We start from the raw sequence: 143,836 nt of genomic DNA on the forward strand, positions 1-143,836 counted from the left end.
CTGTTACATAAAACAAAGTACATAGCAGAATTTCAAAGTCCAGCTAAGATTTATAATAATAACTCAAGCTTTAAGGTTTAGGCCAGTTAGTTTTATCTTTTGTAAATCTCTAAACAGCCTCCTTTTATGACCAATTTATGAAGAGAATACTGTTACATCATCATCATGTCCTCCCTCCGACATTATTATCAAAATATTGTTGAACAATAATATCAATCATTTACAGAATGGATTCATTGATCCTTTTCTGTGGCTTTTTTTTTTTTATATCGGGATGCTTTGAAAACTACTGTGACTTATACACAGCTACATAGAAAAATAACAATATAAAACCTACAAAGAATATTTGTTGAACAGTTCCTAAGGAATCAGTCCCCCCCCCACCCCTCTGTGAGAGCAGCTAACAGTAAACATCTTAATAAATATCCCCATAAGGACAAGGATTTCAGATATTTCCATCTTTCTGGGAACCCCATTTTGTCCCATAATGTCAGAGGTGGAAAGTCCAGGGGTCAGAAAGTAAAAGTCCTGCCATATTTTTATTCCACCCACTGAAGCATTAATGAGATAAATAAGTGATTAATTGAGTGATGATTGACCATTATTGAAGACACCTGATGATAACAAGCAGAATCACCAAAGGAGAAAATCACAATTTTTAAGTTACCATCATCGAGGTCAGGGTTTGTTTTAGTTGAGCTCTTGACCCTTGATATTTTAATATTAGATTTTGTTTGGGCTGTTGTAACAGTTAGTCAAGCAAAGAGAAAAGCTGATCAGGTGTTGTTGGTTATGTTTTCACATAATCATTATTTGATCTGAATCACTGAACTCATTTAGAGCCCAATCTCTGAGTTAGATTTACATTATTGATTATAGCAGCACTGTGAAGAAAATCAGAAGATCAACTTTAACAATACAATTCAAAGGATTTATCAAAAGTTGTAAAAATGGCTCTCATTTAGACACACAGACATCAAGAATCAGTCTGTGAATCTCAACAGTGGTGACCGTCAAAAAGAATGTTGCAATGCATTCTGGGAGCCACCAATCAAAATTCATCCACGGCTCCCATCATGCATTGCTGCATGAATAAATTATGAGCTGAATTGTCTTAGTAATTTTCTTTATTCTCACTATTTTATTTTTTGCTGTTTTTCTGTGACTTTTTAGTAGCTTGTTTTCTAATGTTCAGAGTTGATCTGTTGATCAGAATATGTTGCTTGTCACCGTCGTTGAGATTCACAGGCTGATTCTTGATGTCTGTGTGTGCCTAAGAGAAAGAGTTTTTTCTTTTGATCAGAGCAACTTTTAAGAAGTCTTTCAGATTGTATTGATAAAGCTGATCTTCTGCTGTAGAATCACAGTGCTGCTGTAATCAATAATGTAAATCTAACTCAGAGATTGGGCTCTAAATGAGTTCAGTGATTCAGATCAAATAATGATTATGTGAAAACATAACCAATACCACCTGATCATCTTTGAACTTTGCTTGTCTGGTTGGTTTTAATGCAGCTAAGACTACCCCAACAAAATCTAATATTAAAATATCAAGGGTCAAGAGCTCAACTAAAACAAACCCTGACCTCGATGATGGTAACTTAAAAATTGTGATTTTCCCCTTTGGTGATTCTGCTTGTTATCATCAGGTGTCTTCAATAATGCTCAATCATCACTCAATTAAACACTTATTTATCTCTTACTTTCTCTTTCACTTTAGCAGAAACAAACAGCCTATTCAAGGATCCTTCATACTGATCACACCCGAGGGGACAGAAGGGATGGCTACTATAATATATGTGTTATGATTTCTTGCATAGCATTTCCCATTTTAACAAATTGCAGAAAAAAAATATTTGACAAAAATACAATAACAGGAAAAAAGTGATCATAGTTCAGGAATAGAAAACCAGGGAGATTTCCTCTTTCCAAACTCAAAATATAATTGAAATCTCATTGGTTGTTATTTATTAATTAAAATACGGGGAAGATACATTGTTGTACATTTTTGATTTTAAATACTTTCTCAACTGTCATTTTGTACTTTTGTAAGTGAATCCTTACTACCCATAATTAGGCTAATAACTTTTAGGCTCATTTTGAACTGAAAGTATGTGCTTTTTGTGCATGTGATATAGTTGAGATATGTGTGCTATGCATTATTCACTGTGATGGAGGAACCCTGCACACCCTGTTCAGGCCCTGTACATATAAACAGTATTACTTTAATTTAACATTAATAATTAGTATGCAAATACCTTGAAAACAGTAATGGACTCTCTTCTGATAATCACTGAAAATAGTGCTCTGCACTCCTCCATGTTTCTTCCTTATGGCTAAAATAATAGGTGTGTTCGACCTGAAGCAGCGTTGCACAGACCAGTCAGTGTACGACATCCAAGTACCTGAAGAGCGTGTTGAAAGCATACAGAGTCATCTGCTCTCTAATCACTCAGCAGGCTTTTGCAGTACTGTATATTTGCAGGATGTTTTGAACTTGCTGTTAAACATGGACATTTTTGGGACATCTGGTCAACCTAAACATGAAGAGGGAAGAAGTAGAATTGTCAGAGAATTGTTGGGATATTATATTTTTTTTTTTAAAAATTGTTAAGATAACCTGAAGATGTGTAAGATGCTAAAAACAGCTAAGGCATACCATTTTATTTTATGATTTTTAGTTTTCTACAGTTTTGTTGCAATTGTGATTCGCTTCATAATTCATTTATGTTTTAAGAGCTTCAAACTCATATCAGATTCATTTTGAGTCACTCATGTTGCAACACAAAAACACTTTGCTGTGATCAAAGTAATATTGTTTAATTGTTTTCAGTGGATTTCATTGCTTATGCAGCAAATTCACACATTCTGAAGTTACTGAATTCTGGTTGGGGTTTATAGTGTTAAATTGTTCTCACCACTATTGCGTAATTGTTCCAGAATTTCCCAGTTGATGCCTTTTTTTTTTTTTTTTTTTTTATAAAGGTTTTTATAAAGGGATCAGGTTTTATACTGATCTGCTTGTCTTGATGCAGAAAGAGGCAAAGAAAGGCTGAAACAGAAGCAGGTAAACATTTATAGTTCAGCAGGAAACTTCTCTGACGTCCTGCTTCCTCTGCAGAGCAAACATGTTTTAGTCTCTGTTTTCATCATTTCACATCTGATGGACAAGAGACTCACTGAAACACGGTAAAACTATTACATATTTCTCTGTTTTTACCTCATTCAGTCACATTACTGTTGTAAAACACTAGAAAATGTCATTATTTAATTGCTTTTTTTTTTGTTCTTGTTGCTTGTTTTATTGTAAATGTTGAGCTGTAGGCAATATTGTGATTTGGAGTCTATAGTGATCCATGACATTTGATTATGAGAAACCTTCTCAATACTCAGCAGACTAATAGTTGATGACAAATTGTGAATCACTCATTTAATGAGAGAGAGAGAGAGAGAGAGAGAGAGAGAGAGAACAGATACTGTGCCTTCTTATTGAAAAAAAGGTCTTCTAACTTGATTTTGTTAAAATTAAACATACTTGGATTGGAATTAAATGAAAAATAGTATGTTAAAGTATGATCCCTTTAAATATGTAGAGAGAGATGTTTACATCATAATATTGTAGGTGCAGTAACTGATGTTTATTGGTTGTTGTAGGTGTTGCTATGGCAATGTCAGTCAGAATGACTCCTCCTCTTCCTCTGATCTTTCTGCTCATGATTCACAGTGAGTCTCTGATGTTACAGCAACACTTCACTCTACAGTATATTCACTGATCAAAGTAAAATTACTCATATTGTTTTCAAAGAATTATTTTGTGCAGCATCCATTATGGCAAATATCTCATTTCTGCTCTTCTTCATCACCTCTGCTCACCTTTTTTACTTTTGGATCCTTAATAAAACCAGCTTTGATTTTTTTTTTTTTTTTTTGTCTTAATTGTCATGTGTTTGAATATTTTATAGTGCTGCATGTTGTTTGTGTCTGATTTCTTTACTCTGGTTTCACTGTTTGTCTCTATGTTTATTTCTGCAACGTCTTCCATCAAAGATCATGAAGAACTGAAATAATTTATCACAATCATTAGGTTTTGGGAAGATTGCTGTTATACATATGATGTGTCATTTTCATGTAATAAAAGTATTCATATGATTTCCCGAGTTTACATGCGTGACGGGTGGCTGCTAACAGGAAGAGTTCAGGAATATGTCCACTTTAATAAATCCACACAAGAGAAATGAAGGAACACAGGCAAAAATATCCACATAATAAAGATGACACCAGACCAAGAACACAGGAAACACTGGGCTTAAATAAGGAGAACAGATAGGATAATTAACTGAACAGGTGAATGTAATCAATAATCAGACACACTAGGAAACTGGGTCACGGAAAAAACACTATTATGAACTCTGACATGGTCCACTGTAACTGATAAAACAACATGTTCATCTTGATGAATTCTGTGTTTCAGGGGTTTCTAGTGCTGATTGGGGTGTGAGTTACAGTCCTTCACACATCTGTGCACTAAAGAACTCATCAGTGATAATGAGATGCACTTATACATACCCTACTGGATATCAGATCAAGAGAGTGTTCTGGATCAAAGGTGATGTAAAAGTGCATGAAGAGTATCCAGATCTGTCTGAGGACTGTTGTGGCAAAAATGAACAGCAACTCACTGTGTAAGAAACAAACTCAGACCCAAGAGCCTTTTAAAATTGTATTTCTTGCAAGAAAGATTCAAACAGTCATGATAGCTTCACTTGGAAACCACAGAGTGTTAGAATAACACAATCCTCTTCCTGGGCACCTTTATACCCTCCTTAACTTCCCAAGGTTAAACTATCTCCCTTCCATATATGGCCACTCTGACCCTCAGCTCCTTCACTTATGTCACCCAAAGATGTTCTTTTTCTCAACCAAGTTAGGGGTATCTTCCTTTAAAGGTCAAAGGTCTGTTTTACTTAAGGCCATACAGTGCTTCCCACACATAGACTTTACTTGGGCGGGCCGCCTACATATAATAACGGCCGCCCAAGTATATTCGGAGAAACATTTTTGCTTTTATTATTTTTATCCTCTTATACTTTTATATCCGCGCAAGATAATGAAACCACCAAAATTAACCACCAACTAACGTTAGTCGTTTCAAACTTGCTCGTTATGTGTGCGTCAGAACTGTTTACTCCCACTAACATTCAAACGGACGCTGCATTTTGCAAAGTCACAAGGGGGCGCTGTTGCCAGTTCTACAAGCTCATGCGACAGCGCTTCAGACTGCTTCAAAGTGATTATCAATCAGTGAAAAGCGCAGATTTATGCCAAGCGATTGCTAATGAACTCAAGTTGATGAATTATTACAATGTCTACTTTATGGCCTTTATATAAAATGTTTTAGACGATTGTAAGAATCTGAAGGATCAGCCTGCAAATAGTATAGACATTTCAAAATAAGAGTACCTGTGTATTTCGGGCTTGTTTATAATTAAAAGTCACACGCTAAGTTTTTTCTTTTTGGCATTATTGGTATTTTGGTTACACAATAAATTGTATTTAATTTGATTTCCATTTAATTCATAGTAAATTATTGTAGTCTCCCCCACAGGAAGAAAACACTAAAAACATTATTTGACACATATTATTCATTTTATAAGTTTTACTAGTAAAAGCTGTGTCCCATTCACTGAGAGAGACACTATATGACAACAAGGAGAACATAGGAAAATGTAAACCAATTAAATGCTGTAATTTTGCATAATTTACAATGCATAATAATGCATAATATTAGTATGTAATTAAATGTAATATGTTATGTAATTAAAATTAATTTCAATAAATAAAAATGTTGTTAAAAATCACACATTATTTGTTTGTCACATGTAGTAGACCATTTTTGTGCTGTGGGTAATAGGAGGATTTTTCGCCCGGCTACCACCGCAAGTATATTTCAAAACTGTGGGAAGCACTGGCCATACATTAAACACTGATATCTTTTACGCCAAAGCCTAACCCACCACAAATGTATATATCCCACAGATGAGGTTTGTTCTTCTAAGAATACATATAATATTACCTAGAAATATGAGTACTACCTGGAGTTCTGGGTACTACTTAGAAATCTTAATTTTTCCACTACAGGACCCCGAATACAGTCAGAGGCTTCAGTATCTTGGGACATGTGGTCTCCACCTCAACAGACAGTGCAATAGGACTTGGGAAGAAATAATGTTCATGGATGCGATTATTAACGTTACTGTAGTATGAAGCAGAGCAGGAGTGTTGTGGGAGCTGAACGAGGCCGCTGGAGCGATTGATCAACACACACCTCATGAGCAGCGGAACTTTTATTATGCCACAATCGCCGGCGCTGCTTCCGCTTTACCATATGTATCATATGTATTGACAGCACAATTTTTATTATGAGGTTATGATGTAAAATTATGATAACTACACTGTAGCTGCTACAGTAACTAACAAAATCTATCCAATACTGGATTTCGTAAGTGTCTGAAAAAGACAATTTTCACATGCCACCATTACATATTGCGTCATGCTATATTGCAATACAATACAGCAAATATAGTTTGACAGTAAATTATCAAATTAATTGATTACTGTTTAGTCAGATGATATGAAAACGATTACCACTTGTTCAACAAATATATACACTCGTGTACATTCAAACACAACAATTGGGCATACATAGCAAACGCGAGTTCAATGATTTGCGCGAGTAGATTACATACAAAGTCAATGCAAAGACGCGATCAGACTATGGATCAGACGGGTCCTCGCTCGGGTCTAGAGACGCGGTGCCCCGCGTTTGGCGCGTATGCCCCATAATACTAATCGTGTTGATCGTTATAATGGCATACGTTTTCTGTAAAGATACGAATCAAAACAACTCACCTGTCGAGTAAAACACAAGCGAGATCGGCATCTCTTTCTAGGTGAAGTTTGTCGCGAAGCTCTCTCCATCTAGAAAATGCAACACCGATATTGATCCTCGCTCTTTCTCTCCTCTTGTCCCAAACTCTTCTTGGGTCGTTTGGTTGGCCCGTACGCTTACGTTTACGGGAGCTGTCCTTGTCGACAGAACCAGCGGCAGATGGTAAACAGTAATTATGTTCCATAAATAAGTAATACAATCCACCACGTGCAAGAAGTAAATAAGGAACTGCTTGAAGCAAGCTAGTGGTTTGCTGGACGCTAGACACTACTTCCGCATTTGTCCACGACACTGTTGTCATGTGGTTTCTACATCAGTAAAGGCGGTAACAAAGGGTAACTGACGTCATTGACAGGCGACTGCACTGCCCCGTGTCACTGTTTAGAATGGGAATTTTCTCATGATTTACAAGTAGTTGAAAACATTAGAGATATTGTTAGTAATCAGCTGGACAAAAACTAGCCTAGTGGTTTTTGGATATTTTACTGCGAATATTTGACAAATTGTACCTTTAATGTCTGTCATTATAACAGAAAGAAACAAAGGAGTGTTAAAACTGAAGATCTCACAGTGAAACAGGTAAATCATTCAGACACAAACAACTTTACAGAAGCGAAAAAAAAAAAAAAAAATCAATCAATCAGCTGTTATCTGTTTCAGACTGAAAAAACTATATGTACAGCGCCCTTAGGTGGTGTTACACATGATGTAGAGTGACATATATATATATAATAAAATTTGCTATAAATGTTGCTTGTGTCACTGCTCTTATTTTATAATGTAAGTCCTTCTGTCTCTGTCCCTATAGCTCTCTTATTTCAATGAAGACAAATACACAACTCTTGAGCTCAAGTCCACGACCTCAGAGCTTTTCTAAACATCACAATCCATCAGTAAGCCACCTGCAGATCTTCTCAATTTAATCAATTAAACTGCCTTCAATACTAGTTTGACTGTTATGTATTCTGTGAAAAATGTATAATGTTATCTTTCTTTATCTCAAAGCAGGTTCACACCGTGTGATTTTTTTTTTTTTTCAGTGGTTGTTGCTTGTGAGACTGTACAAACACTGTAAGCCTGTTACACTGTAGGATCTCAGCTGCCAGTCATGATGTATTAAACAATGGATGCAAGCAAGAAGACTCAACTGGAGTTTTTCATCAATCTGTGACACGTTCAGTGACTGTGAGCTGCATTTACATATGGAAATGGTGGCTAGCAAACAAAAAACAATCTCTAGCATTAATTTTTATGATGGCATTTATTTAAAAAAGAAAACTGAGTTGTCTCACCAACTGCGATATCAGGTTCTGTGCTCCTATTGTTTTTTGATTTTACGGTTGTCGTAGGAGAAGTCACACTGCAGGACTGCACCTCAAAACCAATGCCAGAATTTCATAGGAGGACGTAATTTATCGCAACAGTCATTAATCGGCTGTTTGTGAACTTGTCAAACTAGCACTCAAAGACTTTGGCCTAGGATCAGAGCAATCTTTTAGGATTCAAAAAAATTGTCTCAGATGACCAAATTGTGGCCAAAATCACATAATTTTGAACCCGCCTTTACTGTTTGTTGAGATTAGGGTTGCCCAAACATGCATCTGGAGGGCCATTGTCCTGCACCGTTTCACTTCAGTTAAACACACATTAACAGCCAAGGCCTTCAGACTCACTGCACAGCAAAAACCCCAGAGTAAAATGACTTATGCTCAGAGTTTGAGTCCACATTTAAGAAACAATGTTAAAGTTAATGAGATAATTAAGTGGTTAAGTGATGACTGATTAGTGAAGACACCTGATATTAACAAACAGACTCACTGAAGGAAAGCATCACTGTTTTTTAAGGCTTTCTTTCGTGATTCAATAAATAAATATTTAAATGACTTCTAATTAAAACAGTAACTCTTACTGTTTTAATTAGAAGTTATTAAAATATTTATGAACTAAAATAACTAGCTTCTGGCAGACGACCATACACATACTGCGCAAGTCGACTTGTGCCACTAGAGGATCCCCTAACAGATTATTGTTTAACATCCACTGCACATTAAAACATCACACTCTTACTTGATCTGGACAAATTGAGTATCATTAGAAAGATTTAAGTCTCCAGCTTCAATATCTGACTGCTGTTTATGATAAGTTGCAGTGACATTAATTTTTAAATTTATGTTAGGAGTGCAAAACAATCAATCTGTATTTTTTTATATTTTGAATAGAATAAAAACACGTACATTTATTCATTCACGTCTGCTCCAGTTTATTTGTTCACATACATGCACTACCTCTGTTAAGGCTCTTAGTCCAAACATGCACATATTTGGAGAAATTGATTTATTCTTACATGTTTGCAAAATATTTCTCTCTCTCTCTCTCTCTCTCTCTCTCTCTCTCTCTCTCACACACACACACACACACATTTTTAATTTTCTATTTTTCTTCTCCTTCAATTCAGGTTTTTACAATTTGAAACCATGTGGTCAGTGATGTGATTTTTTTTTTTTTTTTTTTTTTAAGAAAGAGCTCAGAAGAATATAATATAACAAAGAAAAGATTTTTCCCTCATGCATGCTATTGAGAAAAAAAATATCTCACTACGCCATAAGATGCCAATATTTTATAATCATATGTTCAAAATTAAAAGAAAACAATAAAAGTCAGTTTTTGGAGTCAGTAGTTACCCAGCTAACAGAATTTTGTTTTAAGAACGTTCTATAAATATTCAGTGTTGGTTCTGGGAACATTAAAAACGTCCAGTTTTATTGATGTTATAGGAACGTTTTTATAAGGTATAATGTTCCTTAAACGTTCTTTCAACTTAATTTTGATCTAAAATTCAACAATGTAGGAATGTTGATTTGTAACATTCCAAGAACAAGAAAATGTTCAGTTTCCTTAATGTTAGTAGAATGTTATTTAAAGGTTAATATGATGTTCCTGAAACATTCTTTCAATCATTCAAACACCTGCTGTGAACAAACACTGAAAGAAAGAGAAATAAGAACACAAACTACAACTTTCTTCAGCCACAGCCTTAGATGAACTGAAGATAAAAGACATTAAATCTCTGAAGTTCTGATTAAACAACTCCACAAACAGCATTACCAGCTTCACTTATTACTAACCAGACTGACTTTATTTCTGTCACACATCTACAGAAGCTCTTATTGAGAATAAACAGACGTTTAGATGTTGATGTCTTATTGAAAATGCTTAGTTTGTAGTCACCATCATGGAGATTAGCATGTGCTTTAGTTGAGCTCTTGACCCTTGACTTTTGTTGAGTTATCAGCAATTGCAGGTGTTTTCAGAAGTCATTTCTGCACTGATAAAGCAGATCAACATGTCTGTTTTAATTTCTGTTAGCTGGGTATATTGGCTTTAAACATTTCTCATGATAAGTGATTGATTCTCCTGCAGCGTCTGTAAACAGACACTAAAGGGCGCTGTCGGTACCTGTGCCTGTCACAAGTCTGTTCTGTTTAGTTTAATTATCATGGATTTTTAGTTTGTTTTCATTCACATCATGTGTCTCTATGTCCCCACATAGAGGAGTTTGATTAATCAACCTTGTTTGTGCTTCCTATTTAAGTTGTACCCTCACGTTCATTCTCTGTCTGGTCACATCTAAGTTAAGTGTGTGTGTTTCTGCCTGTTCACCTATCATTTGAATTGTATCATTAAACCTTTGTGTTGGAACAATTATCTTCATCTGCCTTCCTGTAACCCAATGTGATAGTCGGCCAGACCGCCCTACATGGATAAACGGGCAAAATTCATCTCCATGGCTTAGAATACACAAGGGAGTTTGTCCAGTTAGTGTTAAACAGCTCCCTCGACGACGAGACCCTGAGTACCTTGTTCCGGATCAGGGCCACATTCAACCAACCCATCAACCTCGCAGACACCACCGGACTGAACTGGAGAGTGATCTGGTGTCTGGAGAGTGTCGCATCCCAGTTCTAAACACAGCCAGACCCAGAGACCGAATCACCACCTTCAACCGTGGAGTATCCATTCGTGCCCCCCACAGACGGAGAGCTACCTTCAATAAGGACTCGTCAATTCCCACCCTATCCCACACAATACCATCAACGCTGTTTCTAAACAGCACCAGAGACTGTATGGACTATGAACTATTCTTTTCATTGACCTTCATGGACTGTGTCACACTCACCTTCATTCTGTTGAGATTCTTATTGCCACTATCACCGGGAAGCTCAGCCAGTCCTCCAGCCCCACCACTGCCAGATGTCAACAGCCCTGCACCATCTCTGTGGAAACCCTGCTTTGACATCTAGCTGCAGGTAACCACGACTATACAAATACTGTGTCAGTGCGAGAGGAACCTACGGCTCCGCCTCCTGCCTTCAACCTCTTCGCTCATTCTCGGTCTGTCGACCTGTTGGCTCCGTCTTGGCTCCTCCCACCTTCGGCTCCCCCTTGGTCAGTCATCACACCACTTCCGCCACGGACTCGCAGGCCATCCGCTGCACTCCTTCCCTCCACCCCATACAGCTGCAGCAGGATCCTCATTCCCCTTTGCGTCACCTCTGAAGAAAATCTGAAAAAAGGACATTTAAAGATAACTGATTTTTAAGTTTACAAATAATGCCATTTTCTCAGCAACAGTAAGGTGTCCACCGTTTCAATAAATTGACACATTTTAATAGATATCTCTCACTGCAAGTTGGCACAATAACAGAGAGACATTATAATACTGACTTTGACTTTATGTTGGTTTATTATTTTATAGGCTAGTAAACACTGTTTAGCTTCTTGTAATCTGAAAATGATGTAATGGTTTAAAATATACCTTTAGGGGTACAATAGCTTGTCGCTGGGGCAGTAACTTTAAAGGGACATTTTTGTACCTTTTTTTTTACTCCAAAAAGGTCCTAATATCCGCGACAAGCTGTTGTACACCTAAAGGTACAATTTTAAACCTTTTTTTTTTTCTGTGTGTAACTAAACACACCTGAACCACCAGTTATTTAAGATCTTCAGACTCACTACACCGCAAAACCCCCAGTGTTACATTAACCTGTTTAAGCCCAAATTTGTCCCAGCCATATGAATATCCAAATGATGTGCACAAACCTCAGACAACAGAAATCTTTTAAATACCAATAAAACATTAAACACCAACATCTTGTGCAAAAACACATAAAATACCACTTCAATTTAACATTTACTCTACTGATCAATCATTAATTTGCATTAACTTTCACTAATGCTTCAGTGAAATTAACTTGTTTCATTTAATAAACGTGGCTGTTAGGTTTTACAGTACATTTGTAATGATAGGCCCTATCGGTCAATTTTACATTGATTAAAATTGGGGTCAGATTATACTGTGTGAGAGGTTATGAGTGTTTAAAAAGATGAGACAGATAACAGAAATGAATAAATAAAGTGTATTTACAATATTCACAAGGAACTTAAAGGTGCTTTATGTACAATTTTCTGTCCGCTAGAGGTCACTAGAAGCCTATTCAAAACAAAAGCGTAGCTTGATGATGCAAAGTTTAAGTACGGAATCTTGGGACATGTGGTCTCCATCTCAATGGCCGGTGGAAAAGAAAAGGGATAAGACTCGGGAAGAAATCATGTTCATGGATGTGATTATTAATGTTACTGTATTATGAAGCAGAGCACGAGCGAGTGTTGTGGGAGCTGAACGAGGAGCTGGAGCGATTGCGCAACACACGCCTCACGAGCAGCGGGACTTTTATTATGCCACAGTCGCCGGCGCCGCTTCCGCTTTTCCGGTCATGAGTATGAGGTAACACAGCTCTGTTTATCATATTAGATACATTTGAGTGTGCTGAAAATGATGTTATAGCATTACTCTGTGCGTTCGCTCGGTGACTGCTGTGAGACACTGTTACACACTGCAGTAAGATCGATTTTAGAATATCATATTAAATACTGGATGGCTTGTGTTGATAAATAGCATGCAATTAATTTTAAAATTGTATGATGGAGAAAATGCTGTATTACTGTTAATAAAAATAAAGCTGCATCTGATTATGCTATGTTAGCTACTTGACAAAATAGTGTTTTTCTCTGAGGTGTGGTAAAAACATGGTACTCACAAAAAAAATCAAGATTTGATTTAAACAATAAGACTAAACATGTTGAGCTATATAACAACAATTAGTTTCCTGTAAATGTAACCAAAAATTTGTTCCATTGTCTATTAAAATATGTAAATATTAAAGCATCTTTGGTGTTTCCATGGTTTCTACAAAATAAAACCGGAAACCGAGGGTAACACGGGTATGACGCCATTGACAGGCGACTCCTCACACGTCCCGGAGCCTTGGATAAAATTGCAATTTTCTTACGATTTACAAATAGTTGGAAACATTTGGGATATTGTAAGTACTCAAATGAACAAAATATAAAACACTGGCCTAGTGGTTTTTGGATATTTTACTGCAAAATTCTTACATATTACACCTTTAAAACAACACAATAAAACTAGAATAACTTAAGCTGTTTAAAAGCGTGGAGTCTATTAGCACCATACCCTAAAACAGTCCTTAAGAGTCCTAGTAGTGTGCTGAAAGTCCCAATGTGAAAGTGTCCACCAGTGTATACAAAGTCCACAGAAGTGATCTAATGAAAGTGGTGCAGTGTGCTGGAAAGGGAAGTCCTTAAAAACAACTCTGCAATCCAGCTTGTGGTCTTTGACCCAGTTTGTTTGTCATGCTGCCTCCTTAATGCTGGCTTACTTCCTGATTCCTGTCATGTGATCAATCACATGACAGGCAGACCCAGACTCATTTAAAGACATTGTTGGAAACTTTTTTCTCGTCGAAGCATAGACCAGGAGACGTTGGGATATCTTTCAAGCAGAAGTTACTCTTTATTGAGAAACGCGCTGTGCGTCGCTGTAGTCATCCAAGTCTAACTAAGGCAGTGTACTTGGTAGTTCATATAGATTCAAGGGGGAGGGATACATAGAGTAGGGGTGGAGACAATCTAAACAAAGCATGCAAATGCAGTGCAGGAATCAGCCCATTCCCTACATCTACCAGCCATGATCTAATCAGCATAACTGTATCATTCAAATGCATAGGTGCTAATCCAATAAGTCTGACAGTATCGCCCATTCCTTTACATTATCATAGAGACAAAGGCACCGCTGTATCTTGAGCTTGTCCTGCCAAATGGTCAGGAAGTGCATGAAGACAAAAGGTTTATGTCACACACACCTGAGCTGCCTGCCTTGATCTCCTTAGAATCTCATTATCTTTACCTTAACATGCTAAATACAATATACTTCACCTTAGTAATTCATGTGAGGTGTTGTCAGGATGTAGGATCAACAGATCTTAAACAGATTATTAAATTTGTAATCCCACAACATACACACATTAAAATAAGTATAAGGAATAAAATGGACTAAAATGACTAATACAACATCTAAACTTATTAAAACGCAAATATACAGTGGGTACGGAAAGTATTCAGACCCCCTTAAATTTTTCACTCTTTGTTATATTGCAGCCATTTGCTAAAATCATTTAAGTTCATTTTTTTCCCTCATTAATGTACACACAGCACCCCATATTGACAGAAAAACACAGAATTGTTGACATTTTTGCAGATTTATTAAAAAAGAAAACTGAAATATCACATGGTCCTAAGTATTCAGACCCTTTGCTGTGACACTCATATATTTAACTCAGGTGCTGTCCATTTCTTCTGATCATCCTTGAGATGGTTCTACACCTTCATTTGAGTCCAGCTGTGTTTGATTATACTGATTGGACTTGATTAGGAAAGCCACACACCTGTCTATATAAGACCTTACAGCTCACAGTGCATGTCAGAGCAAATGAGAATCATGAGGTCAAAGGAACTGCCTGAAGAGCTCAGAGACAGAATTGTGGCAAGGCACAGATCTTTCCAAGGTTACAAAAAAATTTCTGCTGCACTTAAGGTTCCTAAGAGCACAGTGGCCTCCATAATCCTTAAATGGAAGACGTTTGGGACGACCAGAACCCTTCCTAGAGCTGGCTGTCCGGCCAAACTGTGCTATCGGGGAAGAAGAGCCCTGGTGAGAGAGGTAAAGAAGAACCCAAAAATCACTGTGGCTGAGCTCCAGAGATGCAGGTGGGAGATGGGAGAAAGTAGTAGAAAGTCAACCATCACTGCAGCCCTCCACCAGTTGGGGCTTTATGGCAGAGTGGCCCGACAAAAGCCTCTCCTCAGTGCAAGACACATGAAAGCCCGCATGGAGTTTGCCAAGATGGTGAGAAATAAGATTCTCTGGTCTGATGAGACCAAGATAGAACTTTTTGGCCTTAATTCTAAGCGGTATGTGTGGAGAAAACCAGGCACTGCTCATCACCTGTCCAATACAGTCCCAACAGTGAAGCATGGTGGTGGCAGCATCATGCTGTGGGGGTGTTTTTCAGCTGCAGGGACAGGACGACTGGTTGCAATCGAGGGAAAGATGAATGCGGCCAAGTACAGGGATATCCTGGACGAAAACCTTCTGCAGAGTGCTCAGGACCTCAGACTGGGCCGAAGGTTTACCTTCCAACAAGACAATAACCCTAAGCACACAGCTAAAATAATGAAGGAGTGGCTTCACAACAACTCTGTGACTGTTCTTGAATGGCCCAGCCAGAGCCCTGACTTAAACCCATTGAGCATCTCTGGAGTGACCTAAAAATGGCTGTCCACCAACGTTTACCATCCAACCTGACAGGACTGGAGAGGATCTGCAAGGAGGAATGGCAGAGGATCCCCAAATCCAGGTGTGAAAAACGTGTTGCATCTTTCCCAAAAAGACTCATGGCTGTATTAGATCAAAAGAGTGCTTCTACTAAATACTGAGCAAAGGGTCTGAATACCTAGGACCATGTGATATTTCAGTTTTTCTTTTTTAATAAATCTGCAAAAATGTCAACAATTCTGTGTTTTTCTGTCAATATGGGGTGCTGTGTGTACATTAATGAGGAAAAAAAATTAACTTTAATGATTTTAGCAAATGGCTGCAATATAACAAAGAATGAAAAATTTAAGGGGGTCTGAATACTTTCCGTACCCACTGTATATAAATCCAGATATATATTGAGCGGTACAACATGTGTCCTGTGTGAAAATGTCACACATTGCTGTTTTCATGATTAGGCAAGGCAAGGCAAGGCAAGGCAAGGCACTTTTATTTATAGAGCACATTTCAAACAGTCACTGCTGACCAAAGTGCTGTACAATCAGTTCAGACAATGTAAAATACATAAATACATCCACAGACACAAACACATCGTAACCCATCATAAAAACCCATCATAAAAATACATTTAACCAAAGGCCAAAGAGAAAAAATAAGTCTTTAGTGAAGATTTAAAACTATCAACAGTGGAAGACAACCTTAGGTGTTCCGGCAAATCATTCCACAGACGCGGAGCAGCAACAGAAAAGGCACGATCACCTTTTAATTTCAGTCTAGATCGTGGCACAGTGAGCATCAACTTGTTCGAGGACCTTAAAGATCTAGAACATTTCCGGTGGAGAAGGTCTGTAATGTATTGAGGAGCTTGACCATTTAACCCCTTAAACACATACAGCAATACCTTGAACTTGACACGGTATTCGACCGGCAACCAGTGAAGCGAAGCAAGAACAGGTGAAATATGTTCCCTCTTTCGGGTACCAGTAAGAAGCCTGGCGGCAGCGTTTTGTACCATTTGTAGGCGGGATAAGGAAGACTTAACCACCCCAAGGTACAGCGAGTTACAATAATCCAGCCTCGATGAAATAAAGGCATGAATCACTGTCTCCAAATCTTTTACTGTTAAAAATGCTTTTAATTTCGCAATGGATCTCAAATGATAAAAGCTACTCCTCACCACGGAGTTAATTTGTTTGTCAAATTTAAGGCCGTTATCAAAAATCACTCCCAGATTTTTGGAATAAGCATGAGAATTCTCACTTAAAGGACCCAGTTGTTTTTTAATCTGTATATTAGAAGCTGGTGATCCAAAAACTACAATTTCGGTTTTAGAGTCATTCAATGTTAAAAAATTAGCTGCCAGCCAGCCTCTTACCTCCTCGAGACAGTTCAACAAAGACTTTACGTCATAATTATCCCCATTTTTTAAAGGGAGATACACCTGTGTATCATCCGCATAAAAGTGATATGGAATATTGTGCTTTCGAAAAATCGAGCCTAAAGGGAGCAAATACAGCGAAAACAACAGCGGGCCCAAAATAGACCCCTGAGGTACACCACAAGTTAATGGTACAGAAGAGGAAGAAAAATTCCCAATCTCCACAGAAAATGTTCTATCAGAAAGATACGATTTAAACCAATTCAATGCGGTACCTTGAATTCCTACACAATTACTCAACCGCTCAAGCAAGATAGCATGATCAATTGTATCGAATGCAGCACTGAGGTCCAGAAGGAACAAAATTGCACAGTTACCCGAATCCACAACCAGCAAAAGATCATTCAACACCTTCAGCAAAGCTAACTCTGTACTGTAATGTTGTCTGAAACCAGACTGAAATTTGTCCAACAAATTATTCTCACTTAAAAATTCTGTCAATTGATGGAAAACAACCTTTTCCATTACTTTTGATAAAAATGGTAGTTTTGAAATTGGACGATAGTTATCTAAAATATAAGGATCTGAACTGGCCTTTTTGCGGAGTGGATTCACTACTGCGTGTTTCAGAGTTGATGGAACAGTACCTTGAGATAGGCTGCTATTTATAATGGTTAAAACAAAAGGTTCAAGTACACATAACACTTCCCTAAAAAGACGTGGAGGCACCACATCCAAAGAGCAAGAAGAAAGCTTCATTTTGTTGAAAAGCTCAACAAGAAAAGTAGAAGAAATAGGCTCAAACTCAGTTAAGCAGGCCGAACATGGGTCATTAACAGGTGCATTCAAATCAAACTTGGGAATACTAGAACGAATATTATTAATTTTATCCACAAAAAATTTCAAAAATGAATCACAAATTGTAGGTGTAGCATCAGGAAATGAGATTGAATTTGGATTTAGTACATTATGTATTGTACTAAACAGAGTCTTTGGACTGTGAGCATGCTTTGCTATCAGATCAGAAAAATATTTTTCCCTAGCAGCCTTAACAGAGTGCTGGTAGCTCACCATGCAATGTTTCATAATTTCATAGGATACTTGGAGCTTATCTTTCTTCCACTTTCTTTCAGCTTTTCTCCATTCCTGTCTGGAGGCACAAGTATCCTTGTTAAGCCAAGGTTGCGACCTTAACTTCGGTTTCTTAGTTTTAAATGGGGCAACTACATCCAAAACATTACCACACAGAGTGTTAAAATAATTAAGTTGATCATCAATAGACATCTCTGAAAATGAAGGCACAGTAAGGCCAGCATCCCTAGAAAATGTATCTTCGAAAAGTTTAGATGTAGCAGAATTAACAATCCGGACTGGACAATCACAAGACTTAACATTAGCCTTTGAAGTATTGAGTACAGTGTTAAACAATACTGGCTTATGATCTGATGCACAGAATTCATCAATCTCTATATTACTGACAGAGAGACCTCCTGAAATCACCAAATCAAGAGTATGGCCCTGTTTATGAGTAGCTTCTGTGATGGACATAGTAAGGTTAAACGAATCAATAATTTGAAGAAATTCCTTAACCAAAGGATGAGAGGGACAACACACATGTATATTAAAATTGCCTAAAATTAATAGTTTGTCAAAATATGGTACCATAGAAGATAAAAAATCAGAAAATTCCTGCAGAAACATCTTATTATAATAGGGAGGTCGATAAATCAAGGCACAGAGAAGGGCATCCTCTGTACTTATCTTAAGTACTTGAACTTCAAAACTGCTAAAATTATCCACTGATAATAAGCGGCACTTAAAAGTGTTCTTAAAAATTGTAGCTACTCCCCCCCCACCATGACCCGATGTCCTAGGAGAACTAACAAAATTACAGTCATCAGGTGCCGCTTCGGCAAGAGGGCCAAGTTCATCACAATTTAACCAAGTTTCAGTTATAAACAAAAAATCCATATCATGTGATGAAAAGAAGTCATTAATTAAAAATGTCTTATTTGAAATCGATCTTACGTTCAGCAGAGCCATTTTTACAATCGTTGGTTCCGTAGATTGAGTCAGTGATGCTTCTGTACTGCCGCCCAACATCTGTGAAGGAGCGTGATCAAGAGATCTGAGGTTGCCAAAGTTTACCCCAGCCTGCGGGCCTGATTTTAAAGATGCTTGATCCGGTAACAGTCTGTACGCCAAATCCAAGTGCTGTGGCCAAAGAGGTACAAGGCACGAAGGTCTTAACTCAGATGTATTAAAGTAATAAAGTAATCCATCGAGAAGTAGCAGAGAGAGATTGCAGCGGTTGAACACGATTGCGACAAGCTTTCCTTAACCGCACCATAGTGCCACCACGCTTCCCGCGTCTTCTCGCCCGTCTCCTTCTGCACAATGAACAGCCCGGAACTCGGCAAATATCCGATGGAAGCCGGGCTAGGAATGGCGGATTGGAAGATCCGCGTTCTCGTTCATCATAAACATTCGCGGCGATAGTTGAAGAATGGTGGATTAGAAGATCCGCGTTCTCGTTCATCATAACCATCGCAGCGATAGTCTACAGCCAGAGTACGAATGTCAAGAAGAAATTGGCGATCATATGTAATTAAAGATGTAGCTTTATGTGCTGACAGGCACATAAACAACACAGTTACGAACAGAAACAGCGGGACACACTGCACACACACAGAGCGACGCCCTGCCGATAAACACACTGGCGCCATCTTGCAAAAAAGTAGACTAGTAGACAATAGAGTTGCCAGCAAATTACTGTTTTTCTGTAGTTTGTTACTGAATAATAAATTAATTTACAGTTTATTACTGTAAAAAAGTTTCACTACACAGTAAAAAAAAATGCTGTAAAAAACGGTCAAATTTCAACAATAACATGCTGTTTTCCATTAAAACAGTAATATGCAGTAGAAAACAATGCATTCTGGGTAATATTTGACATTTTAGAGAAAGTAGCCTACAGCAATATAACAGCGCTCAAAGTCGACACTCTGAGGCTGTGTTCTAAATCACACCCTATACCCTCATTCACTATTCCCTACATTAGTTCACTAATATAGTCCATTTGACAGAGTGAATGAAAACATGTGGGTGAATTCAGACACTGATGAACACCTGCTGTTAACAAGCAGAATCAATGAAGGAAAGAGAAACAAGAACAGAAAAAAAGATTAAATCAATTGAAGATAAAAGACATTAAAACTCTCAAGATCTGATTAAACAATTACACAAACAGCATTACCAGCTTTACTTATTAATAACCAGACTGACTTTATTTCTCTCAAATTATGTCTTATTGAGAATTAACAATTCTTACTGTTTGCCTTTACTTTTGTGTTGACTTTTAGTAGTGTGTTTTGTGATGTTCAGAGTTGATCTGTTTTTTTTTATTGTCACCATTGTTGAGATGATGTCATGATTCTTGATGTCTTTGTGAATCTAAATGATGCTAGTTCAAATATTTTTTGTAAATGATGAGTTTAAAAATCCTTAACTGATTGCTCAGCACTGCTTCATCCTTTGCTGTAGTATCACAGGGTTGGTAATATAAAACATTTATTTAAAAAAAAAAAAAAAAAATCTGATAATGGATTGGACACTGAATAAGTTAGGTGAACTAAGCATTACATAAGGATCACGTCATAATCAAAACATAACCAACAAAACATTATCACATCTTTTTTTAGCTTCTTCATGCCATAACAAGTGCATCTCAAAAAACACATTTACAATATCCAAAGAGAAACAACCATTACAAATCAAGTGTCAAGAGCACAACTAAAGTGAGCACTGATCTCCATCATAGTAACGTCAAATGAAACAATAAAACAACATCTGAAGCTCTGTTAATTCTCAGTAAGAGCTTCTGTAGACATCTGACAGAAATAAAGTCAATCTAGTTAGTAATAAGTGAAGTTTGTAATATATTTTTTTAATACCCTGAGATATTGAGCAATTTAATTGTCTTCTTTCATCTTCAGTTGATTTCCTCTAAGGCTGTGGCTTAAGTCAGTTGTAGTTCTTGTGTTTCTGCTCGTCTTTTTTTTTTTTTCTGTTCTTGTTGTTTCTTTTCCTTCAGTAATTCTGCTTGTTACATTAATGATTAATTTGGTTCTTCAAATGAATTTGTGGACTGGATTAAAATATCTAGATTAAATTATCTGCGATTACTGCGTGATGCATTCATGTGTTCCTTGAAAAGGGCTGATGTATCGATACTCGAAACCATGATCAGCAATGCAGCAATTGGATGGCGTCAAGATGGAAACGTTGTGCTATCATAAAATAAAAAAAAAGACACCTGACAAAAAACTCGACAAATTTTTGTACCTTTATGAGAAAAGAACCAAGCTAAAAAACTGGGATTGGTTGGCTTGGGTTGATAGGGATAAGGTTGAAAGGGAACGTTGATGATGCTTAGCCTGTATTGTTTTGTTTTTTTTGGTATCTGTCTTAATTTTCTTCAACTTCCGCTCTTTGTTTTTGAATTTCTGAAGCATGGGTCCAGGGGTTGTTGGACTACTTTCCCTTTCCTCAACAGCATTGATGATGTTTGGCTCTGTAGATGCACTCACTAAGGCCGCAGGACATTCAGGTATATCTGCCATGTCAAGGAGGGGTAGTTAAAAAACATCATCAGAGATTAAGCCCTCTCCTTTCAGCAACTTTGATGGTAGGCATTTGTAATCACATGCCACCTCATCATCAGATCCATCACTGTAACAATCTGTGTCATTTCTTCTCAGACTCCAACACAACTGTATTATTAGAGGAAGTTGCAGGGGGATTATCTGCATCAAGAAAATCCAAAAGCTCTGCAAAGGTATACCTGAAAGAAAATTACACATTTTTTAGGCCCATAGCATTCAATGGCTGACTGTAGTAGGTGATTTCATATAATAAAGAAGATGTAAACTCATTATTTGTCTGAATTTCAACATTATAATGGAATCATAAGTTACTAGTCATAAAAAGATTTAGGGTCCTTGACCAATTAGAATGAAACACATCCAAACTGGATGAAGGGGCCTCAATATTTTGCCCCTTACAAGACATACTATCATAAAAGGGAGAAAAAGATAATCTACAGCAATTAAATCCATTATTTAACTCTTTATCTTTCTATTCTTCATTTTATGTGACTGACTGAAGTTTGGAAACTGCTGCTGTAGGTGTGCAGCACAAGGCCAGTAGATGCAGCGATAGCCAGACAGGATCACACTGTGACGATTTTGGGATAAACCGCACTGTTTTTAAATAAATTGACGTCAGAACCAATCGGGAGAAAGGTGTGGATGATTGAACGGAAATACCTGAATAAAAAAGGAAGTGGAAGGAGCAACGACAGGTAATGAGTGAAGTGTTGGGTTGCAGTGAGAGGGCGACCAACAATAGAGGCTGAGTCGAGTCGCGGGCTGTTCAAATTATGTGCACGCCAGTTTGCTGCGTTTAATTATGCACATGCCGCTGTGATGGATCTTCCTGGCACGGATGACCACAAGTGCTGGATCCTATCGCTTCAGTGTTCGTCTGCTGAGCTCGCTTGATCCTTCGTCTCTGGCGCTGTCTGCAGAGTGTTGTATGGGAGGCCAAACGTGCCACTTCTAAGGCTAAGCAGGTAAAGGATAAGGCGCAGTCTACCCTTACGTCGCCGTCAGACCGTGTCAAATTTTGAATGGGATTGATAGGGAGGGCAGACGATAGACCCGCGGCGACGTCACGGCGACGTCACTGTAAAACTAATCGTAGGCGGCGACGTGACGGCGGCGTACGTGAGAAATTTGCATAAAAAATGACGTGTGATTGGTAGGGGAGAGTGGGGTAAAGTGAGACACTTTTTACATTTGCTCCCCTCTAAGCGAGCTAAAATGATATATCAGTAAAATTTACACATTTCCCATTAATTCAGGATGTTTCCTAGCCATAGAAATTATCAGAATGTATTCAGGACGAAGGTCAGTGAAAATATGATTGTTTTTAAAAAAGTCATCTTGTGTCTCACTTTACCCCAGCTTAGGGGTAAACTGAGACAGACCAGAGAAATCAAGGGGGTAAACTGATCCACTTACTTTTTCCACTCTGAAACTACCATAACAACACATGTTGTAACAGTTAGAATCCTGACAGCTAGCTTGACAACCACACATTCCAGAACTAATGTCGGACTAGTAACAGAATCATGGGGATTGGTCAATTAACACACACTTGAAAGTAACTCTGAACAAAATCAAATACAACATAATATAATTCAAAATATTTTAATTAACATTCAAATGACAGATAGAACCAGTTAGATTAGAACACAATCTGGGGGTCAGAACACAGGACCCTTAGGGTGCGTTCACACTTGTCATGTTTTGTTCGATTAAAACAAACCCTGGTGCGATTGCTCAGTTAGTGCGGTTTATTTGAACATATGTGAACGCTGTCCTAAAAAGAGACCCTAAAAAGGACAGAATCCTCACGCATGTCGTTTTGTCTTGTCATAGTTGCGAGTTTGCCCATCACAGGCATCAGACGCATGTCTCGTTTGTGTGTGTGACGGATGGATTCCTGCCGCTGTTTTGACAACTTTACACATGTTATAAGCTCTTCACGAGTTCACAGCTGGCCAAAATACCATCACACGCAGGCTATGCGCTGCTATGCACACACAACGAGCGCATTTACCTCAGCACACAGCATTGTTTGGGATTTTTGTTAAGTTCCGTCTCAAAATAGGCAATACGTCATAAAATCTGACCAATCACATTGTGAATGTATCCCTATGCCTCAAGGTTCGGTATCTTTTGGTTCGGTGATAAAATTGCCAATCTGAACGCTAATTGGACCAGGACTAAATGTTTTTTCTTCCTCTTTGGTCCAGACTAAATATAACCAAACGAACCAAACTACAAGTGTGAACGCACCCTTAGAGCCAGCTAGTGTCTGGAGGTCAGAGCAAAGCACAATCAGAACCAGCTAGAACAGCCTGGGACTCAGAACACAGGACTAGACCCACCTGTATTAGAACATCAGCCTACTGTCATACTCTACAACTAGGCCTACTCTACATTCCAGCCCTGAAGGTTACAGGGAAAGATGAGGAGTTGCTCTCTCCATCTCTCCAGGCCTTTTAGGTTGAGGCAGCTTCTTTACCACAACATGTGCCACATGATTCTCCTCGAGGGTTTTTTTGCCCCAGGTTGTCTTTCCTGGTGTTTTGCCTTGGCATGATGGCTTTTCTACAGTGTTTATGACATTAAAAATAAAACACATGTAATGTAATATTACATTAAAATATTTTTAAGACTAAATTTAACTTGTGCCTCATGTCTCACTTTACCCCAAAGCATTTGTCTCACTTTACCCCACCACTACATTTTAGAAAAAAATGATCTCTCTTAGCAATTCAGGCTAATCTTCAGCTAGCATCATCACATGGTTTTATATGTTGATAGTTCATTAACATGTATGATATAAGTTTTTCTACCTGAATCATTTTGCTTTGGCACAACAGTTGATTAAGTTGACCGCAAGAAAATTTACTTTTACATGCAAAAAAATATTTTTGTGAAAAAAACATGCTTAGCACAGCACCATGAGGTCCTCTCCTTCATGGCCAAGGGGAAATGTGAGGGGCTTGAAAACATAATTGTCACATAACCACAAATGTGTTCCGTTGCCGAGATACAGGGGGTGTCTCACATTACCCGATGTCTCACATTACCCCACTCTCCCCTACGTCTGAAATATGTACGTCGCATCATATGACGCCTGATCATCATACTTCGCATCATATGACGCCTTTAAACATCATTTAAACGGAACATCCTTTAAAGGAAACATCCTTTAAACGGAAATTTAAAAATTTCCATTAGTAGATGTAGGCTATTTGTTATAGACTATTGATTTTACAATAATTAGTTAACTAACTAGTGGCAACAGTGCATAATAATTCTACATTTATTTCATGCATTATGAGTGTGTGTGTGTCTTTGTGTGTATTGGCTGTTACGTTAGTGTTGAAGTGAACAAATGAAACATGTTTTGAAAATTTAAAGGCATTATTTTAACTTGGATGACATAGCCCTAAAACCTTATGCTCAATTTTTCTATATCTCTTTTTGTTCTTTCGTGATCTTGCCTGAATTTTCTTTGTCATTTAACATTTTCTTCAACATGAGGTGGAGAACAAGTTATCCTAGAAAACATTCTTGGTTTCATGGATATAGTTTGTCTATTTGGGAAAATAAGAAGTTACAAAAAGTATAAACAGTAAAAAGATGATGGTAGAAAGGATTCTTCTTATTATATTATTATTATTATTATTATTACATTTGTTACAACGAAGGAATACTAACATGGTAACTTCTGACCAAAAAGAGGAGCAGTTATAATAGATGTATGAATTTCTGATGCTCAGGAGAACAGCAAATTCTAAACCAGGGGTTGTCAGCTATGGTCTTTAAGGTCCATTTTACTGCAGAGTTTAGCTCCAACTCTATTCAGTTGAGAACTCCTGGTTTAGAATTTGCTGTTCTCACCCTGAACTATTATAATTTTATTTTTGGTATTATAACCACAGCTCTAAATCATCAGCAATTTCATCTGCAACCCGAAGGCTTGGATATTAACCTTGTCCACTAGATGGAGCTATAAGATAAGGAATCATTTTAGACTTATATTATTAATTTGTTTTCTATCCCTTTGAATAGAAATAAATGCATTTATTTATCTAAATAATTTGTGTAACTTGTGTATTGACAGTATATTTCATTTACATGTAAGTTTGTGAAATGTGAAACAGTAATAGCCTATTTGATGGTGGAAAAATATATATTTTAATATTATTAATTTTAAATCATATACATGATGAGATCTGTTAACTTACCTGCATTTTTCCATATATATATATATATATATTTTTTTAATTTATAATTATTTATTATTAATTTAGTAAAGTTTTATTTAACAGGCGGTGATTTCAATAAATATTAGTAGTAGCAAGTAGGCTATTGCTTTGAAAATAACAAAATCAAGTCCATCACTTGAAGAAAATGCATTCCTCCCTTCACTCTAAAGAAAAATGGTTTTAAACGGTACCAAATTATGGTTCTTCAGCTTGTAGCAATAGCAGAACCCGTTTTGGTGCTAAATAGATCCAAGGATCCATAAAGAAATAAACTTCTAATTTTTTATCCTTTGAAAGTGGTATAAAGGACGCTGGTGTTGTAAATAATGTGTTTAATAATAGTTTATTTTCAGTACGATTAGTATATTATTATCTTTAAATTATAAAACTGTAGTTTGATGGTTGAGCTCCAGAAAACCATTAATGAGGTGGCTATGACGATTACAGCTTTGAAAAACAAAAAAGCAGGAATAAAGAAATGCATATAAAGGGGTTATTCATGAGAGCGATGCAGTTCTAAATAGAACTGTTACTATAATCATATTTTTGAGGGACATAGAAAAGTCTTCCATAAGTCTACTTTTAATTTTTATTTTCCAGAGAAGAAAGAAAAAGAAATACGTGTTTGGGACAACCATAGACAGTAAAAGAAAGGGGACAACATACACATCTCTATCCCTTTAACCCCCTGGTAGGGACATTCTAAAACGCTTAATGTGAAAAAGGCTTAAAGTGGCTTAATATACTAAGACAGTGATTTTAACAGACCAAACTTACTAAATATCATTATAATAAAGTATACTATGTGCAAAAAATCATATGAGCCCAAAATATGATCTTAGCGCGTTTTATAACACGTTAAGCTTTTTTCTCACATAGAAAACCGTTATAAGAAAAGGCTTAACGTGGCTTAATGTACTAAGACAGTGATTTTAACAGACCAAACTCACTAAATATCGTGGTAATAAAGATTATTATGTGCAAAAAATCAGATGAGCCCAAAATATGATCTTAACACGTTTTATAACACGTTAAGCTTTTTTCTCCCATAGAAAACCGTTATAAGAAAAGGCTTAACGTGGCTTAATGTACTAAGACAGTGATTTTAACTGACTAAACTTACTAAATATCACACTGTTAAAAATAAATGTAAATTTACAGGTAATGGTCTGTATTTTTTTACAGATTTTTCCCGTTTTGTCATTATACACTGAAATGCATGTTGTTTTACAGATATTTGCTGTAATTTAATTTTCCACTATTAAATTTACAGGGAATTGCATGTATTTTAGTATTACATTAAATGTCTGTTTTTTTAAAAGAAATGTTCTGTATTTTTACAGAAAAATGTGTCAATTTACACAAAATGTTGATTAATATTTTACAGATTTTTTCTGTAAAAATAGAAAAAAGGGAACAAATGTAGAACTACAGAAATCAACAGCCATTCAACATGTTTTTTCCTCTTCCATTTAAGATAATGTGTTGGTGAAAGTTAGTTTTTTAAGGTTCAATTATAGTATTGGTACATACGGTGTGTACACCTTCTATATATTATGCATTGTTTATTTTACTAATATTTTAACCTCAACTTGCACATATGCTTATTTTGAAACTGCTGATTGGCCTTGACTTATTCTCCTCTAAATTTCCTGAACACATCTATTATTGATATGTACATTTTATGTTTTTCCAAATCGAGCTGCAAATGCGTAGCTTTGTTTGTGTGTGTGTGTGTGTGTGTGTGTGTGTGTGCGCGCGCGACGCAGATTCAAATTTGCCGCCGACTACTTTTCCGTTAGTCCCGCCCACAACAGTTCCCGGTCAGAGCCATACAGTGATGGAAGGGCGAGTGTCGCGGGTAATTTTAATTTATTTCAGGGCAGGCTATGCTTTTAGGTCATGAGATTAACAGTAGTGTAAAGCAATCATAAAGAGCAGTCGTCGTGGGCAGGAGAATTTATTTGAACACATCCGTCTGTCCATTCTTCGGAACAGTGTGAGGAAAAACGAAAAACTAACACGTCCTTTCAGCGAGAAGACCACAGCGGACATCATACGGTCCGATACCACAGTAAAGATAGTTTGCGGTTTGATATTCAGATTTCTTTCGGTTATAAATAAGCAGTGCGCTGTCATAGACATGCAAATAATACCGAATATCGTTCTCCATGATTTGTGAATTAAGGTGACGCTGTCCTTTGGGCCGAAATCAGGGGTTTTTTTTCGTAGCGACTCTTAATTTTATAATGGCTATAGCTCCAAATGTTGGACATTTAAAGGAATGAAACCGCTGTCATCTTCACCAGCTTGATCTGTGAATTTTTTCACAGCAAAGCTCTTGTCTGTAAACCCCTTGGTAAGTCCGCCGGTAAGGAATGTGAAAGAAAGGCGTTCTTCATGTTTAACGTCTATTACCAATAAACACGCAGACTGCTGGAATAAATGAACATTGTTCTAGGTCGAGCTCGATTTGTGAAAACTTTCACAATAGCATTTTATTTCGTGGCCATGTTTCTCTTTGCTCTGCCCCCCGTTTTTTGTGTAATATGTTAAATATATATATATATATATATATATATATATATATATATAATTTAAATGACCTTATATATATATATATATATATATATATATATATATATATATATATGGTCACAAATATCACTATTTTGATCTGTGAAAACTTTCACAGGTCAGTTTTGGTAAGCTGACCCATCCCTGGGTCATGTACATCACTTTTCTGATCTGTGAAAACTTTCACAGTTCAGTACGGGTCAGCAGAACCTTCCCTGGGTCACTAAGATCGCTATTTTGATCTGTGAAAACTTTCACAGTTGAGTATTGGTCAGCTGACCCATCCCTGGGTCACTAATATCACTATTCTGATCTGTGGAAACTTTCACAGTTCAGTACGGGTCAGCTGACCCTTCCCTGGGTCATGTACATCACTATTCTGATCTGTGGAAACTTTCACAGTTCAGTATGGGTCAGCTGACCCTTCCCTGGGTCATGTACATCACTATTCTGATCTGTGACAATTTTCACAGTTCAGTACGTGTCAGCTGACCCTTCCCTGGGTCACTAACATCGCTATTCTGATCTGTGAAAACTTTCACAGTTGCGTTTTGGTCAGCTGACCCTTCCCTGGGTCATGTACATCACTTTTCTGATCTGTGAAAACTTTCACAGTTCAGTACAGGTCAGCTGACCCTTCCCTGGGTCACTAAGATCGCTATTTTGATCTGTGAAAACTTTCACAGTTGCGTTTTGGTCAGCTGACCCTTTCCTGGGTTACGTACATCACTTTTCTGATCTGTGAAAACTTTCACAGTTGCGTTTTGGTCAGCTGACCCTTCCCTGGGTCACGTACATCACTTTTCTGATCTGTGAAAACTTTCACAGTTCAGAACGGGTCAGCTGACCCATCCCAGGGTCACTAATATCACTATTTTGATCTGTGAAAAATTTCACAGTTCAGTACGGGTCAGCTGAACCTTCCCTGGGTCACGTACATCACTTTTCTGATCTGTGAAAACTTTCACAGTTGCGTTTTGGTCAGCTGACCCTTCCCTGGGTCACGTACATCACTTTTCTGATCTGTGAAAACTTTCACAGTTCAGAACGGGTCAGCTGACCCATCCCAGGGTCACTAATATCACTATTTTGATCTGTGAAAAATTTCACAGTTCAGTACGGGTCAGCTGAACCTTCCCTGGGTCACGTACATCGCTATTTTGATCTGTGAAAACTTTCACAGTTCAGTACGGGTCAGCTGACCCTTTCCTGGGTCACGTACATCACTTTTCTGATCTGTGAAAACTTTCACAGTTGCGTTTTGGTCAGCTGACCCTTCCCTGGGTCACGTACATCACTTTTCTGATCTGTGAAAACTTTCACAGTTCAGAACGGGTCAGCTGACCCATCCCAGGGTCACTAATATCACTATTTTGATCTGTGAAAACTTTCACAGTTCAGTACGGGTCAGCAGAACCTTCCCTGGGTCACTAAGATCGCTATTTTGATCTGTGAAAACTTTCACAGTTGAGTATTGGTCAGCTGACCCATCCCTGGGTCACTAATATCACTATTCTGATCTGTGGAAACTTTCATGTTACGATGTTACTTTTCATGTACGATGTTAGTGGCCCAGGGAAGGGTCAGCTGACCCGTACTGAACTGTGAAAGTTTTATATAGTTTTATATATATATATACCATATTACACAAAAAACGGGGGGCAGAGCAAAGAGAAACACGGCCACGAGATAGAATGCTATTGTGAAAGTTTTCACAAATCGACCTAGAACAATGTTATTTTATTCCAGCAGTCTGCGTGTTTATTGGTAATAAACGTTAAACATGAAGAACGCCTTTCTTTCACATTCCTTACTGGCGGACTTACCAAGGGGTTTACGGACAAGAGCTTTGCTGTGAAAAAAATTCACAGATCAAGCTGGTGAAGATGACAGCGGTTTCAATCCTCTAAATGTCCAACATTTGGAGCTATAGCCATTATAAAATTAAGAGTCGCTACGAAAAAAAAAACCCTGATTTCGACCCAAAGGACAGCGTCACCTTAATTCACAAATCATGGAGAACGATATTCGGTATTATTTGCATGTATTTGACAGCGCACTGCGTATTTATAGCCAAAAGAAATCTGAATATCAAACCACAAACTATCTTTACTGTGGTAACTAACCAAACACACTTGCGCTGCGCCTTGCGTCGCATTGCGCCGGGTGTATTATAGGGCCCTGAATATGCAAAATTCCTGAAACAGTAGGTGAAATATACCCATATCCCAGCTAACAATTTTTTTGTTCTAAGAACGTTGGCTATGGAAACATTTAAATGTCCAGGTTTCTTGATGTTAGTAGTTTTCTTGTTTTTGTTGTTGTTGTTGTTTCAAGGTTAGTGTGATGTTCCACACTAAACATTCTTTCAACTTAATTTTTATTAACAACTCAACATTATAGGAATGTTGATTTGTAACATTCCAAGAACATAAAAATGCCCAATTTCCTTAATGTTAATCCATTGGTGCCCATATTTTTCTGAATGGTTTCATGTATATAGTCATGTTAATAGTGTCCTATGTGAACATGTTCTGTTTTTTTTCCCTTGAAAATCATATTTGAATGTGCGGCAACTATTGCCCATAGGCAAATATGTTGTATGCACCCTTTCAATGTCAAATTTGAATAGGAGGAGAACATTTGGCATCTAACTCAAAATAACTGCTTTCAACAGATCAACCTTTATTCATAAACACATTTATTATGTATAAAAGTTGAAGAACATTCGTTGCAAACCCAAAAAAAGCTGCATCAGCTTATAATTGTAACTTAGGAATCCAATAGAAACAAGTTGCAGAACCCAAGTGCAGTTTTATTTACTTAAATCCAAAACATGAGGGGGGAAAAAGATCAAAGACTTAGCTTGCCATGGCATGAACATAACTCTTACCAACAATGGCCACAGGGACAATACTAGACAAAGAACAAGGCAATCATGAGGGCTTAAATACACAAGGACTAATCACAAACAAGGAACACCTGTGCACAATCAAGACAATGAACCAATGAGAATGTGACAACATGGAGCACATGGCAGGATCACATGACTAGAACATGACAAACATGGGAAGCACATGGCAAACAGGAACATGCAACATGACTAAACTTCAAACTTAAGACATGAAACATGAACGAAACTAGTGGTTCAATGGATCACAAAACTCACGGTTTGGATCATATCACAGTTATTAAGTCACGGATGACTATCTATCTATCCAGGGTGCGATTTGTAGGGGAGATGGGGAGCCTATGCTGAACAGAACTTTACGACCATACCAAATGGGACACTTTTCAGACCCGCATTCCAACTTTACTTCAGCGCCAGGCACAAGTCAAACGAGTGCGGTGAGGACGGGGGACCTTCAGTTGAACAACAGTGAACTGCAGTCAAAAGAGATGTTGTCAGGCTATGTCGGTAAAACTCCAACCAGCCGTTAGGCTATAGCCTACTGTGCACTTTTGCGGGTAAAAGTATGCACTGTGTGATCAATGTGTGAAAATAAGTGGGAGCAAAAAACGCGATTAAATGTAAAGGGTTGTGTCTCCTCATTCTATTCATATATATATATATATATATATATATATATATATATATATATATAATTGCATCTATACCAGTAAAAGACTTTGGGGGAAGACCCACCCACATTTGTTTTGCTTCCGACGCCCATGCGAACAGGTGACAACACTCAGACTAACGAGGACTCAACAAGAAAGGGAGCAGAGAACACAAGGAACAGGTAAGCACACTGTAGCGTCTGCACAGGATCACGATCATCAATACAACTTTAAATTAAAGAAAGCTTTTACCATTTGACCTCCTTCACATAAATCACAGACCATGGTCTGGATGAGATTGCCTCATTGGCATCTTTGTTGCCTCATTGAAGCTAAGCAGAAGACCTTCTCACCTGCTCCGGGGACTTCAAAAGAGTCACCCTTTGCCATTAACCCAACCTGGGGTGCACAGACAGTGGTCAAAACCCCAATACACATCACACACACACACATACAGACACACGCACAGAAGAACATACCAGGACTCTCTTTAAGTCACATTCATTAAAATATTATTAAAAAATATCATCCTGAGAACACAAAATCAAACCTCAGTCTCAATGGGACAATGATAGACTGTGAATTTATATTTTCATACAATTTAAATTTTATGTAAAACTACTTTGAATATGCAAAATTCCTGAAACAATAGGTGAAATATACCCATATCCCAGCTAACAATTTTTTGTTCTAAGAACGTTGGCTATGGAAACATTTAAATGTCCAGGTTTCTTGATGTTAGTAGTTTTCTTGTTTTTGTTGTTGTTGTTGTTTCAAGGTTAGTGTGATGTTCCACACTAAACATTCTTTCAACTTAATTTTTATTAACAACTCAACATTATAGGAATGTTGATTTGTAACATTCCAAGAACATAAAAATGCCCAGTTTCCTTAATGTTAATCCATTGGTGCCCATATTTTTCTGAATGGTTTCATGTATATAGTCATGTTAATAGTGTCCTATGTGAACATGTTCTGTTTTTTTTCCCTTGAAAATCATATTTGAATGTGCGGCAACTATTGCCCATAGGCAAATATGTTGTATGCACCCTTTCAATGTCAAATTTGAATAGGAGGAGAACATTTGGCATCTAACTCAAAATAACTGCTTTCAACAGATCAACCTTTATTCATAAACACATTTATTATGTATAAAAGTTGAAGAACACTCGTTGCAAACCCAAAAAAAGCTGCATCAGCTTATAATTGTAACTTAGGAATCCAATGGAAACAAGTTGCAGAACCCAAGTGCAGTTTTATTTACTTAAATCCAAAACATGAAGAAAGAAGAAAAAAAAAAAGATCAAAGACTTAGCTTGCCATGACATGAACATAACTCTTACCAACAATGGCCACAGGGACAATACTAGACAAAGAACAAGGCAATCATGAGGGCTTAAATACACAAGGACTAATCACAAACAAGGAACACCTGTGCACAATCAAGACAATGAACCAATGAGAATGTGACAACATGGAGCACATGGCAGGATCACATGACTAGAACATGACAAACATGGGAAGCACATGGCAAACAGGAACATGCAACATGACTAAACTTCAAACTTAAGACATGAAACATGAACGAAACTAGTGGTTCAATGGATCACAAAACTCACGGTTTGGATCATATCACAGTTATTAAGTCACGAATGACTATCTATCTATCCAGGGTGCGATTTGTAGGGGAGATGGGGAGCCTATGCTGAACAGAACTTTACGACCATACCAAATGGGACACTTTTCAGACCCGCATTCCAACTTTACCTCAGCGCCAGGCACAAGTCAAACGAGTGCGGTGAGGACGGGGGACCTTCAGTTGAACAACAATGAACTGCAGTCAAAAGAGATGTTGAATACGATCCTCAACTGGATGGAACTGAAATAAATACTTTGATTGTTGCGATCCTATCAGACTTATGATAGCAACCTGATTGTAACAAAGCACTGTTCGCCAGAGGAGAACTGGCCCCCCGACTAAGCCTGGTTTCTCCCAAGGTTTTTTTTCTCCATTTTAACACCTATTTGCCACTTGTTTTCCACCTGATGTCACCTGATGGAGTTTGGGTTCCTTGCCGCTGTCGCCTTTGGCTTGCTTAGTTGGGGACACTTGACATTTGATATTCAACAGTATTCTTGACATTTATTCAACAGTGCTTCTGATCTGCCTGCATTGACACTATTATTTAAGAGCTGCTGTGCAGCCAAATTATATACCAGTTATCAATGTAAAGCTGCTTTGACACAATCTGCATTGTAAAAAGTGCTATATAAATAAAGGTGACTTGACTGGACATTTTGTTTGATGTCCCCATGATCGAGGTCAGTCTTTGCTTTAGTTAGGCAATTTTACTCTTGACTTTTTTAGTGTTCGTTTTTTTCTGGTTGTTGTAGCTGTTTGTTATGCAATAATGACAAGAGGAAATGTGATCAGCTACTGTCAACTGCTTTATGATAAGAATATAATTGTCATGTAGTGGCTTAAAGGTGGTACAGAGGATGTTTTCGTCGACTGAGTTTTTGAAATGAGCGTTTGAAATGATGCACATTTTACGACTAGCTAAAACATTCTGACTGAGCTCAACATACAGCGATAGTTTCCTGCTCCTGAAGCAGATTTATATACTTTCACATGGAATTTGAACACCGACTGTAATCGCAGACTGAAAGCAACTGACTGGACGCGTTTGAGCGCGATCAGTCATAAGTATCAATTTACATTCATAATCGGCCTTACAATCGTTAAGCTGCGCACACACTTAGTGGATTCATTATGTCGGACTCACCTCATAATCTGCAGTTGTTACTCCTGTCTCCTGACAAAAACATTGCATGCGACGCATGTAGTGTTGAAAGTTACTAGAGCGCGCAGCCGCACGTCTCTCACAAGGAACGTCATGGCAGTGATTGACAAGCCAGAGGGCCAATCCGCGCACGTCTCTCACAATGGCAGTGATTGACAAGCCAGAGGGCCAATCGTTTACGCGATGATCGCGTAAACGATTGGCTGATGTTTTTAAGGCCCTACCTCGTGCACAGATGATGTATATTAATAATATTCCTTTCAGTGCACCTAATAAATAGTCTTTTATCACTTAGTAAAGACAGTTTCAAGTAATATTGCAAAAATGTATAAAACAAAACATCCTCTTTACCACCTTTAATTCACTGATCTAATGATTGAGCTCATAAGTTCATAAGATATTGCTCATATTAAATTCAGTCATAAGATCAGTGAATTAAGCCACTACACAATGGTTGTATTCTTATCATGAAGCAGACAGATCACCTGATTGTGTTTTCTCTTGTTTTTCTTGCTCTAACAAACTCAGTTACAGCAGCCAGAAAAATAGCATTACAAAGACAAGTCAAACTACCCAACTAAAGTAAACACTGATCACCATGATAGTGACATAAGACCCTCAAACAAATTTCAATAAAACATCAACAACAAAAAAACTCTCTCTCTTAATTCTCAATAATCTGGAGAGATTTAATGTCTTCTTTTATCTAAGGCTGCGGCTGAAGTCAGTTGTAGTTCTAGTGTTTCGATTTTTTCTGTTCTTGTTGTTTCTTTTTCCTTCCTTCATTCTGCTTGTTAACAGCAGCTATCTTCAATAATTCTCAATCATCACTTAATTAATTACTTAATTATCTCATTAACTCCAACACTGATTCAGTGTTACATTTAACAGCCTGTAGTGTTCACTCTGAACAATGTTCATTTCATCTGGGCTAAACCATGTGGGCCCTACATCCCAGATAGCAACTTTGCGTCGGCCCAAATCCGGCCCACATCTGGCACATGCGGAATGATGATCTGGCCCACACGTGGCAGGAATGATGGCACTTGGGCGCTCCTGTTTGCCAGATCTGGACCACAAGCAGGCCATAGAAATGCCAAATGTCAGCCAAGAGCAAAGAACTGGACCTTATCTGATCCACAAAATATTTATATATTATTTATAGAGTCATCTCAGCATTAACAATCCTGTTATCAAGCAGAATCACTGAAGGAAAGAAGGAAACAGAAAAAAAAAAGAGATGAGCAGAAACACAAGAACTACAACTGACTTCAGTCACAGCCTTAGAGGAAATCAACTGAAGATAAAAGAAATTAAATCTCTGAAGATCTGATTAAACATCTTCACAAACAGCATTACCAGCTTCACTTATTACTAACCTGACTGACTTTATTTCTGTCACACGTCTACAGAAGCTCTTATTGAGAATTAACAGAAGTTTAACTCTCATGTTTGTTTCATTTCAGGTTACCATGATGGTGATTGATGTTTCCATTAGTTGGCCTCTTAACTTTTAACATATATTTTTGTCTTCTCTGGCTGCTGTGATAGTGTTTCTGTCAAACACATTAGCAGTAGCAAAGAAAACTGAAGCACGATCATGTGATCATTGTTAACTATTGATGATTTTGTAATCATCATATAGCCTGTGAACAACACTGTGTCCAACAATTAGCTTTCAAATAGCCTGCTTCACTGAAGTCATAATAATTGAATATAAATGTTACTGCAAAATGAAATCCAGATGTTTTGCAAAAATGTCATGTAATGAAAATAAATAAAAACACAAGAAGGAAAACTATGTTGACAAACACAGATATCAGTAATCAGCATATGAATCTCAATGATGGTGACAATAAACAAAATATTTAGACAATCATATCAGCTGCATAATGCTCTGATGCATTCTGGGAGTTTTGTACTATAGTACCCAGCATGCATTGCGGCTACATGATGCTTTTGATTATCACCATAGTTGAGATTCATGTGCTGATTCTTGATGTCGTGTCATCTCAAAGTACCTTTTTTTTAAAAAAAAAAAATAAATAATAATAATTTCTGCAATACAGCTCAAGCTCATGTCACAGAAACACAGGATTTGTAATGTTAGTGTATTAATGGCGCAAAACATTTTTTTTCATCTAAACAACATCATTGATTAGTAAAATCATCAACGGCTAACAGCCAACACCTGATCTCATCTCAATTTTTATTGCTGCGGCTAATGTGTTTCATAAACACACTATCATAGCAGTCAGAAAAGACAGTTATATATGTATAAAGTTAAGAGGCCAACTAATGGAAATATCAATCACCATCATGGTAACCTCAAATGTAACAAACGAGTTAAACCTGTTAATTCTCAATAAGAGCTTCTGTAGACGTGTGACAGAAATAAAGTCAGTCTGGTTAGTAATAAGTGAAGCTGGTAATGCTGTTTGTGGAGTTGTTTAATCAGATCTTCAGAGATTTAATGTCTTTTATCTTCAGTTGATTTCCTCTAAGGCTGTGACTGAAGTCAGTTGTAGTTCTTGTGTTTCTGCTCATCTCTTTTTTTCTTCTTTCCCTCAGTGATTCTGCTTGAAAACAGGATTGTTAATGTTGAAATGACTCTATAAATAATACATAAGATTTTGTGGATCAGATAAGGTCCAGTTCTTTGCTCTTGGCTGACATTTGGCATTTTTGTGGCCTGGTTGTGGTCCAGATCTGGCAAACAGGAGCGGTCTGCCCAAGTGCCATCATTCCTGCCACGTGTGGGCCAGATCATCATTCCGCATGTGCCAGATGTGGGCCGGATTTGGGCCGACACAGTGTTGCTATCTGGGATGGGTGTGCTGGCTGGGAGGCGTCCCGCCAACGGGATTGTGACAGTTAAGAGGTTAAATTAAACCTACCAGGAGGCAGGATTAACTTCAGATTAACATTGTGTTTCAAAGAAGACACATGTATTACTTGGATAAATATATCGATATTGATATACACTGTTTTTGTGTGTGTGTGTGTGTATATATATATATATATATATATTATTTTTATTATTATATTTTTATGATGTTCACTTTATTTAAACAATTTATTTTGATTAAACACCATTGTTTCTGGTTCAAATGTGATTGCTTCATGTTAAATTGACTTGAAATGGTTACTAGAACTCACTTGATGCTTTCATTTTGAAATAACGTTTCAGTCAAGTTACCCAATCAAACAGGACTTTCACTTCCCATCATGCTCTGCACCGGGCTGAAGTGGGAGAGTAAATGTTGAAAAAGTGTTATTTTATGCATTTTTTAGAAAGATGAGAATATGGAGAGACGTCTTACTGTTTAATGTTCTATTATGTAAAAGTTTTTGATATGTTAGTGTTTTTTGGAGATTACCATTGTGGTGAAGTGTAGAGCTTTTGCTTGGGTTGAGGACCTGCTAATGAGAATTGCCTTTTTTATATTATACCAATGGCGGAAATAAGTGCAGTTATAATAGCAAAATATGTGGGAAAGCATTGCATTGCTATAGTGTGACAATATTGTATTGCAATAGGGAGCACATAATGTTAATACTAAATCAAAACTAGCACATCATTTTAATTGAAAGGGTTTAATGACAATATCTGATTATAGTTTTTTTAGAGAGTGCCCAAGAAAAGCCAAGAATCAAAGATCCCAGAAAAAGAGCAGAGAATAAAAGAGACAGGGCAACAGCTACAATTTTTTTTTATCCCTTCCTTGACCATGTGACTGAAACTCAAATGTGAGATGTTCAAACTGACCAATCAGAAGATTAAAACTTCCCCCACTGTACTAAAGATGTGACCATTTGTAGACCCCCGATGTACACACATCTTGGCCTACAGGGCTTGATCACTATCAACACCTTTGAGTCTTCCAAATGGCCCTTGTAGCAAGAGAGAGGGGGTTGAAACAGTAAAGCAAATGTCTTTGTTCATTTTAAAATATCTTTGGATATTTTCAATCTTACAATAACCATAGGATTATTATAATTCATCTATTTAAAAGGAATTCATTACAAACAGATTTCCAGGCATTTCTGTTTTTTTCACAGCTGATTTATTTTGCTTGCTTTAAAATAAATGTATATTGTTTAGTTAAGTTTTTATATTGGAGTCTTTTTTCTGCTGCCATTGTTTTCCTTGGATTTGCTTCTCAGTTCCATGCAATTTTAAGCTTTTCTTGGTTCATTACATGTTTTACGGGCAACCTCTCTCATGCTAATTCAGATTAGCACAGTTGGTTTTAAATTAATCTGGTTTATTTTAAATCAGGACTCCATAGTCCAGGTTTTAGTAATCTGTACTTAATCTGTGTTTCAGAAAGACATTTTTTAAACCACGATTAACTATTCTAGATTAAGCCCTATCCTGGCTTAATTTAAACCCTGTCTGGGAAACTGCCCCAAAATGTTCAAGTGTCCAACTACGTGCGGATAGTGCTATTTATTTTGCAGTTACAGTGTATTGTTTTGTTATCAATTTTGTTTGTATTTTTTTTTATATTTTCTCCAGCCCAAGCATATGTATAGACCTATAGAACATTACAAAACAAAACAAAACAAAAAAGAAAAAAAAAAGGTAAATAATCTAACAGCTCCATAGCAGATATCAAGGTCTTAAGCGTCATTTCATTTAAACCTTTTGCACAGGTTTCACAGAAATGGGCTGGCCAATACTATTTAAATAAACTGTACTTACTCAACTACAGCTCATATGTGAACACATATTGTACTGTAACTGTAAGACAGTGCAAATAATGGAAACGGACATCTATTATGTAAATTTTGAAAAAAGAAATACTGATATCGCAACTGGACCTCCACTACCAAGTTGCAACCAGTATGAAAGAATAGATCCACAAACTGGACCTCCACTACCAAGACGCTATCAGGATGAAGGAAATGCTCAACAAACTAGACCTCCAGTACCAAGTCGCAGCCAGGATGAAGTAAAAGCTCAAAAGTGCAGTAAGTAGAAAGTTTATTCTAAAGAATGAGATGGTATTTGAGGAACTGAGAAATATTACATCAAATTTCAATCATTGTTCTCTATGAACAATATGTTGTTTACATATAAAATATTAAAACAATGAATTGAATTCAGTGAATTATTATTATTATTATTATTATTATTATTATTTTTATTTTTATTTTTTTTACTTTTTCAGCATATGTTCTTGTTTACGTATTTCACAATATATTAATTTCTCCATGATTGTTATTATAAAAAGACCTTTCAGCTTTTAATGAAGGTTGATTTTAGGTGTTATATCTTATAATACAGAGTGTATTTTTATTCTTTTATATTTGTATTAATTTATTATTGTATTAATTGTGTGTTTTCTTCATGTTTGTCAGGAGGAAGCAGGTGTTTGGTGTTGATGACAGTGTGTCTTGGGATCATTTGTGTTCTTCTGCTGGTCGGCAGCAGTATAGCAGTAGCACAGTACTTCATGGTCGCAGCAGAGAGAGAATCTCTGTTCAAGAGTAACAAGAACACAGTTGAAGAGTTCAATCAGACCATCAACAGATTACAGCACAATTACACTGAACTAATGACTGAAAAAGACCAACTGAAGAACAACTTCACCTCTCTGAGTCAGAAGAAACTGGAGCTGGAAAGCAACGTGACATCTCTGAGTGATGAACTACAGAAAGCTTATGAAAAAGGTTAGTACAGATCTGTTTTTGGTGAACTCACATATAAGGCTCCCTTATAGACATAAATATCATAATTTCTGGGAAGGTGTACAAAGGATTTGGTTCTTATTCTGTTCATTTTCTTTGTAGCATCTTGTTTACTGAAACAATGTACACTGTAAAAAAAAAAAAAAAAAAGATTAAAAAAAGGTGAAACACATGGCATTAAAAATTATTAAGAAATTTAAAAAAAAAATAAAATAAATAATAATGACTGGCAAAAGCAATTACCAAACAAAAATTGTAAAATTAAAGTAAAATATTGTCATGTATGTCTTTTTTTTTTAATGACAGTCAAATATTCTGATTTTAAACTTCATTATAGACAGCTTTGAGCAGTGTCGTTTAGACTCGCACAGACATCATGAATTAGCGTATGAACCTCAACAATGGTGACAAAAAACAAGAACCTTTTTTTGTGACTTTAGTATCTTGTTTTGTGATGTTCAGAGTTAATCCATTTATCTGAAAATTTTGTCACCATTGTTAAGGTTAATACACAGAATCTTGATGTCTGTGTGAGTCTATATGATCCTGTCTGAATATTTATAATATAATGACATAAAAAATAAAAAATCACAGCAGGTCAGAACAATCAACATCAAATTAAGGAGTTTTGTATGAAAGAAATAAAGTCATATTGGATTGTAATGAGTGAAGGTGCTGAGCTCTAGAGAGATCTGTTAATGTTTAAACTCTGAGGTCTGAGGTATCGCCGGCGATACCACTGCGGTTTTTTTCTTACCAGTGTGAAAGAGACTCAAAATACTCCGTCAATGTTGCACATACAATTAAGAGTTATACACCATTTTAATCTGTGGAATATCTTCTTTTATTTGTGTAAACTCAGAGTAAAAACAAAATGTTGTGTTTTTTGTAAAATAAAGAAAACTAACCTGAAGCGTGATCTGTCATCTCCCTCTGAACGAAGTCCAATCTGATAGTTCTCAGAAAATGAACTGTAACTTAATGAATACTAATCACAAAAAATAGACTTATGTCTAAAAAAACGTTGAAATGTCAGGTTTTAAATCGTGTAAGTCAAATGGAAAACAAATATTCTGTGTTTATGTAATCTGTATGAAAAGAGAGCCGGGAAGGCGGAAGCCATCAGCCCTAACATCCTCTGGAAGAGCTTCAGAGGGAGATAGGCTCTGTTCCTGACTGAGGCCGCAAGCTGCTGAATGGCCAGAGCGCGCTCTGGCAAGACTATAGCCGTCATACTGGCAGAGTCGAGAACTGCACCCAGGAATGTTATACGCTGGCTGGGGAGCAGTGAGCTCTTGGCGAAATTGACCCTGAGCCCCAGGCACTCCAAGTGGCTGAGTAGCACGGATCTGTGATGCTCTAGCTCGGCTCGCGACTGGGTTAGAATGAGCCAGTCATCAAGATAATTTAGAACCCGAATTCTCATCTGTCTCAGTGGGGAAAGTGCCACGTTCATGCACTTGCTAAAAGTGCGAGGAGCTAGGGACAGCCCGAAGGGAAGGACTGTATATTGGTATGCCACACCCTCGAACGCGGATCTCAAGAAATCCCTGTGATGGGGGGCTATCTGGATATGAAAGTATGCATCTTTCAGGTCCAGTGAGCAGAACCAGTCCCCAGGGCAAATCTGCACGAGGATCTGCTTCAGCGTTAACATCTTGAACTTCCGTCTCATGAGGGAAAGGTTCAGGAGTCTGAGATCTAAGATAGGTCTGAGATGACCATCTTTCTTGGGGACCAGGAAATAATGGCTGTAGAACCCCGACTCGCTCTGTGAGGGAGAAACTATTTCTATAGCTCCCTTCTCCAACAGAGCTGCGACTTCGGCTCGGAGGACGTGTGCGTCGTCCGTGACTACTGAAGTCTGAAGCACCCCGCTGAAGCGCGGTGGCCTTTGAGCGAACTGCAGCGAGTAGCCCCGACCTATGGTCCTCAGGACCCAGCTTGACACTCCGGGGATGGCCCCGACCTGCATGACAAGGGGTTGAATGATGTCGGATGACAGACCGCCGATTGGGGGCCCGCACACCGAAGAGAGTGGAAGAGGAAATTTGCTCTTTCTTTGAGAAGGTAAAACATTTTTAGTGTTCGTCCGTTTTGCATGGACGCAACATATTTGGGCCCAGTTAGCACAACACTGAACATATCTCCCTCGCCCGGAACTGAACTGAACGGGGCGGAGGGGAGACTGAACGAAGGAGCTTTTGGGGTGGTCCGGCCTTGGCGAGACTTTGCCCCATCCTCTTCCTTCCTGATGGATCAGGAAGACTTAGGAGGCGCTGAGTCCAGAGAGATCTTCCGTCTGGGTCCCTGACGCGGCCTCGGGAAGGAAGAGCGCTTCGAGGGGCGTGAACGCTGGCGCTGTTCCTTTGGTGGCGCTGCCTGAGAGGTAGAGGGGGCAGGCTTGCTCGGCTGAGCCGGCGCAGGCCTGGGGCGGCTGGAAGCAGATGCAGAACTGGAGCGCTTAGGCAGGAAGTGTCGCATGGCTTGGGATGACCTCTGTGCTGCGGTGAAGCGCCCTGTAAAGCCCTCTACTGCTGGCCCGAAGAGACCGGAGGGAGAGACCGGGGCGTCCAGGAAGAACATCTTGTCTGTCTCCTTAATTTCAGTCAAGTTGAGCCACAAATGGCACTCGAGCACGACCAGGCTGGCCATGGATCGTCCGATGGCCTGGGCTGTTGCCTTTGTGGCATGCATGGCTAAGTCAGTGGCGCTGCGGAGGTCACGGAAGGCAGGTGCATAAACGCCGGACTCGTCCATAGAGCGGAGGAGCTTGGCCTGGAGCACCTGGAGAATAGCCAAGGTGTGCAGTGTTGAGGCAGCTTGGCCTGTGGACACATAGGCCCTGCCAGCCAGGGCAGAGGTGGTCCTGCAGGGCTTAGATGGAAGGGCCCTCTTCGTTTTCCAGCCCACAGCCGCGGGGGGACAGAGGTGAGCCGCCACTGCTTCGTCCAGGGGCGGAAGGTGCTCGTAACCCTTCTCCTCAGAGCCGTCCACAGTGGTGAGAGCAGAATAGTGTGTAGTACGTAGGCGGGCAGAATACGGGGCGCGCCACGACTTTGTCAGCTCATCATGAACCTCTGGGAAAAACGGGCCGGAGCGTTGGCGAGGGGCCTGGTGACGACCCGGCAGGAACCACTCGTCAAGTCTGTTCCACGATGGCTCTTCTGGCGGGGCCCATTCGAGGTCCAATTCCTCCACTGCTTTCGAGAGGATGCGGAAGAGCTCGGCATCCATACCCGGCTTGCAGTCGATGGGCTCCAGCGTGGGAAGATGGGCGGGGTCCTCCGACTCACCGGCCTAACCTTCAGTCTCGGAAGTCGCGAGGGACATGGAGTCATCAAGCGGCTCGTCCTCCGAACCGCCAAAAGAGACGCGATCGCTCACTTCTGCCGAGGGACGCAGCTCAGGGAGGGAGAACAGGACGGGGGACTGCTCTCTAGTGGGAGAGGGCGAGGTACGCGGGGGCTGAGTCGGCGTGAGCTCGCACAACTCCGGGCGCTGATCCACTCTACCCCGCTGTCTCTTCCTAGCCGGCTCACGGGAGGAAGGAGACGGGAGGGCACGAGCAGCGGGACCGCCTTCAGCGAAGAAGGCGATCCGCGAGCGCAGAGAGGCAAGACTCATGTCCTCGCAGTGAGAACATGAAGTCCTGGTGAGCGCAGCCTCTGCGTGGGGTTTGCCCAGGGGCTCTGCATGTGCCACAAGAGCATGTGCCTCCTTATATAGCCCTAATTGCCGCCCATTTCGGCGGGAATTTTCACACGCTTTGTCGCCATAGGCCGCGCAGCTATGCCGCGCCGTCATTGGTTCAACAACTTGTCTATGAGTGAACCAATGATGATGCAGTTACACTGCGTTATTGAAAAAGGCTTCAGTAATGGGGAAAAAGGAGACCTTTCCCCATACGCAGTACGAGTGGAGTATCGAAAGGGAACTCTAGTCTACAACCTCCAATACCCAGAAGTCTTATTTTTTTGTCCTTATTTCAGTGACTTAAGTTTTTTGTTTTTTCAGTAACCATGCATAAACGTTATTCCTTCAAAAACACAAACATGTACATACATGTTTCTCACATATTTTTGTAGCCTAGTTTGTGCTGAATAGAGTGTAATGACACTTTTTCCATTAATATGTTTATGAACAACTGAAAAAAGCACAAATGTCAGGGCATGTCAAAACTTCTCCAGGGCCCCAAAAATCCTCAGACCCCAGAGAGTTAACACTCTGAGGTCTGAGGGTATCGCCGGCGATATCACCGCGGTTTTTTTCTTACCAGTGTGAAAGAGACTCAAAATACTCCATTAATGTTGCACATACAATTAAGAGTTATACACCATTTTAATCTGTGGAATATCTTCTTTTATTTGTGTACACTCAGAGTAAAAACAAAATGTTGTGCTTTTTGTAAAATAAAGAAAACTAACATGATGCATGATCTCTCGTCTCCCTCTGAACAAAGTCCAATCTGATAGTTCTCATAAAATGAACTGTAACTTAGTGAATACTAATCACAAAAAAATTAGACTTATGTCTAAAAAAACGTTGAAATGTCAGGTTTTAAATCGTGTAAGTCAAATCGAAAACAAACATTCTGTGTTTATGTAATCTGTATGAAAAGAGAGTCATGTCAGAAATCCATGATTCAGCTCATTATCCGCTAATGCGGCCACGCCCACGGAGCCAGCGCTATTCAGACGCAAATTAAGTCAATACATGCATACATCGTCTCAATCGTGTATTTATTGTCTTGAAAAGTGTTTTGAATAGCCATAGTTAGCGATCTCTGTCCTCTGTTAGTTCTGTTAGTTCATGGATTGCCTATTCTTCTTTAGTGCTCAGGCATTTGTGGACTAAAGGTGTACAGAGCACCCTCCGGCTGCAAGTATGAATTGAAAACACAGTATCCAGCACTCATAGTAATGACAATAAATCCTGAATAAATATTACTCTTCTGTATAGAAAATTGACAAACATATGAGAATCCATCAATATTTCTCCAAATGTGCATGCTTTTAAGCTAAAAGCCTATATGAAATGCCGTAGAGGTAACATTATTGTTCAGACACTTTGCAACACAGAAATACATTATATTTTAAAGAATATAATAGAATACCATTATTTTAAATTGTAATAATATTTCACAGTATTGCTGTTTTTCTGTATGTTTGATATACACCATGAGCTTGAGCTTCAATGTCTCACAGGTTTTTTTCACAGCCTACCTGACTGAAAGGCCTCATTAATATGCAAGTCATTTCAGGTCATTATTATGTGATTCTTTTGTCTTCTCAGGTGAGAATCACCCATTATACATGAGGATTCACGCCTCCACGCATACTGTGTTTCTTGACCAAAGATGTTTTAGAAAATTTAAATCTCTCTATTGTTTTATATGAACAAGCAGGCAGCATAATTTTTTACCTCATTTTGAAGCAAAAACTCTAGTCTACAACCTCAAATACCCAGAAGTCTTGTGAACAAAGATTTAATATATATTTTTTGGCTTTATTTCAGTGACTTAAGTTTTTTTTTTTTTTTCAATAACCATGCATAAACGTTATTCCTTTAAAAACACAAACATGTACATACATGCTCCTCACATATTATTGTAGCCTAGTTTGTGCTGAATACAGTGTAATGACACTTTTTCCATTAATATGTTTATGAACAACTGAAAAAAGCACAAATGTCAGGGCATGTCAAAACTTCTCCAGGGTCCCAAAAATCCTCAGACCCCTGAGGGTTAATGTTCTGTTGTCTGAGTTTTGTTGGTCACCATTGTGCTGAAGAGTAGAGTCTGTGCTTCAGTCAGTGATGAGCTGAGAAACACTGATGTTGTGCTGCATGTTGCTGCCTTAAAGGCAGTAAATGTTGCTGATGCAGTAGTTATATTAACTCATGCATGTGTTATTGTCAGCTAATGACTTACTGCAAGAGATTTGCATTTTACAGCAAAGGTTCCATAATAATAATCCAGTAAATACATGTAAAGTGCTTTTTTTTTTGTAAAACATTAGAAAATTTTCTTTTTTAACCTTAATTTTACCATTTTTGTTTTGTCATGATCATGAGTTGGAGTGCCCTGTTTAGCCACCAGAGGGCACTCCAACATGGACATTGTTCACCTTAGACTACATTACCCATAACTCACCTCCTGGACTCATTATCCCATGTCATTGCACCCAGCTGTTTTGTGTTTGTTCATTAGTGTCTGTCTATTTATACTCGGTTGTTTCTGTCCTTGGTTGTGGTTTGTTGTATTGTTACGTGCACTTTTTGTATCTCTGGCTTTTTGTTTTGTGGACTGTTTTCTGTTGAGTTTGATCTTTGCCTGCCTGATTACGACTTTGGATTTCCCAATAAATGCTGCGCTTGGATCCTAACATCTTGTCTGTGTGCATACCGTGACATGTTTGAACAGCTACTTTTGTTAATCAGTTTAGCTAGCTCTAATTTTCAATTCAATTTTTTGACAAGCACAGCAGGGATGTTCTGGGAACGTAAAATTTCTAGCGGGGAAGTAGTGTCTTTTTCCTACTTTCATTTTTCTTTTACGTATACAGTTTTTATAAAGTGTGTTTCTGTTAGGATATCTGTGGGGTTGGTTTTTCATATCCAATGAGTCAAAGAGCTGGTCTGACAGCAGGAAGTACTGCAGGGATCAAGGAGCTGATCTGGTCATTATCAAGAGTGAAGAGAAGCAGGTGAGTTTGTGTGAGTGTCTGTTCATGAATGAGAGAAATCACACTTAATCCTGTTTTTATTCACATACAGAGGTACATAACTTCATTAGTCAATGAAAGAATGTCGTCTGAAAGAGTGTGGATTGGTTTGACTGACATACAGCAGGAGGGCAACATGAAATGGGTGGATAACTCAATACTGAATCAAGGGTAAGTGCTAAAATCTACCGAGTATTTATTTGGTTAGTATTTTTATTATCGTTTTAAAAATCCATCATAACCATCAGGAAATATCTGAAGTCACACCTCTTCCACAACCAGCAATGCAACTTATTATGAATCATTTTTATTAACAGAAAATTCTTATTCTTTTACTTATTTTGCTACTGAGATTCAAGTTGATTCATGAATTTTGGTGTTCTGAATAATTGAAAATCTGATACATGTTATTCAGGTTTTGGGACACAGGTGAGCCGAATAACGAGCGTGGAAATGAGAACTGTGTTGAACTGATGCCTTCGTATCCTGTTCTGAACTGGAACGATCTCCCTTGTTCCATCGAGAGAAAAGGGATTTGCGAGAAATAGGGTTCATCCCATTTGTGTTTTTGGGTGTATTATTTTATAGGATCATTCATATTGTGATCACATAATTTCTGATTGAGGTTTATGCCTTTAATTTCATTTTATATAAACCACTTTCATGATATCAATTTGATTTATAATTTTCTGTAATGTACAAATCAATAGTGTATATTCACATGTAAAGAAAATGTAAAAGTGCCATTATTTTCTTGTTGCTTTAATAAACTCACATCCAGTTTCTCACAGTGTGAATTGGGGTGATCTGGACTGGGACACGAAACCTCTGATGTGTTCATGTCTTTCTCCATTACAAACAGCTCTATGTTAATATGACCTTCTTCTAGCTGTTATCATACATTATCAAGTGTTGAGATGAAGCTGCAGAAGTCTGAAGTGTCCCTGATTACACTAATTCACGCGATTATTCTGTTATTGAGTGTCTGTGAAACTGCTTTTGATTTTTACTCCTTTTTAATAAAATAGACAATTACAGATCAGACTCTGGGTGAGATCAGTGAAAACACAGTTACAACAGCCAGAGAAACATTAAAGTTAAGAAGTCAAGGGTCAAGAGCCCAACTAAAGCATGCTCTTACCTCCAATAACGGTGACTTCAAACTTTATTATTTTCAATGAACCAGTAGTAAGGCTTCCTGGAGGCTAAGGCCCAATCCCATTTCTACCCCTTACCCCTTCATTTTGCGCGTTCACGTGAAGGGTTGGGGTGTCTCGATTCACTTTTGGCAGGAGTGGTAGGGGTAAGGGGAAGGGCCAGATAGCCCTTCAAAGAAGATTTTTCGGGACCACACTTCGAACAAAGGGGTAAGAGAAATTTCCCTGCATACACTGAGTACCGTGCTGCTAGAATGTGTGTAGTGATCATGGTAGTGATATTCCCACTCAGGATCAATCACTTATGTGTAATCTGGCTGCCGGTTTCTACATAGCTTGCTAAACGTGCTATTTGAATGATGTGAACACAAATGAGTGATACAGATAAAAGAAATATCTGGTCATCCTTCATAGCGCAGTCGCTATTTGCATCTCTTATCGTCTGTAAACTCTTGCATTACCAAGGCAACAACTGACTCATTTATATTACTTTGCAATGAGCTCCGTTATCACAGCGTCACAGTAGAAAACGAAACCATATCTGTATCGGCCGGCGCGGCACGAAATGCAACGGTTAAACAAACAGCTTGGCCCGATGGAAAAGTGGCTTCACCAGTCTTGGGAAACTCAAAGGCTCATTCGTTTTCGAACTGAAACAGAGCGTCGTCCAATACAACGCAAAACAATGTTGGGAGTGATTAATCTGTTAAACGTGCTAACGCCTGATTTCTGTTGATATGCACACTTCATTGCTGTTTATACTGGTTAAATGTTACAGGACACTAATAAAAGAAACTAGGTATGATGACTTGTGTAATGGTGTAGTAGTGGTTTCCCATTTCTTAGGGGAATATTTTCACCCCTACACCTTGACACTCTGTTTCAAGGGGCAAGGGGAAGGGAGAAGGGGCAGGCGAAGGGGTATAAAATAGAATTGGGATTGGACCTAAGTGAGGGCTGCCCATGCAGGGCCAGAGCTAAGGGGCCAACGTTTTGCCAATGAGCAAATTCTCAGGGGCCCTGCGCTGGCAGCCCTACGTGGGCTTGTTTGCAGGGCAGTATGGACTCTATGCGCAGACTACTGCCAATTTGTTTCCATCATAGTATTCTCCAATAGCAAACTATGGTAAAAATAAGCTTTCTATTATATTTGGACTACCGATCACCACTAATTATATCTATTGAATTATATTATACTATTAACTATAATAGCATTGCATTTTAGTATATTAAAACATTTTAGTTATCACTATAAGAATATTTAAATACATTCGGTGTGAAAATGCATCCCGTTCACTGAGCGATAATAACTACATATAGAGATCAGTGGTCTCCTTGTGACACTTCCTCAAGGTTTAATTCTTTAAAATCGGCTTGTGAATGACTATAACCTGCACACAGAAACGGTAGTGCAAATAAACATATTTATGAAATAGACATTCTCAACTATATTTCTTGAATGTAAAAGAAAAAAAAAAAAAAACAGTAAAAATACAGAAATAATGCACATCTATTGGTGTGGCCAAGAAGTGGCAGAGCACCCATAGCGTGCGTCTCAATCAGCTCCCTAGTTCAGTAGTCAGGGCACTGATAAGGGACTCGGCCACATTCATTTAAATAGTATACTGATACACAACCTAGGAAGCTAGGGAGCTGTTTGAGACGCAGGGATAGTTTGTAGGGATCTTCCTTGTCTACTTACTTTCTCTTCATCGTTTTGGTATCACTGTGTGCTCGGCAAGACCGTTTTGTGCTTGAGCGCCACCAAGTCGTGTTTTACTGTAACTTCAGCAGCTCCAGGCATGTGAACAAAAGCGGCACACTCATTGGTCGACAAAAAACAAACCCGAGGCGTTATTTAAAAATGACGTTTTTCGTGTCGGTGTGCATACTCACATTGGCGCCCTTTGTTTAGTCATGAGGCGTTAAACGTCAGCGATAATCGCGTGCGATATTCGTCCCAGTGTGTACAGGCCTTTAGATGAAATGAACTGAAAAGACATTAAATCTCTCTTATTACAAACCAGACTGACTTCGTTTTGTCTGCAATTCTTTTTGAGAACTAACAGAGGTTTAGGCATTGATGTTTTATTGAAAATGTCACCATTATGATGATTAGTGTTTCCTTTAGTTGAGCAGTTTGACTCTTTGCTTTTTATTAAAGTGAACAGGGACAGAAGAAACCAGAAGAGATGCAGGAATTGCTGTGTTCAGAATTATATTTCAAACATTAAGAACTTTGAACACAGTACAGGATAAAACTGTCAGGGTTCTGTCACTTCTGTCTAGCATGTTTCTGGGTTTTGTTTTGCGTCTTTATTGTGAGTGCACGGTTGAGTCAAGTCAAGTCAAGTCTTATTTTCCCCCACGAGGTAGTGTGTTTGCAGTTTGTTGTGTTTTGTTTTATTTTTTATTAATAAAGAGCCCTTCAACCTGCATTATTGAGTCCTCGCTCCTTCCCTCACCAAAACCTGACAAAAACAACATACACATGAAGATGAATGATTGTGATTTACAGATGACACTCATCAAGGTTGATGTCAGTAGCAGGAGATGGTGACCTCTGGTGGCAGTTTGAGGCTTTGAACAAAAGAGGTGATCACAAATAAAACAGATCACGTATAAAGAAATTTACAGGAACACAAATGACATCGACAACAACAACAAAAGTCCAGTTTTCTTGATGTTAGGGACGTGTTTTCAAAGGTATGACGTTCCTCAAATGTTCTTTCAACTTAATTTTGATTTAGAATTCAACAGTCTGGTATTTGGATTCATTTGTTATTAGAGACTATGTCTCCCTTTTTGTTGTTGTTTGTGAAATTTTCAGACGGTCAAGGTGAGTTTACATAGCGACCTCTCGTCCTTTCTGGTATTTTCTCTATAGGAGACGCGATGCAGTAATGTCTGATGGTTAGGCCTTCGCAAATGGTATTTATGAATATTGACTTAATGTTCATGTACCAGTCAAGTTAATAAATACATATTTAATGCTTTGTATTGCATTCATTTTGTTAAACTGGTTAAAGCACTTCTGACACAAACCTGTGTTATTTATGACACATTAGTGTGTTAAATATTTTAACACTGCCTGTGTTAAGAATAACACACTGGATGAGTAACACAACATGTGTTGTCCTTAACTAAACACACAGGTGTGTTAAGAAATAACACAGGTTGAGTTGTTTTTAACACATCCCTTTTGAGAGTGTAAGAACGTTGATTTGTAAGTTCTAAGAACATACAATACAAAACAATACAATACAATGTTTATTTATATAGCACATTTAAAACAACCGAAGTCGACCAAAGTGCTGCACAGGGTATGCGAAACAGAACAGTCAACAGGATTACAAACAATAAGACAATCTATAGAACAAACACTGTAAAATGGATGAGGTGCATTAAAATATACAATCATTGCACAGCAAGTCAGGAGATGTTGAAAGCCAGGGAGAAGTAATAAGTTTTAAGAGTAGACTTAAAAATAGACAGAGTTGAAGAGACTATTCCACAACTTTGGGCCAATAACAGAAAAAGCACGATCACCTCTGTTTTTGAGACGTGCCCTGGGAACTCGCAATAACCCAGAATCAGCTGATCTGAGTGCTCTTGATTGAGTATATGGGTGTAGCAAATCTGATAGGTACTGTGGAGAGATATTGTGAAGAGATTTATAGACAAATAATACAATTTTAAAATCAATTCTATATTCGACTGGCAGCCAATGCGATGAAATCAAAACTGGTGTAATAGACTCGTGTTTATGCTTCCCATAAAGAAGCCAAGCCGCTGCATTCTGGACCAACTGTAGATGTGAAACACAAGATTGAGGAGCACCGATATACAATGAGTTGCAGTAATCCAATCGAGATGTTACTAAAGCATGCATAACCATTTCAAGCTTCTTTAGAGACAAAAATGGCTTCACCTTTGTAAGAAGACGAAGGACTTAACGACAGCACTTATCTGTTTATCAAATTTAAGATTATTATCAAACCAGACACCTAAATTTCTTACACATGTAGTGCTGTATGGAGTAAGACGTTCAGAAATGAAATCATGTGGACAGTGGTCATTTGAGCCAAACAAAATAAATTCAGTCTCAAGGGGCTCGCACACCGGACGCGAAGCTCAGTGCCGCGCAGCGCCGCGACACGTCTTTAAAATTCAAACGCGTTGTTTTCTATGAACAACAGAAAACAATGCGTTCGAATTTTAAGACGTGTCACGGCGCTGAGCTTCGCGTCCGGTGTGCGAGCCCCTTTACTCTCATTGAGGCTTAAAAAATTACTTGAAAACCAAAGTTTTAGTTCGTCCAAACAGTCTAAAATAGGCTTTAAAGCCTGTTTATTATCACGCTTCAAGGGGATGTAAAGTTGTGTGTCGTCAGCATACAGGTGAAAAGAGACCCCATACTTATTAAAAATAGATCCTATAGGAAGCATATAAAGGGAAAACAGTACTGGACCAAGAATCGAACCCTGGGGGACACCAGACTTTAGATGTATTTCAGATGAGGATTGGTTTCCAATGCTAATAACATACCTCCTATTAGTAAGATAAGAATGAAACCACTGCAACACCGTGCCCCGAAGACCAACACATGTTTCAAGACGTGATAAAAGTGTATTATGGTCAACTAAATCAAAGGCAGAACTGAGGTCTAACGGAACCAGAGCCGCCCAGAGTCAGTAATCACCATGATATCATTCAAAACTCGTAAAAGAGCTGACTCAGTACTGTGACAGGATTTAAAACCAGGTTGAAATTTTTCAGAAATTTAATTTATAGTCAAGTAAGATTGAAGTTGATTTAGAACCACCTTCTCTAAAATTTTAGGAAAAAAAAGACAAGTTTGAAATAGGACGAAAGTTAGCCAGTAATGCGGGATCCAAACTAGGTTTTTTAAGATGAGGCCGCACCGTGGCAAGTTTAAAGTCGCCAGGTACAGTGCCAGTATAGAGACATTTGTTAATAATGGACAATAAGTCAGGGCCAACGGTCTCAATAATTTGTCCAAGGAAACGTACCAGAATTACATCCTGGGGGCACGTAGTAGGTTTCAGAGAAGACGTAATCTGAAGTAATCAGAGTATTTAAATTTACAGGCTCAAAGACAGACGGGGAAGGGGAGATAGGAATATCAGACAATTTATATGATGACAGAGGCAACAAAGATGTAATTTGGGAAATCTTATCATTAAAATGTCTTGCAAAATCTTCACAAAGAGAGACCGATGTCTCGGGAAACAGATTAACATTTGGGTGAAGATCAGATTCAATAGTGGAAAAAAGGATATTTGGTTTATGGCTATTTTTTAAAATTAACTCAGGGAGATAACTACACTTCACTTCAAGGACACACAAAGTGGTGCAGACACCCATTGTCAAAGTCAAAACTGTCAAGCAGATTAAGAAAGTCTTTTGAAAGTGGCTTGGAGTCACAGCAGACGTGAATGTTAAAATCCCCTAAAATCAAAATTCTATCATGATTAGTGAAAATTTCCCCCATAAATTCAGCAAATTCATTGAGAAAATCCTTGTGTACATGAGGTGGCCGATATATCATTGAAAAAAACACTGGATTGTCCAAAGAGAGCAGAAACAACTGAACATCAAAAGTACTATAAGTCCCAGTTGATAAACAACGACAGAGGAGATAAAACGTCATATAATAAAAAATCTATGGGGTATTTTGAGCTGAAACTTCGCAGACACATTCAGGGGACACCTTAGACTTATATTACATCTTGTGATATAGTGTTCTAGGGCACCTTTAAATTACACAATATGCATGAAAACAGATAATTTTACATCTTACATTTTATTATAGGTCCTTTCAAATGAAGGGAAAGTATAGAAGGAAATTGTGAATAAAGGCATTACACTATTTGAAAAAAAAAAAACAAGATAACAAATTACAAAATACCATATATATATATATATATATATATATATATAATAAAAAAACTCCATTTTGATTGTATATATGTGTATATCCATTTTGAAGCATTGGTTGTAATGAGTCGTTGTGACAGTAAATGTGTTTTCAAATGTTTTTGTTCTATTAATATTATATACAAGAGTTATTTTAGTTATGCTGAGGGTCTTTTAATCCCTTTTTTTTTTTTTTTTACCTCTGAATACATTTTCTTGCAAAAAAATACACTCCAGCACCAGCTGCTGCTGCTGCCAGAACTGCACCTCCTGCTGCTCCTATTACTGCTGCTTTTCCTACAGTTAATGCAACTGCTCCTGCTTTAGCAGCTACTGCACATCCTGCTCCTCCCAATACACCTCCTACTCCTCCACCTTTTACTGTTCCAGTGAGACATTTCTTGTGTACAATTTTATCCTGAGTCTCCTTATAGTCCTGCTCAGTGTATCTCTTGTATCCAGGAGTTTTCCTCAGTTTGTTGACGTCTTTCAGAAGCTCAGTGACCTGAGATCGATCTTTATCTTTGTTGTTAAAAACATGATAGCGTCCTGAATGCTGATCAACAACCGACTGCAGTTTTTCAGATTTATTCAGGTATCTCTCCACTGATATATGTAACTGGTCTCCATGAGTAAAGAGCAATATTGTGTGATTTAAGGCCTTTGCTCCAAAATTATCCTTGATCCACTGCACTATTTTACTGTCCTTCTCTGTGAATGTCTGACCCAGTTTGATCACCAGCAGAAACACATCAATACCATTATTTGTACTCTGTAATATCTTCTCTATTTCAATTTGAACATCTGTAATTTTCTTCGATGTATCAGAGAGTCCTGCAGTGTCGATCACTGTGATTGTTTGTCCATCCACCTCTGTATCTTCTGAATCACAGAATCTGGTTACAGACTCAGGAGAAAAATCTTCTTCAAATAGTTTTCTATCTCCACCTATGATGGTGTTTCCTGTCGCACTCTTTCCTGATCCAGTCGAGCCCAACAGCATAATATTCACACTTGACACTGTAAATAATACAGATGGATGTATTGATGGATGGATGGATGGATCAATGGATGCATGAAGAAATGATGGCTTGAAATTTTCAATACTTACTTAGAGGAAGTTCCATGCTGTTCCTCAGCTTTTTGCCTGTGAATTTAATTAGATTTAAAAATAAAATAAAATAAAATAAAATAAAATAAAATAAAATAAAATAAAATAAAATAAAATAAAATAAAAACAAGGTTTGTTTTCATAAGTACAGTAATATGTCTTCTAATAATGCATTTCTCTATGTAGTTCATGTTGGTCTCTGTCGAGTCTACACAGCACAATAAATGGATCCACAAACGTGGTTAGGTATATGTGAGTAGAGATCATATTACTGCCTGGGCTGACACACATTCATGCTTGCTTATGTCGGCTGGGCTTTTTAAACTGGTCACACTAGAAAAACAGCATCCTCTCAACAAACAGACAGGCCTCAAAGCATTTTGACTGGCTAAGCGAAGACAAACTACATCTGTGCTTGTGATAAAAACTAAAAAATAACCAAGAAAAGGCAATGAATTAAATTATGTAATAAAACAGATTTTTATTTGAAAACCATTGGTCAAACTATATGACTAATTATGAGTAAATTATCACTGCCATTCCTTCCTTGGCAAAAAAAAAACAAAACATTTTCTGATATCAAGGACTAGATTTAATCTTTGACCAGGAAATCCATACTTACTTATTTAGTTGAAGAATGTTGACAGTTCAGCTGAACCTGAACACAAAACGTGTTAGTATTTTGATAAGATTAAACCAACACAGAACATGAGGAAAAGAAAAGTTAATAACAAGTACCTTACTAATTTACCGGTGTAGCTCTTTATGTTAAGCCTGGTTACAGTTTAGGATGTTTCACCTTCCTTAAAATGACAAATTGTGTTAAACATTGTCTTAAAGAGTAAACATTTCTACATATATTTTTCATAGTGTATATATATATATATATATATATATATATATATATATATATATATATATATATATATATATATATATACAGTGGGTACGGAAAGTATTCAGACCCCCTTAAATTTTTCACTCTTTGTTATATTGCAGCCATTTGCTAAAATCATTTAAGTTCATTTTTTTCCTCATTAATGTACACACAGCACCCCATATTGACAGAAAAACACAGAATTGTTGACATTTTTGCAGATTTATTAAAAAAGAAAAACTGAAATATCACATGGTCCTAAGTATTCAGACCCTTTGCTGTGACACTCATATATTTAACTCAGGTGCTGTCCATTTCTTCTGATCATCCTTGAGATGGTTCTACACCTTCATTTGAGTCCAGCTGTGTTTGATTATACTGATTGGACTTGATTAGGAAAGCCACACACCTGTCTATATAAGACCTTACAGCTCACAGTGCATGTCAGAGCAAATGAGAATCATGAGGTCAAAGGAACTGCCTGAAGAGCTCAGAGACAGAATTGTGGCAAGGCACAGATCTGGCCAAGGTTACAAAAACATTTCTGCTGCACTTAAGGTTCCTAAGAGCACAGTGGCCTCCATAATCCTTAAATGGAAGACGTTTGGGACGACCAGAACCCTTCCTAGAGCTGGCCGTCCGGCCAAACTGAGCTATCGGGGGAGAAGAGCCTTGGTGAGAGAGGTAAAGAAGAACCCAAAGATCACTGTGGCTGAGCTCCAGAGATGCAGTCGGGAGATGGGAGAAAGTTGTAGAAAGTCAACCATCACTGCAGCCCTCCACCAGTTGGGGCTTTATGGCAGAGTGGCCCGACGGAAGCCTCTCCTCAGTGCAAGACACATGAAAGCCCGCAGGGAGTTTGCCAAGATGGTGAGAAATAAGATTCTCTGGTCTGATGAGGCCAAGATAGAACTATTTGGCCTTAATTCTAAGCAGTATGTGTGGAGAAAACCAGGCACTGCTCATCACCTGTCCAATACTGTCCCAACAGTGAAGCATGGTGGTGGCAGCATCATGCTGTGGGGGTGTTTTTCAGCTGCAGGGACACGACGACTGGTTGCAGTCGAGGGAAAGATGAAAGCGGCCAAGTACAGGGATATCCTGGACGAAAACCTTCTCCAGAGTGCTCAGGACCTCAGACTGGGCCGAAGGTTTACCTTCCAACAAGACAACGACCCTAAGCACACAGCTAAAATAACGAAGGAGTGGCTTCACAACAACTCCGTGACTGTTCTTGAATGGCCCAGCCAGAGCCCTGACTTAAACCCAATTGAGCATCTCTGGAGAGACCTAAAAATGGCTGTCCACCAACATTTACCATCCAACCTGACAGAACTGGAGAGGATCTGCAAGGAGGAATGGCAGAGGATCCCCAAATCCAGGTGTGAAAAACTTGTTGCATCTTTCCCAAAAAGACTCATGGCTGTATTAGATCAAAAGGGTGCTTCTACTAAATACTGAGCAAAGGGTCTGAATACTTAGGACCATGTGATATTTCAGTTTTTCTTTTTTGATAAATCTGCAAAAATGTCAACAATTCTGTGTTTTTCTGTCAATATGGGGTGCTGTGTGTACATTAATATGGGGAAAAAATGAACTTAAATGATTTTAGCAAATGGCTGCAATATAACAAAGAGTGAAAAATTTAAGGGGGTCTGAATACTTTCCGTACCCACTGTATATATATATGTGCAGAAATGTACTGTTTCAACTGTACAGATCAATCAGTCATTGTCTCAATAATACTTTGGTGAACTACAGTCTTGCAGAGTTTTGTTTCAACCCGGAGCTATTTTTCTTGCATTCCTATGAAGGATCCATTATTTTGGCAAGACCTAACGCATAAAACCTTGATTAGATGATTCAGATGTGTTTAATTAAGGCTGAACCTAAACTCTCCAGGACTGCAGGTTTAAGGGCTGTTTACACAACACCGTTTTCAACTCAAACTGGAAAACTTTTTATGCAATTTGGCCATTCATTTACATGACAACAGTGTTTCGGGGCTTGAAAACAAAACGTTTTGAAGATTGGTTTCAAAGTGCAAGTTTTTGAAAACAATATTTTTATCTTTACAAAGTGACATCGCCAACTACTGGCCAGGCATGAGTAATACAGCGTTTTTAGTTGCTTTCGTGGATCCGCGTGAATGAGGATCATTTGACAACATTGTTGTGTGAAAAACATGAAAAACGCGAAAGAAAAACTTTTCCATTTTTAGCACATCCTTGTCGAGTGAGCAAGAAAGAATACAGAATAGACACAATACAATCAACAGCAATATGTATCTAGACAAAAGTTTGCATGCTTCTTAGTTACAGTCTTTCCCGTTAGAGGAGCTCTAATGACTCAATAGGAATGTTGTATTGAGAAACAACCCTGACTATGTTTCTCATTGTCACCCTTAAGACACCAACTGACTAGTTATTGTGTAGGATAGTTAGGACAGTTAAAAAACAAACAAACAAACAAAAATATAATGTATTCTTTTTGTTTTATTTATTGTACTTGTGACTGTTGCATGTGCTAATAATTTTCCATTGCCAATTTAGCTTCAAATGCAGTAAGATGATTTAATGATAATAAAAGCAATTAACTAAAATAACAATAACCATTATCATCAAACTGAAGCTTAGGTTATCTGAATCTGTGTGTTCTGATTGTGTCCTGAAGCTTGAATACAATGGATCCCTTTAAGCCATGCCAACCCTGCTCAAACACACCTGCCCGTGATTTTCAAGTAACCTTTATATAATAATCGCAGCATATAGTTGCAGTTGAAAAAATGTACAGAGCTGTGAATCAAATGTTTGTGTATTCAGATTCAGGCAAACAGAATAAACTGACAACAGTTTTTGGTTTGGCCAATTTAGATCATATTTGCCATTGTTTATAATGTTTATTATATATCAGGACATGCAGTACATAAATCTTTTCATTTTTCTAACAAGAACGATCACTATTTCTGATCATATATATATATATCGTATATATATAAAAATCAGGAAGCCATAAAAATTCTGTGCCTTTCAAATATTGTGGTTTTAGAAAATATTCAGCAGTGACATCACACATTTTTGTCTCCATAACTTTATAGCAAAATGAGTCAGACTAAATAATTTTAATGAATAAAATCATTCAAATGCATTTATCTGCAAAGCTTTCAAATTCACAGTTAATTTGTAAGCATGCACATGTCATATATATAATTCAATACAAGCATGTTTTTACTTTAAGAAGTATGAATAATAATAATAATAATAATAATAATCTTACTTGATATGGTTGGATTATTGTGTAAAATGCTGCCTGAATGTGAAGTTCAGCTCAGTGGAGAGGAGAGGACATACGTATGAGTCGAAAAGGAAAGAAAGAAACACATTTACTCCTCCTACTGACCTGATTTGAATAATGAACAAACATGCCTGCATATACACATTCCCCACAGTAAAAAAAAAAAAAAGTGTGTTTAGTGCAAACAGGGCATAACTTAAATATCTTCCTACTGTCTGCTATTTATACACATGGCAACTTTTAATAAAACATGGAAACAATTCATTGCTCTCTTTTAAAATAGTTTGAATATCAGTTCCCTGGTTTCCTGTTCTTGTGTTTGTTTTGTTGTATGTTTTAATAAAACCTTGCACTTAGATCTGCATCTCTGCCTCCCAGCTAACAGAAACGTTTTTTTTTTTTTTCAATTTAAAAATCACAAAAGGTGCGAGTTTGGTCTTTTATATCACTGTACGAGTCCATTAAGCTGTGTTAAGCGTTTTATATGTCCTGAACAGGGGAATCCTATGAAGTATGAGGGAAACCTTAGTATTACAACACAGCGCTGCGATATAAAGTTAAGGAAACTAAACAACAGAGAGAAATATATGTCTACCTCAGATTTAACGTTTGATCTGTACATCAGCATCAGGCAATAACGTTATAATCTCGTTCAATGTAGAGAAAGCTGTAGCCTACACAGGAAAAGTAACCGTAAAGACACTGCACAGCAAAATCCCCAGTGTTAAATTAACACCCAAAGTGTACATATTCATTTTAAACACATTTTTAAACATTCCATATGACTCCATCTTGCCGGGTGTTAAAAAGTAACACTGAAGCAGTGTTAAAGTTAATGAGATAATTGATTGATGATTGAGTGATGATTGACAATTAGTGGAGACACCTGATGATAATAAGCAGAATCAGTGAAGGAAAGAGAGAAAAAAGGTGTTAATTAATGTTTTATGAATGTTTCATTTCAAGTCACCATGAAAGAGGTCAGCGTTTGCTTTAGTTGGGCTCTTGACTCTTTACCTTTTATTATTAATTTTTTTCTGGCTGCTTCAAATTTGTGTTTGTGAAACACATTTGTTATGGTCAGAGAAAATATGATCCAGTCCCAATATATTTTTATGATATTATCGTCATGCGATGACCTGATGTCGTTTAGAGTCAAAATCTCTGATTGTGTGTTTGATGTGAAGCTTTAGTATTAATGATTGTAGTCCTGTGATTTTACAGCTTCGGATCCAACAATAGTATGACTTTATTTTTTTTTTTTTTTTAAGAATACATTATGCACTGAAGCTTCAGTGTTTAAACACACACAGACATCAAGAATCAGCATCTGATTCTCAAGAATGGTGACGATAAATAAATACAAAATACTGACAAACAGATCAACTCTGAACAACACAAAACAAGCTACTGTCACAACAAAACAACAGAAAAATAAAAGCAAACATGAACAATCTATCAGGATAATTCAGCTGCATAATTTATTCATGCAGCAATGCATGATGGGAGCCATGGATGAGTTTTGATTGGTGGCTCCCATCATGCACTGCAACATGAAGCACTTTGTTTGATTGTCACCATTGTTGAGGGTCATATGCTGATTCTTGATGTCTCTGTGTGTGTTTCAAAAAAACCCTTCAGATCATAAAAGCTCTGCTGGATCTCAAGCGGTAACAGAGATTTACTATAAAGAAATAATATAACCTCTATATCACCAGTTAATACTGGATGTCACCAATGAATCTGGCCATTTCACAATGAGAAAACACAACCATTATGACTGTGCTTCCCAAAGCATTGTAAAGCTAAATTGATCAACTTTGGCTCACAGCACTTTTGGGAAACACAGCTCAGATCATAGTTTTATTGACCATAACAAATGTGCTCTACAAACACAAAGTTGGAGCAGTCAGAGATAAATTAATGTTAACAAATAGAGTCAAGAGCCCAACTAAAGGAAATGCTTTTCACCATCATGGTGACTTCAAACTAAACTTTCATTAAAACATTATCATCTAAACATCTGTTCATTCTCAATAAGAACTTTTGTTGATGTATGACAGAAATCAAATCAAACTGGTTAATAATAAGTGTAATAATGTTTAATGGCTGGAAGTCAGTTGTAGTTGTTGTGTCTCTCTCTTTTTCTCTTGTTGTTTCTTCAATGATTCTGCTTATTATCATCAGGTGTCTCCACTAATTGTCAATCATCACTCAATCATCAATCAATTATCTCATTAACTTTAACACTGCTTCAGTGTTACTTTTTAACACCCGGCAAGATGGACTCATATGGAATGTTTAAAAATGTGTTTAAAATGAATATGTACACTTTGGGTGTTCATTTAACACTGGGGATTTTACTGTGTATGTACACATATATACACACATATATGCACATATATGCACCTCAATTTTGCCTATATGTGGCATATATATGCATATATGCAGCATATATATAGCATATATGCAGTATATATATGCATATATGCAGTATATATACGCATATATGCAGCATATATATAACATATATGCAGTATATATACGCATATATGCAGCATATATATAACATATATGCAGTATATATACGCATATATGCAGCATATATGTACATATACACTGCATATAGGTTTCATATATGCGCATATATCCACATATAGGTTCTTTCCATGTGGGTTGTGTTCAGATCTTCAGGTGGAGTCTCCTGAGAGAGTGACAGAGGGAGATTCAGTCCGTCTGACATGTAAAAGCAGCTGCACTCTGACTGACAGAGCAACATTCATCTGGTACAGAAACTCACAGCCATTAACTGAGAGAAGAGACAGAAACAATGAACTCCTGCTGCAGTCAGTCAGAAGAGAGGATGCAGGCAGATATAGCTGTGCTGTACACGGACACAATCACATCTCTCCTGCTGTTCAGCTCAATGTCATGTGTGAGTACAGATTCATTTGTTCTTTTTTAAAACTGGAGATTGTGTTTGAATGAGATTATTCAAAGATTTATTTTTTTCTCTGTTTTAGACCCTCCCAGGAATGTCTCAGTGTCCATCATTCAGTCTGGTCAGATTTGGTCAGGAGATTCAGTGACTCTGATCTGCAGCAGTGATTCAAACCCTCCTGCTCTGAACTTCAGCTGGTTTAAGGAGAATGAAAGCTCAACTGTTGGATCTGGACAGAGTTTCAGTGCACTACAGAGTGGACGCTTCTACTGTCAGGCTCACAATCAACATGGATCTCAGAGATCAGACGCTGTAACTGTCACAGGTGAAGCTTTTATTAACACACTCCTGTATCTTCACATCATTCATCAGTTTGGAGAGTTAATCATGATGATCTTCCTCTTTCAGTTCATCATGGTGCTGGTAGGAAAGTGATTGTGATCGCAGCGACATCTGGAGGATTATTCTTCATCATCATCATCATCATCATCATCATCATCATCGTCATCCTCTTTATAATGTGAGCTCAATAACAAAAAACCCTGCAGTGATTGTATAAGTTCACTTTTGGTCTAATAATGGCTCAGTTGTGTTTTTAATTATTAGTAATTTTTAAAAACAACATTCATATTTTCTCTTAATGTAATAGAGTCCATATTCTGTTAATGTCTGTCATTATAACAGGAGGAAACGAAGGGATGGTCAAACTGAAGATCTCACAGTGAAACAGGTAAATCATCTCAACATGATTCACATCAGCTGTTGTCTGTTTCAGACTGTAACTGTACAGACCGACGGGATTCAAACCTTCTCAGTCACAATCCAGTCAGTAACCAGTTTGTACTATAATATAAAAATCAAAAAACAAACCTAATTTTATTGGACAGTTGTGAGTTGGAGTTTTAGTCAATTTATCCGGTCTGGTTGAGTTTTTAATGATAATTAAGGGTTTTGTACAAGACACATGTCTGCCACGACACTGACCAATCAGAGATGACTTCATTCACGTACAATCATTTATCATTGATTTGTTTTATGTGGTCAAAAACATGGTCTAATCTGTCATGTGACTTGAATTTGAAGACATGAAAAGCATACGGCGTCCCATTTATTTTGAACATTGTCAGGGATCTTTTTTCCTGTAATTTTTAGTGTTTCTGTAAAAATGTGTATATTCCTAAATTCATCATTGACCATATTTGTAATATTATATATTTATTGCTGTGATATTTTGTGATGTGTGTCCTTCTGTCTCTCCTGTAGATCTCTGATCCCAATGAAGACACATATACAGCTCTTGAGCTCAAGTCCACGACCTCTGACCTGTACGACACACTCACAGTAAGTGAGACGTCACAGTCACATGATCCATCACAGATGATCACATGACCGATCTCTCTCTCTTTCACACAGACGGTTCATCCCAGAGCTCCTGAAGACTCCTGCAGGACTCTTGATCCTCAGAGCTTTTCTAAACATGAGAATCCATCAGTGAGTGTCTGAACCTGCAGCTCTTCTCAATATCATCCATCAAACTCTCTTCAGCTCTAGTGTGATTGATTTGTGGATCTTGTGAAAGGTTTATAATGTTGTTGATGAACTTCAGTCAGTCTTTCTTCATCTTATTGTTTGTTCAGATCAACAGGAAGATGCTGCAGTAAGAGGCGGAGCATGAAGGAACCAATCCTGAGCTCTGTGGGCGGAGCCACATATGATTGACAGGGATCATCAGTGATGAGTCACTAAAGATGTTTATTTCTGTATAGTTGAAGAAACAAGATGAAAGTAAAAACTGGAGAAATGTCATTGTGTAAAAAAAAAAGGAAAATTAAGGGGCCGTTTACACGACTAAAAACTTTTTATGAGTTTTGGCTGTTCATTTACACCACATGACATTTTGGGGTACTGAAAATGCAAACTTTTGAAAAAAGGGGTTTCAAAGTGCAAGTTTTTGAAAACAATACTGTTATCATATTTGTGTAAAATACAAAAACAGGAATTTGTTAAAAAGGTGACGTCATGCACGTGTGTTACATGTTCAGTCTAAAGGAGCGTAATGCTTCTTTACAAAGTGACATCGCCACCTACTGGCCAGGCATGAGTAATACAGTGTTTGAGTTTGGGTTCAATCTTCAACTGGCTGGCGGGAGCAGCCACTGACAGGTCACATGACCTGGTGGCAGCTGCCAGTCTGATTCTGGCAGGTCTGTCAGTGGTGGGCTGGTGGCTGGCAGAGTGTAACATGTTCCCTATCACTCTTGCTGCACAGAAATACACAATTTTATTATGATGAATATAATATTATGACTCTGTTCTTTTGTATGATTGATGTTTTATAGGTTTATCTCAATTAAAGTAGTCACATGACCCTGATCTCAACTGGTTGCTTACTGATGCTTCGCTGGACCTAAACCAGCCAGCCACTGTCTGAATATATATTGGTTTGACTGTATATAAATCATAGCCTATATAATCATACAATTATTCTAATTATCATTAAAGCTAGACAATTTCATCAACAGATCAGAGTCATAAGAATATTTTTGTAATAGTAAAATAATGTATTTCAATGCAGCGAGAGTGATAGGGAACGCGTTATACTCGCATCTCAGCAGTGGCTGGCTGGACAGAGCGTCAGTTTCAGCATTTTTTATCGTTTTCACGGATCCATGTAAACAGGAATCGTTTTAATAACATAGTTTTCTTTATGCAAAAACAAAAAAAAACAAAAAAAAACCTATCAGTTTTTAAGACACATCGTTGTCGTGTAACCGTACCCTGAGTCAGAGATGTTCAGCGGTGGATACTAGATGTCTTCACGGGTCGATTTGGATCTGAAAACCAGAGATCTGACCAGAGACTCGAGAGGATTCGTGTCCAAAACTTTGACGAGGGCCTCGGATACGGTTCGGGTCTGATATAGTAGCTTCAGGTCTTGGGTAATTTAAAACAAATGGACCCAAGAAGACCTGAATTATTTAAAAATATGCCATAACCATGTCAGGTGTTTAACCATATTTTATTATTTAAGACAAATACATATTAAATCATTCTAGGACAACGTTATTATCCCCGTTCTTCTGTCAATATGTGCTTCTATGTGTAAATGACCAAATCCTCCAGGATACGGCCACGCTCTAGACTGGGTAAACCCAGCCTGATCTGCCGGCGATTTGATTTCGCTCGGCAACTCAGTCTGGAAACCCGTACATTCATTTCTACTGCTTCTGTTACACTTTTGCGGGAACCAATCACAGACTGGCTTATCCACCTTGCTCGCTATTGGCGGGTATAACACGACAAGCACGACCGTCAATCCAATTTCTTTTAACCTCTCGACGATGCTGAATGACTTCTTTAGTTTAGCAAACAAATCGCTCGAGTGGGTGTAAATATCACTCACTTTCATGTTTTTTTGCACAACCTGCAAAAATCGCTCGATGCCATTACTGCTTCTGCAAACCGTGGATCAATACAAACCAATACAAACTAAACCTGTCTGGAGTTTTCGCTCTGCAAAGTACGTCACCCGGATCGTTGATCTGATTGGTTAAAGGACTATCCAATTGCGTGAATAATGCTGGTTGATCACGCCTCTTATGCAGTAGAAAAGTATAGCAAACTCCCCAGACCAATGTTCAATTTTAAATTGAGCTTGGTCTGGTGATAGCCTGACAAGCCGCGCTCCACATAAACTGTAGGAATACCAGAGCCGTTCACAAGGATGAGTGTGGGGATTTGCTTCCTAATATTAACATAAATATTAATTTCCTTGTCATTTGAGGAGAAACATAACACTTGTGAGCAGTTTATCTACTTGGAAGTGCTCGTCCAAGAAAAACAAGGCCAATTGTTGCCAGATAGATTACCATCTAAATGCTGATCAACTAAATCAAATTAACAAAAATTAAACCACAACTGTATATTTCATGTTTTTCCTCAAACAAACTTTGTGCACATTCACAAAGGACAAGGTTTCATTGATGGTCTCAAAGTGATCAATCAGCTTCTGTTATTCTGTCTTTTGTGTTTCTGTAACTTGATCAGTTTTATTTCTCATTTGTTCAAACCCTCAAACTACCACCAGAGGTCACCATCTCCTGCTACTGACATCAACCTTCATGAGCCTCACCTGTAAATCACAATCATTCATTCACGACTGGACACTTAATCTGGACCAAAGACTATACACTAACAAGAAGCGACACTCAATAGAACGAAAGCCACTTAAAAAAAAAAGGCCACTAAAAAAAAAAAAAAGATTAATTGTGACTTTTTATCTTAAATTAGTTTTTTTTTACTGCAATTGGCCTTTATATCTCACAATGGTGATATAAAGTCGTTCTGAGTTAAAAAGTCACAATTAATCTTTTTTTTTTTTTTTTTTTTTTTTAGTGCGGAAACGGGCTTCCATACTAACAAGAAGCGACACTCAATAAAACGATCCATTGCAACACTGGCGCCCAGCAGCAGCCCTGCGTTTCCACATTTGTGAAAGCGACTGTCGGTCCATGTTTCTATGGCAATTCAGTGCTTTGTTAAAACAAAACGTACATTAAAGTGAAATCCATCCTGAACGATGACAACACAGAATAAAATACATCACTAGTATCATAATCCTTTTAACAGTTTATTTTACACACTTTGTGTTTAAGTCTTCCACTTTTTCAAAAACCTTTGCTCTCTAGAAACCCAGTCAGTTTGGGTTATATTAAGTATTAGCATTATAAACACTGAATTAATAACTTGAAACAAATTAAGGACATGAATCAGAAAAATTGGGAATTTGGACAATAAATATATGAATGTAACAGCTGTTGCAGTTTGTCAATGTCTGTAAAAGCAAAAGTGTCCAAAAGTTTATATTATGGGATAACGGACACAGCAATGCATTAAAACGTACAATTAACATTTCATTCAGACCTAGATATTATTACATTACTACACTAGGTCTGAAATATATTGTTTGTGCAAAAGATGACCTTAATTTATTAATTATTAATTTACTATTAATAAATGGTGAAGTTGCATAAAATGGAAATACTAATAAAGTGGCTAACTCGTTACCTCAGATGGTTTAATGGTTGGATTCCACAACTGGTAAAATAAAACATATATAAGACAATACAGATTTACTGAGGAGCCATACAATTTACTGGTGACTTAATTTAAAAGCTGTTCATTGCGCTTCTGATTTGGCATGAAATTTGCTGATTTTGGGTGCGTAGATGTGAAGGATCAATGGTCCAGTTAGTATTTTTACCCTTTTTGTTACCCAAAAAGTTCAAAGTGTCGCCTCTTGGGTTCTAACTCTCTGGACTGAAAGACTGTCGGATTGGCGTACTGGTTATTGTTATTATATGACAATGATGACAATTGTTATTGTTCTTTCAGCATTTAATAATAATAATAATAATAAAAAAAAATCACAATCATTTATCTTCAAGTGTTGTTTTATCCTGTTGTTCAAACTCCTTTATATGTTTGTATTATATTCTCACAACGTCCCCACTGGTGTCAAGGAAGTTGTCTAATAATGTTCCCAGAACGTTCAGAGACGGTCACGATGTGGAGTTCTTTTAAGGTTTGGGGAACGTTATTTGGTGGACCTTCAGGGAACATTCAGGAGGAATAGTTTAGGGGACTATTACTATAGGACGTTCTGATAACTTCCCAAATGTCCTCTCTGTAATGTTCTTTTTTGACCATAAAATAACCAAAAGAGAACGTCCCCCTAAAGTCATATTAGGAAGCTTGAACTGCAGCACTTTCATTACCAAAAGAGGATGTTTTAGGAACGTCCCGAATGTTCTGTAAAGGTTTGGAATTTTCGTCACTTTAGGGAACGTTGCGCAAGGACACGATCGTCGCCTTCTATGTAGGTCTCTAGTTTCTTCAGTCTGTTTGCTTTTTATAGCGGCTCTTTACATCATTTTTTGAATGTTTTCTCTTGTATTTCTCGCTTCAGGCCGCATTACTAACGGAAGTGAAGGACGTTGCGTCATTTGAATATCAATTCTGATTGGTCAGTTTGGTGATGAGAGGAGTTTATGCTGTCAGCCTCCTCTGGCATTTAAGTAATTAAAACTCGTCTGGGCTTCAAAATATGTGCCTAAGTTCTGCACTTTAGTAAGTAAATCATCTATCTGATCTCCTGCTTGTCTGTAATGGGCATCACTGCTGTGCAGAAGCATTAATCACGTGACACAGTAATGAACGATGTCCAGTAGGGGGCGACAGACAAAAGAGGACAAAGAGTTTCCCTTTCTGAGTGCAAAAACATCAAATAAGCTTCACAATAATAGGTGTGAAATATCTAGCAGAACATCTCAATCCTGTTCTCTAAACGTCTTCATAGTGAATGTAAGAAGAAAAAGATCATTATTTTTCTTTAATTAGGTTTAGTTCAGTGATGTTGTTCTCTTGTTGAGGGAGGGACACTGATATTTCCAGCACTGGTCATTAATAAACAGTGTTAACCACAGAAAGTCCTTCACTGTGAAGCTAAAGTGCTTGAGTTAAAACAGTCAGTCATTTGGTTGCTGTTGATCTGATGAGCTTCAACACGGTAAGACAAACACATTCATACTTCAATAAAAACTGATGATTATTTCTATAGATGAAGCTCATATAACACATGATTCCTGACATGAGAAATATCTTCTGAACATCTAATGATCAGTTCATTTACACACACTGATGTTGAGCATTAATAATCTTCAGATGAGCAAAGATCTTACTAACACTAAGAGCTGTTTAGAGTGATGAACAGACACTGTTTATGAGTATATGAGTGATGATTTATGCTGTATTATAGATATATTTGATGCTGATGTTGGTCAGAATGGCTCCTGCTCTTCCTCTGATCTTTCTGCTCATGATTCACGGTGAGTCTCTGTTTCATTCACATTTTTAAATGTCATTTTATTTTCAAAAACAAAACAAACAAACAAAACATAATGAGCAAATAAATGAACAGTTTTCTGTGCTATATTGATGTATTTCCTTTTGAAACAGGAAGTTTGGGTGAGGCGTGTCAGTGGGCTTGTTCATTTTATAAATATCCAATAGTGTTTAGTTACGTCACAGTCTTGAACATGAATTGCTAATTTTGTACTGTCTAGTCAGTGTCAGGTGGTTTAGGGGAGGGACTTTCTCACTCATCAGAGCATTTGATTGGACAAACATCAGCGTATCACCAGATCATCAAAATGTTTAGAAGATCTCAGAGCTGATAGACATGAACAAACAAACTTCCATTTATGATATCATTAATCTTTTTTTTAAAATCAACACTGATTATTTATTAACGTGTTTGATTATTTGATAATGGAGCATGTTCTTGATTAACTTCCTTATTTTGTTTTCACTTGTAATTTTGGGAGTTCATTCCTGCAACTTCCTTCATCTTTTATCACACTCACTATTCTGAGAAGATTAGTTTATACTATTTCCTGCAGTGACTGTTTTCAAGAAGTAAAAAAAAAAATTATTTAGTAGATGTTTTGATGGTCCAGTGTAACTGACAATGAAAAACAAAACATGAAAACTGCTTCACATTGTGCCTATCAACGCCACTACCTTTATCTGTTCTAAATTCACTGTAAACCACGACTTCACAGGGATTATTGCTTTTTATAAAACGTTAGTCCTCAAAAAAACTATATTTAAAAAGAAAACAAATAACAGGTGTATGTTTGTATTTACAAGAATCAAGGACTGGAATAATCTGTTTTATGTCAGCATTTTCATCTTGATGAATTCTGTGTTTCAGGGGTTTCTAGTGCTGGTTGGGGTGTGAGTTACAGTCCTTCACACATCTGTGCACTAAAGGACTCATCAGTGATAATGAACTGCACTTATACATACCCTACTGGATATCAGATCAAGAAAGTGTTCTGGACAAAAGTCTATAAAACAGGTGTTGAGTCTCCTCTCTCTGAGGACCCTGAATACAGTCAGAGGCTTCAGTATCTGGGAGATAAACAGCAGAACTGCACCATCAGACTGAGTCATGTGACACTGAAGGATTCACACGAGTACTATTTCAGAATCATCACTGATAAAGACAGATGGATTGGTGTTCCAGGAGTAAATCTTACTGTCACAGGTGACTTTGGTGAGTTTTCTCTCTTCTCCTGTGCATTATGTTGAATAATAATCAGTGTATGACAGCAGCACTAGATATAATGTGTGTGTTGTGTTCAGATCTTCAGGTGGAGTCTCCTGAGAGAGTGACAGAGGGAGATTCAGTCCGTCTGACATGTAAAAGCAGCTGCACTCTGACTGACAGAGCAACATTCATCTGGTACAGAAACTCACAGCCATTAACTGAGAGAAGAGACAGAAACAATGAACTCCTGCTGCAGTCAGTCAGAAGAGAGGATGCAGGCAGATATAGCTGTGCTGTACACGGACACAATCACATCTCTCCTGCTGTTCAGCTCAATGTCACATGTGAGTATTTGGTCTTGTTTAAGTTGAAAAGCTAGCAGAGTTTAGGACTGGGATGGGCAACATCAGTCCTGCAGAGTTTAGCTCCAAACACACCTGAACCATCTAAAGGTCTACAACATGACTAAAACTACAGACAGGTGAGTTTTGATCAAGGTTGGAGCTAAACTGTTGGACAGTGACTCTCCAGGACTGAAGTTGCTCATCCCTGGTTTAGGACTATATTTTTCAACATCAGATATTTCCAAGTTTAAAAAGCATTAGAGTCTATTTACACTAAGTGACAATAGCAGCATTTTCTTAGTGATATGATCTTTACAATAAGTGAAAATAGCAATAGATTTTATTTACATAATGTAAAACTAGCAGAATTTTCTATGCAATAAATACACTGTTAGACCTTGCTGTAGAAAAATGGCCAAATTCTGACAGTAACAAACCATTTTCCATTAAAACAGTAATATACTGTAGAAAACAATGCATTATGGGTAATATTTGTCATTTTCGAGAAAATACCCAGCCAGCAGAGCCATGTGGGGCCCAAATGGGTTTGACCTGGGCTATCTAACTGGGACCCAGCCAGTTTTGCACCCAGTTTCCATGTAGGCCCCACATGGATTTGCCCAGATGAAATGAACACTGCTTAGTGTGCACACTACAGGCTGTTTAATGTAACACTTAATCAGTGTTGGAGGTAATGAGATAATTAAGTGATTGAATAATGATTTTGTATTCGTGAAGAACACCTGCTGTTAACAAGCATAATCACTGAAGGAAAGAGAAACACAAGAACTACTTCCAGCCACAGCCTTGGATGAAATCAACTGAAGATAAAATACATTACATCTCTCAAGATCTGATTAAACAACTCCACAAACAGCATTAGCTTCACTTATTACTAACCAGACTGACTTTATTTCTGTCAGACATCTACAGAAGTTCGTATTAAGAATTAAGAAGAGCCTTAGATGTTGATTACTTATTTGAAAGTAATAGTTTGATTTGATGTTACCATTGTGGCGATCAGTGTGTGCTTTAGTCAGGCTCTTGACTTTTTAACATTAGTTTTTCTCTTGACAGCTGTGTCTGTTTGTTATGGCGAGAACAGCAAAAGAAAATATAATCAGATGCTGTAAGCTGATTGATGATAAGAATATAATCATCATATATTGGCTTAACTCATTGATATTATGTGGGAGGTTTATACGGGTAGTATGTTATTAATTCTGTTTTATTGTTATGATTCTACAGCAAGAGAATAATAGAATTTAATCAGAACATCAAACGATTTATAACACACCATTTACATATTTTGGGCTCCTGTGAGTTTTACTCGCACACAGACATCAAGAATCAGCGTATGAATCTCAACAATGGTGACATGCTTCAATGGTGCAATGCATTCTGGGTGCCTCATACGAAACTCATCCATGGCTCCCAGAATGCATCGTTTCAATCGTTTGATGTTCTGATTAAATTCTATTATTCTCTTGCTGTAGAATCATAACAATAAAACAGAATTAATAACGTACTACCCGTATAAACCTCCCACATAATATCAATGAGTTAAGCCAATATATGATGATTATATTTTCTTTTGCTGTTCTCGCCATAACAAACAGACACAGCTGTCAAGAGAAAAACTAATGTTAAAAAGTCAAGAGCCTGACTAAAGCACACACTGATCGCCACAATGGTAACATCAAATCAAACTATTACTTTCAAATAAGTAATCAACATCTAAGCCTCTTCTTAATTCTTAATACGAACTTCTGTAGATGTCTGACAGAAATAAAGTCAGTCTGGTTAGTAATAAGTGAAGCTAATGTTGTTTGTGGAGTTGTTTAATCAGATCTTGAGAGATGTAATGTATTTTATCTTCAGCTGATTTCATCCAAGGCTGTGGCTGGAAGTAGTTCTTGTGTTTCTCTTTCCTTCAGTGATTATGCTTGTTAACAGCAGGTGTTCTTCACTAATACAAAATCATTATTCAATCACTTAATTATCTCATTACCTCCAACACTGATTAAGTGTTACATTAAACAGCCTGTAGTGTGCACACTAAGCAGTGTTCATTCCATCTGGGCAAATCCATGTGGGGCCTACATGGAAACTGGGTGCAAAACTGGCTGGGTCCCAGTTAGATAGCCCAGGTCAAACCCATTTGGGCCCCACATGGCTCTGCTGGCTGGGTAGCCTACAGGAATATACTGTGAGTTCACTAATATAGTCCACTTGACAGAGTGAATGAAAAGAAGTGAGTGAATTCAGACACTGATGAACACCTGATAAGCAGAATCACTGAAGGACAGAGAAACAAGAGAAGAGACGAGCAGAAACACAAGAACTACAACTGAATTCAGCCACACTGAGTGTGAAACCAGTTCACAAACCAGTTTGACATTATTTCTTTCATACATGTACAGAAGTTCTTGTTGAGAATTAACAGATATGGATGTTGATGTTTTATTGAAAATAAAAAAAAAATATTGAAGTTTGTAGTCACCATTGTGGTGAACAGTGTCTGCTTTAGTTGGCCTCTTGACTCTTTTACATTAGTTTTTTCTGGCTGCTGTAACTGAGTGTTTATAAAACATGTTTGTTATGGCAGGAAAAAAACAACATGAAAGTTGATCAGGTTTTTTGGCTGTTGTGATGATGCTTATAATCATCTTGGACTTGTTTAATTCACTGATCTCTTTCTGTGTTTAGTCTTTTAATGGGTATTTTATCTTTATTAATTATACTATATCTGTGGTTCAACAGCATAAAAACCAGCAACGAGAATATATAAGTCTTACAATGCATAAAATATTTTGAGCTCCTGCATAATTTGGACAGCAGAGACATCAACAATCAGAATATGAATCTCAACAATGGTGACATCCAAAAGTTTAATGTTGCAATGCATGCTGGGTGCCAGCATAGTACAAAACTCCCAGCATGCACTGCAGCATGAATACTGTAAGGCCTGCCCAATCGGCCCAACAGCGGTTTCCCACAGGACGGGGAAGGTTTCTTGCGCGTTCCGTCTTTTCAGCGTGGCAAAGTAGTTTCATTCCAAATAATCTTTTATCTGACTCCATGTTATTATGACCTCGAATTTAGTATAGAATGTCAATTGATTATTGGTCATTTGTATAATAATTTGGCTCTACATTTGAATATTCTATTTCAACTCTTTACTCTTACTGTACTCGTTCATTCGGTTCTCAGTGTCGCACAGGGTCCTCGCACTGGCCATTCATTAATATGCGGGCCCACGATCACAAACTCGCCAGTCTTGGTCACTAGACAGAGGTAATTGACTATACTAATAGAGTGCCGCTCTCATGCTTGCTTTCTCTAAAAGTATTTTGTTTAGTCCCCATAGAACTGTATACACTTGAATTAGAGTAACACTAACTCTAGTCAGAGGTCACAACCACTACTACATACAAGCCAACCAATATTACTTCTCTTATAGTAGCTTTGGTTTGGTTATGCCATGGTTTCCCATGTACACTTAGCTAGAGTACATTACAATAAACAGAGGTAAGGCTCACCCTATTTAGGTTGGTCGATCAACATTTTGTTGTCCTAAACGGAAATTCCCTTTTAGCCTTTACAGTCTAAGTACACTTGAACTAATGCCAAGCGTTAGTCGGAGCTCTAAAATCACAGTTGGTGTGTCCTATGCTCCACTCAACTGGACTTTAGTCCGTTACTAACCTGACGCAGATTTGCGGTAACAATGGATACATCGGAATCTACTAAAGTCAATAATTTCAGAGTAAGTCAGAATAAAATCAAATGTGACAATTTATTAGTCAGGTAAATGTATCATGCCAATTACATAATCAATTCAAAGGTGATCAATACAAAACATCAAATGCTCAGAAATAGAGTAAGATGCATACCTGACATGAAAAATCTGTCTTGGACACTCAGCAATGTGGGCTTCATCTGAATACAGAGTCGCCCCGAGCCTTTTGCAACATTTCTTTAAATACTCAGACCAACCCCCAATGTGGGGCATGAACTTACAATCAGAATTTACATTTACTAGGGCCACAGACCTCGGGGGTTCGCACCTTGCTGTGGAACAGGAGGTAGTTTGGATGAAAGACCCTGGGAAAGGGGCACACCCACAGTTGCAACCAAAGTATCTGTAAACTCTTAAAACCTTTAATACCTTTGGTTTACTTCAATGTAGACGAGACCATTGTACCAGTTGCATTGAGACATTTCAAACAATACCAAACATTGTATAGCATTCTTTGATGATTGTTCACATTAAACCAGATAGATTTTGGGTGAATTTTAGGTCATCTCTGCATGTAGAGAGAAGAGATGGGGGAAGAGGGTGAAGGAAGTGAAATGTAGATTAAGGCAGATGCTGAGGTGTGATTGACTCAGTGTGATTGCATCTCGGAAGGGGATGCTAATTTTGCAAGAGAGAGTTCAAATGTTGATTTACTTTGTTTTCTCAAAGAGTAGACCTTTCTTGATCCAGGCAGTCTGGCATCAGTCTTACAATACATTATGCAGCATTATTGCCACCATTGTTGAGATTGATGTGCTGATTTTTTATATCTGTGTGTGTCTAAATAATGCTGCAGCTGTTTTTTGTCCATGGTGTTTAAAAAGTTAGTTTCACAGTGGTGATAATGTAAAATATTAGTCTGTCCAATAGTGTAATAATGGATGAAATATAAATTCAGCGAATCAAGAGACTGTGTGTGGTTAGGTCTTCATCAACACATAACTACCAGCACTCAACAATTTTTTTTCTCCACATTTGTTTTCACCATAACAAATGTGACTTGCAAAAACAGATTAAGCAGCCAAAGGAAAAACAAAACAAAAAAAAGATGTATAAAAAGTCATGGGTAAAGAGCTCAACTAAATCAAACCCTGATCTCCTCAATGGTGAACATAAAACCAAACATTTTCAACAAAACATCAACATCTAATCTTTTGTTAATTCTCAATAAGATCTTCTGTAGAAATAAAGTTAAACTGGTCAGTAATAAGTGTAATAATGTGTAATGGCTGGAAGACAGTTGTAGTTTCTGCTTGTATTTATTCTGTTCTTGTTCCTCTTTTCAGTGGTTCTGCTTGTTAACAGCAGGTGTTTATCATTAATGCTCAATCACCACTTAAATATTAACTTAATTATCTCACTGCAAACAGCATCAATGTTACTTTTACTCTGTAGTGTGGACACTAGAGGATGTTCCTGTGGGGTTGAAAGGGTTAAAGGTGTAAGATAAAAAGACACACCCACAAAATGTATTTTAACAGTTACAAACTGTAAGTTAAAAAACAGTTTTATACTGGCAACACTGTTGCCAGTAGTTTACTGTAAAATTGAGTTTTGTGTGTCACCATTGTGCTGAAGAGTAGAGCCTTAAGTTCAGGAGAAGATCAAGAGACATTGATGATATGCTGCATGTTGTTTTATTTAACAGATGGTGACTGTGTAGTTGCTGATACAGTGAAAATCTCTTTATTTAAAATGTTTTAGTGAAATCTAAATAAATAAGTTCATAGTAATAATATGCTCATATTATTAGCATATGATAAAAATTAGTTTGTAAATTCAAATGGCAGTCTGACAATTTAAGGCAGTTGGTTTCTGCGAATGAAATAAGGGTAACAGAAGTTTTCATTTAGTGCATGGTATCTTTACAGTAATATACTGTAGATTACAGTAACTAACTGTACAATCAATAGTAAATCACTGGCAACAGTGTTGCCAGTATTATACTGTAAAAAAGCCCGGCAAGGTCTAACAGTGTAGTTAGATACTATTATGCTATAAATAGTGGTGGATACTATTTGCACCTCAGTATTGTTGTACATTTCAGGATGCAAAGGTACGTAAATGATTATATTTGGTTACACTTTATTTTGATGGTTCACTTTAGACATTCTACTAACTATAAGTAACTTTGCAAATACATGTCAACTTATTCAACCCAAACCCTACTAACACCTAACCTACTAATACTCTAATGAGAGTTAGTTGACATGTAGTTGCAAAGTTACTTATAGTTAGTATAATGTCTAAAGCGAACCATCAAAATAAAGTGTTTCCTTATATTTATTAAAATTATTACATGGATGCCGCCTTATTGCGACAACCTGATGAATACTTTACTATTAAATGCTCATTAGGCACTATATTTCCTTTTTTTAAATATATTTTCTGATAATAAATGCCTTTCCAATCTAATATGTGATGGGAAAAGGGAGAAGAGTGAGCAAAAGGTGGGTCAATTGCATCAGAAATCACTTCCACGTGTCTTACTCTCTCTACAGCACTGTGACTGTTGTGTAGCGGGCGTCTTTTTTAATTTTGTCTAGCCAAACCAGACATTGGTGGGGGGAGTTAATGTAAATAGCCTATGCCAACAACATGGGCTATTTCCACTTAGTATATGTCACAGTTCCAGTCATTCCCGGACTACATTTCCCATAATCCTCCCTGCCAATCACCTGCACTCACTCCACTAATCAGTAATCACCACACCCAGCTGCAGCTCATTACCTGGATTATTTAAGCCACTCACATCCTCACACACTTTGTGAGGTCTTGTATTGCCATGGTGTAACATTTCTGAGCGTTTTCATTGTGTTTGTCTGCCTGTTACTGATCCTGTCTGTTTCCTGTGTACGATTCTCTGCTGCCTGCCCTTTGGATTATTTGCTTTGTCTTGGACTTGTGTTTGATATCTGCTAGTTCTGTTAATAAAAGCCTGCAGATGGATCCCATGTCGTGTCCCGTCTCGTTACAGTATAAACAGACACTGTTTTGTTTGTTTGTTTGTTTCTGATAAATGATCAGTAAATTTTAATTTGAATCAATGTTAATCAATGTTAATCAATCAGGATATTAACATCCAATTACATTGGATAAATAAATGTATACTGATTATACATCACATTCTTTTATCTGGTACTTGGAGGCTTTCAGCAGGAATAGAGTCATATTTAATTTCAAACAGCCTTCGCATACAAGACTTGGCTACTTTTCCTATGTTTTCCATGTGAACACACACACACACATAAAAGAAAATGTTAAGTGGTTGGGGAAAAAACTCTTTAATTTGGCCTTTGTGGACAGAAATGGGAACTGCATAGGAAATGAAATTATTCCATCACAGATCATAAATCATTGGAGCATGATTAATAATATACCTTAAAGGCGCTCTAAGCGATTTGACGCGTTTTTAGGCCCAATTTTTTTTTTTGTCACATACCGCAAACATCTCCTCACTATTGCGCTAGCTGCCTGTCCCCTGAACACACTGTAAAAAAACGCGGTCTCTGTAGTCGCCACAAGCTCCGAAAACTGCAATAAAAACAAACTGGTGCAGCCTGGAGCACTTAACATAATAAACACGCTCCAGTCCAATAACCGACAAGCAGCGTCAATACGCAAACTACTTACATTTTAAATGCGCGTTCATGACTGTTTCAGGAAGCACGGAGGGGAGGGCCAGGAGGAGTAGGAGGGAGGGTCTAGCTAGCCTCTGTTTTGTTTGACAACACTTCGAACGTCAACAGGAAGTTACTCCGCTCAGAATCGCTTAGAGCGCCTTTAATATACCTCAATATACTGTGATTGTTAGTGTTTTTGTATTTTTCTGTGCTAGACCCTCCAAAGAGTGTCTCAGTGTCCATCAGTCCATCTGGTGAAATAGTGTCAGGAGATTCAGTGACTCTGATCTGCAGCAGTGATTCAAACCCTCCTGCTCTGAACTTCAGCTGGTTTAAAGGAGGAACGTTTGTAGGATCTGGAAGAATCTACAGCATCTCAAAGATCAGCTCTGATGACAGTGGAGAATACAAGTGCAGATCCATCAATGAACATGGAGAGAAATACTCTGATGCTGTGACTTTAAATGTCAAGTGTGAGTTAATATGATTAAGTAACTGTGTTACCATCAAATTAATGGATTAACAATCACAAAACACTAATATGCACTTTCTTTCATCTATTTTAGACCCACCCAGGAGTGTCTCAGTGTCCATCAGTCCATCTGGTGAAATAGTGTCAGGAGATTCAGTGACTCTGATCTGCAGCAGTGATTCAAACCCTCCTGCAGAAATCAGCTGGTTTAAAGGAGGAACGTTTGTAGGATCTGGAAGAATCTTCAACATCTCAAAGATCAGCTCTGATGACAGTGGAGAATACAAGTGCAGATCCATCAATGAACATGGAGAGAAATACTCTGATAATGTGACTTTAAACGTCATGTGTGAGTTAATGACCATTAATAATTGGCTAATTTCATCTGATCACACAGCTTTTTTGCTACAACAGATGTTACAAAGACACTGTTACAGCTACAACTAATTTTCACGAATCAAGGTGTTCATCAGTGTCTGAATTCACACATTTGTTTTCATTCATTGTCCAGTGGACTATGTTAGTGAACTAATGTAGGGAATAGTGAATGAGGGTATAGGGTGTGATTTAGAACACAGCCTCTGAGTGTCGACTTTGAGCGATGATAACTCACAGTATATTACTGTAGGCTACTTTTTCGAAAACGTCAAATATTACCCAGAATGCATTGATTTCTACGGTATATTACTGTTTTAATGGAAAACAGAATTTTACTGACAAAATTTTACAGATTTTTTTTAACAGTGTAGTGGATTAACAATCCCAAAATATGAATATAGAGTTTCTTTTGTCTGTTTTAGACTCTCCCAGGAACGTCTCAGTGTTGATAACTGGATCTGGTGAAATAGTGTCAGGAGATTCAGTGACTCTGATCTGCAGCAGTGATTCAAACCCTCCTGCTCTGAACTTCAGCTGGTTTAAGGAGAATGAAAGCTCAGCTGTTGGATCTGGACAGAGTTTCAGTGCACTACAGAGTGGACGCTTCTACTGTCAGGCTCACAATCAACATGGATCTCAGAGATCAGACGCTGTAACTGTCACAGGTGAAGCTTTTATTAACACACTCCTGTATCTTCACATCATTCATCAGTTTGGAGAGTTAATCATGATGATCTTCCTCTTTCAGTTCATCATGGTGCTGGTAGGAATGTGATTGTGATTGCAGCGACATCTGGAGGACTTATTCTTCATCATCATCATCATCATCTTTTTTATAATGTGAGCTCAATAACAAAAAACCCTGCAGTGATTTGATTATTTGATTTTTTTTTTTAATAGATTCATCCATATACTGTTAATGTCTGTCATTATAACAGAAAGAAACGAAGGAGTGATCAAAACTGAAGATCTCACAGTGAAACAGGTAAATCATTCAGACACACGACTTTACAGAAGCAGAAAATCAATCAATCATATCTGTGTTTCAGACTGTGAAACTGTACAGACTGATGGCAAAGTAACATTATCAGTGTCTTTATTAATACAATCCAGAAAAGAAAAAAAAATCATAAACTGATATTTCTCTCTCTTTAGATCAGTGATTCTCAAACTGTATGTGCAGTTTGAAAAAAAAAATTCTGTTTACAAATGTGAATTGATGAAATATTGATCTGAAAAGTTTGAGACAAACTGCTCTAGACTGAGAATCTACACTTCAGATCAAACTGATTTACATCTTAATGAATAATGACTTTATTTTCTTGTATTTCAGAATGATCTCTATTCTGACGCGTCACAGAGAGCTTTCAGTCCATGACGAGCCTCTTTCTGAACCGGATTCAGCCAATGACGCTCCGTATGCCAGTGTGAAACCAAAGAGATTCAGAGGAAAAACTCCTGAATGCCAGAGAGACTGAGGAGATCCAGTACGCAAATGTCCAATATCACAGAAAGAAAGAGATGAAGAGATCAGAGGAGAATGAAAACCAGTACGACAATATAAGAGTTCATCAGTTTGATGCTGCTGTGAGGTGAGAAAAACAAACAAACAAACAAACAAAAAAATAAACAAACAACTTAACCAGCACATCCAGATCACAGCTATAACATGATTGTTTCATGGTTGTTGTTTTTTTCTTTTCTCTTTTTAGGCAATCAGCTTGTTGAAACTGTGGAAGACGCCATCAGTGATCTACAGCAGCGTCAAATGAGAGACAGACTGTCATGAAGCCTGTGTTCAGACATCAATCTGCTGGGAAATGGAGGATTGGATAGTTGTGCAATTTACCCATCTGTTCAAACCACAACCAATACACACAGGTTCAACACTCCACATTAAAGGCCTTAAAATTGTGAGAGTGTGTTATAGGCTAAATAACATGTTATAGTCAGATATGACGGCGTTACTGCATCACCGCAGATGAGCAGCTGAGGATCTCTTTGAAACGCAGACTGCTGCAAATGAAACTGAAAGTCGCAGACGCTCAACACACAAACATCTTCATTAAAAGTAATGAGACTAAATGATCTTATCCAGTGCTGTTGCTGTGCTCTCTCTTATTGCAGTCTTTGATTTTGAAATTAGCTGATGATCAATGCAATTACGCTCATATTTGAACTCCTTTAAATTAAAGATCGGATTTATATCCATTTTGCAGAGACATATTTGTGTGGCCAAGTGTAAACGGAGTCGTTGTAGAAATTTGTAACTTTTTATGACAATATTACATTTATTCTAGTTAAATAAAGGATATTTTGACATGAGCTACCAACAATAGTCCAGTGATATCTGTACTTCTTATCAGTATTAAATGCATTTCTATAACTAATGTGTGCAAATTATATGGATTGATGTATGCTATGATGTATGTGCAGATTTAAGAACAAATACTTTAAATATCAAAGCAACATTTTAATATGCAACTAAATGCATATTTATTGATTCATGTAATCATCCTAAGGTGTCAAAATGATCCCAATCCAGAAAGATCCACATGATTATATGACTAAAAATGCTGTATTCTGATGCCAGGCCAGTAGATGGCAATATCACTTTGTAAGGAAACACCTCCACCTGTAGACTGAACACACGCGCATGACATCACGGTTTTCACAAATACACATTTTTTGTTGTTTACATGGATACAATAATGATATCTTTAAAAAAAAACCCCAAAAAAAACATGCACATTGAAACCTGTTTTCAGTCCACCAAAACGCAGTTGTCGTGTGAACGAATGGCCCAAAAAATAAATAAATAAACAATAAATAAAAATCAGTTTTATTTGAAAATGGTGTCATGTAAGCAGCCTCTTAGTCAGTCTCCTCCTTTGTTAATTAGTCCTACACACCTGGGGCCTGTACCATAATGCCAGATTAGCTGGCTAACCAGGTCAGATTCAGGTTAGTTTGCGCCAGTCCTGGGTTTTAGGTACCATGAAAGTGCTCATCACTATAGTAACTTACGCTCCTCGGCTAACCTGCATCAGGGCAGGTTTTGTTCAGGGTAAGAGATCGCAAACCAAACTTGGACCAATCAGATGTGAGCAAAGTGACACTGACACATCCAATGCAATAAAGCCACTCCCTCAGTTTCTCTTCCTCCAAATTAAAGGTCACTATATAGTAAATAATAATAATAATAATAATTAACGATGAAATTGCCTGGCTTTAATGATAATGCTAATTATTTATTTTTATATTATTTATATAATTATTATATGATCTATATTATTATTAATCCATTACACACAAGCAATTTTAGTTGAACAGTTATTATTAAGCATTTAGTTTAAATTAATATTAATATATACAGATCATAATATAAATAAGCTGTAGAATCAATAGATAACTCTTTAAAAATGACTACATGTGACCTTACATGTTTGAGTCTCTGTCACTATATATTATCAACTATATAAACTAACTTCACAAATGTCACTTGCACTGATAGAGTGTTACTCCTAGAGGGCGTGTGTGTTTTGTTTTCTCTCTGTGTGTTTCTGTTGCAGGAGTCTGCCCTCTATTGGTTCATCCGTTTGCAGTTGTTCCAGCCAATTGCTTATGGAGTCAAATTAATGCCTTAAAGTTTTGCACAAAAATAAAGTTTTGCAAAACACAAAAAAGAATTGAGCAATAAAAAAAATGTTTTGCAAACAAAAATAAAGAATTGCAAAGGAAAAATAAAGTATTGAGCAGAAAAAAATAAGTTTTGCAAACAAAAATAATAAATTGCAAAATAAAATAAAGTAGTGCAAAAATAAAAATATAATCAGTTACAAAAATCAATGACAGCTGTAATCCTATTTTATCTTTGCCACATATTTTTCATGCTCAAAACTACTAAATCATTTGCAACACTCATTTTATTCTGCGTTTCAGTCAAGCGTGCGCTCACGATACCGGTTTTCTTTTGCGCTGCACTGTTTCTGCGCGGTTCTCTTTATGGCACTGGTTTGATGTGGGGGTGGAGTCAAGAAACGGGGGCACACCCCTGCGAAACACGTCATCGGCAGGAGACGCAGATCGAAACAGAACAGATCAAGCATAGAGACAGAGCGCATTTATTATAATCTGAAAACCACCGGGGAAAAACAATCCAACCGTCTCCAGGCTGCCTTCTTGTCTTTTCTGACTCATTACAAAAAACAGAACAATGCCTAAAAGCTGCTGTGTGACAAGGTGTACAGCTAACAAGCTAAAAAACCCAGAAATAAGTTTTTATAAGCTGTCGACCCCAAAAAACGAATGTTTAAGGACACACAAGTGGACACAGGCAGTGAGACAGAGCGCAACGGGTCATATTACTATAAGAAATGCATTGGAGGGGGTCGTAATCGGCGACAACATATGCTAAACAAACCAACAAAAACAAACCATTCATTATTTTTAACCATGTTTAAAGCAATTATGTTCACCTGTCGCCGATTACGACTTCCCTCCAATGCATTTCTTATAGTAATATGACCCGTTGCGCTCTGTCTCACTGCCTGTGTCCACTTGTGTGTCCTTAAACATTCGTTGTTTGGGGTCGACAGCTTATAAAAACTTATTTCTGGGTTTTTTAGCTTGTTAGCTGTACACCTTGTCACACAGCAGCTTTTAGGCATTGTTCTGTTTTTTGTAATGAGTCAGAAAAGACAAGAAGGCAGCCTGGAGACGGTTGGATTGTTTTTCCCCCGGTGGTTTTCAGATTATAATAAATGCGCTCTGTCTCTATGCTTGATCTGTTCTGTTCCGATCTGCGTCTCCTGCCGATGACGTGTTTCGCGGGGGCGTGCCCCCATTTCTTGACTCCACCCCACGTCAAACCAGTGCCATAAAGAGAACCGCGCAGAAAAGTGCAGCGCAAAAGAAAACCGGTATCGTGAGCGCACGCTTGACTGAAACGCAGAATAAAATGAGTGTTGCAAATGATTTAGTAGTTTTGAGCATGAAAAATATGTGGCAAAGATAAAATAGGATTACAGCTGTCATTGATTTTTGTAACTGATTATATTTTTATTTTTGCACTACTTTATTTTATTTTGCAATTTATTATTTTTGTTTGCAAAACTTATTATTTTCCGCTCAATACTTTATTTTTCCTTTGCAATTCTTTATTTTTGCTTTCAAAACATTTTTTTATTGCTCAGTTCTTTTTTGTGTTTTGCAAAACTTTATTTTTGTGCAAAACTTTAAGGCATTAATTTGACTCCATAAATCAGCCCCTTTTTGTGCATGTGATATAGTTGAGATATGTGTGTTATGCATTATTCACTGTGATAGGAGGTAACCCTGCACACCCTGTTCAGGCCCTGTACATATAAACAGTATTACTTTAATTTAACATTAATAATTAGTATGCAAATACCTTAAAACAGTAATGGACTCTCTTCTGATAATCAGTGAAAATAGTGCTCTGCACTCCTCCATGTTTCTTCCTTATGGCTAAAATAATAGGTGTGTTCGACCTGAAGCAGCGTTGCACAGACCAGTCAGTGTACGACATCCAAGTACCTGAAGAGCGTGTTGAAAGCATACAGAGTCATCTGCTCTCTAATCACTCAGCAGGCTTTTGCAGTACTGTATATTTGCAGGATGTTTTGAACTTGCTGTTAAACATGGACATTTTTGGGACATCTGGTCAACCTAAACATGAAGAGGGAAAAAGTAGAATTGTCAGAGAATTGTTGGGATATTATATATTTTTAAAAAAAATTGTTATGATAACCTGAAGATGTGTAAGATGCTAAAAACAGCTAAGGCATACCATTTTATTTTATGACTTTTAGTTTTCTACAGTTTTGTTGCAATTGTGATTCGCTTCATAAATCATTTATGTTTAAGAGCTACAAACTCATATCAGATTCATTTTGAGTCACTCATGTTGCAACACAAAACACTTTGCTGTGATCAAAGTAATATTGTTTAATTGTTTTCAGTGGATTTCATTGCTTATGCAGCAAATTCACACTTTCTAAAGTTACTGAATTCTGGTTGGGGTTTATAGTGTTAAATTGTTCTCACCACTATTGCGTAATTGTTCCAGAATGAAGGTTTTTATAAAGGGATCAGGTTTCATACTGATCTGCTTGTCTTGATGCAGAAAGAGGCAAAGAAAGGCTGAAACAGAAGCAGGTAAACATTTATAGTTCAGCAGGAAACTTATCTGACGTCCTGCTTCCTCTGCAGAGGAAACATGTTTTAGTTTCTGTTTTCATCATTTCACATCTGATGGACAAGAGACTCACTGAAACACGGTAAAACTATTACATATTTCTCTGTTTTTACCTCATTCATCACATTACTGTTGTAAATCATTTGTAAATGTCATTATTTAATTGCTTTTTTCTTGTTCTTGTTGCTTGTTTTATTGAGCTGTAGGCAATATTGTGATTTGGAGTCTATAGTGATCCATGACATTTGATTATGAGAAACCTCCTCAATACTCAGCAGACTAATAGTTGATGACAAATTGTGAATCACTCATTTAATGAGAGAGAGAGAGACTTGACTTTTAAAAATCCCTTTATTAATTCAATAACTTTTGGGATTTGTCAATATAAATATATATATGAAAAATAGACAAATATCACATATTCCTTTAAACAATTCCACATATTTTCTTCTCATCAATACATTAGAAAATGTTTAAATTAAAACCTCCATTCCCATCAGGTTCACAGAGAAAATTATTAAAACCCCAAAGATAAAAAAAAAGACTGAACATTATGTGTAAGGCTATAAAAAGCATACTCTACCATTAAACTTTTTTTTTACAAAACATTTAGTCAATAAAATTGGATCAATACACCCTCTTTTTTCAACCTTATTTTTTCTAGTACACCAAATTGCCAACTTCACCATTCCATAAAGGAAGTTAAGAATAATTGTTTTTTCCTTATTTTCTACTGAATATTTTGGACCATAAATAAACAAAGAAATATTAAACAAACCCATTAACTTCAAACTCCAAACCTTCACTAACTGCATCAAATTTTTTAGGCGATAACATTCCATAAATGTATGAATCACAGTTTCTGATATATTTCTGGAGTATTCAAAGAAAGCAATTTTGTAGAAACTTCTTCTTGATAATCCTTATTCATCAAAAAATTGATGAAAATTCTGGAAAAAACATTTGCTTTGTTTCATCTCCTAAATGAGTCTCTTTGAGAAAATCTTTGGCTGAAATAGGTATTACAGCTTCTAGGTCCTCTAGCACCCGTTTAACGAGACGCACAGACCTGAAACCTACTTTTTGAGCAAGTTCTTCAGCTTCAATCCACCCATCTCCTGTCCTTAGATCCCGAAACATAGATATTCCAGCAGCAAACAGACTTGACCTTATGGTCTCAGAGTTCAGAATCTCAAGAGGAAAAAGAGGATTGAAAAAAAGAGATTTGTTAAACAGCCATGGACCTGGTTTTAACCACTCTCTTGAAACAGAAAACAACTGCCATAAATCCAAAACGTTAAGATAAAAAGGATTAAGTCCACCTAAAGGCGTTCTCTTTAGGGTCATGGTGAATAGTTGTTTGTCTAATCCCATTCGTCCAGCTTTACGTAAAAGAGCACACATTAATTCCATCCATCCATGATTTTGGTGATATAGCAGACGCTGAACAGCCTGCAGTCGGAAAGTTGTCACTCTAGCTCGAATGTCTATCAGTCCTTGTCCTCCTTCTTGTACAGGAAGATAGAGGACAGCAGCTTTTAACCAATGTTGACCAGACCAAAAAAAATTGACAAGTCGTCTTTGGATATCATCGATTATCATTCCTGGTGGATCCACAACCATTAATTTATGCCAAAGCATTGCGGCGAATGAGATTGTTGGCAATCAGTACTCTCCCCCTATATGATAGCTGGGGTAGCAACCAATTCCACCTAGACAACCTCGCACAGACCTTCTCCACTAAACCCTCCCAATTTTTCTTTTTGTATTCCTCTTGACCTAGATATACTCCTAGATATTTTAAACCAAGTGTGCCCCATTGAATATTATTAGGGAGTTTTGGCAAAGACAGATTCATGTTTTCAGTAGAGCCATACCAGACAGCTTCTGTTTTATTCCAGTTAAGCCTCGCTGATGAAGCTCTTTCATATACTTTTAAAGACTCCTTTAAATTTAGTATGTCTTCCTGCTGTTGAACTATTACAGTTATGTCATCAGCGTATGCAGACAATATTATAGACTCTTTTCTTAAACTGCCATTTATAGTTAAACCATTTAGTTTACGTCTAAGCAAACACAATAAGGGTTCAATCGCCAAACTGTACAGTTGGCCAGACATTGGGCAACCTTGTCTGATTCCTTTTTGTATTTTAACTGGTACACTTAACCCACCTCCTATTTTTATCATACTCACAGATCCTTTATACAACACTTTTAGCCATGATATTAAATTATCACCAAAACCAAAATACTTTAAAATATGAAACAAATACTGATGATCCACACAATCAAACGCTTTTTCTTGGTCTAAAGATATTAGACCAACACCAACATTATACATTCTTAAATATTCTAACAGGTCTCTTATTAAAAACTAATTATAATAAATACTTCTTTTGGGAACACAATAAGACTGATCTTCATGAACCAAAGAACCTAAAACAGTCTTAAGATGATTTGCAATACATTTAGACAATATCTTATAATCTGAATTAAGAACAGCAACAGGTCTCCAGTTTTTTAGTAAACACAAATCTCCTTTCTTTGGAAGAAGAGAAAGGACAGCCCTTTGACAACTTTTGGGCAGTTCCTTCAATTTATAACTTTCTTCAAAGACTTTAAATAAGTCCTGTCCAATAATTCCCCAAAAAGATTAAAAAAATTCCGCTGTAAGTCCATCAAGACCTGGTGCTCGACTAGTTGAGAGTTGTTTTACTGCATCAGTTACTTCTTCGTAGGTAATGTTGGTGTCTAGAAAAAGTCTTTCGTCTTCTTTCAGATTTGGTAAGTCTTTAAAAAGTTCACATGTTGTGTTGAGATCAATGTCTTCTTTCATAAATAATTCAGAATAAAAATCAACGGCAGTTCTTCTCATCATTAAAGGATCAGAAGTAATGCTTCCATCCGGTCTCCGTAAACAATGCATAAAGTTATTATGAACGACCTTCTTTTCCAAATTAAAAAAATATTTTGTAGGTGCATCCATATCATTGATAGAAGTATACCGTGCTTTAACAAGTGCAGACTTCACTTTTTCATGTAAAATAACCCTTAATTCATGTTTTTTAAATAACAATTTTTCTTGAATTCCCATGTCATTATTATTAATCAACAAACCATACAATGCAGTAATGTCATCTTCTACTTTAAACATTTTCCTTTTTATGCTACACCAAGCTTGTGATGAATATTGTTGGCAAAAAAAGCTTAATTTGAACTTTTCCCACCTCCCACCATTGTAGAAGATTTTCATAATTATTTTTTTGTTCAGTCCAATAGTTCCAAAAAATATTAAATTTATCATGAAAGTCAAGATTTTCTAATAACTTATTACTGAATTTCCAATATGAACAATAAGGAGTTGTCTGAGTTACAATAAGATTTAAAGAAATTAAATGATGATCTGAAAAAGAGATTGGACTTATATTGGTCTCATCAATTCTACTACACATTGTATTCTTGACATAAAACCTATCTAGGCGTGCTGCACTAACCCTATTTTCTGTCACTTTAATCCATGTATATTGTTTAACTGCTTTGTTTTTTTTCTCTCCAAATATCAATAAGCCCACATTGTGTGGTAATCTCTCTTAAAGATACTGCTGATAAAAAATGGGGTTCTTCACCATTCCTATCACAAGTAAAATCCAACGTACAGTTCCAATCACCTCCAATTACTAAAAGATCCTCATTAATATAAGAACAAACCACATCTTTAAGTTTAAGAAAAAAAGCAATCCTCTCTCTACCTGTTGTAGGAGCATAAACATTTATTAAAACAACAACTCTATTTTTTATTTCTACTCTGAGAGCCAATAAGCCCCCTTTCACTATCTCACTTTTAGACAAAATTTTTACTTTACAATTGGGTGAAAATAATATTGCTACCCCTGCACAAAGGTTGGTACCATGACTCAAAACATGGTCTCCCTCCCACCACATTTCCAAATCACTTTCATTATCTTCATTACTGTGTGTTTCTTGTAGAAACACGACTTGTATTTCTTTCAACTTTAAGCATTCTTTTAATAATGGCCATTTACTTCTATCCCTTGCCCCATTTACATTTAAGGAACCCACTCTAATAACATCCATAGTAAGCAGGGAAAGAGAAAAAGAAAGATAGAAACACAGAAAAGGCCAGATCCCCATGTGCACTTATTTAGAGTTAGTTCTGGTAGACCTACGTTTACCCTTATTCTTTTTTATTTTTTGCCTGACTATTGTCAAATATTTCTTTAATCTGAACCTTTTTTGCTGTGACAAGACTTCGACGCTACATTCTTTACGAGCTTTGATTACAGATGCGATAAATTTCTCTAGGTCAGGAAAAATTTCTTCAATATCTACACTCCTCCCCTTAGTTTCATCTAGGAAACGATTTATCTGCTCAACAGAATAAAAATCTCCAAATCTACTGACATCAACATCAACGCATGAATCATCATCTTGAATACTGTCGTCTTCGGACTCTTTTTCAGCTTCATCGTTTGAACATGTAATGCGTTCCTGCAACCTATCCTCCTTGTAACTCAAAGCACCAGAAACGATACAACTGTTAGATGAAACTTCTTCGTTTCTACCCTCAGTTCTTTCAGACTCATTTACACTCACCTTTACTCCATCACCAGCTTCATTTTCTCCTTTTGTTTCTTTATCCTCGTTTTGAGCACCTGCATCACTCAACGGCTTTTCCACCGCAATCGTTCCACTACTCTCACCCAACATTCATGACGTCCCTGCTTCTTCCTCGGCCCGTTTATGAGGGCAAAAAAATCTCTTATGGCCGATATCGCCACACTCAAAGCAACGCAAATTATCCGTACTCGCGTAAACCATGTAGGAACTATCTCCATATGTCACACGAAACGAAACATCCAGTGTTTTGGTAGGAGACATCAAAAACATGAAAACTTGTCGTCTAAAAGACAATACATGCTTAAGGGTAGCAGATTTGCAACCCAAAGGAATCGTTTTTACAACACTAGCCATCTTTCCAAACCGAGTTAATTCTCGCACAATCGCATCATCTTTAACAAAAGGGGGTACGTTGGAAATTGTAACTTTTGTAGCTGGAGCATGAAGAGGTGTAACGGGTACAAAAGTTTCCTTTACCCAAATGCCACTTTCAATTATCCTGATTACCAGCTGTTCATTTTTTAAAAAGACAACAACTGCCTTGTTCATACGAGAAGCAGAAATAATATTTTCATGGCCTACCTGTTCTCCTGTTGCTAACAGCACGTCCTCAATCGCTGTACCTGCCTCGGGAACGCACCTGAAACCATTCCGAAGCGACAAAGATGGCTCATCCCCCACGGGGGTAGAGAACATAGACAGTAAAAGAAATGGACACAGCGACCCCATTGGAACTCAATTGAGACAAGTGAAGCCCATTTTTAGCGATTTTTAGCACTTCCGTTTCTGACGCGCAGACTCAAACTAAGCTTGATGACGTCAGCACCCTGTCTGACAGATGTAAATCTTCTAGTAGCTGTGCGTGCAAACTGCCATCGTTAATCTTGCAGAGACGGCGAGCTTGAGCGGGGAGTTCTTTGGCGTGAGTGAGCAGGAGTAATTATTCTGATTAATTATTTTGTATAGTATTTTAAAATGTAACGCCAGTACGCCATATTAAGTTAATGCATACTATTGCCTGCGAGCTTCTCCTCCTGTCTGTACGGTAAATTCTCTACTGTGCGACAGAGAGTCGAGTGGTTATGACGCAATCGTTAGCCTATTTTTACAAAAACTGTTTCTACGGGGCCATAATGTAACATAGAAGGTAATGGAGCCCTTTATACATTGTCGTGTATCTTTAGAAATAAATAATGGACAAATTGAGTCTTTAAACGCCTCAGATGTAAAGTTATGTGCTGTCAAAGTGACGCCAAAATGAATGGGAGTCAATGGGATAGCTAACGCAAGTGAAGTTCTGCTACAAGATGGCGGCACGCGGCCGACTTCAACTTCCGGTCGACTTCCTTGGGCACTGGTAGAGAACTGATACTGTGCCTTCTTATTGAAAAAAAGGTCTTCTAACTTGATTTTGTTAAAATTAAACATACTTGGATTGTAATTAAATGAAAAATAGTATGTTATGATCCCTTTAAATATGTAGAGAGAGATGTTTACATCATAATATTGTAGGTGCAGTAACTGATGTTTATTGGTTGTTGTAGGTGTTGCTATGGTGATGTCAGTCAGAATGACTCCTCCTCTTCCTCTGATCTTTCTGCTCATGATTCACAGTGAGTCTCTGATGTTACAGCAACACTTCACTCTACAGTATATTCACTGATCAAAGTAAAATTACTCATATTGTTTTCAAAGAATTATTTTGTGCAGCATCCATTATGGCAAATATCTCATTTCTGCTCTTCTTCATCACCTCTGCTCACCTTTTGGATCCTTAATAAAACCAGCTTTGATTTTTTTTTTTTTTTTAATTGTCTTAATTGTCATGTGTTTGAATATTTTATAGTGCTGCATGTTGTTTGTGTCTGATTTCTTTACTCTGGTTTCACAGTTTGTCTCTGTGTTTATTTCTGCAACGTCATCAAAGATCATGAAGAACTGAAATCATTTATCACAATCATTAGGTTTTGGGAAGATTGCTGTTATACATATGATGTGTCATTTTCATGTAATAAAAGTATTCATATGATTTCCTGAGTTTACATGCGTGACGGGTCCCACTGAGCAAATTACGTCCAGAAGACGTCTTTTTGAGGTCTTGTCTCAGGTTGAAAAGACGTCCACTGAGGGGCCAGAATGAAAGTTTTTATGACGTCTTTTTTTGACGTCTTCTGAACATCCAATATAGACGAACACGCAGAATCACCAAAGGAGAAAAATCACAATTTTTAAGCCACCATCGTGGAGATGAGTGTTTGTTTTACTTGACCCTTGCCTTCAGGGACATGCACAGGAATTTTGAGGGGCAGTTGCTCTGACCTAAAAAAAAAAGGGCACCCCCCCCCCAAAAAAAAAAACAAAAAAAACGGGTCACGGGCTATATGAAGGACTGAGAATAACCGTGGTATAACCGGAATTATTGACTCCGCTTCAAGTCGTGACCGAATCACCGCCTCAGGTGTGCATTATTTTTCTAATAATTCAACGGCCTGTCGTCAATTATTTCTTACTTGAATCACAGCTTAACCCTTGGCTTCGCCAGCCCAAGTGCATTTTACCTCAAACTTGCGTCTAGTTAACTTTCTAAAGTAGCAATCGCTTCTCGGGTCGACATTAACACACTGACAAAATTATATTCAGAATTAAAAATATTTTTATACCACTTTTTAATGTGTGATTGTGTAAAGGTTTTCACGAGATACCAACCTTTCGCGAACTTGTTTCCAACACTCGTTCTCATGGAGACGCGTGCGGTGTGCACGGAGGGGAGGGGCTGTGCGCGCGCGAGTATGTGAGAGAGACGCGTGAGTGAGAGACGCAGGGAAATGAAATGCAGCTGAACGTTTGCTCTATGAAAGACATTGACAAAGACGAAAACTAAGGACATTTAATCTATAATTTTATTTTATTTTAGTTAGTTTTGCCAAACACACATTACAGTTTTGGCTAGTTATCGTTTTTTTTGTAATGCCTCGTTTTTATTTTTATTTCAGTTAACGACTATTTTTTTTCCCCACCTAGTTTTCGTTTTTTCGTTCATTTTCGTTAACGATTATAACCTAACTCACCTTTCCGACAACGTTAAGTCGTCTCACCCGACAACCGCGACAATCTCCTTCTAGTGCCGCTCATGCAGGCTCAGCTCAGGTGCCGGTCGCGTGCAGCGCTGCAGCCACGTAAACAGAGTTTGCCCTTCCCCTACTGACTTTCACTTTCGGACGGGTGCCCGAATATGTTAGTGAATGAGGCTTTTTATTTATTTATTTATTTTTAATCTAGGCCTACGTGAAATTCTGCATCCATTGTACGATTTTTTAATTAATTTTTTTCCACCTCGGAAGGGCAACGTGAGTCGAGAAGGGCATATGGGCAGTTGCCCGGGCAACCTGAGCAACCCCCCTGTGCACGTCCCTGCTTGCCTTATTATTATTAGAGTTTGTTTGGGCAGTTAACTGAGTCATAACAGCCAGACAAGTAAACAGAAATGATCAGGTGGTGTTGGTTACATTTTCACATAATCATTATTTGACCTGAATCACTGAACTCATTTGGAGCCCAATCTCTGAGTTAGATTTACATTATTGATTACAGCATCACTGTGATTCTACAGCAGAAGATCAGCTGTATCAATATAATCTGAAAGATTTCACATGATAAAAAAAAAAAAAAAAAACTTTCTTCTAGGCACACACGGACATCAAGAATCAGCCTGTGAATCTCAACGACGGTGACAAGCAACATATTCTGATCAACAGATCAACTCTGAACATTAGAAAACAAGCTACTAAAAAGTCACATTAAAACAGAAAAATTTAAATAGTGAGAGTAAAGAAAATTACTAAGACAATTCAGCTCATAATTTATTCATGAAGCAATGCATGATGGGAGCCATGGATGAATTTTGATTGGTGGCTCCTAGAATGCACTGCAACATGCTTTATTATTCTCACCACTGTTGAGATTCACAGGCTGATTCTTGATGTCTGTGTGTGCCTAAGAGAAAGATTTTTTTTTTTTTTTTTGTTCAGCACACCTTTTCTGAAATCATGTGAATCGTATTGTAAAAGCTGATCTTCTGCTGTAGAATCACAGTGCTGCTGTAATCAATAATTAGGGCTGCACGATTAATTGCACGAGATTGTCATGCGTGTCTCATCAGTAAAGCCGGTTCTGTGATTAGCGGTAAATGTCCATCACCTGCTTTCAAATGGAGTGGCACTTAATATACAGAGCCGTAGTTCGCGGACAAGCTATGCAATATCGTGTTCATAATCGCAGATGAATCGCTTTCGATTACGAACGCGATATTGCGTAGCTTGTCCGCGAACTACGGCTCTGTATATTAAGTGCCACTCCATTTGAAAGCAGGTGATGGACATTTACCGCTAATCACAGAACCGGCTTTACTGACGAGACACGCATGACAAAAGCATGCGATTAATCGTGCAGCCCTATCAATAATGTGAATCTAACTCAGAGATTGGGCTCCAAATGAGTTCAGTAATTCAGGTCAAATAATGATTATGTGAAAACATAATCAACACCTGATCATTTCTCTTTACTTGTCTGGCTCTTATAACCCAGTTAACTGCCAAAACAAACTCTAATATTAATAAAGCAAGAGTCAAGAGCCCAACTAAAGCAAACACTGATCTCCACGATGGTGGCTTAAAAATTTTGATTTTTCTCCTTTGGTGATTCTGCGTGTTCGTCTATATCGGATGTTCAGAAGACGTCAAAAAAAGACGTCATAAAAACTTTCATTCTGGCCCCTCAGTGGACGTCTTTTCAACCTGAGACAAGACCTCAAAAAGACGTCTTCTGGACGTAATTTGCTCAGTGGGGTGGCTGCTAACAGGAAGAGTTCAGGAATATGTCCACTTTAATAAATCCACACAAGAGAAATGAAGGAACACAGGCAAAAACATCCACATAATAAAGACGACACCAGACCAAGAACACAGGAAACACTGGGCTTAAATAAGGAGAACAGATAGGATAATTAACTGAACAGGTGAATGTAATCAATAATCAGACACACTAGGAAACTGGGTCATGGAAAAAACACTATTATGAACTCTGACATGGTCCGGTGTAACTGATAAAACAACACGTTTATCTTGATGAATTCTGTGTTTCAGGGGTTTCTAGTGCTGATTGGGGTGTGAGTTACAGTCCTTCACACATCTGTGCACTAAAGAACTCATCAGTGATAATGAGCTGCACTTATACATACCCTACTGGACATCAGATCATGAAAGTGTTCTGGACAAAAACAAAAGATAAAAAGGAAACAGAAGAGTTTCCAGATCTGTCTAATGACACTGAATACAGTCAGAGGCTTCAGTATCTGGGAGATAAACAGCAGAACTGCACCATCAGACTGAGTCATGTGACACTGAAGGATTCACGCAAGTACTATTTCAGATTCATCACTGATAAAGATGGTAAATGGATTGGTAAACCAGGAGTGACCCTTTCTGTCACAGGTGACTCTCATGAGGTTTCTCTCTTCTTCTGTGCATTATGTTGAATAATAATCAGTGTATGACAGCAGCACTAGATATAATGTGTGTGTTGTGTTCAGATCTTCAGGTGGAGTCTCCTGAGAGAGTGACAGAGGGAGATTCAGTCCGTCTGACATGTAAAAGCAGCTGCACTCTGACTGACAGAGCAACATTCATCTGGTACAGAAACTCACAGCCATTAACTGAGAGAAGAGACAGAAACAATGAACTCCTGCTGCAGTCAGTCAGAAGAGAGGATGCAGGCAGATATAGCTGTGCTGTACACGGACACAATCACATCTCTCCTGCTGTTCAGCTCAATGTCATGTGTGAGTACAGATCCCAGAACAAGCAATGATCGAAACAATGTTAAATCAGTGTTAATGTGTCAACGTTAATCGCATTGAATCAATATCACTTTTGCACCCTCAATTAATATTGAAAAAATGTTGAAATTTCAACAAAAAATCTATGGAAATGACATTGATGTTGGTTCAACATCATTCTTGCACTCTCAGGAAATGAAACACAACTACAACTGACTTAAAGCCACAGCCTGAAATCAACTGAAGATAAAAGAAGACAATAAATCTCTCAAGATTTCAGCAGAAGTTCTTTTTGAGAATTAACAGAGTTTAGATGTTGATGTTTTATTGAAAATATTGTGTAGTGTTTCCTTTGGTTGGGCAGTTCGACTCTTGGATTTTTGTGTGACTTTGTTTAAAAAAAAAAAACATTAACAACAAAGGTGATCTGGTGATATAGTTTTAATCATCATGAAACAAAATCATTTACTAATTGTACTCTTGAGCAAAATAGTGCATTTGTTTTTAATAGATTATATTCAACAACACTTTCTTAGCACAGATCAGACATTTTGACTCTTAAAAAGCAAAAAAATCTTTAGACACACAAACATCAAGAATCAGCATATGAATCTCAACAATGGTGACATGCTTCATGCCGCAATGCATGCTGGGAGTCATGTGTTGTATACTATGGTGGCTCCCAGCATGCATTGCGGCATGAAGCATGTCACCATCGTTGAGATTCATATGCTGATTCTTGATGTTTGTGTGTGACAAAATATTTTTCCCCATAATGTGTTTAAAATAAATATAGAACATGATCTGTGGCAAGAAAGTATTCTTGGTGAATATAATATTTTAATAACAAATAATCAGTGTTCAAGAACAAGATTAGTAAACTACTCTGCTTTATGAGACCGAAAATGTAAATGTAAATGTAGAAAAATGTGTGCAATCCTCCAGATGTCCTCCAGAAGATCATCATGATTAACTCTCCAAACTGATGAATGATGTGAAGATACAGGAGTGTGTTAATAAAAGCTTCACCTGTGACAGTTACAGCATCTGATCTCTGAGATCCATGTTGATCAGTCACATGCACACACTCCACACCAATCACCTGTCGCCACATACAGCTTAGCACATCATCTGGACTATAAAGGACTCACACACACCACCTCATCGTGAAGTCTTGTTTACCTTGTGTGCAATTCTAAGCGTTATTATCCAGTCTGTCTGTCTGTTACCGTTCCTGCCTGTTACCTGTTCACGATCCTCTGCTGCTTACCCCTGACCTGTGCTTTGTATAACGACCTGTGAGTGATATCTGCCTGTCCTGATCATTGCCTGTATCCTGACCACGTCTCTGCCTGTCCTTTGCTGTTACTGTTTGTTCCCGTTTGACCCTGCCTGTATGACCACGCTCACTCTTAATAAAAGCTTGCAATTGGATCCCTGCCTGAGTCCCGACGCTTCGTTACATAAGAATTTATTTTTTGTCCCTTTTAGACCCTCCAAAGAGCGTCTCAGTCTCCATCAGTCCATCTGGTGAAATATTGTCAGGAGATTCAGTGACTCTAATTTGCAGCAGTGATTCAAACCCTCCTGCAGAAATCAGCTGGTTTAAAGGAGGAACGTTTGTAGGATCTGGAAGAATCTTCAACATCTCAAAGATCAGCTCTGATGACAGTGGAGAATACAAGTGCAGATCCAGAAATCAACATGGAGAGAAATACTCTGATAATGTGACTTTAAATGTCATGTGTGAGTTAATAATGCTTCAACAAACAAACTATTGGATTAACAATCTCAAAATATGAATATAGTTTCTTTTGTCCATTTTAGACCCTCCCAGGAATGTCTCAGTGTCCATCAGTCCATCTGGTGAAATAGTGTCAGGAGATTCAGTGACTCTGATCTGCAGCAGTGATTCAAACCCTCCTGCTCTGAACTTCAGCTGGTTTAAAGGAGGAACGTTTGTAGGATCTGGAAGAATCTTCAACATCTCAAAGATCAGCTCTGATGACAGTGGAGAATACAAGTGCAGATCCATCAATGAACATGAAGATAAATACTCTGATGCTGTGACTTTAAACATCATGTGTGAGTTAATGATGATTCAAATTAATGGATTAACAATCACAAAACATTAATATGCACTTTGTTTTGTCTATTATAGACCTACCCAGGAGCGTCTCAGTCTCCATCATTCAGTCTGGTCAGATTTGGGCAGGAGATTCAGTGACTCTGATCTGCAGCAGTGATTCAAACCCTCCTGCTCTGAACTTCAGCTGGTTTAAGGAGAATGAAAGCTCAGCTGTTGGATCTGGACAGAGTTTCAGTGCACTACAGAGTGGACGCTTCTACTGTCAGGCTCACAATCAACATGGATCTCAGAGATCAGATGCTGTAACTGTCACAGGTGAAGCTTTTATTAACACACTCCTGTATCTTCACATCATTCATCAGTTTGGAGAGTTAATCATGATGATCTTCTGGAGGACATCTGGAGGATTATTCATTATCATCATCATGTTTTTAATAGGTTATATTCAACAACAACACTTTCTTAGCACAGATCAGACATTTTGAAGCTTGACTCTTAAAAAGCAAAAAACCTTTAGACACACAAACATCAAAAATCAACATATGAATCTCAACAATGGTGACATGCTTCATGCTGCAATGCATGCTGGGAGTCATGCGTTGTATACTATGGTGTCTCCCAGCATGTATTGCGGCATGAAGCATGTCACCATTGTTGAGATTCATATGTTGATTCTTGATGTTAGTGTGTGACAAAATATTTTTTCCCATAATGTGTTTAAAATAAATTCAGAACATGATCTGTGGCAAGAACGTGTTATTGGTGAATATAATATTTTAATAACAAATAATTAGTGCTGTTCAAGAACAAGATTAGTAAACTACTCTGCTTTACGAGACCGAAAATGTGAATGTAAATGTAGAAAAATGTGTGGTTTTAAGTCAGTTGTAGTTGTGTTTCATTTTCTGAGAGTGTAAGAATGATGTGGAACCAACATCACATTGATTCAATGCCATTACCATTTATTTTATGTTGAATATTCAACATTTTTTCAACATTAATTGCAGGTGCAAAAGTGATTTTGATTCAATCCTGTTACCATTGACACATTAACATTGATTTAACATTATTTCGATCATTGCTTGTGTTGGAAATCTCAGATGCAAAGACCAGGAGACTTGGATATATCTTCAGCAGGATTCTTTATTGAGAACACGTGCTGTCGGTAGCTGCAGTCATCAAGTCTGACTAAGGCAGTGTACACTGAAGTTTATATACATTTTATGGGGCAGTGCTTAGTGATAGAGACAAAGCACCAGGGAGACAACAAAGCATGCAAATGAAGTATTCAGGTATAGGAACCGGCCCCAGGCGCTAGAGTGTCACAAGTCCTAATCCAATCAGCATACCTATTCAAAGAATGGGAGAGAGCCATTAACGACTAAAGGTGAGAATCTCAGTAATCTGTCTCATTAGACATACAATAAAGAGAAACAGGAACTGCCAGAAAACTCTTGTTAGAAACTTTGCTAAACAGAATCATTCATCTGCTGTGGTCATCTTTACCTTAAAATGCTAAATACAATGTGCTTCACCTTAGTATTTCATGTGAGGTTATGTCAGGATGTAGGGTCATCAGATCTTAAACAGATTCTTAAATTTGTAATCCCACAGTTCCCCCTTATAGAGTTCTAATAACTCTCACATAATGCAAATTTAAACCTTAAATCCCTTCTATAACATATGTTTGTTAACATAAGTCCCATCTTCCAGTCATGCAACTTGTAACAGTTACAGGCACATACATCTTATTCTGTGTCGTGTCCAACATTTACACAAGTGTTGTTCTTTAACTTGAGTATACTGTTGACACACATATACAACGCAGGGTGGTAACATGTTGTATAAACTACATGATGACACAGAGAACCATGTAGCATGTGGAAATCCTAAAAGTCCATGGCGCCTGAATATCTGTGGAGTCTGTTCCCGGTAGAGTCCATTTCCATGTTTGTCCCAAGATGATTATTTGTCGTTGTGCAACTCGACTCCGTCATCGTGAAGGTTGTTCGTGGATATCTGAGATGATGCTTTACACCAGGTGGTGCTAATGAGACGCCATGGCATATACACATACCTGCACACAAGAAAACAAAGAAACAGCAGACCAGCAGTATTCATGCATAGACTTTAGTACGTTAGACTTCTGGTGATTGTATAGTTTTTCTGTCTAACTCTGATCATAATAAACTTCTAGTGATCGTATAGTGGTTTTGTTCTTTTTTTTCTTAACCTAGTCTTAATCAATTTGACACCTATAGACCAGTAAGGTGGGGATAAACTGAGAGAGGGGGAAACCTATGAGGAAGTCTTCACACCAGGGTTGGCCCCCGAGGCCTTATGCACTTCGGTTCTTCCCTGGGCTCCTCACTGGTCTGTGTGTCCTATTCTCTCCCTGTAATTAAATTGCAAACTTTATTGTGCTACATCTCCATCTTCCATTGGAACATCAGTCATAGCAGACATCATAACCAATAGAGGATGGATAAGCGAATGGTGTGTGCTGTAGCATAACATTTAAGGCTGTGAGTGTACTTAACCTGTGTCCCCGAATGGTGGAAGTGATAGTCAGCTTTCTTTTGTTCAGAATGAGTCTTTCAGCTTTCTTGTAAATGACTGAGGAAATTAAGCACTCACAGCCCAAATGGTTAGCATGTCAGCAAGCTGCTGCTCCAAGAGGTTGGAGAAGAGGGGAGGAGCAGTTTCAATGTAGCAAGTAGACTGAGTAGGAGCTGAGTAAAGCTGTTCATTTCTTTAAATGTCTTTTTGTTTTTCCTACACTCTTTCATCCAATGTCCAGGTTTGCCACAGTAATGACAACTGCCTTCTCTCTTAGAACATTTACGTTTCTGTCGATTCTCAGTGTTGACCTTAAAGGATGCTGCTGCAATCTTTACTCTTGTCTTGACATCTGAGTCTCTTTCCCAGACGGCTAACCTATCCAAGTTGTTTTGCAGGGTTCCATTGGACCATGTGAGGTCTAAGAAAGGCAATGCATTTCTGTATTCTGGTGAAAGCCCATCAAACCACATGCGGACCAGTGGTCCATTATCCTCTAACACCTTCTCTGGAGTGTCAGCTATTCCACTGTATGCTGCAGTTGACTGACAAAATCTTTCAGTGTACTCCCTTACAGTATCATCCTTCTTCTGTACACAACTAGTGATCTTTTACCAGTCTACCTTTGGTCCAACAAGTTTCTGTAACACTCTCAGAACTCCTTCTCTCATTTCGCCTTTGCTGGAATGCTAAAACTCAGAATTATTTACAGCACTTTCAAAATCATTGAATTCTGACTCTTTCAGGATTTGTGACATTAGCTGTGTGACTTCAGCTAGGGACATATCATAGAGCTTCATTTTTCTGGACAACTCTGTCCTAAACTCAGAAAAGTCTCTATGCACTGATGGCAAATTCTCAGCAATTCTTTCTATGTCTTCAGGACCTATAGTGGTACTGACTGCTTGTAACTGCAGTATGGGGGTTACAGATGGAACTGTGTCAACCCCTTTTACCCTACTCTGAGCCTTTTGTCTCACTCCACACACTTCAACTGCATTTACATCTTTATCCATGAATCCAGTATTGCTATGGCCCTCTAGTCTACAGAAAGACTGTAATCAGGATAGCTTTCATCTGACTGTTGGTCTTTTGTGTCACATTTGGTTGAGGCTTTGTTAAGGCCCAACTTCTGAGTGAGACGAGACACTCGAGTGTGCAACTGTTTGTTCTGCTTTTCTAACTTAGCAATACGTTGGATTTGTTCTTGTGCAATGGATAGAGTAAATTCTCTGTGGCAGCAGATAATGCCCTTCATATTTTTCTTATGAATACAAGCACCAAGTACCTTTTTGCATTCTTCAATAGACCAAACTTTTTCTGGATGAATCCCAAATTTCTTTGTCAAATCCAATCTGACTGACTCAGTCACAACTGAGTCCATGTGCTTTCCTAACAATGATTTGAACTCACTATCTGTCCATAAAGGAGTAGCTAGTCCACCTTTCTTAGTTGTTGGAATTAGTCTAGCGTTCTTTCTCAACATTTTGTAATGTCTTTCTGGCACAACAATACACTTCAACACTTCCTTGACAGAGCAGAGGTTAACCTAGTTAATACACATCGTAATGTATTCAACCTTCTCTGGCGAGCAGAGTAGAACCAACTTGCTTACACACTAACAGTTGTAACCTTCCCTGATTTAACAGAGGATGAACCTTCTTCTCTAGCAAAGTAGAGGATGGCTATTCTGTTAACACACCACCTTCCCTGATTAAAGAGAGGACAAACAACCTTCCCTTATAAAGCAGAGGATAAAACTTCCCTAACTTTACAGAGCATAAACCAATATTAGCATGTGATGCCAATCTTCCCTGCCTGAACAGAGGTTACCAACATTGTCACTTAATGCTAATCTTCCCTGCCTAAACAGAGGATAAACTTCATCTCTAAAAGAACATTTTTAGAGGATAACTTAGTTAACTAAACCCTACAGCTGTCTGTTAACTCTTCTCTGACGGCGCAGAGGATAACAACTTTGTACTGGTCTTAATGGTTCTTTTGGATAGAGTATCACTCACCAACCCTTGGGTGTACAGGAAAATTCAGCCTGGATCTTCTTTTGGATCAGATCTCTGTTGTGCTTGAAGTTCCAATCTGGATTGAGGTGAGAAGCTCTATCCGGGTCACGGCACCAAAACTGTTGGAAATCTCAGAAGCAAACACCAGGAGACTTGGATATATCTTCAGCAGGATTCTTTATTGAGAACACGTGCTATCGGTAGCTGCAGTCATCAAGTCTGACTAAGGCAGTGTACACTGAAGTTTATATACATTTTATGGGCCAGTGCTTAGTGATAGAGACAAAGCACCAGGGAGACAACAAAGCATGCAAATGAAGTATTCAGGTATAGGAACCGGCCCCAGACGCTAGAGTGTCACAAGCCCTAATCCAATCAGCATACCTATTCAAAGAATGGGAGAGGGCCTTTAACGACTAAAGGTGAGAATCTCAGTAATCTGTCTCATTAGACACACAATAAAGAGAAACAGGAACTGGCAGAAAACTCTTGCTAGAAACTTTGCTAAACAGAATCATTCATCTGATGTGGTCATCTTTACCTTAAAATGCTAAATTCACCTTAGTATTTCATGTGAGGTTATGTCAGGATGTAGGGTCATCAGATCTTAAACAGATTCTTAAATTTGTAATCCCACACTTGCTATCTGGGGATTCATTTTACTTTTTAAAAACTGGATATTATATTTGAATGAGATGATTTAAGGATTTATTTTTTGTCCCTTTTAGACCCTCCCAGGAGCATCTCAGTGTCCATCAGTCCATCTGGTGAAATAGTGTCAGGAGATTCAGTGACTCTGATCTGCAGCAGTGATTCAAACCCTCCTGCTCTGAACTTCAGCTGGTTTAAAGGAGGAACGTTTGTAGGATCTGGAAGAATCTACAACATCTCAAAGATCAGCTCTGATGACAGTGGAGAATACAAGTGCAGATCCATCAATGAACATGGAGAGAAATACTCTGATAATGTGACTTTAAATGTCATGTGTGAGTTAATGAAGTTTCATTCACTGTGATAACAAACAAAATATTGGTTTAACTATTTAAAACATGAATACAGAGTTTCTTTTGTCTGTTATTAGATCCACCCAGGAACGTCTCAGTGTTGATAACTGGATCTGGTGAAATAGTGTCAGGAAATTCAGTGACTCTGATCTGCAGCAGTGATTCAAACCCTCCTGCTCTGAACTTCAGTTGGTTTAAAGGAGGAACGTTTGTAGGATCTGGAAGAATCTACAGCATCTCAAAGATCAGCTCTGATGACAGTGGAGAATACAAGTGCAGATCCATCAATGAACATGGAGAGAAATACTCTGATAATGTGACTTTAAATGTCATGTGTGAGTTAATGAAGTTTCATTCACTGTGGTAACAAACAAAATATTGGTTTAACTATTTAAAACATGAATACAGAGTTTCTTTTGTCTGTTATTAGATCCACCCAGGAACGTCTCAGTGTTGATAACTGGATCTGGTGAAATAGTGTCAGGAAATTCAGTGACTCTGATCTGCAGCAGTGATTCAAACCCTCCTGCTCTGAACTTCAGCTGGTTTAAAGGAGGAACGTTTGTAGGATCTGGAAGAATCTACAGCATCTCAAAGATCAGCTCTGATGACAGTGGAGAATACAAGTGCAGATCCATCAATGAACATGGAGAGAAATACTCTGATAATGTGACTTTAAATGTCATGTGTGAGTTAATGAAGTTTCATTCACTGTGGTAACAAACAAAATATTGGTTTAACTATTTAAAACATGAATACAGAGTTTCTTTTGTCTGTTATTAGATCCACCCAGGAACGTCTCAGTGTTGATAACTGGATCTGGTGAAATAGTCTCAGGAGATTCAGTGACTCTGATCTGCAGCAGTGATTCAAACCCTCCTGCAGAAATCAGCTGGTTTAAAGGAGGAACGTTTGTAGGATCTGGAAGAATCTACAGCATCTCAAAGATCAGCTCTGATGACAGTGGAGAATACAAGTGCAGATCCATCAATGAACATGGAGAGAAATACTCTGATAATGTGACTTTAAATGTCATGTGTGAGTTAATGAAGTTTCATTCACTGTGGTAACAAACAAAATATTGGTTTAACTATTTAAAACATGAATACAGAGTTCCCTCTCGATACTTCACTCGTACTGCGTATGGGGAAAAGTCTCCCTTTTTCCCCGTCACTGAAGCCTTTTTCAAGAACGCAGTGTAACTGCATCGTCATTGGTTCACTCATGAGAAGTTGTTGAACCAATGGCGGCGCGGTATAGCTGCGCGGCCTATGGCGACAAAGCGCGCGAATATTCCTGCCGAAAGGGGCGGGGTTTAGTGCTATATAAGCGGGCGTTTTGCCATAGGATTTCAGTCCTTTCTCCTTCAGCGACGACTACACATCTCTTCGCTGATCTCCGCGCTGAAGCCGAAGAAGCTCACCGCCTGGAAGAAGCAGCTCTCGCCGATGTTGAAGAGGCCCCGCAGCGGACCCAGCTGAGCCGCCGGACTACTACAGCGCCGGCGCCCTCGTGGACTACTGCCCCGAGCGCCGTCTTCAAGACGCCTGCCGCCTGATTCCTGTTCCGGCCGCCGCCTCAGCCGTCTCCTGCCGCCATCCGGCGCCCCCTCTGAGAGCGTTTTCCTCGCGGTTCTATACCGCTCTAAGAGCATTCCTAGCGGATTCGTCCGCTCTAAAAGAGCTTCCGTGGTCCTCGCCGCTCTAAAAGAGCCCCCCAATCGCCGTTTTCACGGCGCCAGCGTTGCTTCAAATGCCGCGTCACTCCTGTGACACCTGCAGAGCCCCTCTGCAGGACAACGATGGACACGATGAGTGCATTGGATGCCTGGGTAAGCCCCATGCGGAAGCCGCGCTCACCGACGCTTCATGCCCGCACTGTGAGTGCATGAGTCTGGCCTCTCTGCGCTCGCGGGTTGCTTTCTTTGCCGGAGGCAGTCCCGCCGCTCGCGCCCTCCTGTCCCCTTCCCGCCGCGAGCCTGCGAGGAAGAGACAGCGGGGTAGAGCGACCCAGCGCCCGGAGTTGAGCGAGCTCACGTCGGCCCAGCCCCCGCGTGCCTCGCCCTCTCCCACCAGAGAGCGGTCGCCCATTGAACACGGCTCGGGCATGGACGCCGAACTTCTCCGTGTCCTCTCAAAAGCTGTGGAGGAGCTAGACCTGGATTGGGCTCCACCGGAAGAGCCGTCACGGAGCCGCCTAGATGAGTGGTTCCTGCCGGGAAGACGCCAGGCCCCTCGTCAACGTGCTGCCCCGTTCTTCCCCGAGGTACACGAGGAGCTGACCAAGTCATGGCGCGCTCCTTACTCTGCCCGCCTGCACACCACACACCGTTCAGCTCTCATGACTGTGGACAGCGCTGAAGAAAAGGGCTACGAGCACCCGCCGCCCCTGGATGAAGCAGTGGCAGCTCACCTCTGTCCTCCCACGGCTGTGGACTGGAAATCTAAGAGGGCCCTTCCTTCAAAGCCCTGCAGGACTACCTCCACCCTGGCTTCGCGAGCCTATGCCTCCGCAGGCCAAGCTGCCTCGGCGCTCCACACTATGGCCATTTTCCAAGTGTTTCAAGCCAAGCTTCTCCGCTCTATGGACGAGTCCGGCTTTGATGCACCCGCCTTCAGGGACCTCCGCAGCGCCACTGACTTAGCCCTGCGAGCCACGAAGGCCACAGCCCAGGCCATTGGAAGGTCCATGGCCAGCCTGGTGGTTTTAGAGCACCACTTATGGCTCAACTTGACTGAGATCAAGGATGCGGATAAGATGGCCTTTTTAGACGCCCCTGTCTCGCCTTCCGGTCTCTTTGGGCCATCGGTAGAGGGTCTCACCGAGCGATTCACCGCAGCGCAGAAGTCGTCTCAGGCCATGAGACACTTCCTGCCAAAACGCTCCAGCTCCGCATCTGCTTCAAGCCGACCCTGTGACGCCCAAGTCATCCTGATTTAAGAGGAAGGAAGAGGATGGGGGAATGTCTCGCTGCGGCCGGACCACCCCCAAAGCTCCTTTGCACAGTTTCCCCTCCGCCTTGTTCACATCCGGGCGTGGGAATGATGCTCAGTGTTACAAATGGGCCCACAAATGTTGCATCCACACAAACCGCCGTTTTCACGGCGAACACATTTTTACCTTTTCTAATAAAGGGCAAATTTCCTCTTCCACTCCCCTCGGTGTACAGCCCCCCCTCAGGCGGGCTGTCAGCCGATGTCATTCAACCTCTTGCCACCCGGGTCGAGGCTTGGCGGGCCATCCCCGGGCTGTCAAAGTGGGTCCTAGGGATCATAAGTCAGGGCTACTCGCTCCAGTTCGCCCGAAGACCCCCACGCTTCGGCGGGGTGCTTCAAACGCTCACGTTCTCCGAACCGAAGTCTTGGCGCTGCTCAGGAAAGGGGCTATAGAAATAGTCTCTCCTCCAGAGAGCGAGTCAGGCTTTTACAGCCGTTACTTTCTGGTCCCCAAGAAAGATGGCGGTCTCAGACCAATCTTAGATCTCAGGATCCTGAACCGCTCCCTCATGAGACGGAAGTTCAAGATGCTGACGCTGAAGCAGATCCTCGCACAGATTTGTCACGAGGACTGGTTCTGCTCACTGGACCTGAAAGATGCCTACTTTCACATCCAGATAGCCCCCCACCACAGGCGGTTCTTGAGATTCGCCTTCGAGGGTGTGGCTTACCAATACACGGTCCTACCCTTCGGGCTGTCCCTGGCTCCTCGCACTTTTACCAAGTGCATGAATGTGGCTCTTTCCCCACTCAGACAGATGGGAATCCGTGTTCTGAATTATCTCGACGATTGGCTCATTCTGGCCCACTCGCGAGCAGAGCTAGAACTTCACAGATCTGTGCTCCTCAGCCATCTAGAATGCCTGGGACTCAGGGTCAACCTATCCAAGAGCTCGCTGCTTCCCAGCCAACGCATTTCGTTCCTGGGAGCGGTTTTCGACTCTGTCCGCATGACGGCAGTAGTCTCGCCAGAGCGCGCTCTGGCCATTCAGCAGCTCGCGGCTTCCGTCACAAACAAAGCCTACCTTCCTCTGAAGTCCTTCCAGAGGCTATTAGGGCTGATGGCTTCCGCCTCCCCAGTTCTACAACTCGGCCTTCTTCGGATGCGGCCTCTGCAGTACTGGCTGAAGATTCGGGTTCCCCCCACGCCTGGCGCATGGCCGCTTCTGTCTCAAGGTCAATCAGGCCTGTCTATCAGCCCTGAAGCCCTGGTTGAACCCCGAGTGGTTCAAGCGTGGCGTACCCCTTCAGGTGGCGTCGCGAAGGACTGTGCTCTCGACGGACGCATCCAACTCGGGTTGGGGCGCTCTTTGCGAGGGCAGACCGGCCTTCGGCTCGTGGTCACACGAGGAGACCCATCTTCATATCAACTGCCTAGAGATGCTGGCAGTGATACGTGCCCTTCACTTCTTTCAGGCTCACCTGACGGGACGCCACGTCCTAGTCCAATCGGACAGCATGACGGTGGTGTCGTACATAAATCACCAGGGAGGTCTTTCGTCCAGCCTCTTATGCACACTGGCGAAGCGTCTTCTGGAATGGGCTCTACCCAGGTTTCTGTCGCTCAGGGCGACACACATTCCTGGGAAAACCAATCTGGGAGCAGATATGCTGTCTCGGAGCAATGTTCCCTCAGACGAGTGGACGCTCCACCCCCAGACGGTTCTCACAATATGGGAATTCTTCGGGAAGGCAGAGGTCGACCTCTTCGCCTCAGAAGACAATTCTCATTGCCCAACTTATTTCTCGAGGAAGGACGACGCGCTGGCCCACCATTGGCCCAGCACCCTTCTTTACGCATTCCCCCCGATCGCTCTGATTCCTCAGGTTATCAGACGAATCAAGGAAGACGAGCACAGAGTCCTCCTAGTGGCCCCGCTCTGGAGGAGCCAGGTTTGGTCCTCAGAGCTGTTCGGTTCCACGAGAGCCCCGTGGCCCATTCCTCTGGACGGACCTTCTCTCTCAGGCGAACAGGACAATTTGGCACCCACAGCCAGAACTTGGGCTCTGCACTTATGGTCCCTCGACGGGAGCCGGTTAACCTCCCCGGGGACGTGTTGAACACCATCTCTCAGGCGAGAGCTCCGTCTACGAGACGTCTCTATGCCCAGAAATGGTCAATCTTTGTTGATTGGTGCTCTGCACGCAACATAGATCCAGCGGAGTGTGACGCATCTCTGATACTGTCCTTTCTCCAAGAGCGTTTGAATTCAGGGCGAGCCCCTTCAACGCTCAAAGTTTACGTAGCAGCCATCGCGGCGTTTCACTCTCCTATCGCTGGCCAGTCGGTGGGGAGAAACGACCTAGTGGTGCGTTTCTTGAGGGGTGCTAGGCGATTGAATCCTCCTCGCCCCCTCACTGTTCCCACCTGGGACCTATCTATGGTCCTTAGGGCTCTCAAAGGGCATCCCTTTGAGCCGCTGTGCTCAGCTGACCTCAAGCCCCTGACGCTTAAGACCGCTCTGCTACTGGCTTTAGCATCGGTAAAATGTGTCGGCGATCTGCAGGCCCTCTCTGTGAGCCCTGCTTGCCTTGAATTTGGGCCCAACGACTCTAAAGTCGTATTGAAACCCAGGCATGGCTACGTCCTCAAGGTGCTCTCGACCCCGTTCAGAGCACAGGTCATCTCCCTCTCTGCGCTCCCTGTCTCGTCAGAAGAGCAAGAGCTGGAGTTGCTCTGCCCTGTTAGGGCATTGAGAACTTATGTAGAGCGATCACAGCCCTTTCGGCTATCAGATCAGCTCTTTGTTTGCTTTGGCGGCCGCACCAAAGGGTCTCTGGTCTCAAAGCAATGCCTCTCGCGTTGGATTGTTGACGCCATAGCTCTTTGTTACTCCTCCATGGGTTCAGAATGCCCCATAGGAGTTAGAGCTCACTCCACTAGGAGTATGGCCTCTTCATGGGCCTGGTCCAGTGGAGTTTCTATCAAAGACATCTGTGAGGCGGCCGGCTGGTCCTCGCCGTCCACCTTTGTCAGATTTTACCAGTTGGACGTTCCGACTTTACAAGCTCGGGTCCTATCGGTGTGATGCAGCGGCCTCTTCGAGCCCCGCCTCAAACCGGTTCAGGAGTAATCTCCTCTTGTAGTGTAACTATGGGTTCGACGGCTTCGGCCTTCTCATTAGTTTCGTGGACCCCCCTAGGCGTCCCAAACATGTCCAGTCGTTCCCTGCCGTGGCACGGCGCGGTTGAATTCGTTCCCAATACGCAGTACGAGTGAAGTATCGAAAGGGAACGTACTCGGTTACTAACGTAACCTCGGTTCCCTGAGATTCGGAACGAGTACTGCGTTACTTGCCGTGCCACGAGGCTGTGGCTTCAAGGTCGTCTCTTCAGTCGATTGGCCTGAAATCCTATGGCGAAACGCCCGCTTATATAGCACTAAACCCCGCCCCTTTCGGCGGGAATATTCGCACGCTTTGTCGCCATAGGCCGCGCAGCTATACCGCGCTGCCATTGGTTCAACAACTTCTCATGAGTGAACCAATGACGATGCATTTACACTGCGTTATTGAAAAAGGTTTCAGTGACGGGGAAAAAGGGAGACTTTTCCCCATACGCAGTACTCGTTCCGTATCTCAGGGATCCGAGGTTACGTTAGTAACCGAGTACATTTCTTTTGTCTGTTATTAGATCCACCCAGGAACGTCTCAGTGTTGATAACTGGATCTGGTGAAACAGTGTCAGGAGATTCAGTGACTCTGATCTGCAGCAGTGATTCAAACCCTCCTGCTCTGAACTTCAGCTGGTTTAAAGGAGGAACGTTTGTAGGATCTGGAAGAATCTACAGCATCTCAAAGATCAGCTCTGATGACAGTGGAGAATACAAGTGCAGATCCATCAATGAACATGGAGAGAAATACTCTGATAATGTGACTTTAAATGTCATGTGTGAGTTAATGAAGTTTCATTCACTGTGGTAACAAACAAAATATTGGTTTAACTATTTAAAACATGAATACAGAGTTTCTTTTGTCTGTTATTAGATCCACCCAGGAACGTCTCAGTGTTGATAACTGGATCTGGTGAAATAGTGTCAGGAGATTCAGTGACTCTGATCTGCAGCAGTGATTCAAACCCTCCTGCTCTGAACTTCAGCTGGTTTAAGGAGAATGAAAGCTCAGCTGTTGGATCTGGACAGAGTTTCAGTGCACTACAGAGTGGACGCTTCTACTGTCAGGCTCACAATCAACATGGATCTCAGAGATCAGACGCTGTAACTGTCACAGGTGAAGGTTTGGAAACCTGTATATAACTTTCTTCAGTCTGGACAGTTCATCTTAGCTGACAATGTTTCTCTCTTTCAGAGCATCATAGATCCAGTTGGCATGTAGTTTTTGGAATCACAGTGAAATGTGGATCATTTTTCATCCTCGCCATCATCATTATCATCGTCATACTGTTTATAATGTGAGAACCACAAACAACATTCAATATTTTCAAATACAGTTGTCTATAAGCTTTTAATGTCTGTCATTATAACAGAAAGAAACGAAGGAGTGTTAAAACTGAAGATCTCACAGTGAAACAGGTAAATCATCCAGACACAAACAACTTTACAGAAGCAAAAAAATCAATCGATCAGCTGTTATCTGTTTCAGACTGAAACAAATATATGTACAGCGCCCTCAGGTGGTGTTACACATGATGTAGAGAGTGACATATATATATATATATATATATATATATATATATATATATATATATATATATATTTTAGGGCTGGGCGATATATCGCATGCGATTGTCACGCACGCGCATTTCGTCAGTAAAGCCGGTTCCCTGATTACCGCTAAATCGCCATCACCTGCTTTCAAATGGAGCGGCATTTAATAGACAGAGCCGTAGTTCACTGAAAAGCCACGCAATATCGCGTTCATATCGCAGATGAATCGCCTTCGATAATGAACGCGATATTGCGTGGCTTGTTAGTAAACTACGGCTCTGTCTATTAAATGCCGATCCATTTGAAAGCAGGTGATGGCGATTTAGCGGTAATCAGGGAACCGGCTTTACTGACGAAATGCGCATGACAATCACATGCGATATATCGCCCAGCCCTAATATATATATATATATATATATATATATATATATTCCTTCAGTGAGTCTGTTTGTTAATATCAGGTGACTTCACAAATCAATCATCACTTAACCACTTAATTATCTCATTAACTTTAACACTGCTTCTTAAACATGGACTCAAACACTGAGCATAAGTCATTTTACTCTGGGGTTTTTGCTGTGCAGTGAGTCTGAAGGCCTTGGTTAGCTGTTAATGTGTGTTTAATTGAAGTGAAACGGTGCAGGAGCAGGTTTGGGCAACCCTAATCTGGACAAACAATAAAGCCGGGTTCAAAATTATGTGATTGTGGCCAAAATTTGGTCATCTGAGACAAATTTTTTGAATCCTAAAAGATTGCTCTGACCCTAGGCCAAAGTCTTTCACATTTTGACATATATATATATATATATATAATAAAATTTGCTATAAATTTGTCACTGCTCTTATTTTATAATGTAAGTCCTTCTGTCTCTGTCCCTATAGCTCTTTTATTTCAATGAAGACAAATACACAACTCTTGAGCTCAAGTCCACGACCTCAGAGCTTTTCTAAACATCACAATCCATCAGTAAGCCACCTGCAGATCTTCTCAATTTAATCAATTAAACTGCCTTCAATACTAGTTTGACTGTTATGTATTCTGTGAAAAATGTATAATGTTATCTTTCTTTATCTCAAAGCAGGTTCACACTGTGTGATTTTTCACCGGTTGTTTCTTGTGAGACTGTACAAACACTGTAAGCCTGTTACACTGTAGGATCTCAGCTGCCAGTCATGATGTATTAAACAAGCAAGAAGACTCAACTGGAGTTTTTCATCAATCTGTGACACGTTCAGTGACTGTGAGCTGCATTTATGGAAATGGTGGCTAGTTTCGGCGACAGCGCTCTCTTCATCTGCATCAATCTGCTCTGCGTTTTTACTTCCTTTATCAGGGCAACTACGAATGAGATGCCAGATTTTTCCGCAACCAAAACATTTGATTGTTGTATCAGATGATGCAAAGATAGCATAGTCAAAGCCATCTATTTTGAATTTAAAAACCAGGTCAAGTTCATCTTTGCCATTTTTCAAAATCATAAACACCTGTCTCCTAAAAGACACGAGATGTTTAACTAAAGGCGACTTACATCCAAGCGGAATTTTTTTGATGGGGGAAACAAAACAATTTTTCCATATCGTGACAATTCCTGCACGATAATCTCATCTTTCACAAAAGGGGGGACGTTTGAAAGTATAATTGTCTTGGCGGGAGTACTCAAAGGAAACACTGGGGTGAGCGAGCCCTTAATTACAACACCATTTTGCACGATTTTGTTTGCCTTTTCAATGGTGCCAAAAAAAAGCACAAACGCATTATTCATACGAGAAGCTGATACGATATTTTCGTGACCCACTACGTCTCCTACAGCCAAACAAACGTCTTCAATATTGGCATTAGAAACAATTCTCACGCCGTGACGCCGAGTTAAGTTTTCAAAATTCAAAAATGTAAAGTAGCCATAAGAGAAATGACTAAACCTTATGAAACATTTCATCCATCTTAATATTCAAGTAGATTGCATGCAAAATACGAATAGCCGTAAGAGAAATGACATCTTACTTTGTTCCTGGTGCATACCAGCCATTTGCAGTCACACTCAACATTAAACCATAAAAGCAACACTTACATCAATATTAAAGGGATAGTTCACCCAAAAATGAAAATGTTGTCATGATGTACTCGCCCTCAAGTTGTCCCAAACCTGTACGAGTTTCTTTCTCCTGTTGAACACAAAAGATATTTTAAAGAATGTTGGTTAACAGACAGTTGAAGGTTGTCATTGACTTCCATGGTAGGAATACTATGAAAAGTCAATGGCAACCTTCAACTGTCTGTTAACCAACATTCTTTAAAATATCTTTTGTGTTCAACAGAAGAAAGAAATTGACTTTTCGTACACGTTTGTATTCCTACCATGGAAGTCAATGACAACCTTCAACTGTCTGTTAACCAACATTCTTTAAAATATCTTTTGTGTTCAACAGGAGAAAGAAACTCGTACAGGTTTGGGACAACTTGAGGGCGAGTACATCATGACAACATTTTCATTTTTGGGTGAACTATCCCTTCAACAGAATTAAACAGATAATAGAAACACTTCCATCAGGAATGCCCATTCTGTGGGATGATCTTGTACAGCAACTATGCAAGAAGATATTTTAACCTCTGAACCTTAACAGAGAGTCTTGAAGGATCCAGGTCAAGAAACAGTTTTTGGAACACCTCAAGTGAGTATTTGTGGGTCTTGGGATATCTCAAATCCAATGCGTACGTGAGTCCCAAAAGATAGCAGCAGGCTCTGCTGAGATTCCCAAGATTGCGGAGGACAGTGATGGGCTCAATCACAACTCCTACATCGCTGACTGCCCCATCATTGTCCTGAAGGATGTAGATTTTTATGACCTCCTCTGCCAACTCCGCTTGTACAAAGGCGGGTAGATCAGCTGAATCCTACAGGCAAATTGTAAAGATAACTGGTTAGAGCTAACATTCAAACCTGAATGTTAGAAGAAAGTGACAAATACATAAAACAAATAGCACCTGAAGAAGCAAACATCCTGTTGGACCATATGACAGGTAAAATCTCAAACAAAGTTTACTGGGGGAGGAGTTGCAAAAATTAACAACATTCTTCTTAACAAGAGGACAGGTTAATTTTCTACATAGGGAAATTTATTTTTAACAATAAACCTAAAAGAAAAATGAAAAGAGACCAACTGCGAGCTTCAATGATGTAAATCAATGCTATATGCTTTTATTGAGGTCCGCATTATTTCAACCAATTTCTTTTTTAAATAAACATGTTTAATATGGAAGTAAAATGACAAATGGTTTTGAAAAAAAAGCTTGTTTAATTGCACTACTTGAAAAAAAATATGCATTGCATTAACCCTCACACTCAACCCTTAACCCTCTAAATAATTCTGTGGCTTAGTAAATATTACAGTAATATTTAACTTTATTAAAGTAATAAAATCTCTGAATATCGTTTACTTGATTGTACAAAAGATAGCTTTCCTGTAGCTCAAACAGTACTAGTGCTAGCATGACGGTTCCAGTGTGTACGGAACCGAACTGAACAACTAGTTGTTAATGACGTTTACGTGCACCGGTAACGTGTGTCTCTAGTGTATGCGCGGCGAATCACAGGGAAAGCACAAGCCTATCCAAATGCTTTATGCTGAAAATCGCGATTCATGTTTGCTCACTTTAATAACTCCATAAACCCGTTTGCTTTATGAGACGAGCTTAAACAACAAGCCCAAAAACACTTATAGTGAGTGACCATGGCAACACAGAAAGAGCGCGCGCTGTGTGAAACAGGCTGTCCATGCATAAAACACGACGCATCCGTCGACAGTGTTAGTGTGTTTAAATTGCTGAAAATAATGTGTGTTTTGTCACTTTAATATTACTTTGGTCACGATAACGGATACCAAACATGAGAGACGCCAGAACGTCACTATGGTTTCGAAGCTGTCAATCATCGCAGTTTCGAGAGTGAGTCGTGTTAAAATGCGGTTGTCACTCCTGAAACTTACAGTTTGTACGTGGCCTTTAGTACTAACGTTAACCCACTCCAAAAACAAACAAACAAAAAAAAAAAAAACACAACATCATCAACAACTGGTAACTTACTAGCTAACATACATATGGCTGTGCCAGTAACGTAACTTACTTAGAAAACTACACTGTTGTGTACACGTACACACGGTCAACGTTAAGTCAACTTTTGAATAAAGTATTGCAAATATACATAGTTATAAAATGACTACTTACAGGATATGCGAGTAATGCTGTTCATGTCGTTGCTGAGGAAAGCAGTCCTTCCGTGACAGGTGCCTCTTGCTTGAGCCGCGAAATTTGTTAAATTTTTTAAGATGACGCAAAATACAAACACAATTGTTAGGAAATCCTTAATAATTAACTTCTGAATTAAGTATTACAAACATAAGTAGTATTAGCTGGCTAAATTACATAACGTAACTTACTAGGATATGCGAGGAGTGCGGGCCTTGCCGTTGCTGAGGTCCTTCAGGTGGCTTCGATTAAGCCGCGAAACTTGTTTAAGATGATGTAAAATACAAAGACAATTGTTAGGAAATGCTTAATAATTATTAACTTTTTAATAAAGTGTTACAAACGTAAGTAGGATTAGCTGACTAACGTTACTTACCAGGATTTGCAAGGAGTATGGTCGACGTCGTTGCTGAGGAAAGCAGATTGTCTTTGTTTTCTGCGGAGCTGCACACGTGATCACTTTAGCCGCGAAATTTACTCAATTTATTTAAACTGTCGTTTATTAAGCTGGAACTTTATTTAGGAAAATTGGTAGGAAATACTTAATAATTTTAGTTTCTAAAACAGATCAGTACAAGTAAATAATTATCAAATATTTCTATTAGAATTCACCAGAAATATTGAGGGTATATTAAAAATATAATTAGTTAGTTAAATACTTATTTATTTTCATTAAATAAAGTTAAATAATATATGTAAATTTTAGAGAAATTAACTGTTGGATTTTTAATTTTTTTTTTTTAACCTGACCCACTCAAAATATCACTTAAATGATTTCAAAAGATTTTATTAAGTTAATATAGCTCTTTATTTTTGTGAAATTTACTAAGCCACTGGATTATTTTTTACAGTGTAATCACTCAGCAGGCTTTTGCAGTACTGTATATTTGCAGGATGTTTTGAACTTGCTGTTAAACATGGACATTTTTGGGACATCTGGTCAACCTAAACATGAAGAGGGAAAAAGTAGAATTGTCAGAGAATTGTTGGGATATTATATATTTTTTTAAAAAATTGTTATGATAACCTGAAGATGTGTAAGATGCTAAAAACAGCTAAGGCATACCATTTTATTTTATGACTTTTAGTTTTCTACAGTTTTGTTGCAGTTGTGATTCGCTTCATAAATCATTTATGTTTTAAGAGCTTCAAACTCATATCAGATTCATTTTGAGTCACTCATGTTGCTACACAAAAACACTTTGCTGTGATCAAAGTAATATTGTTTAATTGTTTTCAGTGGATTTCATTGCGTATGCAGCAAATTCACACTTTCTAAAGTTACTGAATTCTGGTTGGGGTTTATAGTGTTAAATTGTTCTCACCACTATTGCGTAATTGTTCCAGAATTTCCCAGTTGTTCCCAGTTTTTTTTATTTATTTTTTTTTATAAAGGTTTTTATAAAGGGATCAGGTTTCATACTGATCTGCTAGTCTTGATGCAGAAAGAGGCAAAGAAAGGCTGAAACAGAAGCAGGTAAACATTTATAGTTAAGCAGGAAACTTCTCTGACGTCCTGCCTCCTCTGCAGAGCAAACATGTTTTAGTCTCTGTTTTCATCATTTCACATCTGATGGACAAGAGACTCACTGAAACACGGTAAAACTATTACATATTTCTCTGTTTTTACCTCATTCAGTCACATTACTTTTGTAAAACACTGGAAAATGTCATTATTTAATTGCTTTTTTCTTGTTCTTGTTGCTTGTTTTATTGAGCTGTAGGCAATATTGTGATTTGGAGTCTATAGTGATCCATGACATTTGATTATGAGAAACCTCCTCAATACTAATAGCAGAGTAATAGTTGATGACAAATTGTGAATCACTCATTTAATGAGAGAGAGAGAGAGAGAGAGAGAGAGAACAGATACTGTACCTTCTTATTGAAAAAAAGGTCTTCTAACTTGATTTTGTTAAAATTAAACATACTTGGATTGGAATTAAATGAAAAATAGTATGTTATGATCCGTTTAAATATGTAGAGAGAGATGTTTACATCATAATATTGTAGGTGCAGTAACTGATGTTTATTGGTTGTTGTAGGTGTTGCTATGGTGATGTCAGTCAGAATGACTCCTCCTCTTCCTCTGATCTTTCTGCTCATGATTCACAGTGAGTCTCTGATGTTACAGCAACACTTCACTCTACAGTATATTCACTGATCAAAGTAAAATTACTCATATTGTTTTCAAAGAATTATTTTGTGCAGCATCCATTATGGCAAATATCTCATTTCTGCTCTTCTTCATCACCTCTGCTCACCTTTTTTACTTTTGGATCCTTAATAAAACTAGCTTTGATTTTTTTTTATTGTCTTAATTGTCATGTGTTTGAATATTTTATAGTGCTGCAAGTTGTTTGTGTCTGATTTCTTTACTCTGGTTTCACTGTTTGTCTCTGAGTTTATTTCTGCAACGTCTTCCATCAAAGATCATGAAGAACTGAAATCATTTATCACAATCATTAGGTTTTGGGAAGATTGCTGTTATACATATGATGTGTCATTTTCATGTAATAAAAGTATTCACATGATTTCCCGAGTTTACAATGTGTGACGGGTGGCTGCTAACAGGAAGAGTTCAGGAATATGTCCACTTTAATAAATCCACACAAGAGAAATGAAGGAACACAGGCAAAAACATCCACATAATAAAGACGACACCAGACCAAGAACACAGGAAACACTGGACTTAAATAAGGAGAACAGATAGGATAATTAACTGAACAGGTGAATGTAATCAATAATCAGACACACTAGGAAACTGGGTCACGGAAAAAACACTATTATGAACTCTGACATGGTCCGGTGTAACTGATAAAACAACACGTTTATCTTGATGAATTCTGTGTTTCAGGGGTTTCTAGTGCTTATTGGGGTGTGAGTTACAGTCCTTCACACATCTGTGCACTAAAGGACTCATCAGTGATAATGAGCTGCACTTATACATACCCTACTGGACATCAGATCATGGAAGTGTTCTGGACCAAAAGAAAAGATAAAAATTAAACAGAAGCGTTTCTAGATCTGTCTGAGGACCCTGAATACAGTCAGAGGCTTCAGTATCTGGGAGATAAACAGCAGAACTGCACCATCAGACTGAGTCATGTGACACTGAACGATTCACACAAGTACTATTTCAGATTCATCACTAATGAAGACAAATGGATTGGTAAAACAGGAGTGACTCTTAATGTCACAGGTGACTTTCATGAGGTTTCTCTCTTCTTCTGTGCATTATGTTGAATAATAATCAGTGTATGACAGCAGCACTAGATATAATGTGTGTGTTGTGTTCAGATCTTCAGGTGGAGTCTCCTGAGAGAGTGACAGAGGGAGATTCAGTCCGTCTGACATGTAAAAGCAGCTGCACTCTGACTGACAGAGCAACATTCATCTGGTACAGAAACTCACAGCCATTAACTGAGAGAAGAGACAGAAACAATGAACTCCTGCTGCAGTCAGTCAGAAGAGAGGATGCAGGCAGATATAGCTGTGCTGTACACGGACACAATCACATCTCTCCTGCTGTTCAGCTCAATGTCACGTGTGAGTATGATAAGTAATACAATGACATGTTAATACAAATGTTGTAAAGACCTTTACAAATGCAGCATTTCAGAAATATTAAAAATCCATATAAACTAAATAAATTTATATATGAGTGTAATTGTAACTGTAAAATATTGTAAAAATGTTACAAAAAAATTTGCTAATAGGTTATTTCCCGTACTATATACAGGGAAAAAGATCTTACCGGACATTTAATGTAATTTTTACAGTACAACAAACCGAATTAGAAATACAGGACTGAATGTAATTGTTAATTTAATAACAAGTGATATAATTAAGAATATATCATTACTGTTTAGCTGAATGGGAAGTTCAGCATTTAAAGTATGCCATAATGTAGGGCTGGATGATATGGCCCAAAAAAAATATCATATCTCTGTATTTTTGGGCTGAATGGTGATGTATAGTCTCAGTATTTTGTACATTTTTCTATTTGAATGAAACAAATCTTTATTTATTTAAAACATGTTATTTCACATCCTGCCCAATATTGTCCTACAAACAATGTTCATATTGAAGGCTATGAAAACAAACAATGTAACCGTGTAGTCTACAGCTGTGGCCAGAATTATTAGCCCCCTTCATAAATATGATCAAAGATGACTCTAAAAATAAATCTGCATTGTTTATCCTTTTGATCTTTAATTTATTAAATTAGCAAAAATCTAACCTTTCATTGAAGGAAAAGAATTGAAAGTGGGCAGGAAATCACATTATGAAATAAATGTTTTTCTCCAAAACACGTTGCCCACAATTATTAGCACCCTTTTATTCAATGCTTTTTGCAACCTCCTTTTGCCAAGAGAACAGCTCTGAGTCTTCTTCTATAATGCCTGATGAGTTTGGAGAACACCTGACAAGAGATCAGAGATCATTCCTTCATGCATAATCTCTCCAGATCCTTCCAGCTCCATGCTGGTGCTTCTTCTCTTCAGTTCACTCCATTCATTTTCTTTAGGGTTCAGGTCAGGGGACTGAGATGGGCATGGCAGAAGCTTCATTTTGTGCTCAGTGACACATTTTTGTGCTGGTTTTGATGCTTGTTTTGGATCATTGTCCCGACGGATGATCCAACCACAGCCCATTATAAAATTTCTAGCAGAAGTGGTCAGGTTTTGATTTTTTATCTGTTGGTATTTGATAGAATCCATGATACCATGTATCTGAACAAGATGTCCAGGACCTCCAGCAAAAAAATAGGCCCACAACATTAAAGATCCAGCATTATATTTAACCGTGGGCATGGGGCACTTTTTATCCATGTGTGCACCAAATCCATCTGGTGGGTTTGCTGTCAAGAAGCTCTTGTTTTAGTTTCATCTGACCACAGAAGCTCGTCCCGTTTGAAGATCCAGTCATGTCTAACAACTGAATATGCTGGAGATTGTTTCTGGATGAGAGCAGAGGATTTTTCTTGAAACCCTCCCGAACATCTTGTGGTGATGTAGGTGCTTTTGATAATTTTTTTTAGGCTTTCTGAGATTCAAGACTCAACTAATCTCTGCAATTCTCCAGCTGTGATCCTTGGAGAGTCTTTGGCCACTCAAACTCTCCTCCTCACCGCGCATTAGGATGATTTAGACACAGGTCCTCTTCCAGCCACTTTCTATTTTGTGAAGCTCAACAATGTTTTGCTGCACATCAGAACTATATTCTTTGTTTTTTCTCATTGTGATGAATGATTAAGGGAATTTGGCCTTTGTGTTTCCTCTTGTTTATACTCCTGTGGAACAGGAAGTCATGGCTGGACAATTTCATGTTCATGATCACCCCGGTGAGCTAAAAAAATGTAAATATGAATGGGAATATACTTCAAAGATATTTTACTCATAAAAAAATTCTAGGGGTGCTAATAATTGTGGGCAACATGTTTTGGAGAAAAACATTTATTTCTTAATGTTATTTTCCCCCCACTTTTGATTCTTTTCCTTCAATGAAAGGTTAGATTTTTGCTAATTTTATGAATTAAAGATCAAAAGGATAAACAATGCAGATTTATTTTTAGAGTCATCTTTGATCATATTTATGAAGGGGGCTAATAATTCTGGCCACAACTGTATATGCTATTCGGTTAAGTCTGACGTCACGCGGCAGCGCTTCCGGGTCCAAACGCTCTATCTCATACCACAAGAAAACAACAAATGGTGCTAATATACACACACAGTGTGGTGTAACACTACAAAACATTATAATTATAACCTTTATCTCCATACCAATATTCCAGATGGCCAGACAGTGATTCATCTTTTATAAATCGTTAAAATATTAATGTCTGTGACGCTGTGAGCATGGAGACTGTTGTGTAGACTGTAAGTATTTAAAATATTTAAAGCTGCAGTCCGCAACTTTTTTTGGTTAAAAATGATCCAAAATCAACTTTTGAACAATTACATAACCAGCCAGTGTTCAAAACTATCTAATTATCTTGTCTCGATTCACAACGGTAAGCTTTTAATAATGTTTTATAATAAGAGCGACATGGCGGATTTCCACGGGAAATTCAAGCATGCAGCAGTTCCTCTGTGCGTCATTACGTCACGTCCGTAAACAAAGGAAGGAGTCCCGTCCAGGCTAGTTGGTTTTATCATGTGAGGAAGCTGCCGGTAGCGGCACATTTATAGCTTTTTCTCACAGCAGCTGAAAAAATTAAACTTATCATTTTGATGGTGGATTGTAATCCAGAAAGGTCCAAATGACAATCATCAGTGACAACTGGAGATTCAGCCGTAGACAAAAAGCAAAAGACTTTGGACTGGAGTGGCTACAGAAATTGAAATCTACAGGTAACGCTAATACACACTAAATACACAGTCACGCAGTGCTGATGTTGTTAACAATAACAATTTGAGAACAATATAACAGTAATAATAATTTGCACGGTTTGGTGTGATCAGAGCTAAGCGATCGTTAGATTTAATCATCATTGGCAGCACGATTTATTGTAGGCCTAATGCTTTTTTCCTCAGTTGGTCAAAACAAAAGTGGCAGAAATGTTACTTACTTGTTCAGATGATATTTTCCAGTGAAAATTCTTATATTGGTCATACTTTCAAGAAGTAGAATCTGTGATTCTGAAGTTCAGTATCCACACTGGTGCGGTGACTGACAGCAAGCATAAGATTCATCCGCGCTGACGAGCTGTGCCGAGGCACAACGCACGTACAGATAACTGTTCCACATATAACTGCAATCACATGTTTCAAACAGAGATGGCGACAAAGAGGAAAAACTGCGGACAGCAGCTTTTACTTTTTAAAATGTTTGATGTTTAATATGAATAAATAAACTGCCGCCGATGGCATTTGCAAGTGAAACGAATTTAGGCTTGGACCCAGAAACGGCGTTCCTTATGTCGCGACTTAACAAGCGGATAGCTATTTTGTGCAGAAAAGGGGTCAAATCACATTAGGCCTACATTCTAACATTGTAACATTACAATCTAAAACAAAATAATGCTTTATAAAGCAGAAGTTAAATTCACTAAACTAAAAATGAAAATAAATAAAAGCAAAAGCACAGAGTAATTATTAGGTTATTTTGTTTACCCTACAATAGTCACTTTACAGTTACTGCCATCATAAAAATACACTTAGCTGTAGGTTCAAAATTCTACATATGGCATATTTATGTTCACCAACAACAAGAACAAATATTCAACAATTTTAGCAAAATGTATATTTTATTGTACTCCTATTCAATTGAGCTCCGCCTCGTTCACGGAAGTTTCTGCTTGCATAAATATCATCCACTCCTGAGAGCAAAATGGAAATATTTTCCAGACTTTCTAACATTTACAGAAGGAAGTCTATGGCTGCATTCCACTCCACTTTTAGACATGCACCCGTGAACTTCCCTAAGCACTTCCCCTCGAGGGAATCAGCTCCAGACTCTGCTCCAGCCCACGAGCCCTGAACCTCCCAAAGAAATTTGGATTCACGAGGCACCTGACCCGCCGTGCTGTCCCACGGCTCCTGACCCGTTGTGGATCCACGAGGCACCTGACCCGCCGTGGAAGTTCGTTCCTGCATCCTCTCTTGCTTGCAACTACCTGTAACAGTCTGTAAATACTACCTAGTCTGTAATGTCAAATTTACTTTGATTGTTAGTGTTTTTGTATTTTTCTGTGTTAGATCCTCCAAAGAGTGTCTCAGTGTCCATCAGTCCATCTGGTGAAATAGTGTCAGGAGATTCAGTGACTCTGATCCGCAGCAGTGATTCAAACCCACCTGCAGAAATCAGCTGGTTTAAAGGAGGAACGTTTGTAGGATCTGGAAGAATCTTCAACATCTCAAAGATCAGCTCTGATGACAGTGGAGAATACAAGTGCAGATCCATCAATGAACATGGAGAGAAATACTCTGATAATGTGACTTTAAACGTCATGTGTGAGTTAATGATCATCTGCACATTGTTCACATATAAATTCAAAATTGTCTAATAAATATTTGTTTATTTATTTATTTATTTATCTATCTGTTATTAGATCCACCCAGGAACGTCTCAGTGTTGATAACTGGATCTGGTGAAATAGTGTCAGGAGATTCAGTGACTCTGATCTGCAGCAGTGATTCAAACCCTCCTGCTCTGAACTTCAGCTGGTTTAAGGAGAATGAAAGCTCAGCTGTTGGATCTGGACAGAGTTTCAGTGCACTACAGAGTGGACGCTTCTACTGTCAGGCTCACAATCAACATGGATCTCAGAGATCAGACGCTGTAACTGTCACAGGTGAAGGTTTGGAAACCTGTATATAACTTTCTTCAGTCTGGACAGTTCATCTTAGCTGACAATGTTTCTCTCTTTCAGAGCATCATAGATCCAGTTGGCATGTAGTTTTTGGAATCACAGTGAAATGTGGATCATTTTTCATCCTCGCCATCATCATTATCATCGTCATACTGTTTATAATGTGAGAACCACAAACAACATTCATATTTTCAAATACAGTTGTCTATAAGCTGTTAATGTCTGTCATTATAACAGAAAGAAACGAAGGAGTGTTAAAACTGAAGATCTCACAGTGAAACAGGTAAATCATCCAGACACAAACAACTTTACAGAAGCAGAAAAATCAGTCGATCAGCTGTTTCAGACTGAAAAAACTATATGTACAGCGCCCTCAGGTGGTGTTACACATGATGTAGAGTGACATATATATATATATATATATATATATATATATATATATATATACATATATATATATATATATATATATATATAAAATTTGCTATAAATTTGTCACTGCTCTTATTTTATAATGTAAGTCCTTCTGTCTCTGTCCCTATAGCTCTCTTATTTCAATGAAGACAAATACACAACTCTTGAGCTCAAGTCCACGACCTCAGAGCTTTTCTAAACATCACAATCCATCAGTAAGCCACCTGCAGATCTTCTCAATTTAATCAATTAAACTGCCTTCAATACTAGTTTGACTGTTATGTATTCTGTGAAAAATGTATAATGTTATCTTTCTTTATCTCAAAGCAGGTTCACACTGTGTGATTTTTCACCGGTTGTTTCTTGTGAGACTGTACAAACACTGTAAGCCTGTTACACTGTAGGATCTCAGCTGCCAGTCATGATGTATTAAACAAGCAAGAAGACTCAACTGGAGTTTTTCATCAATCTGTGACACGTTCAGTGACTGTGAGCTGCATTTATGGAAATGGTGGCTAGCAAACAAAAACAAGCTCTAGCATTAACTTTTATTATGGCATTTCTTTAAAAAAGAAAACTCACTGCAGGACTGCACCTCAAACCTCAGAATTTCATAGGAGGCCATAATTTATCACAACGGCCATTAATCGGCTGTTTGTGAACTTGTCAAACTAGCACTCAAAGACTTTGGCCTAGGGTCAGAGCAATCTTTTAGGATTAAAAAAAAATGTCTCAGATGACCAAATTGTGGCCAAAATCACATAATTTTGAACCCGGCTTTATTGTTTGTCCAGATTAGGGTTGCCCAAACCTGCTCCTGCACCGTTTCACTTCAGTTAAACACATTAACAGCTAACCAAGGCCTTCAGACTCACTGCACAGCAAAAACCCCAGAGTAAAATGACTTATGCTCAGAGTTTGAGTCCATGTTTAAGAAGCAATGTTAAAGTTAATGAGATAATTAAGTGGTTAAGTGATGATTGATTTGTGAAGACACCTGATATTAACAAACAGACTCACTGAAGTAGGGGGCGATAGACAAAAATTTACTTTTTTTCTAAAGGCAAAAACATCAACTAATCTTTATAATAAGAGTGAAATATTCAGCAGAATGTCTGTTTACACAATCCTCTTCTCTAAATATCTCTAAATATATTTAAATAACTTAAATAAGATATCATTAATTTTCTTTAGTTGTTCAGTGATGTTCTCTTGTTGAGAGAGGAACAATGATATTACCGTGACTGTGTGTAAAAACAGTGTTAACCACAGAAAGTCCTTCACTGTAAAGCTGAAGTGCTTGAGTTAAAACAATCAGTCATTTGGTTGCTGTTGATCTGATGAGCTTCAACACGGTAAGACAAACACATTCATACTTCAATAAAAACTGATGATTATTTCTATAGATGAAGCTCATATAACACATGATTCCTGACATGAGAAATATCTTCTGAACATCTAATGATCAGTTCATTTACACACACTGATGTTGAGCATTAATAATCTTCAGATGAGCAAAGATCTTACTAACACTGAGAGCTGTTTAGAGTGATGAACAGACACTGTTTATGAGTATATGAGTGATGATTTATGCTGTATTATAGATATATTTGATGCTGATGTTGGTCAGAATGGCTCCTGCTCTTCCTCTGATCTTTCTGCTCATGATTCACAGTGAGTCTCTGTTTCATTACAACTTTTGAGGCACTGTGTAATTTAGTTATAAAGAGTATTTCATTTTGTTCTGAAGTTTGTGGCCTGTTTGGATCATATAATTATGATTAATGAACAGTTTTCTGTGGTATATTGATGTATTTCCTTTTGAAACAGGAAGTTTTGGTGAGGCGTGTCAGTGGGTTTGTTCATTTTATAAATATCCAATAGTGTTTAGTTACGTCACAGTCTTGAACATGAATTGCTAATTTTGTATTGTCTAGTCAGTGTCAGGTGGTTTAGGGGAGGGACTTTCTCACTCATCAGAGCATTTGATTGAACAAACATCAGTGTATCACCAGACAGAAGATCTTTTCTCAGAAGATCGTGTGGAGATATTGTAGAGGTTTATGTGTCAAAGGACTTTGTTTGCATAGAAGATCTCAGAGCTGACTGACATGCATAAAAAATAGGCATAAAATTAACATTTTAAAAATTAACATTTTAATAATTTATTAAAGATTTTAAATGCATGACAAGATAAAAAACAATTTGAACAACTGTGTCACTTAGACAAAAAGAGACATCAAGAATCAGCATATGAATCTCAACAATAGTGACAATCAAAAGCTTCATGCCGCAATGCATGCTGGGAGCCACCATAGTATACTACTCATGACTCCCAGCATGCATTGCAGCATGAAGGATATCACTATTATTGAGATTCATATGTTGATTCTTGATGGCGAAAGTCTAAAGATTTTTTTTTTTTAAATTTGCACTTTAAAAGTCAAAATTCAGAATGTCTGATCTGTCGCAAGAAAGCATTGTTGGTGAATATAACCTATTAAAAACAGCTATGCGCTTTTGCTCAGGAGAATAATTCATTTTGTTTCTGGTTTCTTTGCAACAAATGATGTGATTTAGAAAACACTGTTACAAAGAACACAAACTCACATGAAAAGTCAATAGTCAAACTGCCCAACTAAAGGAAACACTGATCACCATAACGGTGAACAAACATTTTCAATAAAACATCAACATCTAAACCTGTTAATTCTCAAAAAGATCTTCTGCTGAGATCTTGAGAGATTTATTGTCTTCTTTTATCTTCAGTTGATTTCAGGCTGTGTGGCTTTAAGTCAGTTGTAGTTGTGTTTCATTTTCTGAGAGTGCAAGAATGATGAACCAACATCACATTGTAACATTGATTCAATGTCATTTCCATTGATTTTTTGTTGAAATTTCTGGGACAGTAAGGTTACAGTTTTATCTCATTGGGACCACATCACGACTATCCTGGGAACTCATGCTGAGATCACTGTGAGATCAAATTGTTGACAGGGATGTTATAAACATGACATTCATTATGTGAATGTAAAATGGGTGAGCGAGTCTGAGCCCTGAACATTATCAGGAAGCTTATTCCAGAGAGTTTAGGAGCCAAATGTGAAAACGCTCTCCCTCCTTTAGTGGACTTAGATATCCTAGGAACAACCAGAAGTTCAGAGTTTTGTGATCTTAAAGAGCGTGATGGATTGTAGGGCGATAGAAGATCAGTTAAATACACATGAGCTAAACCGTTTAGGGCCTTATAGGTCAGTAGCAGAGGTGTAAAGTCCAGGGGTCAGAGAGTAAAAGTCCTGCCATATTTGTTATTCCACCCACTGAAGCACTGTTAAAGTTAATGAGATAATTAAGTGATTAATTGAGTGATGATTGACCATTATTGAAGACACCTGATGATAACAAGCAGAATCACCAAAGGAGAAAATCACAATATATAAGCTACCATCGTGGAGATGAGTGTTTGCTTTAGTTGGGCTCTTGACCCTTGACTTTTTAATATTTTATTGTGTTTGGGTTGTTTTAACTGAGTTATATCAGTCAGATGCGCAAAGAGAAAAGATAATCAGGTGGTGTTGGTTATGTTTTCACATAATCATTATTTGTCCTGAATTAGTGATGGGAAGTTCGGTTCTTTTCTGCAAACCGTCAAACCATAACATCAGTCAACTAAAACATTATAATCTGAAGCGTTTCTTACAATTTAGTTTTGCATCTAAAGCATCCAAACACATGACATATACAGGCAGTGATGTGCAAACAAAGTTTTACAGTTATAAAGTGAATAAATTAGTCTTCATCAGAGCAGAAACCATGATCCTCTTACATTATGATTTATTTGTAATTAAATTTACGTTTCGCCAGATTGGCCCCTCATCCGAGTCCTCTCATAGCATCAGTTGTCCTAGTTAACCGGTGCTGTGATGTTACTGTTCGGTAGCTTCAGATCACACGCTGAATCACGCATGCGCAGTATCATCAGCTCACCGGTTCTCAAATCGGACACGTCCGAAAGAAGCGGTTCTCGGTTGTGTACTGATGATCCGAAAACCGTTGCAACCGATTCTACTCGAGAACGAGATTGAGATTCGAGAACCGCGAGAGCGATTCAAAAGGAGTCGCTTGTTTGCTCTTGCTGTAGTTATCTTTATATAACCTTGTTTAGAAATTAAATAAACTGTCCATGGATTATTTATGAAACAAATAAATGTTTCCAATCTTTAAAAAAGAAAGCACAACTGCACAACTTTCACTATATTGCTTTTTAAATAACATTAATATAGAAAAATAAATTTGTAGAACTATTTCTGAACATTACTTTGATCTGTGTACAAAATATTATGTTCATGTTGGCATGTAGTTTATTATGCACAGTATTATGTACAGCATTATATGCTATCAATCTGCTATGGTGTATTTGGAAAAGCACAATAAACATTTGTAGTTTGAATTAAGTCATAAACATATTTCCAGTATGTTTTATATTATCAAACTGTCCGATGTTCAACTAAACTTGACTAACATGCTTTTCGTTCTCTTGAAAAGTTAAACGCATGCGCAGTATCATCAGCTCACCGGTTCTCAAATCGGACAAGTCCGAAAGAAGCGGTTCTCGGTTGTGTACTGATGATCTGAAAACCGTTGCAACCGGTTCTTGACTCGAGAACGAGAACGGTGACAGGCCGTGTATTATGGGAGGCCAAGCGTGCCACTTCTAAGCCTAAGTAGGCGAAGGATAAGGCGCAGTCTACCCTTACGTCGCCGTCAGACCGTGTCAAATTTTGAATGGGATTGATAGGGAGGGTAGACCAGGGGCGCCGTTGACAGGGGGACAGGGGGGTCAGGACCCCCGCAGTTTTGAAAAGAGAGAAATCGACCCCCGCACTTCAATCTGTCAAACTATATCATCTTTTAGCTTAGGATATTTTCTTTCAAATGAGACCATTTTCACGTTTATGTGAGCTTTCGTTCGTAAATAATCAACTGTTTTGTCACGGATGTGAATGGGAAATGCGCTCTCGAACGGAGAAACACGCGATCTCCAAGCAATCGATCACAGCGTCCTAACGTTTTAGGACAGGTCGATGGTATATAAATCGTGGCCGAACGTTAGCGTTTGTCAGTCAAGCCAAACCGTCCATTCAGAAACCGAGAAATTTGACAGGAGGCTGATCTCTCAGGTTGATGCGCGAGCTGGATTGACTGAAGTTTTTGTGAGGATTTATAGTTTATGGACTGTTTTGATTTCGGTAATTACATCTAGAAAGGTAAACGCATTGATGGCATCTATAAAAGAGATCTCTGAAAGCGAAACAAAAGTGATTATTGCCTCGACCAGCAACGCAGTGGGGAGGACGCACGAGAGGAGCGTTTAATAGGTATGTGTATGGGCTACTGTAATACTGCATAATGCTTATCAGTGGCATGCACTTTGATCGCGAAAGTGAAAGTGCCCTTTGCCCCCGGTGCCCCCGTGTTCCCATTTCTCCCGATGTGAACCGTGAGCTCCAGTCCATTACAATGTAAGGCGGCTAAAGCCTTACTGTAAACCTCTTTATGATCAAGAAGTTTAGGAATACAAATGTTCTAGTAAATATACTTTTAACATTGAACATTTTGAATTCATCTTTCATTCAATAAATTAGTGTTCTCAATGCTAGTAGTCTTAGTTGACTCATCCATGGATCATTTCAATGCTCACTTTTCACAGTTGTTTCTGATGCTTAAATAATGTTAAAACAACATTTATTTCAGGTTTTTCCAGCCAATGCACATATGCGGTCCTGAACGCACATCTGAGAATTGTTTCTATGGAAATCAGTGATGATTGCCAAATTGTAACTTTTATTTAGAAGGCGGGGCTTCCATTACTAGAGCCGCCATATTGGGCATGTGATAAAAGGCCTCAAGCTTTACTCTGACAGGACTGACTTCCTCTTCCTCCTGGTGTGACGTCCCTGCAGTGTCTCTCCATCGCTTATGAAGGTCACGTGATCAAACTACTGTCAAATGTTCACACATTTGGTTTTCTCACTTAATAAAGAGGAAACTGTGTTTGTGACCATGTTTAATGACATGATGCATTCAAGAACAAGGCCGCAAAATAAAATAATAAAAACTTTTAGACATTTAGATGAATCAATTCTGCTTCATCAGCGTGTTTTAAGTTCAATGTTTAACTTTCAGGAGGCTATTAATCAATCAATGAATTGGAGGTTTATCAAATGTACAGTTGGTGATGCTGATGATGAAATATGTTTTTTACATCACTGTCACTGCAATAGCTTCCAGTGTTTTACAATCCCGCCTCCATCAGTTCCCATTCCAGGATAGTTGGGCTGAATATGCAAATTAAAGTATAGTCATTCAAGATATTATATTCTCTCTCTCAAGATCAGGTTCCTTGTCATCACTGTCTGTATGAAACTTATTGAATATAGATATTCCCAAGTTTGAAAACATTATTACATGAGCATCTTTATGGACTGATTTAAAGTTTCTCTCAGTTTAACTTGTATGCCTTTAGTCTAATGTCATCAGCTAAAACTCTTCTTCTGTTTTATCAGCACTATAGTTGAGGTGTCAAAAGCTCATGTTAAAATATAATGTGTTAATCACATGTCATTCAGTGTGAAAACTCCAATACTGGTTTCATCCTGATCATTTGTAGTGCTGTCTCTGGTCACGGGTGTTGGTGAAATTGGTAAGAGCTTGAATTTATAACAATTCTGTCAAATATCTTAAGTGTTGGGGATTTATGGGAGATTGACTGGGGCTAGTTGTCACAGGACTGTGTCTCAGAAACTATATGGTTTAAAATCAAAAGACCATTAGCACAATTTTTTTTTTTCTCTAGTAGTATTTGGTGTTATTGACAAACACCTTGATAAAAATCCACTTTAATCTTGTAAACAATAGATAACTGTATAATGAAGTCTGATTGTACAGACTTATAGCCAAGACTTATATATTAAAGTGTGTCTCTGTACAGGAAGTGGCTTTTAAAAATAAACCTGCCATAAGAAATATTCACCAGAGTAAAAGTGTGACAACTAGCCCCAGAATATGTGCTGTAAACACTAGCAGTGCACTGATATAAAAATCAAAGGTGGAACATTATAGTTTCACAATATGAAATTGAAAGCCATCATTCAGGCAGAGCTCTACTGTCTATGATGTGCTGTCAATCAAAAACAGGGTGGGGAAAGATGTCGGACAGTTACAAACTAGGGGTGTAACGATTTATCGCAGTACGATATTTCGCGATGCAAAAATGTTACAATATGCATCGTAGAGTGATGGCGATACTTTTACGATATGAAGGCAGTCTAATCTTATTGGTTGAGCTGCTGACGTGACCTACTCTGCAACATGGAGGTGGCAGTGAGAGAAGCCGGTTGTCACCGCATATAAATGGTGTGTCTCAATCAGCTCTCTAGTTCAGTAAGTGTTTCGGGCACGCATTGAATCTTGCAAGCAGGTTTAAACGTTTCTCGCGTCAGTCTCTTGCTTGGTCGCGTGAGAAAAGTCGTGGCTTTCCTTTACCGCAGTGCCACAGCAACAGCTGTGCTCACAGAAAAGCAAAAGATGCTTGTGATGCTTTGCTTTAAGAAGTTCTGAGAGACCGTTCACATATTGCGTCTTTTCCGCGTGCAAGTCAGTTATTTAAAATGTAGCCACGCGACAGGCGCACTCATAATGGGATCAACGCGGTCGTGACGCGCATGTGGTGCGTTTTCCAGGCGCATTGAGATGAACAATTCTCAACTTTTCAGAATGCCGCAAGCACAGGGGCGCCGTTGACACGGGGGACAGGGGGGTCAGGACCCCTGCAGTTTTGAAAAGAGAGAAATCGACCCCCGCACTTTTGATAAGGGTTTCAATCAGTCAAACTATATCATCTTTTAGCTTAGGATATTTTCTTTAAAATTAGACCATTTTCACGTTTCTGTGAGCTTTCGTTCGTAAATAATCAACTATTTTGTCACGGATGTGAACAGGAAATGCGCTCTCGAACGGAGAAACACGCGATCTCCAAGCAATCGATCACAGCGTCCTAACGTTTTAGGACAGGTCGATGGTATATAAATCGTGGCCGAACGTTAGCGTTTGTCAATCAAAGCCAAACCGTCCATTCAGAAACCGAGAAATTTGACAGGAGGCTGATCTCTCAGGCTGATGCGCGAGCTGGATTGACTGAAGTTTTCGTGAGGATTTATAGTTTATGGACTGTTTTGGTTTCTGTAATCACATCTAGAAAGGTAAAAGCATCGATGGCATCTATAAAAGAGATCTCTGAAAGCAAAATAAAAGTGATTATTGCCTCGACCAGCAACGCAGTGGGGAGGACGCACGAGAGGAGCGTTTAATAGGTGTATGGGCTACTGTAATACTGCATAATGCTTATCAGTAGCATGCACTTTGATCGAAAGTGAAAGTGCCCTTTGCGGTCGCATCGGGGTGCCCCCGTGTTCCCATTTCTCCCGATGTGAACCGTGAGCTCCAGTCCATTACAATGTAAGGCCGGGGCATACTTCATTTCACGCATTCCGCTCAGCCTTTCAAAGAAGCTCCTTTGCCCATGAGCGTGGAAAGACGCATGTACACGAGCACCGCCCGTGGTGATTTACATGTACATTTATTCATTTGGTCCCCCCCACTTTGAAAATGTCTCCTGCGCCCCTGGGGTAGACCAGGGGCGGACTGGCCATCTGTGTGATCTGGAGAATCACAGAACGGCCGGTATTCCAGGACGGCCGGCGGGCCGGCCCACCACCCGCCATGCACGCAGTCATCATCTGTTTTTTTCCCCCACTTTCACACTCCAGTACTGTAGGTGACAGCAATGCACCTTTAAGTTGGATGCCAGCTGCACTGGCCGTGGCCGCCAAGTATGCAGCAAAGACGTTAGATCAGTGGCGCGGCCGCTTATGTGATGCGATATGTGAATGCCCCTTAGAACGGCGACTTTTTCTTTGCTTTCGCTCCAGTGGCGTCTGTCGTTGCTATGCAACCATAAACCGCGCTCTCAATCGCTTCTATTATGAGTGCGCTTGCCTAAATTACAGTAAAAGCACTCGACTTTGAGTCACGAGCGAAATTTAAACCACCGAAACGCGTCCGAGAAGGGGGGCGACGAAAGTGTCACGCTTCTTATCACACGTCATTGGTCACGGCTTCTGCTCACGGCAAGGTACGCGATGATCGACACGAGTGATTGCTTAGTTAGCATCGTAAATAGTAAAACGACACCTCATACAACGTCATATTTTAGACCTCGTCCGAACGCCATACACGCGTCTGTGTTGCGACGTACCCCTTCTCCGGCGTTGGTCTCACGCGTCTGTGATGTGACGTGCTCCTTCTCCGGCGCTGGTCTCACGCGTCTGTGATGTGACGTGCTCCTTCTCCGGCGTTGGTCTCACGCGTCTGTGATGCGACGTGCTCCTTCTCCGGCGTTTGTCTCACGCGTCTGTGATGAGATGTGCTCCTTCTCCGGCGTTTGTCTCACGCGTCTGTGATGTGATGTGCTCCTTCTCCGGCGTTGGTCTCACGCGTCTGTGATGTGATGTGCTCCTTCTCCGGCGTTGGTCTCACGCGTCTGTGATGCGACGTGCTCCTTCTCCGGCGTTTGTCTCACGCGTCTGTGATGAGATGTGCTCCTTCTCCGGCGTTTGTCTCACGCGTCTGTGATGTGATGTGCTCCTTCTCCGGCGTTGGTCTCACGCGTCTGTGATGTGACGTGCTCCTTCTCCGGCGTTGGTCTCACGCGTCTGTGATGCGACGTGCTCCTTCTCCGACGTTGGTCTCACGCGTCTGTGATGAGATGTGCTCCTTCTCCGGCGTTTGTCTCACGCGTCTGTGATGCGACGCACCCCTTCTCCGCCGTTGGTCTCACGCGTCTGTGATGTGCTCCTTCTCCGGCGTTGGTCTCACGCGTCTGTGATGTGATGTGCTCCTTCTCCGGCGTTGGTCTCACGCGTCTGTGATGCGACGTACCCCTTCTCCGCCGTTGGTCTCACGCGTCTGTGATGAGATGTGCTCCTTCTCCGGCGTTTGTCTCACGCGTCTGTGATGAGATGTGCTCCTTCTCCGGCGTTTGTCTCACGCGTCTGTGATGTGATGTGCTCCTTCTCCGGCGTTGGTCTCACGCGTCTGTGATGTGACGTGCTCCTTCTCCGGCGTTGGTCTCACGCGTCTGTGATGTGATGTGCTCCTTCTCCGGCGTTGGTCTCACGCGTCTGTGATGCGACGTACCCCTTCTCCGGCGTTGGTCTCACGCGTCTGTGATGCGACGTACCCCTTCTCCGCCGTTGGTCTCACGCGTCTGTGATGTGCTCCTTCTCCGGCGTTGGTCTCACGCGTCTGTGATGTGATGTGCTCCTTCTCCGGCGTTTGTCTCACGCGTCTGTGATGAGATGTGCTCCTTCTCCGGCGTTGGTCTCACGCGTCTGTGATGCGACGTACCCCTTCTCCGCCGTTGGTCTCACGCGTCTGTGATGTGCTCGTTCTCCGGCGTTGGTCTCACGCGTCTGTGATGCGACGTACCCCTTCTCCGGCGTTGGTCTCACGCGTCTGTGATGCGACGTACCCCTTCTCCGCCGTTGGTCTCACGCGTCTGTGATGTGCTCCTTCTCCGCCGTTGGTCTCACGCGTCTGTGATGTGATGTGCTCCTTCTCCGGCGTTTGTCTCACGTGTCTGTGATGTGATGTGCTCCTTCTCCGGCGTTGGTCTCACGCGTCTGTGATGTGACGTGCTCCTTCTCCGGCGTTGGTCTCACGCGTCTGTGATGCGACGTACCCCTTCTCCGCCGTTGGTCTCACGCGTCTGTGATGCGACGTACCCCTTCTCCGCCGTTGGTCTCACGCGTCTGTGATGCGACGTACCCCTACTCCGCCGTTGGTCTCACGCGTCTGTGATGCGACGTGCCCCTTCTCCGCCGTTGGTCTCACGCGTCTGTGATGCGACGTACCCCTTCTCCGCCGTTGGTCTCACGCGTCTGTGATGCGACGTACCCCTACTCCGCCGTTGGTCTCACGCGTCTGTGATGTGCTCCTTCTCCGGCGTTGGTCTCACGCGTCTGTGATGCGACGTACCCCTTCTCCGGCGTTGGTCTCACGCGTCTGTGATGCGACGTACCCCTACTCCGCCGTTGGTCTCACGCGTCTGTGATGCGACGTGCCCCTTCTCCGGCGTTGGTCTCACGCGTCTGTGATGCGACGTGCCCCTTCTCCGGCGTTGGTCTCACGCATCTGTGATGCGACGTGCTCCTTCTCCGGCGTTGGTCTCACGCGTCTGTGATGCGACGTACCCCTTCTCCGGCGTTGGTCTCACGCGTCTGTGATGCGACGTGCCCCTTCTCCGGCGTTGGTCTCACGCGTCTGTGATGCGACGTACCCCTTCTCCGGCGTTGGTCTCACGCGTCTGTGATGCGACGTACCCCTACTCCGGCGTTGGTCTCACGCGTCTGTGATGCGACGTACCCCTTCTCCGGCGTTGGTCTCACGCGTCTGTGATGCGACGTGCCCCTTCTCCGGCGTTGGTCTCACGCATCTGTGATGCGACGTGCTCCTTCTCCGGCGTTGGTCTCACGTGTCTGTGTTGCGACGTACCCCTTCTCACACGTAAAAAGTACACGACTGTTTCCTTTGGTTGGTAATCAATGGCACGATTCCACCCTCATAGTGTATGTTCGTTCGTGTGCGCCGCGCAAGCGCACTCATATCAGCTGCTCTGCTGCTCGTGCTCATCATCATCAGTTCTCTCTTCACAGCAGGTTAAGTCAGTGTACTGTTGGAGTAACTGAATAACTCCGGGATGTTGGTTTATTTCGAGAGGTAGTGTCAGGCACGTCAAAAAGTGAATAACTTTAGTAATTTGTGGATTTGTGTTTGCTTACTGGAGATGCGAACTGTTTGGAACGATTCAGACCGATTTGGTGAACTGGTTCAACCGGTTCACTGAAAAAAAACGGTTAAAAAGAACGATTCGTTCGCGAACCGGACATCACTATCCTGAATCACTGAACTCATTTAGAGCCTAATCTCTGAGTTAGATTTACATTATTGATTACAGCAGCACTGTGATTCTACAGCAGAAGATCAGCTTTATCAATATAATCCAAAAGATTTTCTCAAAATTTGTTCTGATTATAAAAAAAAAAAAACGTAGGCACACACATCAGCCTGTGAATGAATAATTTATGAGCTTAATTGTTAACTATTTTTTTTCTGTTTTTATGTGACTTTTTAGTAGCTTGTTTTTAATGTTCAGAGTTGATCTGTTTATCAGCATATGTTGCTTGTTACCGCTGTTGAGATTCACAGGCTGATTCTTGATGTCTGAAAAAAAAAAAAAACAAGCTACTAAAAAGTCACATAAAAACAGAAGAAAAAAAAAATAATGACAATAAAGGAAATTACTAAAACGATTACGCTCATAAATTATTCATGCAGCAATGCATGATGGGAGCCATGGATGAATTTTGATTGGTGGCTCCCAGAATGCACTGCAATATGCTTTATTATTCTCACCACTGTTGAGATTCACAGGCTGATTATTGATGTCTGTGTGTGCCTAAAAGAAAGATTTATATATATATATATATATAATGAGCACAACTTTCGAGAAATCCTTCTGATTATATTGATAAAGCTGATCTTCTGCTGTAGAGTCACAGTTAAATGTAAATGTAAATCTAACTCAGAGATTGGGCTCTAAATGAGTTCAGTGATTCAGGTCAAATAATGATCATGTGAAAACATAACCAACACCACCTGATCATCTTTTCTCTTTGCTTATCTGACTGTTATAACTCAGTTAAAACTGCCCAAACAAAATTTAATTTTCAAAAGTCAAGGGTCAAGAGCCCAACTAAAGCAAACGGCGATCTCCATGATGGTGGCTTAAAAATTGTGATTTTCTCCTTTGATTCTGCTTGTTATCATCAGGTATCTTCAATAATGGTCAATCATCACTGTTAATCACTTAATTAACTCATTAACTTTAACACTGCTTCAGTGTTCAATTAACACTCTTATTTTAACACTTTAACACTCTTGAGTATGGTCTCACATATACTCCCAGGAGAGTTAATTTAACACTGCAGTTTTTGCTGTGTAGGAAAATAAATTTGTTACGAAACGAAACATTGAACGCAGCAGAACTACTTTGACAAGCGGAACAGTCAGAGTAGTGATTAAGTCCAATAAAAAAACGCAAATGTTATGTTTTTCCACATTATTTTACAGCGGATATGTAAATTTACATTATATTTCTGTGATGTTACAGAATATTCAAAATACAGAAAAAAATGGCAAAATATTAATCAACATTTTATGTAATATTACACATTATTCTGTAAAAATACAGAACATTTCTTTTGAAAAACAGAAATTTAATGTAATACTAAAATACATGCAATTCCCTGTAAATTTAATAGTGGAAATTAAATTACAGCAAATATCAGTAAAACAACAGGCATTTCAGTGTATAATGACAAAACGGGAAAAATCTGTAAAAAAAATACAGACCATTACCTGTAAATTTACATTTATTTTTAACAGTGTAGGATCAAGTAAACATGTGGGAGAATTAGATTTGTGAATGAGATGAAAAAGGTCTTGTTCGGATGGCAAGTCAAAAGAAGAAAGAAGAGTAAGAGGTAAATCAATGAGTCACTGTTTGGTGAACTACAGTGAGCAGTAGCCAAAGAGGCCAACTGTTGGTGGATGGCGGTTATTTTATCATTGAAAAAAGACATAAATTTATCACATTGAGCAGTGCAGTACAGGTGTGCAGGAAGTGTATCAGAAGGTTTCAGAATATGACTTACAGTGGAGAATAAAGCTTTAGTATTACCGTCACCGGACTCAATTAAATGTGAATAAAAATCATTTTTTTTGCAGCAGAAAGAGCATCTTTATGAAAATGTACATGTTCACTATGCAACTCTTTATGCACCATAAGTCCAGTACGTTTAAGTCCAGACGGTCCAGGCTCCGTCCTCTAGTTTTGAGCTGGCGAAGTTCAGGAGTGAACCATGGCGCAGAGTGAGTAAATGATACAGTCCGAACTTTGAGAGGTGCAAAAGTGTCAAGAAGCTGCCGTAATTCAGAGTTATAAAAGGAGACCAGATCCTCAGGAGAAGTGATATGGTCACTATGTGGAAGATCAGTAATTGCAGCAGTAAAGACTGAAGGGTTGATCTTTTTTATATTCCGAAATGTCATCAAGTGTTGTTGTTTGTTTGTTTTTATTGTTTTTTGGTCAACAAGCAAAATTCCCTTTGCATCATTTTGCACAGGAAAACATAAAACCTACAGATACATACAATTGTGCACATGCATGTACACATACATAACCTTACAAATTAAAATAATTACAAAATCATTCAAAAAAGGAAAAAAATAAATTATTGACCAAAAGGTGTAGGCTGAAGCTAAAGCTTATCATGCCTACCCTTAACTCCACACAAGCAGCACTAACATATTAATTGACATTAATATGACAATATAGGATATTATCAGTATATATTTAGAAGAACATACATTATTATTATTAGGGGCCAAGCACTGAAGTTGCTTAGGCACCTATTGTTATTGTTGGCATTCCGTACGCTTATTATTCTTCTTCTTCCGCTCTTGAAGTCTATGGCAGCCCATAGAACCGCTTACGGGAAAGTTGTGAAATTTGGCACACAGTTAGAGGACAGAATGACCTTTGTCCATAGCAAATTTGGAGTCTCTAACTCAATCCCTCTAGCGCCACCAGCTGTCCAAAGTTGCACTTATGTTTATGCTAATAACTTTTGAACCATAAGGGCAAGAAACAAAATTCTTTTTTCCTCTGATTCCTTGGGTCAAGCCGATTCGAATGTACCCTATGTCGTCATTTTCCATCATGAAAATTTTTCCGCCATTTTGAATTTTCTGAAAAACATACTTTTTTGAACTCCTCCTAGGCCGTTACTCCAATTTTCACGAAAATTGAACCAGATCATGTTCAGACAATGCCGACAAAAGTTATGGAATTGAAGTTGATTCCTCAAACCGTTTTCGTAAAACAAGCAAACGAATTGAACATAGTGATTGCGAAAATAGACATAAGGCTGTATCTCCGCAACGCTTTATCATATTCAGACCAAACTTGGTACAGGTCATCACAAGCATGACTTGAGGCATTATGCAGTGTTTCGGCGCAGCGCCACCTACTGGTGCGAAAATATGAAAAATGGCTATTTTTCCTTATAACTTCTGATAGGTTTGTCCAAAAATAATAAATTTGGTCTCGTTGGATTCGGGGCATCATGCTGAGTTGAATGATATCCAATGATATTCCCATATTGGACATTTTGGCCGTCGGCCATAGTGAATTTTGTGCTAAACTGCTGTATTTTACGAACGCATTAGCGTATCTTTACGAAACTCGGTATGGCTCATCAGCTCAATGCCCTGAAGGAGCCTGAAAAGTTTCGGAACAGCGCCACCTTGTGGTCAAAAGTTATAACAAAATTTTCAAAAATGCTAATAACTTTTTACTTTTTTAACTCATTGTAATGAAACTGGTCTCATTTGATTCGTTGGTTCATGCCAAGAACATAGATATCAAATTTGCCATAGTTGGCTGAACTTCCTTTCCGCCATATTGTTTTTCTTTAAAGACCTACTTTTTCGAACTCCTCCTAGACCGTTGCTCCGATTTTCACCAAAATCGAACCGTATCATCTTCAGACCATGCCGACAAAAAGTTATGGATTTCAAGTCGATATGTAAAACCGTTTTTGTATACTGGAGCAATGAATTTGAGGCATGATGTAAAACACACTCTTGAAGCTGTATCTCCGCAACGCTTTATCTTATTCAGACCAAACTTGGTACATGTCATCACAAGCATGACCTGAGGCATCATGCAGTGTTTCGGAGCAGCGCCACCTACTGGTGCGGAAATATGAAAAATGGATATTTTCGCTTATAACTTCAGATGGGTTTGTCCAAAAATCATAACTTTGGTCTCGTTGGATTCGGGGAGTCATGTCGAGTCGAATGATATCCAATTTTCCCATTTCAACCCTTTTGGCCGTCGGCCATTTTGAATTTTGTGCTAAAATGCTGTATTTTATGAACGCATTCAAGTATCGTTACGAAACTTGGTATGGGTCATCAGCACAATGCCCTGAAGGAGCCTGACAAGTTTCGGACCAGCGCCACCTTGTGGTCAAAAGTTATTATGAAATTTACAAAAATGTTAATAACGTTTGAATATATTAATCAATTGAATGAAACTGGTCTCAGTAGATTCCTTGGGTCATGCCGAGAACACGGATATCAAATTTGCTATAGTCGGCTGAACTTCCTGTCCACCATATTGTTTTTAGGTGCGTAGGCACCTATTGTATCTGTTGGCGTTCTTTTTCTTTTTAATTATTAGGGGCCAAGCACCGAAGGTGCGGAGGCACCTATTGTATCCGTTGGCGTTCTTTTTTTTTTTTTTTCTTCTTCTTCTTCTTCTTCTTCTTCTTCTTCTTCCGCTCTTGAAGTCTATGAGAGCCCATAGAACCGCTTGCGGGAAAGTTGTGAAATTTGGCACACAGTTAGAGGACAGTCTGAGCTATGTCCATAGCAAATTTGGAGTCTCTAACTAAATCCCTCTAGCGCCACCAGCTGTCCAAAGTTGCACTTATGTTTATGTTAATAACTTTTTAACCATAAGGGCTAGAAACAAAATTTTTCCTCTGATTCCTTGGCTCAAGCCGAATCGATTGCACCCTATGACGTCATTTTCCGTCATGAAAATTTTTCCGCCATTTTGAATTTTCTGAAAAACCTACTTTTTCGAACTCCTCCTAGGCCGTTACTCCGATTTTCACGAAAATTGAACCAGATCATCTTCAGACCATGCTGACAAAAAGTTATGGAATTCAAGTCGATTGCTCAAACCGTTTTCGAAAAACACACGAACAAATTGTACGTAGCGCTTGCGAAAATAGAAGTAAGGCTGTATCTCTGTAACACTTTATCATATTCAGACCAAACTTGGTACATGTCATCACAAGCATGACCTGAGGCACCATGCAGTGTTTCGGCGCAGCGCCACCTACTGGTGCGGAGATATGAAAAATGGCTATTTTTGCTTATAACTTCTGATGGGTTTGGCCAAAAATCATAAATTTGGTCTCGTTGGATTCAGGGAATCATGCCGAGTCGAAGGATGTCCAATTTTCCCACTTCGGCCATTTTGGCCGTCGGCCATTTTGAATGTTGTGCTAAAATGCTGTATTTTACGAACACATTAGCGAATCGTTACGAAACTCGGTATGGGTCATCAGCACAATGCCCTGAAGGAGCCTGAGAAGTTTTGGACCAGCGCCACCTTGTGGTCAAAAGTTATAACAAAATGTACAAAAATGTTAATAACTTTTGACTGTATTCACCAATTGTAATGAAACTGGTCTCAGTAGATTCCTTGGGTCATGCTGAGAACATAGATATCAAATTTGCCATAGTCAGCTAAACTTCCTGTCCGCCATATTGTTTTTCTTTAAAAACCTACTTTTTCGAACTCCTCCTAGACCGTTGCTCCGATTTTCACCAAAATTGAACCGTGTCATCTTCAGACCATGCCGACAAAAAGTTATGGATTTCAAGTCGATATGTCAAACCGTTTTCGTATACCAGAGCAAAGAATTTGAGGCATGATGCAAAAACGACTCTTGAAGCTGTATCTCTTCAGTGCTTTGACATATTGACACCAAACTTTGCAAGTTCCATTGTCACCTCACTCTGACCATACCACAACAATTTGGACACAGCGCCACCTATTGGTCGAAAGTGATGAAGCAGTAAATCCTCATTTTTGATCATTTTTCAGCTCTTTTGCCTAAAATGATCTTAATAGGTCTTTAATTGCTCACTGTTGCAGTTAGTCTGATGCTCCCAGCGGTGTTGGCTGGCTTCTTGTGCCGTTTTTGTGCTTGGCCCCGTAATTGCTGCTTGCAGCTATATTTATTATTGTTATTATCATCACTACTACTACTAACATTATCATCACTATTCAGTATATCTTTTCATTACCAATCCTTTATAAAGTATTTTAAACTGTGTTAATGAAATAGCCTTTTTTAACTCATCAGGGAAGCTATTCCAAAGCAGAACACCTTTATTTGATGGGCAGTTTCTTCTTAAATTTGTTCTACAATATATGGTATATTAAACATATATATCCCTCTAAGGTCGTAATTGCTGTCTCTCAAGCTAAACATAGCTGCAAGGACTGAGGGAGGATGTGTTGTCTTGCCTTATACACAAATTTAGCAGTATACAAATCTACCAAATCATAGAATTGTAATGTTTTTAACTGGGTAAACAAAGGATTCGTTGGAGTATTATATGGAGAATGTGTAATTATTCTAATAGCCCTTTTTTGTAGTAGAACAACTGGAGTAGTTCTAGATTTATATGTATTTCCCCAGATTTCTATTCCATATGTTAAATATGGAGTGATGAGAGAACTGTACAGTATATATAATGCACTTTTGTTCAAAATATATTGCAATTTATATAAAACTGCATTTGTTTTTGACATTTTCTTTTGAACATTTTGTATATGATATGTCCATGCCATTTTATGATCTATAATCACTCCTAAAAACTTAATGTAATTAACTCTTTCTAACATATTATTGTCAATTTTAATTTTTAATATCATTTTCTATCAATTTATTATTAAATACCCTGAATTTTGTTTTAGATAAATTCAAAGATAGTTTATTTAAATCGAACCAGCTCTTTAATTTGCACAGTTCTCTCTCCACTACCATTACCAACTCTTCCAAATTTTGGCCTGAGCAATAAACATTGGTGTCATCTGCAAACAAAATATACTTGAGTACATCAGACACCCTACCAATATCATTAATATAGAGCAAAAATAACTTAGGTCCCAACACCGAACCTTGCGGAACTCCACAACTTATTTTCTGCAATTTAGAGTCTACACCATTTATATGTACATACTGAAGCCTATCTGTTAGATAATTTTCAACCCAAGAATGTGCTATCCCCCTAAATCCATACTTTTGCAATTTATGTAATAAGATATTGTGATCTATTGTATTGAAGGCTTTCTGTAAATCTAAAAAAATTCCAACTGTATACTGTTTTTTATTTATTGCTTGTGTAATATTTTCAACTAAATTAATAACTGCCATTGTTGTGGACCTATGTGCTCTAAAACCAAATTGTTGTTCCGTTAAAATATTATTCAATTCTATATAATTATCCAGCCTTTTAACAAATAACTTTTCCAATATTTTAGAGAATTGAGAAAGCAACGAAATGAGTCTATAATTAGAAAACAAATGCTTATCACCATCTTTATGTAACGCAAGAACTTTGGCTATTTTCATTTCATTTGGAAAGATACCGGTTTTGAATGACTGATTGCAAATAAAGGTAAAAGGCTGAACAATATTATACATTATTTCCTTAAC

At 38.8% G+C, this 143,836-nt stretch overlaps 4 protein-coding genes, 2 long non-coding RNA genes and 1 pseudogene across 7 annotated transcripts; 6 read left to right on the top strand and 1 right to left on the bottom strand.

Moving 5' to 3' along the window:
• The first annotated feature begins 39,625 nt into the window (after window positions 1-39,625).
• On the top strand, window positions 39,626-47,954 carry LOC125261486 (C-type lectin domain family 4 member M-like). Its single transcript, XM_048180045.1, has 5 exons — window positions 39,626-39,849; window positions 40,240-40,551; window positions 47,161-47,276; window positions 47,347-47,465; window positions 47,710-47,954. The coding sequence occupies exons 1-5, from the start codon at window positions 39,639-39,641 to the stop codon at window positions 47,840-47,842; spliced, it is 891 nt and encodes a 296-aa protein (XP_048036002.1). The 5' UTR covers window positions 39,626-39,638; the 3' UTR covers window positions 47,843-47,954.
• Window positions 47,955-54,402: 6,448 nt separating this feature from the next.
• LOC125261496 (GTPase IMAP family member 9-like) lies at window positions 54,403-59,720 on the bottom strand. The gene is made up of 5 exons (XM_048180052.1): window positions 59,656-59,720; window positions 56,241-56,305; window positions 56,125-56,160; window positions 55,503-55,538; window positions 54,403-55,411 (listed from the first exon to the last, which is right to left on the bottom strand). Exons 4-5 carry the CDS (start codon window positions 55,516-55,518, stop codon window positions 54,588-54,590), a joined length of 840 nt encoding a protein of 279 aa, XP_048036009.1. The 5' UTR covers window positions 55,519-55,538; window positions 56,125-56,160; window positions 56,241-56,305; window positions 59,656-59,720; the 3' UTR covers window positions 54,403-54,587.
• A 2,634-nt stretch (window positions 59,721-62,354) lies between these two features.
• Window positions 62,355-63,138, top strand: LOC125261491 (B-cell receptor CD22-like). The gene is made up of 3 exons (XM_048180049.1): window positions 62,355-62,608; window positions 62,697-62,939; window positions 63,023-63,138. The coding sequence occupies exons 1-3, from the start codon at window positions 62,605-62,607 to the stop codon at window positions 63,136-63,138; spliced, it is 363 nt and encodes a 120-aa protein (XP_048036006.1). The 5' UTR covers window positions 62,355-62,604.
• A 144-nt stretch (window positions 63,139-63,282) lies between these two features.
• On the top strand, window positions 63,283-64,386 carry LOC125261495. The gene is made up of 4 exons (XR_007183323.1): window positions 63,283-63,344; window positions 63,878-63,955; window positions 64,028-64,105; window positions 64,252-64,386. It is a non-coding gene; the product is annotated as an uncharacterized LOC125261495 (long non-coding RNA).
• A 4,757-nt stretch (window positions 64,387-69,143) lies between these two features.
• On the top strand, window positions 69,144-106,650 carry LOC125261492 (sialoadhesin-like). Its single transcript, XM_048180050.1, has 10 exons — window positions 69,144-69,182; window positions 69,432-69,501; window positions 95,346-95,693; window positions 95,792-96,040; window positions 97,529-97,783; window positions 97,865-97,979; window positions 98,314-98,441; window positions 103,435-103,576; window positions 105,492-106,336; window positions 106,421-106,650. Exons 1-10 carry the CDS (start codon window positions 69,168-69,170, stop codon window positions 106,648-106,650), a joined length of 2,397 nt encoding a protein of 798 aa, XP_048036007.1. The 5' UTR covers window positions 69,144-69,167.
• A 3,889-nt stretch (window positions 106,651-110,539) lies between these two features.
• LOC125261494 lies at window positions 110,540-112,643 on the top strand. Of its 2 annotated transcripts, XR_007183322.1 has the most exons (5): window positions 110,540-110,597; window positions 110,693-111,116; window positions 111,192-111,237; window positions 112,255-112,339; window positions 112,452-112,643. It is a non-coding gene; the product is annotated as an uncharacterized LOC125261494 (long non-coding RNA). The 2 variants fall into 2 exon arrangements; XR_007183321.1 differs by having other exon boundaries at window positions 112,255-112,643.
• A 5,001-nt stretch (window positions 112,644-117,644) lies between these two features.
• LOC125261493 lies at window positions 117,645-124,095 on the top strand (annotated as a pseudogene).
• Window positions 124,096-143,836: the final 19,741 nt, after the last annotated feature.

Source organism: Megalobrama amblycephala, unplaced genomic scaffold (genome assembly GCF_018812025.1).
Source record: "Megalobrama amblycephala isolate DHTTF-2021 unplaced genomic scaffold, ASM1881202v1 scaffold418, whole genome shotgun sequence".
NCBI classification, from domain to species: domain Eukaryota; kingdom Metazoa; phylum Chordata; class Actinopteri; order Cypriniformes; family Xenocyprididae; genus Megalobrama; species Megalobrama amblycephala.

Coding starts and splice junctions, on each gene's coding strand:
- LOC125261491 (XM_048180049.1), top strand. Junction 62,940..63,022: donor AGACGCTGTAACTGTCACAG/GTGAAGCTTTTA, acceptor TTCCTCTTTCAG/TTCATCATGGTGCTGGTAGG.
- LOC125261492 (XM_048180050.1), top strand. Junction 95,694..95,791: donor AGTGACCCTTTCTGTCACAG/GTGACTCTCATG, acceptor TGTTGTGTTCAG/ATCTTCAGGTGGAGTCTCCT. Junction 106,337..106,420: donor ACCCGCCTTCAGGGACCTCC/GCAGCGCCACTG, acceptor TGGTGGTTTTAG/AGCACCACTTATGGCTCAAC.
- LOC125261486 (XM_048180045.1), top strand. CDS start 39,639: ATGGAAACGGACATCTATTATGTAAATTTTGAAAAAAGAAATACTGAT. Junction 40,552..47,160: donor ACAGAAAGCTTATGAAAAAG/GTTAGTACAGAT, acceptor TGTTTCTGTTAG/GATATCTGTGGGGTTGGTTT. Junction 47,466..47,709: donor AACTCAATACTGAATCAAGG/GTAAGTGCTAAA, acceptor CATGTTATTCAG/GTTTTGGGACACAGGTGAGC.